This window comes from Sinohyriopsis cumingii, chromosome 14 (assembly GCF_028554795.1).
Source record: "Sinohyriopsis cumingii isolate HCF-2022 chromosome 14, ASM2855479v2, whole genome shotgun sequence".
Classification (NCBI taxonomy): domain Eukaryota; kingdom Metazoa; phylum Mollusca; class Bivalvia; order Unionida; family Unionidae; genus Sinohyriopsis; species Sinohyriopsis cumingii.
Genome location: NC_142974.1, coordinates 72,481,689 through 72,598,570, shown reverse-complemented (window position 1 = coordinate 72,598,570; position 116,882 = coordinate 72,481,689). Strand labels below are relative to the sequence as shown.

At 36.1% G+C, this 116,882-nt stretch overlaps 1 protein-coding gene across 2 annotated transcripts; it reads left to right on the top strand.

The window, feature by feature from the left end:
- The first annotated feature begins 20,983 nt into the window (after positions 1 to 20,983).
- Positions 20,984 to 74,344, top strand: LOC149784133 (glutaminase liver isoform, mitochondrial-like). 2 transcript variants are annotated; one of them, XM_089933212.1, is made up of 6 exons: positions 20,984 to 22,008; positions 48,948 to 49,739; positions 62,570 to 62,651; positions 64,150 to 64,289; positions 66,477 to 66,606; positions 73,771 to 74,344. In XM_089933212.1, the coding sequence occupies exons 2-6, from the start codon at positions 49,486 to 49,488 to the stop codon at positions 73,783 to 73,785; spliced, it is 621 nt and encodes a 206-aa protein (XP_089789338.1). In that variant the 5' UTR covers positions 20,984 to 22,008; positions 48,948 to 49,485; the 3' UTR covers positions 73,786 to 74,344. The 2 variants fall into 2 exon arrangements, with proteins under 2 accessions (XP_089789338.1, XP_089789336.1); XM_089933210.1 differs by lacking the exon at positions 73,771 to 74,344 and adding an exon at positions 70,897 to 71,469 and having other exon boundaries at positions 20,987 to 22,008.
- Positions 74,345 to 116,882: the final 42,538 nt, after the last annotated feature.

Here is a 116,882-nt window from a genome sequence, read left to right as displayed (position 1 = left end):
CTCCATTCCACCAAGCGTTCTATCCAGTTCTATGTCTCGCCCCGCCAAGCGTCATAGCCTTTCACGGTGATATAGCGACAAAAGAAATGGAACAGTTGGGGTGCAGTCACAGTACTGGACAGTGGCAACAGTGTTACAAGGGGCTGACCTCAATCGGGCCCAACAGGAAAACAAAAGCAACAAAACTAAGCTTGGCGGGGAGGGACATAGAATTGGATATAACGTTTGGCGGGGCGTGAACGAACTTACGCGCGGGTATGACCAACGAAAACAAACATCGCCTTGCCGAGCTGGACCTTTCACTCGATATACATAAATAGACAAATACACAAATACAAACAAGTGAAGGAAAACATCCCTTACAATAACTTCACATAGTATCTACTATTCACACAGAATGGAAAAAATAACACATTATATACTATTGTTATGTATATTTGATTCAATTTATGTTTGAATTAATTTCATTGTCTGTAAGTTTTAACAAATTTTTAAAAATTTCATTGCATGTCAAAGTAATGTAATTTTGTTTACTAGGAATTTGATATTTTCCAGAAGTTAGTTTGACCTGACTGTTTAGTTGAAAACACCTAAAAATAGAACTTTGTATCTTTTTGTTGTCCTAGTTCCTGACCTTGATTGAAAATCAAGTAAACTTCTATTTCTAATGGATTTTTAACGTGTGAATGATAATAGTGAAATCTAGGCTGACTGGGACTACGTGACTTTGGACGTAAATACTTATACGCTGTTCTCGAAATTCTGGAGGGTCGACCCTCATCCGGGAATCTGTTTCGCGTCTCAAGTTACGGTTTAACCTTGGTCTATAGAGACGTTAGTCAGTTGGGCTTTTACACTGCAAAGTGTTTGTTTGTGACCAGTTTGGAGTTACATTTTAATATTTATTCAAATTATTTGGATTCCAAAAGATTAATTCTTTTCCTGGAAGTATTTGAGTGCTCATACAGAATTCCTGGACAAAGATACTTCTTTAAATTATATTCGGAAATTCAAACACTGGAATTTTGTTTGTGAATCAACAATGAACTGTAGACACATCCGTAATATATAGACTACAGTATATGTCATCACCATCAAGCTTGGATTTTTCGTCCGGACTCAAACTTGAATTCACTAGAAAATTTCACAACTAAAACTTCTAAAATTTAATTCATGGATTATTCTTGGATTATTTTTGGATTTGATTACTTGAAATCGTTAGTTCTTAAGTTTTCATTGGTTTTTTCCAGGGAAATAAATTATTTGTTAAATTTTTTAAAGCTTGTTGTTTTCATTCTTTGTTTTGTCTTGGACAAAGAAATTTCTTTAAATTTTATTCGGAAATTCAAACACAGGAATATTCTTTGTGAATCAACAAAGAACTGTAGCACAATGCTACCATAAGTATACGTCATCACCTTCCATTTTGGAACTTTCGTCGGGACTCGAACTTGAATTCATTAGAATATTGCATTACTAGGGCATCTAAAATTTAATTCATGAATTATTCTTGGATTATTTTTGGATCTGATTACTTAAAACCGTAAATCTTTTTTAGTTTTACGTTTTTTCTTTCTTTCTTAAGGGAAATAAATTATTCGTTAAATTTTTCTAAGCTTGTTGTTTTCATTCTTGCTTTGTTTACTAGAGCCTAAACACGTAACATAAGGATTGGGGATTCGTCCTTGAATATTTGAATTTTGGCTAAAATATTTCAGAAAACAAATATTTTTGAAATTTGAATTCCTTTAGTTTTGGAAATCTATAATGAAATCGGCAAGCTTTTTTTTAAAAATATTATCAAAGCTAGGGCATTTTTAAAATTTTACTCAAGAGTGGTTGGAAATTGTGAAAATGGAAGTACAACTAAAAAAGTTGGAATTAGAGATAAGACAGGTTCAGTTTCAGACAGAAAAGATACAACTGGAAAGAGAGATGGAAGTAAGACGAATGCAGTTTCAGAAAGAGACGGAAGTAAGACGAATAGAGTTGCAAAAAGAGCTAGGAGAGAGAAAGACAAATGCATTTATAAATGGAAGAAAAAAGAAAGGAAGACAAATGCGGTTACAAGAAAAAAATGCAGTTACAATTTGAGAAAGCGGAGAGAGAGAGACATTAAAGAGAGAGAGAAAGAAAAACAAATCCAATTAGATAAGAAAGAAAGAAAGAGAGACAAATGCAAAGAGGGAAGGATATAATGGAATTTCAGATTAGGTTAAAAGAATTAAAGCTGGCAAAAGGAAAACACTTCCCTATTTTTGATGTTTTAAGAAATATCAAGTTAGTACCTTCTTTACCGGAAGAAGAAATATACAGATATTTTCTTCGTTTTGAAAGAATTGCTGAGAGTTTTATGTGGCCAAGAGAGCACTGGAACCTGCTACTAAAATGTGTACTCACTGGTAAAGCCAGTGATATGTACCATTCGCTTTCACTGGAGCAGAGTGCTGACTATAATGTAGTTAATAACTATATCGTGATGGGTTATGAGTTTGTCCCTGATGCGTATCGGCAAAAAATCAGAAACTATAAGAAAAGACGCTGACCAGACCTATGCCGAATTTACATGGGAGAAAGCATGACAGTTTGATAGGTGGTTCTCTTCTAGTAAAGTTAATACAGATTATGAAAGTTTAAGACAACTCATTGGTTGAAGAGTTTAATAACTGTGTTCACAGTGACATTATAATTTATCTTGACGGGCGTAAGATAGAAACATTGGAAAATGCTGCTCGCACTGTTGATGAATATTATTTAGCTCAGCTTTCGTTTGTAAATAAGACTTCCACTCAAAAGTCTTCTGGCATAAAAGTATTTCAGCCTAATACAAGCCGTTCTAAATCTCAAACTGGCATAAATTCTAAAAATCAAGCTTCAACTAGGCTTGATCATAGAGCATTGCCTCTTCCTACATATAAGAAGAAAGGACACGTTATTTCTGATTGCTACAAATTGAAAAGTAGGCATCAGAATCAAGACAGACCTATTCCAAATTCTCTTATTTATAAGAGGTCAAGGTCACGGTCATGTATTGGAAGCAATACATTTGTTGGGTCTAATTAACCTCAGTCTAATTTTATTATGGAGAATTATGAACCATTCATAGCGAAGGATTCTATATCACTCTTGGGTGATTTGGCCAATCCTATCCCAATTAAAATTTTAAGAGACAAAGGAGCTTCTCAGAGTCTTTTATTGTCAGGTACTTTAGCTTTTTCTGAGAAGTCTTCTTGCAATGAGAGTGTTCTTATTCAAGGAGTAGAGTGCGGCTTTCTTAATGTCCATCTCCATTGTGTCATCAGACTTAGTCTCAGGGCCCGTGACAGTCGGCACAGTGTTTGCTTTACCCGTTGATGGCGATCATTTATTGCTAGGCATCGACCTAGCTGGAGACAAGGTTGAGCTTAGTCCACTTGTAAATGACAGGCTTTGCTTAGATCAGAAAGTCGATCCAATTGAAAAAGAAATCCGCGACTGATTCCCAGCTTATGCAGTTACCAAAAATTATATTATTATATTATTTATAAAAACTTCTTGTGCCAGAACAAAGACTGACAGAGAGAAAGTCAACTGTTCTGTGCCAGATTGATAACGGTAAAACGTGAGTAGCATAGTCATCTATATACATTGTACATGCTGAAAATAAAGAAAGTTCCTCATCGTACATGAAGTGTTTGTACTTGATAAGGCCAATCATTTTCTCGATCTGTAAATGTGTGAAGGATGGTCGTGCTTAGTCGTTCTATATACTTGCTAACACACGTATGCTTTAAGGTTGAGCATTTGGTGAACGATATAGACATACACAACGCATTGTATCACTTGTATAACTGCATGTATGATTAGAAAAAGAGATACTAATCAACTGAGTGCCAAATGAAACAAATACCAAATCCATCCATACAATTTTAAACACAGTCATTTAGTTCACATTTGTAAAATAAAACAATATATTGGAAGATTTGATTACAAAAGTCAAGATTCGTTGGAAAGGATACAGACCTAGTTACGGAGTTTTGATTGCGACTTTACAAATCAAACTGAGTGTCAATACAAGTTGAAGTGACTGCCATGTCGTTGAATACAGGATCTGTCTCTCCTTCTCGGAGTTCCTTCCACCAAGAACAACAACAACAACAACAACAACAAAAAAACAAAAAACAAAAAAAAAAAAAAAGAAAGAAAAAGGCAAGAACAATAACAACGGTGGGTTAGTAATGGAGAATGTTTTCCAAAAAGCATATTTTCATTTTCAGCCAAATTTATGTAGCGCTTGATGTCATTAGAACAGCCATTGGACAGTTTATTTTGCCTAAATGAGATAAACAGCTGCGAACATTTTTACTCAGCAGTTGCATTAGTTGTCTTCTTCCCATCCTGTCGATAAAATATGCCGACAGTAACAACAACAATAGCGGTTCTTCCAATGCTAGTCAAAACAATAATTCTTCTTATCAGAGTGGCATCCCTTTCAACTCTTTGTTTTTTTTTTTTGAAAATCATTCTCCTTTGACAACGCGTGGCTCTTCATAGACCATAGCCATCGAACTATGAACGATCAATTTTATTTAACATTATCCAGTGACAGTTTTATGGATGCGTTGTCCAAAACACATTATGTCGTTTCAAAGCCAAATTATCTAGGGTCATAAAAAGTGACCCAGAATTCAATGGGCGATAGCCTTGTTAGACATCATTTATTCGACTCCAGTAAAGAAATGTTTTGGTTGGAGATATTCAACGAGCAAGTTCAGGAACATTTGGACGAAATTTATCCCCTCATTAACGAAATCCAAACACGATCTCCAGCGAATCCCCAACTGAATATATACTCCATGAGAATTTCGGCAGGATTAATACTCAACATCTGGTCGAAAAAAAATCAGTTATTTTCAATGATTAGGCTGGCAAAGCACCGGAGAAAATGTGCATGAATGTATCGATCCAATGCTATCAACTAACTGCCTTAAATTGCACTTCTCCAACTGCAAAATGCTTTTAGATTTACGCCTTGTTTGTTTGCTATTTTGGGTGGAAACATGAACATAACACCGCACTAAAAAGACTTTCACAACGATGTACTGAACGAATAACTGTATTTAACTTTTGCGTATTCCAATGTGCGCAAGTACAATGTAGGAAATACAGTTGCTCTCTTACAAAATGTCATTTATTTCAAAGTTGGTTTTGCCATAGCTGCTTGTGACGACGGAGAAAAGACGTATCACGATCACTGAGAATTTGTAAATGATCAGTATCTTCTTGTCAGCAAGTCGTATATGACAGTCTCAACTGAGATATTGGACAAAATATTGCATCGAATGAAAAATCAAACTAAATTTTTCAAAATGATTATCTAGCGAATAGTAAAACATATGTATAACAGATGTCACATTTGCTCAGCCCCAGTTCGTAAGTAGTGTATAATGGTTTGATGTCTAAACATTGCCGCAGACTAGAGCTAATCTCTTACGCAAGGTCACCGTGACCAGAGAGAGTACCCGGCATCATGGATCGGCACAGGCGTTAGATCGAGTGACTTCCCACCTATGTGTTAAGCTTAGTCGTAAGCATGAGGAAACCGCAAGGGAACGGGACTGTATTAAAAATGTCCCCACGTGGACTGACAGCGAGAAGAACATCGTCCGCTAAGTTTGATTGGATCGGATCTCAGCGACCCCCAATCGGAATTGAGATAGAGTGTGTGATAACAATTTCGATCCGTATAATAACTTCTAGCTAGCAAGCTAAAATTTAGTCTCGCCTAGGAAGATTGTGAGCAATATAGGGTTATTCCGAGAAAGCCATTCGTACTTTGGCGGTAAACCTTAGAAAAGAGATTCTAAGGAAAGACAAAGCTTCGTAAAGAAGCTTTCTGTGGGACAGAACTTCCGGTTCAGTTGAGTCCCGAGTCTCTAAGAGGGGAGACGGAAGTGATTCTAGCAGAGCAGTCGGAGTCGACAATTTTATTCGGTGGAGAGAGTCGAGGAGAAGGAAGAAGAGTCGAGGATCAGAAAGTAGAGAAGGAGGCTTATGGAGAAGTCGAAAGGAGAAGAATTTTGGAGAAAGGCGGGAGGAGGAGGAGAAAGAATTGGAGGAAAGGAGAGACGAATACACAGGTAAGTGGAATACAAGGATTTGATCGAACCGATAAAACCCGCTCGGCACAAAGAAATCGGTATATTTCAACGGTCGTAGATTACGCTACACGCTATCCGGAGATTATCGTGTCGCGTACTACAGTCGGAAACTAATAGATACCGAAAAAGAAATACTCCCTATCGGATCGGGATATCACGGTTCGAGCGGTCCTTACACGGGTGGAAGTTCATATTGGAGACCAACCACCAACCCTCGCGTATCTCGCACCTATCTCACACTGGCGAAAGTGTCGAATTTATACTTGATGCGATGGTCGTTGTTCTAACAAGAGTACCAGATGCAGATCAGAAACGTGAAAGGAACCGAGAACGTAGGAGTCAATTTCAAGAGCAGGAGCGCTGAAATTCTTTAATCGGTCTGTAAATGACCATATGTTGTTTGTATATTTGTGTTCGTAGCCCGCCTGCAGAGTTCATTATGATTGTATTTCTTTTATTGCGTGTAATAATGCACAGCTGCATTTCGAGCAATTTTGGGAAAATAAAATAGCGATTTTATTCTCAAGCGGGGGTGATGGGGTGTCACGTTTGCTCAGCCCCAGTTCGTAAGTCGTGTATAAACGAAGGTATTATTTAAAGCCACGGTTGATGTCTAAACATTGCTGCAGGCTAGAGGTAATCTCTTACGCAAGGCTACCGTGACCAGAGAGATGACCCTACATCTTAGATCGAGTGACTTCCCACCTATGTGTTAAGTCCTAAGATCAGAGGAACCCGAGAGGGAACGGCCGTTTTCTAAATCCTTCTCCATGTGAAAGACAGTGAGAAGGACATTGTCCGCTAAGTTTGGTTGGATCGTGTCACAGTGACCCCCAAACTGAATTGAGATAGAGGGTATGATAACAATTTTGATCCGAATTATAATTTCCAACTAGCAAGCAAAAATATAGTCTCGCCTAGGAAGATTGTTGAACAATATAGGGTTCCTCCCAGGAAGTCACTCATAATTTGGCGATAAAACTTAGAAGATTCTAAGGAAAGACAAAGCTTCGTAAAGGAAGCATTATTGTGGACAGAACTTCCGGTTGTTTTGAGTCCCGAGTCTCCAAGATGGGAGACGGAAGTGAGAGTAGCAAAACAGTCTGAGTCGACAAGTCAAGTCGGTGGGGAGAGTCGAGAAGGAGAATGAAAAGGAGTCGAGGATCAGAAAGTGGAGAAGGAGGATTATAGAGAAATCGAGAGGATTAGGAAGTAGGAGAAAGTCGGGAGGAGGAGGAGAAGGAATTAAAGGAATATGAGAGAAGAATGCACAGATGAATAAAAGAAAAGAGCAGGTGGGAAGCTATTTCCCACTACTATTCAAATGATGCAATAGGCTATCACAGGGTCGAGCGGAAAAAGAGTACCTTGGGGAATTTTAAATGATTTAACTATTGAATTGTCATTAAATTGTTATTCGTTGAATTTCACTTTTTTGCATATTCAATCATTTGGTCATACGAAGATCACATGCTTGCAAAGAAGTAGCTTTAAAACAAAGTAAAGTAGTTTCTTAAAACTTCCACGTTGACCAAAAAAGTCCTACAGAAGCCTTAATGAAATCAGGAAACAACGTGTTGATTCCAACATCAAAAGATCTTTTGGGCCGTTAATTTGCTTCACCCATCTGGCGAAAGTAGCAGGAAGGACAAGGCAGAAAGAGACGTCGAAAACCTTTCAGACTTCATACACCTTCAAAAAATAAAAGAAGAACATCAAGCAGATAATCGGGCGTTTCTGATTACTAACTGATAAAAGGAAAAGAGGATGTAACGAAATTTTAGGGAATGTTTCTTGTCAGAAATCGATTTGCTTGTTATGCCATCGACGATGATGCAAGAATCCCAATGGGTTGAATTTCATCTTCTGTCGTCTTTGACTACTACAGTTCTTATTGAATACTTACCCTTAACGAGCCTTCCTGGAAAATGTCTTGACGTATGGTAAGAAGTCAAGAACACTTATTAGGATTCTTCCAAGGTATGGAACTCGGACACGTTGGATATATTGAACGACATCAGGTTGACAGATGATGATGATTCTCTCAATGTTGGTTTTAACGACCTGGTCAGACATGGTCACAGATTGAAAAGTTATATATCGTTTGCATTTTGGATATACGGTTGAAAGACAAATATCTTTTTAATGGGGTGGATCTGAACCTGAAACTGATTCAATGCAGTACTGTATTCTATTTGATGACCAATGCTATCGAGTACAAAACCATAATCAAAGATGCCAGACTCTACTTTGGACGTGTGGACGTTTTACCTAAAATGGGAAACGACACCAGTCAAATATAACATCAAAACGATAGGTGATTATACCTCTGGACTACGATCCAAGATTGAAGATTATGTTGTCCAGTGACGGTTACCCAAACGATTACTCGTTGTACAATCTTATGGGCATCATCAGTAATGTTTTTTTTTATATATAGCGGAGACAGTGATCAAAATCCTTTCGAGTTCCAATATGTATATATGTCTGAGATAGTCAAACCCTGTAAAATATACCCGTTGAACCTATCTTTGCCCGGATAAAATATTTGAGACCTAACATGACACTGCTTGAATCCAGAATACAGTTAGGTACCAACAGCAATCAAATATTATGCACGAGGATATGCTCTGTGGGACATTGATTTCACTCCAGATCAAACAGCGGCAAAAGGAATTATACAACGTTTGAAAAAGGACAAACTTTATAAGTAACTTCAGTTTGAAGAAGTTCTAGCCAGCACAGTAAACGTCATGTTGTTTGCATTATATATATATATATATATATATATATATATATATATATATATATATATATATATATATATATATATATATATATATATATATATATATATATATTACAATACTCTGGAAATAAGTAGTTTGAGAGAACTGATTCTAGACCATTAGTAGTAAATGAAGGAACACGAAGCTGCTATGGCGATGAGAATGTTTGTGATCCAGTACAAGATGAAGAAAAAAACATAGTCGTCAAGATGTCCACAACAATAAATGAATTTACTCTCCTGTTTTGCTTAAAGCTTGGATGAAAGAATTACAGGTATTATCAGAAAATATTGTAATGGATGTCAATTCGATCATTCTAGTTAGAAACAACCCAAGTGTATGATGAGTCAATGCTAGAGGTTGGAAGAATATATGGAAGAAGCTTGGGCTGTCGTTCCCAAAGAGAAGACATTGATGAAGTGGTATAAAGACTTGCGTGACTATTACTTACAGAAAATGACTTATCTGGACACCAAAAAGCATCAAAGCTCTTTGCTACAAAGTATTGAAATTATCCGTGGTTTATCGATTTATGGAGAATGTTAGGCATGAATTTATGGTTTATCGTTATCTGCGTAACAAATTTCAAAAGAATGGATACCTGGAAATTTTATTACCTTCTGACTAATTGTGTCTAGGAAAAAATATGTAGAAGGCGTTATATTAAGATCTAAAGCTAGATGATATGAATTTGGGGGGAAAAGCACAAAGTACTTTTTTAATCTTGAAAAAAGAAACTATGTAAATAAGACAATAAAGGAAATTATTTTAGATGATGCGACAAAATATATCTGACATAAAAAGATATTTTAGAAGCTCAAAAACAGTTTTATATGGAATTGTAAAAAAGTAGAATTGCCCAGCTTGATGATGAGGCTGCTCAAGAAACTCGAAATGTATTTTTAATTACAATATTAAACACATTCAAGAGGAGAATCATGCGAGGGTCTGCATACAATCAATGAATTCGGTATGTCTCTAAAACGGATGGAAAATGAAAAAAGTCCTGGCTCTGATGGATTCACTGTAGAGGTTTATAAATTCTTTAGGAAGTCTCTTGGGGGATTTATATATAGATAAATTAATTACGGATATACTGTAGGAAAACGTTCAGATTTTCAGACTCAAGGAGTCATCACTTGTCTACCAAAGGAAGAAAAAGACAGAAGATATTTAAAAACTGGAAACCTATATCACAATTAAATATTGAGTATAAGGTTGCTTTGGGAGCAATTGCAGCCAAGATTAAAAAGTTCTTCCAGCAATAATCATTGATACTCAAAAAGGATATATGAAGGTAGATTCATTGGAGAAAATAGCAGACTATTATTACGATATCACGGACCAACGTGAGAATGAAAACAGATATGGTTAATTATTATTAATAGACTTTGAAAAAGCCTTTGACTCAATTAACTGGATCTTTGTGGAAGAAGCTTTACAATCTTTTAACTTTGGTGATTCCTCTTGTAAGTGGTTTAAACTGTTTTGTAATGACTCTAAAAGTTGTTTTATAAATAATGGCATGCCATCTTTTTTAGACTTGAAAGAGAATGTCGTCAAGATGATATCATGCACCCTATTTTTGTATAATTGGGGTTGAGATTTTAGCTACAATGTTACAGCTAAATGTGGATGTCGGGGATCTAATCTTTGACGCCAGTGAAAATAAATTGGGTCAGTATGTCGATGACGCTTATATTTTTCTTGAATGATCTCAACCTTCTATTGAAGCAACTATGAATATCTTGCAATTTTTTATATATATATTATCTGGACTTAAATGTAACATAACAAAAACGAAAGCTATTTGGAATGGAAACATGAAATTGTCTAATGAAAGAATATGTCCCGCAGTGGGTCTAATTTGGTCCTATTCTAACTTTACATCCCTGGCATATAATTTTCTCCAGATTTACAGCAAAAAAAAATATGGTGGAAATTAATTATATGAAGAAACTAACAAAAGCAAAATGAATACTGGCATGCTGGAGTCAAAGACATCTGTCAATAGTCGGTATAGTAATTGTTGTAAAAACTCTTGTTCTGCCCATATTCATGCATCATTTTACAGCACTTCCAAATCCATCAGCAAAAGTTGAAGCAGAACAAAATCACACAATTATTATGTCTGTATGGGGTGGAAAAGTAAAGAGAATAAAACGTGATATACTAGTTTTCCTAGAAAACGATAGAGGACTAAATATGATATTTTCATTTATTAGGTATATTGAGATAAGATGGGTTAAAATATTGCTGGAAAATGAAAATGAAACGTGACAGAACTTAATCAATACAACTATACTCCGAAATAAAAAGTATATTTGGAATTTAGGGAGAAGGAAATTATAAGAATTTAGCAAGTTCATTAAAAACATTTTTTGAAAAGATGTAATTTTGGCAGTATCTGATTGGAAAGAGGAACCGCAAAGTCCTAACGAGTATCTCTATTCATGAGTATTTTAAATTTAGATGTTCACGGTAATTTAAAACCTTTTGAAGTAATAAAACAAAAAACTATATGCGATGGTTTCTTGAAATACTTCTCCTTAATAACTAAAATTCCTAAAGCATGGAAAGATGCCATTAAAAAAACCATTTAGTACATAATAATTTTGATAAGCAGGAGGATAAAATAATGTACTTGCAAAAACAAAATTCACTCAAGTTTGTTTACAAAGATCTTTTAAAAAAGCTAAAAGGCAACACACCGCGAAGCAAAAAGCTTGGATGCAAGTATTTAATAAAAATGTTAGTAGTGAGGAGTGGTCTGAGATTTATAGCCGGGCGAAATGCTATACCAAGTATACCAAGTCGATCTCTTTTAACTTTAAATTAACCCATAGAATAATCACTACTAATGATTTTCTGAAAAGAATTAACATATTAGATGACAACAAATGTACTTTCTGTAAGAGTGAAAATGAAAGTATTGAGCATCTCTTTTATGATTGCAATATTGCTTCACAGTTTTGGTACCGTTTTGTTGAAGTGGTTGCACCTTTTGCCTAAATATTGTACATTTGTCCAAAAAAAGAAACATTCTTGGGAAGCGAACAACTAATTTCCTGCTTATTTGGGCAAAATATTATATTTATATTTGCAGATTCAATATGACAAATAATTCTATTTTTACTTTTTAAGCAATGCATATGAACATTGAAAAATACACTGCTAAGGTAAATAAAAAAGAGGACCAATTTCTTCAAAATATGGACATCAATAATGAACATGTAACTTGTATCTGACTTGATGGTAAACAGGAACAAAATACTGTAATATCACAAAGTCCATGTCACCTAGATTGTGTACCATATGCTTGTGTGCATGCGTGTGTATGTGTGTTTTCTTTTTCTGTAGATTATATTTATTATACCTAGATTTGATAACCAGAAATGTTTGATTCTAAGGTGACCTTGGGATGGTTGACTTCACTTTATAACTCACTTATTGTCCGCCTTTCCCAAGTCAAGGGTGGTATTCACTAACCCAATATCATATCTTTAACGCGAGAGCCAATCAACAATTTTAAGCATCATGTTCGTTTTTAGTGATTCAGAATTAGTAATGTTGACTACATTTATTTCGGAAGCATTTTGGCTGTAGACCAGTGTAGAGTAATTGTGTGTTTTTAGGCATTACGCAAGGTGTTTTGGATAGTGTGTTTTGGGTTTTAGATAGTATAGTAGATATGTTGGATAGTGTATTTGTGTAATTTCATTCCCGTATTTTACATCATACACTTTCTCTCTGATTGCAGGTGTATGCTATTTTTAGAAATTGCAGAAGGCTCATATATAGGGTATATGGAGTGTTGGATATTATAGGTGCTGCGTTGAATAGCAAGTTTGTGTGTTTTCATACCCTTCTTTCACATCATATCTTTTCTGTCTGATAGTAAGTATAGATGTTTCAGACATTGCACAGTGTGTTTTGGACAGTGTGAATGGTGTGTTGGATAATAGATAAATATGTAACTGCATAGTAGTTAATTATTCCCTTGTTAAATTGTCGTGAATCGCAATAAACGTACTAACCTTTTAAGCAATACACGTTCCACTCTTCCTTCCCCTTCTTAATTTCCCGTGGGACCCTATACGTGCTGGATAATAATAAAAAAGCGAGACTGTATATTTTGTGTTTGGATTGCAAACAAAAAGCGATTTGTGGATTTTACTCATAAAAGTGTACGTTGGATTGGATCTAAAAATGTACGTCCTCAAAATGTTTTCAATACGGCCTGTAAAAATTTCAAAAATACCATCAGGGTTTCCTTTGTTCCTATAAACAACGTTTTCTCTCCCTATAAACACCTTTGTCCTTATAATACCTTTCCCATGTTAAACCTAAGGACACATTTATCATACGACTTTCAATAGGTACCTAGTGGCTTATTGATTATTCCGACATGATATCATCCCTGGCATTCAACCAATCAAACACAGTTATCTGACCCATTCGAGTAGGTGATTGACTCAGTTTGTATACTTTTAGACCTTTGTCCTTGATAGCAAAGGAAATCCTTATAACCTGCTTTTTGTTTTAAAACTAAATATTTATAAACAACAGCATCAATCTCGGAAAATCTAATATATTTCAGTTTTTGATTTTCCGAGATTCATTTTGAAAAATTATATGATGTCGAAATTATACACTAAGGCAAGATGAAGGATAGGACCCGAATAAATCAAATGTTTTCCCCTACCGGAACCGGGCCTATTGTAGAGGGTATGTCGAAATTATAATACTACGGTTACCTCTAACAATGTTACTGTGTTACCCCAATTGAGGTCAGTCACCTGTAACAATGGTACCGTTTGTCCCAGTAAAAGCTTTTGTCCCAGTAATACCATTCCCCATTTTATACCAATGGACAAATTTAGCATAGGATTTCTCATACGTACCTACACTCTGGTGCTGGGCCGAGAAGGGTAAGGGGCAACCGGATATATATCCCCGGGGCCCGGGCACATAAGGGGCCCCGGGCCAAAGAACACATTTTAATTTTATAAAAGAAACATTCAGTTTGAACAAGAACTAGGATAACCCCGGGTGTTTCTTACCCCGGGGCCCGTGATCGCTCTCTACGGCCCTGTTCTAGTGGCGCTTGTTGAGATCCTCTCTACCAATGTTATAATGTAATCTCATTTTAGGTCAGCCACTTGTAGCAATGCTTCCATACTCCCCAATGTTAAGCCCATGGTCAATACAATTATATCATGTAACCCCTCCAAAAATAATAACGTTAATCTATTTTCGGCTTTATCTGCTATCCAATAGGCACACACAACTTCGAGGATATGTATATTTTAACATGGACATAATTTTTTGGATTTTAGCCTGTGTACATTCCATTTTTAGAACTAAAAATCAAAATGTATGCCAGTAAGCAAGGGAGGTAAGCCAAAGCAGACTGTTCACTCGTGTGTGTAAAGTCACCTCCTCATAGGATCCATGTGTAGTGTGGCGAGTAGGGAAGCTGTTTATGAAAGAGACGGATGATTTATATAGCATTTTCGTAAATACATTGGTAAGCAATATAGAGTGTATCGAATAAGTATGGAACACAAATACAATTCATAACACAGGAATTGAAAACTCCGGAGAGCTGAAAGATTTCAGTTGTTCCCGTTTGGTAGGCTAATTGGGTACACTGAGTGGCTGAGCAGTAAATCCAAGTCAAAGCAAGGTTGAGTTTGCTCTTGGGGATTACAAACCTGGCCGTGCTAACATAAGTCACAGGTTGAAGTTACCTGCAATGAAATTTCGTTTGAAAGTAAGTTTTCTATTGTAGCTTTCCAATTTGAAATTATTAATAATATTTTACAAATGTCAATTCCAGAAGAAGAAAAACGTTAATTTTTTCCGGCACGATAACTTACCGATTTGGTCATTTTATGATACTGAGATGGTCATTTTAGGATGGCCAGGTGAAAACAATAATGTCAGAGATCATTTTGCTTTTACTGAGTAAATTTTCTGAATTTTGATTTTAATCAAACGAAATAGGAAGATGTAACAAATTATGAAGTTCAATGCACACACACTTACACACACACACACACACACACACACACACACACACACACATATATATATATATATATATATATATATATATATATATATATATATATATATATATATACTGTTGTTTCTAAATATCCCATGTTAGATAGTTGCTACTATTTCTATAGGGTACTTACAGTCTTTGAAGGTCTTTGACAGTTTGGGAAAAATGAGGTAGCATTTTCAAGGCCTTGAAAGTTTGGGAAATTGAGCAGATTAGCTTGAGGTCTTTAAAAGTCTTTGCAAATTGAAATAAACCCAAATATTTTAATTTCTTTCCATAATCACAAATAAAATTGTCCAAGGTTGTTAGATTCTGATGTAGTTGAGTTTTCCTGATTTCTTATTTTTGGATTAATTAGGGTTTGAATTTCATCATTAAACAATATTGTAGTATTTTGCATTCGTTGTTTTCTTGTATAACATAACTTGTATACAAAATGAGAGCGAAAACAGGTCTTGGAAATCTATGTTTATTGTCTTTGAAAGTTTGGAAAAAGTCTTTGAATTTATCATTCAGAATTCTGTTTGAAACCCGATTCTAATTGGTATTAATAATTTGTATGATTTATGTAACAGTTTATATAAAATCATCATTGTGAAATGCTATGTCCAGAATCCATAACACAAAACCAAGATGGAATTTGTATTAGCAGTGGTATTTATACATTCCAGTTGTCTGCGTGTTCAAAGTCCTTTTTGTACTGGTTTCCTCAGTTAGATGACTATTTCACCGGTTACAAGGTTGTGTTTCACACGAACATTATCATTTGGTTGCACTAACATGTCATAATAACAGTATTTTCCACTCCATAAATTCGTAGTTTCTTGTTGTTTTATAAATGTTTTTTTTGCTTTTAGTGTTAATAATGATTAGGAGGGGTCCTGAGTGGCCCAGTGGTCTAAAGCGGATCACTGCCATCTCACCTCTGTCTGCGTGGATTCGAGTCTTGGATTCAGCCAGTGTGGGTATGTGAGAAAGCTTGCCAGTAGCTTCTCGTGGGTCGGTGGTTCTTTCTGGGATTTTCCTGGGTTCTTCCTCCACCATTAATACTGGCCGCCATGTATAGCCTATCCTGTGCTGAAAAATGGCGTTAAACCCTACAACAACAGCAACATAATAATGATTACGGAACATTAAATACAGTAATATTATTTTTTAGTGTTAATAATGATTAGGGAACATTAACTTCAGTAATGTTATTTACTATAAAATGGCTATAAAATTGATGCAAAAGTAGCAATTACCTATTTTAAATGCGAATTCTGTTTTATCTGCTTTACTTTCCAAACTTTTGTTGAAGAGTAAAGATTTATGCATACAAAAAGTGTCTACTAATCTTATGCTCACGTCTGTTTATTTTTTTTGATATTTGTCATTATGTCTTTATCAGAAGGGAATTACAGGTCAGTGAAAGAAACAATAAATATTTAATAAGAAAGGGGAGATAACTACAGTATTTATTCCATTCCCAAAAGGGAATTAAGATCACATAGGTACTAATTCAGCTCCCTCAGAAACCAATGGAAACATCACTATTAAAAATTCATTGAGATTGCAGAATGCTCATGGTCAAGCCTATATTTCTCAATATCTACTCATCTTTGATGCAAGCTTCAGTGTGGAGAAGGCTACCATTGTTTTTCAGCATTTTTTGATTCACATGTGTTTGAAACCTGTGTTTTCAAGTCTGGGCATAAATAATTGGTGTTAATTTTAGCACTGAGATTTCCAAAGTCAAGTCTTTAAGGTGAAAGAAACTTAATTTATAAAACATTGTCTCTCTTTGTTTCAGGTACAAATGGTCTATGCTCTCAAAAAGATTCTTTTACTAAAATCTAAAATCTAAAATGTTACTTTTCATTGTGGTCAGCCAGATGCATGTATACTCTATTTTATCTGCACCCATTTCTACCGTACTTCCCATTCTTACATATAGTTTGTACTATGAGTCCTATATCACCTTGATTTTCTTGACAGACCTATGAATGCGTAAGAAGTGTGCTTAGTTCTGCTTACTAAGAATTATATTAGTGAATATTAGATTATATAGCAAGTTCTTGCATACTAATAATTCTTCCTGCTGTAAGCAAATATGGCACACATGCTGTATGATTGCGAAATGTAAGCAGAAAATTTCCCTGTTCAAATTACTGTATGAGAATGGCATAAATTTAGTATATTTCAGTTTCTACTGATGTATCATTTTATTCCTTTTGAGTGCGTGTACATTAAGGAATATATGCTCAATTTCAGTAATTGGATTTATGATTTTTTTGTTCATGTGTAATATACATGGAACTGAATTGGTGTAAATATACATTTAAAGTGGTTTAAAAAAAGCCGTGGTGAACGATTTCCAAATTTATCTTTTAACTCTAACATGTCTAAGCTGTCTTGTATTTGTATTTGTATTGAAATAATCAGAACTGTCAACCCTATTCATATCTGTACCATTATGCCATCATTTGTATGGAAGCAGTCAGAACACCAGTAATGGCTTTTCTCTGGAATGTAGGCATACTTTTGATGTAAAACTTACAAAGAATCCTTTGGAAGTTGGTTGCCTCCACCATTTTCAGCCATATACAAAGTAACAATCCATGCTGTTACATGCTATTGGTTAGTTCGACATTACATACTAAGGGAGACCACTTATGAAATCCAGTAGATGTTGCTGTGACAAAGCACTCAAATATCTGATCGATCCACCAAGGTGTAGATAGGGTTAACACATATGAACCTGGTTTGCGAAGATGGAGAACTGTCAGCATATTGTATGATGACCTATATGGATCTTTGCAGTTTGCTTATACTGTATATGAGCATATGTGGTAATCCGTGTTAAAATCATGAATACAGCAAACACCAGTACATTATATACCATTTTTTTATACTTACATACATACTTGCACTTTGGCTTGCTTGTGTACAATGACCATCTTGTAGTTGGCACCCATGATAGTTACTTTACTTGTGTATAATTAACACCTTTAGCTGGCCCCCCTGGGTGGTTGTTTTACTTGTGTACAGTTACCATCTTTAGCTGATTCCATGGTGGTTGTTTTACATGTGTACAATTACATCCATTAGTTGGCTCCCAGGGTGGTTATTTTTCTTGTGTACAGTTATCACCTTTAGTTGATTCCAGGTTGGTTGTTTTACTGTGTACAGTGACCACCTTTAGCTGTACTCTAGTTTGTTTGTTGTACCTTTGTAAACCTGCCACTTTTAGCTGACCTCCAGAGTAGTTGCTTAACCTAAGTACAATGATAACCTTTAGCTGGCCCCCAGGGTGGTTATGTTACCTGTGTACAGTTAGCACCTTTAACTGGCTCTCAATATGGCTGTTTTACCTGTGTACAATGACCAACTTTAGTTGACCCCTATATACAGTTACTACTTTTAGCTGCTCCCTAGAGTGGTTGTTTTACAGAGGTTTGATTCTGTATCAACCTCCAGATAACTCATAATTCATTGACAACATAACATCTGAATATGGTTGTTATTTGCCTTTGGTATCATTTTAACACACAGGTTTAATATATCATGCTGGGGAAGTGGGAGCAGGGTGTCTTTTCTAGGGACATGTACATTATGGCCTTGGTGGGTATTGCATTCATGATCCTTGAATTATGAGTCCATCAATTTGCCAGCTGAGCTACTGCAGCTCTTGGAAGCCCAAGAACTCTCTAATACAGCATGAAGTACAATAATCAAACCAAACATTTTGCAGGACAATTTAACAGAATTTGTTTGTTGTAATTATTGGTGAGCACCATATAACTGGGAAGCCATTAACAAAATGGTGAATGTAGCAGGATGTCTGCTGGATAATTTTATTTTGCTTTCAGCATTTCCAAAAGAACATGAGTATGTTTTTAAAAATAATGATAAAAGAAAAACAACCTTTCATAATAATGCTCATGCATACATGTGATTCTACTGGAGGTAGGTAAAAAATACTATTTTAAAGACTGTCTACTGTACATACCATTTTATTATTGAAATCTACTGCTTTTGAAAAATTAAAATATTTAAAAAAAATTTTTTATTTACAATACACCAAACATGGTATTTTTACATGTTCTATCAAAACATTAAGGAAACCAGCCTGAACCAGTCTACTAGGGACAAGAAATGTTCCACCAGTACATTGACCAATTTGATGATGCATGGCAGAACAATAAGGTTAGAATTGTTGATGAACAGCTGCCATTGTATACACAATAAGCTGTTAAAAACTTGATTACCTTATTGTCGGAATATGGGGAGTTTAAGACCAAAAACAGGATGTTTTATGTAGGTGTTATAAGCAATAAAGGAAATGTAGGTGGTTATAATGTCTTTGATGGAAATCAGCCAACCATTGTCAGAAGGGTGATAAGATGGAGAGACCGACCATAATAAATTATCTCGGCAGACACACTAGAGTAAGCATTTCCATTTTTTTGTCATGTTTAATTATTATTGTATTTTTCAAAATGTTTTAAGAGGAATGTTAAAGGGCAGCTCTTGCTTATTTTGTTCAGTTCATAACAAAATGCAGAAACATTGTACTTTATCCCAATGCGAAGAAAAGACTGGCTAAGTACAAAAATGGTAGGATATCGTAGATTAAGTGTGCACAGGCCCTGATTGTGCCTTGTGTTTTCAAAGGTATGCATTTTTGCATTTCATGCTGATAAATTAATTTCAGTCCTTATTTAAAATACATCAGTTAACAGTATCTTCCAAGATAATTAATTTCAAAGACTAATTTAATTATTCATAAAAGCATAATTACATTATGTGTTTCTTTAAAAAATGTTTATTTAAAGTTGAAATCAATCTTTATTGTTTTTTTAATTGTTTTATTGCCAGTGGAGAAGCTTCTTGCAAACAGATTTTTGGATCTGAGCTGTGAAGAGAAAGAATCCCATGAGGATGAGACTGACACTATACAGACTTGTATTAATTAATTAATTTGCCCTTGAGGATGAGACTTGGGAATTCATCAGTAAGTCCATGTCGGGAACTTCCTCTTAGGGGTGAACATAACTTAGAGGACTGTTGGAGAGCAGTCTGCAACTTTACAAGTCCAGTAACAGGAAACTGAAGCTAGAACTGACTGAACATAGTTGGCCTGTTATTACAACATGTCCTGTTATTACAACATGTCCTGTTATTACATGTCCTGTTATTACATGTCCTGTTATTACATGTCCTGTTATTATAATATGTCCTGTTATTACATGTCCTGTTATTACAACATGTCCTGTTATTACAACATTCTAATGCTGATACAATGAGATTTTATCCATTCTTTACAAAGTGATTCAAGGGGAAACTGGACCAGAGTACTATTGAGAGCTTCAGTGAATGTCATCAGCGGTTGCCAGACAGTGATTTTATGAAGAAAACTAAAAATGTTCTCATGTATTATTTAAAAATCTTTGCAGTGAACTTTAAAATAAACAGCTCTTTCTTTTTCATTAACTGACAATATACGGACTTGTATTAATTAATTAATTGGCCATCAGAATCTACAATCAAAATTTATGTCTAAAAATAGCTGTTTTTATTAAACTATACATATGGCAAAAAAATACACTTATTTTGATTTCAGTCCCCTTGAGTGTAAAACGTATGCTGATAAAATGGTTTTAGAAGCCAGTCTAGTGATCAAAATTTGTAAATCTACTGGTTTGAGATCCTGGTTCTGTCACATGTATGCAGCTGGTAGAATTGATTATTGCACATAATGGACATCATCATTAGATTGAGCCAACATGTAATTGCAGGCTTTTTTTTGTTTTTATTGCAGAGAGCATGTAGAGCAGTCATGCACATCAAATTAGTAAAACTGTGTTATAAATCAAAACCATTAACCAGAAATGCTAATTAATAATTATGTTTGGCTATAAATTTGTCTGTATATTTTAATCAATGAAGGTAATTACCACACAAGGTTCAGAAGTTCTTGTAGTTATATAGTCTTAGATTTTTTCAATGGCAGATTTCCCATTTATATCTGCAGAAAGGTCTTGTTTTAATTATTTGCTGTAACAAAAAATAACTTTCTGTTTAAGAGCATGCTCTCTCTCAACATTAGTTTTGTAAATGGAGGGAGACAGATTCTAACTATCATGGTCATGATTTGAACCTGGTTTATATCTCACAGTCGGGAACACATACCACTAGACAAAAAAGTCGGGCTAGTTTGGTTGGTTAGTAAGTGGTCTTGTATACCTAACCCACTTGTTGTTGTTGTTGTAGGGTTAACACCATTTTTCAGCACACGATAGGCTATACATGGCGGCCAGTATTAATGGTGGAGGAAGAACCCGGGAAAACCCCGGAAAGAACCACTGACCCACGAGAAGCTACTGGCAAGCTTTCTCACATACCCACATTGGCTGAATCTGAGACTCGAACCCATGCAGACAGAGGTGAGATGGCAGTGATCCGTAACGGTGAGCGCTTTAGACCACTCGGCCACTTGGGGCCCCCGTATACCTAAACCACTATAGTTTACATAAATCATCGCCTCTTTCTTTAACACTTTCAACACTGCAGACCAGTGAAGCAGTACAAGAACAATAACTCCTGCTGAACACTGCACATGAAGTGAGAGACTGATCCAAATCTGCACAAAGGTGTGTGGACTGATGTCATGGTTTGTGAAACAAAAACGTTTTGTGGCCTTTAGATGTTGATGGAAGTTATGAAATTTGAGAGAGAAGAACTAAATTGGTCTAAATTTGAGAAGTTCTGGCTTGTTGGATGCAGTTTTGGAGAGATTATGTCACATGATAGGTTATTATACAATGAAACACTGCCTTCGTTTGAGTGTTGATACAGGTGAAAATGTTTGTCTACCTGGGGAAACTCTTGTGAACAGAAAAATCTAGGTTTGGCATCAGGAGTAGTTGTCGAACTAACAGGACTATTGCAAATGAAAGGCCATGTCATCCAGCTACATTGACAAATTTTACACAAGTCCTCATTAGCAGATTATCTTTATCAAGTAAGTACCTACATTTGTAGTGCATTTCACACAAATTGAAAAGGGAGCCCAAAGAATTTCCCTTGTATACTCGCTTATTGGACAAGTCCAACTGCCAGATGCACAGATCCAGGTCTGCTGTCGCATAATGCATGGGCTGATTTGGTTCTGTGCGGTTTGCTGGGAGCAGTCTGTAGAACAAACAAAATAGACCCTAATCTACAGGCACGATATGACACAGCAGATCAGGATCTGTTTTTGAAAATTTTGACTTGACCTAACAGTGATATATGTGTGGTATTATGATCAAATTCAACATCTAGTCAACGAATCATGAGACTGACTCGTGTTTGACCCTTTGCTTGCACTGTATTGGAAGGACAGCAGAATTGTTCACTTCCTGTAATCTTTCCATGCACCTGTTGAACCTGACCAGACCACAACACAGAGAAACAAAGATGTGATTGAGAATGAAATTTCAATGACATCTACTGTGCTTGTCTATGTTCAGTATGTAGGAGGGGTAGATAGGGTTGATTAAAAAAACACATTGGCAAATTGGCTTGGATTGTGATGCCTTGCCATGTGTACTTGCTTTCCTGATTATAACTACACAAAGTGTACTTCTGGTAATGCATGTACTAACCAAAGAACTTAGAACAGTCTTAGATGTTTGTTTAATTAGTCAGGTGCAAACAAATGTCAGAGTCTGTTTTCATTCATATATGCCATAAAAAAGAACACAAAGCCTTGTAATGTTCCGGTTTTAAGCACCTCTTTAAATATTTTTTTACACATGTAGACATCTTCGCTAGCCAAGGCTCTGATGACCCTATCTACACCTTGGCATATCAAGCAGATATTTCTGAGCTTTGGTCTGTGAATTTCATTGGATGCAGTGGCAAACCACCGCATCCAATCAAACTTAAGTTGTTCAGATTTGAATACTGTTCCTATGTGATCGAGACAAGGGGAGCACACAACTCGAATGGACTGATAAATAAGCACTTTTCCAATTCCTGGTCTATGTTTGCACAAAAACCTTTCACTCAAATAGACATGTAATCAGTTCCCTCTGGTAGATAGTCATACTTTAGATGTTAAACTTACAAAGTATCCATTTTAGGTCAATTGCCACCACCATTTTTGGCTGATGTACAAAGCAACATGATACTAAAGGAGGAAACACATGAAATCCAATAGATGTTGCTAGGACAAAGGACTGATATAGCTGTTCGATCTGCCAAGGTGTAGATAGGGTTATCAGAACCTTGGCTAGTGAATATTACATGTAGTTTGCTATGAAATGTGTACAAGATTGCAGTTATTTAAGCCATGATTTCTGAGAACATCACAATAGACTGAAAATAGATCATATATTACTCGATAAATGCTTTATTAATGGTCTAGAGAGAATACAGTGAAATGTACCTTGAATGTACCTTATGGTTTACCTGTATAATCACCTGTATAGTTTACTTGTATAATCACCTTTGTGAGACTAATTTTGTATATTAGCACATTTGCAGAGACATGAATGTGTCTTTTTCCCAAATATATACTGTATATATATATATACAGTATTACTAGCATAATAAATGACCAATTGAAAATGTGTTGCCTGCGTTTATTAAACATCTTGAAAGTTGCAGAGTATTGAATACTAGGCTTTCCTTTGTTCTTACTTTGTATTGAGTGGTACTCTTTTCCTTTGTTGTTACTTTGTATTGAATGGTACACTTTTCCTTGTTCTTACTTTGTATTGAATGGTACTCTTTTCCTTGTTCTTACTTTGTATGGAATGGTACTCTTTTCCTTTGTTCTTACTTTGTAATGAATGCTACTCTTTTCCTTCTTCTTACTTTGTATTGAATGGTACTCTTTTCCTTTGTTCTTACTTTGTATTGAATGGTACTCTTTCCTTTGTTGCTACTTTGTTTTGAACGGTGCACTTTACCTTGATGCTACTTCGTTTTGGATGGTGCACTTTACCTTGATGCTACTTTGTTTTGAACAGTGCACTTTACCTTGATGCTACTTTTCTTTTGAACGGTGCACTTTACCTTGATGTTACTTTGTACTGAACGGTACTCTTTCCTGTGTTGTTACTTTGTATTGATTGGTATTCTTTCCCTTGTAGATTTATAGGATTGAAAGAGGTAACAGTTCACTCCATCCATCCCCACTCTGAGACTTTGTTTTGGCTGATAATGTATTTAATACATGTATTTAGTTTGGTCAGTAAATTGTGTAATTGTTTTCACAGAATTGGAGTCATTTATATCATCAAAACAACATCAAAATGATGTTATTCTAATGGTTGCCAGAGACTTGCCATAGCAGTAATAGATTTTTCATAAAACAGAAGATTTAAAATTATTGCATTTTTTTTTTTATGAAAATGAATCTGAAAATTTTATCACTGTATGAAACTTGGGAAATTGTTATGTCCAGCAAAGTAGAGGTCTTTCTTAGGAATTTACTCAAGTTCTCTGGCCCCTGCTGGCCGAGTGGTCTAAAACACTTACCTTTATTACCCTTACAGACTACTACCATTTCTGCATGGGTTTGATTATCGGGTTTAACCCATATGGGTATGTGAGAAAGTTTGCTGGTGGTTTCCTGTGGGTTGGTTGGGCTTTTCACAGGTTCTTCACACACCATTTATACTTGCTGCCATGTATAGCCTATCATGTTCTGAAAATGGTGTTAAAGCCCAAAAAAAACAACTTGAGTTCTGTTGCAATATTACCAAACGGCTGGGAGAACAAATCCATGCTGAATTTACTTGTACTTAGTCAATGAAAACTTGCCTTACTAATCATGATATGTATGTGGTCTACCTGACAGTACAATCTACTCAGTACAGTTTGTGTGTATTTTCTTAATGGATGTGGAACACGGGGGGAATATCAGCCTCAACTCACAAATGACAGTGAAAAAATATGCTGATTTCAATATCAGGTTCTTCCCCCCCCCCATGTGAAAAGTATCATTTACTGTATAAACATTGCGTAAACATATGCCCTGATACAGTGGTCTCCTACCATAAAGAATTCCATAGTACTGCTGACCCTCTGTAATAATGCTGTAAGGTCATGGACGTGGATCACGTTGTTTGAATTTTGTTTAAAGTCCCAATGCCACCATTTATCATAAATTTCACCATTCTTCTGATCTAAATAAAGTTTGGATGGAAGGGAATGATTTGCTAAAAAAGCTATTTGACATAAACCATTCTTTGAAACAATCAAGATGTTTGGTTTAAATGACATTCAGATATTCAGTTTAGAATTAAGAGGTGCCACTCCCTAATTAAGTCAATGAAGTTGTTCATAATTCCAATCTTTTTATGGAGTGCTGTGAAAGTGGTAATGTGACACATTCAAAAAAATCTGTTAGTGACTGATCTAATAACAAGATTTGCATGTGTCACACAAATTGATTTGAGAAGGAATGAAGAGAGGCAGGCCCACTTTTTAAAAAGTGATTCTTAGAAGAAAAAGCACGCATTAGATAAAAACAGGACTTGATTGAATATTAGTGATCAACTGGGGCACTGGAAACGTTGACACATTGGTACAGTGAACCTCAATATTAATACCCTCATATTGCTTTCCCTGTTATAGTGTGTGTGTGCGACTTGTATTTTTGAATTAGCTTTAACAATTTTTCAGTCATATCTCTATAGTGTCTGCAGTGTGGCAGTTTATAGTGATGTCTAGCACTGGGGCATCATGCGGCAGACATGTAGCATGATGTCCCATGCAGTCACATTATCCTGACAGCAGGCCGACCAGTCTTAACACTAACCTCTTAATGCTGAGTGCCAAGCGAGGCAGCTGTTAGTACCATTTTTATAAGTCTTTGGCATATTTAGATTCACCTCCCCACATTTTCTTACAAGGGTGTTTTCCCTTCATTCAAACTGTGTGCCATAGGCACCTTTCCGTATCAGAGATTGGTTGCCCGAGTTCTCCAGGTTAGACCAGCTGTTGTCCAGCAACCAAATCTTTTACACCTGCCTTGGCAATTATATTGGTCAAACGACCATTATATGAGCATTATGTAACAGCATTTCAGGTCAGTTTTGTTTCCAGTTGGACTGGACTTTTAAGTGAGTGTATAAGGTAGGACTGAAGTGACAATGAAAAGATGGTATCATTTCCAGCTTCATAGTAAGTATTGATTTTACATTTGCAGATTTAATCAAATATTTTGTGCAGTGCTTCAGATACGGGGTGCACAGATTCTCTGGACAAGGGTTTTGGGTCCAGTCTGTTCTACATCTGTGTGGATTGAAGTGGATCACTGGGCAAGGGTTTTGGGTCCAGTCTGTTCTACATCAATGTTGATTGAAGTGGATTGCTGGGCAAGGGTTTTGGGTCCACTCTGTTCTATATCAGTGTGGATCAAAGTGGATCACTGGGCAAGCGTTTGGAGTCCACTCTGTTCTACATCAGTGTGGATTGAAGTGGATCACTAGACAAGGGTTTTGGGTCCACTCTGTTCTACATCTGTGTGGATTGAAGTGGATCACTGAGCAATGGATCACTGGGCAAGGGTTTGGGTCCAGTCTGTTCTACATCAGTGTGGACTGAAGTGGATCACTCGGCAAGAGTTTTGGGTCCAGTCTGTTCTACATCAGTGTGGATTGAAGTGGATCACTGGGCAATTTTGTTGTTGTTGTAGGGTTTAACGCCATTTTTCAGCACACGATAGGCTATACATGGCGGCCAGTATTAATGGTGGAGGAAGAACCCGGGAAAACTACAGAAAGAACCACTGACCCATGAGAATCTACTGGCAAGCTTACTCAGATACCCACATTAGCCGAATCCGAGACTCGAACCCATGCAGACAGAGGTGAGATGGCAGTGATCTGTAACGGAGAGCGCTTTAGACCACTCGGCCACTTGGGGCCCCCTAGATCACTGGGCAAGGGTTTGGAGTCCACTCTGTTCTATATCACTATATCAGTGTGGATTGAAGTGGATCACTAGGCAAGGGTTTTGGGTCCACTCTGTTCTACATCTGTATGGATTGAAGTGGATCACTGAGCAATGGTTTGGGATCCACTCTGTTCTACATCAGTGTGGATTGAAGTGGATCACAGAGCAATGGTTTGGGATCCACTGTTCTATATCAGTGTGGATCAAAGTGGATCATTGGGCAAGGGTTTGGGATCCACTGTTCTATATCAGTGGATTGAAGTGGATCACTGGGCAGTGGTTTGGGATCCACTCTGTTCTACATCAATGTGGATTGAAGTGGAGCACTGAGCAATGGTTTGGGATCCACTCTGTTCTACATCAGTGTGGATTGAAGTGGATCACTAGGCAAGGGTTTGGGGTCCACACTGTTCTACATCAGTGTGGACTGAAGTGGATCACTGGGCAAGGGTTTGGGGTCCACTCTGTTCTACATCAGTGTCAATTGAAGTGGATCACAGGGCAAGGGTTTGGGATCCACATCAATGTGGAATGTAGTGGGTAAATGACACTGGGCTAGTAAAGATAGAAATAAAATCACACTCTTATCCTTTCAGGACAAATCTGAATATTATAAACTTTCAGAGACATAATATCTTGCATGAAATATTCCACTGTTTTCTTCTTTGTTCTTGTCACACCTCTGTCTGCATAGGTTTGAGTCTCAAGCTTGGCCAAGATGGGTATTTGAGAGAGATGGCCCTTACCTCTCAGTGGGTTTTCTCTATATATTGTCTTACATGTATAGCCGATCTTATGCTGAAAAATGTCATTAAACCCAGAACAACAACAACAGATTAAATTGCAAACATTTTACAAAGATGTACATATATGTACATTATACATGTTTGAAGTTAAATACTTAAATCACCATAACCAAAAAATAATTTATTCTTTTCATTTAAAAATATTTTGTACTTGTATAGGACATTGTATTCCTCTTTTATGCACTCAGACATTTGCCCTCTACTTGGAATTTGAATCCAAGAGCATAAAACCCAATCTGCTGGTATGATATCATACATACTCACTTTTTAGACGAGTCTAACTGCAAACTGCACAGACCATGATCTGCCATCACATAATGTGCTGGCACATCTGGGTCTATGCCATTTGTTAGGAGTAATCTGGAGAACAAACAAATAGACCCTGATCTGCAATCACATTATGCTACAGCATATCAGGATCTTTGTTCTTTGCAGTTTGAATCATCTCATAAGCTAGTATATACGGTATGTGAAAGCATTTTTAGGTCTACACAATCTGCAGTTGAATTTGCATTGATAAATACAAAAGATAAATGAGCAAGACCTTGTGTTTCAACTGGTCATCTTAATTATTATAACTTAACATGAAGACATTTATTAATTCCAGAGACTGACATAATACATTCATCAAGACTGCTTGGAGTTACTATGTACTGTACAGTATCTACTCACTTTTAATGCCTGTCATACCACCAAAGACATAGACCCTGATCTGCCATTGCATGAATTGGTGGAAGATCCTTGTATTTGTTACTGCTTCATCTGATTACCCCAACAAATTGCATAGACCCTGCCCTGTTTTTGCATTATGCATTGGCAGATCTGGCTTTGCAGTTTGCAGTTGGATTCAACTTTTACGAAAGTATATAAGGTATATTGAATTTCTCCAGTGTGACCTTTTACAGGTACACAAAATATGTTATTTTTATAGGACCCAGTTTTAGATGATAATGCTGAAGTATTGAAATCCATTCAGCATAATATCAGCGACTGTTGTATCATTCAAAGTCATCTCATGTTTCACTCTGATGCAATATTTTTGAAACACAAAGCTTTTTACAATTTTTCTAATTAGTCTAGACTTCACATAGTACAGATTGCAGTAGTTATAATACTTATTTACCAACTCACCACAAAATGCCGACAGTGTAATTCAATATCTCATTAGAATTACTTATAATTGGGCTAATTAAGTGGGTAATATTCAATAATATATTTTATTGTATGGTGTATTATGGACAGTTTTTAACCAACTGGTAAGTGCCAACATGCTGATAAGGAGAAATGTCTGCATTGTTAAATTGGTGGCATATAAGACTTTTAAAAATATTTATTCTTTATGCAACATTGGTACTTGATGGTGCACACTTTTTGTTTACACATTGAATTTCAGTGTGTTTGCGATTTAATTACAGACTGTACAAATTGCGAAAATAAAATAATGTGGAAATTATCTGTACAAATTATGGTGAGCCTGTACAAAAATATAATAATTACATACCTTTTGCATTGTTCAGCCTTTGTGAAATTGCTTTTTTTCAAGAATTTGATTGATGCAATATCTTAGCTAATTTGAAAATTGTATCCTTTGTCAAAGTGTTATCTCTTAACTTTACCTGCAAGAAAAGTTTACAACAAATAATTTAGCAGAAAGGGTTTTCTTTTGGACTAAGGTTAAAGAAGACATTCTTGAATAATAACATGGTCTTACCATTTTAGCTCTACTGGTCAATGACTAGAAGAACTTATTCGATGGTCCAGCGTTCTGTAGCCCAGCATTCTTCAACAGTTGCTTGTTACTGGTTCTTCTGTACTACTTGGAAGAAAGCTGGCGAAACTTTGTGCAAGTTGGACATATTTGAAAATGGTGCCACGTAGAAATTCATATGGCCAATGTGGCAACCACCTTGAAAATCTTTTTTATTGCTATTCCACATGAACATGAGGTCAGGGCAATTCAGGGTTTTTGCTTTAAGACCAATTAACGATATGTAAATGGTCCTAAGACAAAATGTTAATGATCTGACAGCATTTCTACGATTGCAGCCATTTTGAAATTCTTGTTGCTGCTGGTTTTGTTGACATCGTTTTGCATAAAAATTATCTGTAAATAAAAATGATGCTAATATGAGGTCAAACATGGTCTCCATGGCAACCATCATGAAAACTTTGTCATCACTACACCTCATGAAAGGAAGGTCATAAACACGTGGGGTTTTCACTAAAATATCATGTATTATCATGCAGTTCATGATGAAAATGGTGTTTATCAGATATCCAACATGACCATTGTGGTGGTCAGCATGAAAATAACTGATACATCCTCTGAACTGATCGTCAAATCAACATTTGGTTTTCAGTAAAACAAAAACTAGTCCTAAATGAAAATGGTGCCAATCTGACCTCCAGCATTAGTGGCTGCCGACTGAGCCATCATGAACTCTTAGTTTGGTTATTTATTTTGAAGATGATTGTCTTATCATCATTGGGTTTTCACAAAAGCACATCATAATTATATGTAATTGGCCCGATTTGAAAACTTACCTAATACATGTAACTTGATGACAGTTGAGGCTGTTCTGAAAATCTTGTTGTTGCTACTCTATCGGCACAGCTGTTTATATTGAGTTAGGATTTCCACTGATACATGTGTTACGTATTGTATCCAAAATGAACTTGGTGCTGTCATCTGACCTCACAAAATGGATGTCATGGTGTCCATCTTTAAAATCTAGTTATTACTTCTATTCAATAGACAGTCACAATGGTTCAGTGCTTTGGACATTGGACTTGTGAAAAAAGGTTTGGGAAAAATTCCCACCATTGGATCAGACATTGAACTCATAACCAGAAAGGTATGGTTATTTTCCCACCATTAGATTGATGACCATAGTGTGTCCTTAGGCAATGCAGTCTGCTCACCTTGCCACAATATAATCTCAAGCTGCTTGACTGTGCATATGAACACAGTGGTTTGTTAATAAAAATGGATTTTGACCAGACTTTGTATGTGCATGTAGTTATTTTTAAAAAAAAAACAAATTGATAATTAGAAATTTGACATTCATTTCAATGACCTTGACAGATTCATTGTGAGCCTGATTAAAAAGATAAATATTAATAGATTTTTTTCAAACTTGGTTGTGGATATATCTGAAGAATTTTGTTGTTTGACCAAATATATTGGAAGCATGTGAGTATATCTTGACAAGTTCCTTGATTTCCTATCCATGGCATCAGCTTAATTCAAGGTCAGAGGTCATCACAATGGTTTTCATACTGCACTTATAAATTTGTTAAACATGCAATAAAATATTTGTGTTACTGAATTTACTGTGAATAAGATTGTTTCAATACATGGCACTGTACAAAATTCTTTGTCAAGGACATTGACCCATGACCTTGAAATCATGACAACTGAACCTATTATAGGCATTAATGAAACAAGGAGGGAAGAAGTTGAATTCCATTCTAATTCTCTTTGATCAGCAGAGTATTAGACCCTTTATTTCATGAGCACTTTGGTTTCTGAACATAGGAAATAAACGTTTTACCATCTGTCCTCACAAAATTGAATTGGGGGCCCTGAGTGGCCGAGTGGTCTAAAGCGCTCTCCGTTGCGGATCACTGCCATCTAACCTCTGTCTATGTATGTGAGAAAGCTTGCCAGTACCTTCTCATTGGTCAGTGGTTCTTTCCTTGGTTTTTCCGGGTTCTTCCTCCACCATTAATACTGGCCACCATGTATAGCCTATCGTGTGCTGAATAATTAAATAAAATTTTTACAACATGAGAACTTCATGTAGCATGCCTCTTCTAAAAACATCTTCAAATTTCTTACATCAAATTTTTTAAAACCTTTTACAACTTTAAAATTCATTTTAGTTTTTATCAAAGCTTTATGACTTACTAAAAGTATGTCGCCTACAGCTGACTTTTTCCCTACGATTCAATTAATTGTTTTATAAAAGTCTGTTTGAATCCACTGAATAATAATAATAATAAGAATAATACAGTGTAATATGAATCACTAAAAATAACTTGAAATAGCCCTCACCCCAAGTGGTGACCCATGGGTCATAATTTCAACTCTCTCTCTCTCTCTGTGTATCTCTCTCACACACACACACACACACACACACACACTTTGGTCAGAAAGTGTTGAAAAATGTCATGGTAGTTGATTTTCCTTTCAACTTGTACCTTTGACCCCTTGCAATGATTAATGGGTCAGAAGCAAATAGAGCCACACCCCATCCCCAGCTCTTTCAGGTGGTCACCATCAGGGCAACATAACCACAATTTTTTTTAACTCCACCCAATTCTGAAGACAAACTATCTGACTAACCAATGGGTGGCCAGATAGGTATCTGTTTCAGAAGATTTTGAAAAATACATGGTGATTGCAGGAAATACTGCAAAGAAATGAAAGTAAGTGTGTCTAACAATGATGAGGATACCTCCGTCAAATGTATGCAGTGTCACAGAAATGAAAGTAAGTGTGTCTAACAATGATGAGGATAACTCCATCAAATGTATGCAGTGTCACAGAAATGAAAGTCTGTCTCACAATGATGAGGATATCTCCATCAAATATATGCAGTGTCACAGAAATGAAAGTGTGTCTCACAATGATGAGGATATCTCTATCAAATGTATGCAATGTCACAGAAATCAAAATAAGTGTGTCTCATAATGATGAGGATATCTCCATCAAATGTATGCAATGTCACAAACATGAAAGTAAGTGTATCTCACAATGATGAGGATATCTCAGTCAAATGTATGCAATGTCACAGAAATTAAAGTGAGTGTGTCTCACAATGATGAGGATATCTCCATCAAATGTATGCAGTGTCACAGAAATTAAAGTAAGAGTGTCTCACAATGATGAGGATATCTCAATCAAATGTATGCAATGTCACAGAAATGAAAGTAAGTGTTTCACAATGATGAGGATATCTCCATCAAATGTATCCAATGTCATAGAAATGAAAGTAAATGTATCTCACAAGGATGAGGATATCTGAATCAAATGTATGCAATGTCACAGAAATGAAAGTAAGTGCGTCTCACAATGATGAGGATATCTCCATCAAATGTATGCAGTGTCACAAAAATTAAAGTAAGAGTGTCTCACAATGATGAGGATATCTCAATCAAATGTATGCAATGTCACAGAAATGAAAGTGTGTCTAACAATGATGAGGATATCTCCATCAAATGTACGCAATGTCACAGAAATGAAAGTAAGTGTGTCTCATAATGATGAGGATATCTCCATCAAATGTATGCAATGTCACAAACATGAAAGTAAGTGTATCTCACAATGATGAGGATATCTCAATCAAATGTATGCAATGTCACAGAAATGAAAGTGAATGTGTCTCACAATGATGAGGATATCTCCATCAAATGTATGCAGTGTCACAGAAATGAAAGTCTGTCTCACAATGATGAGGATATCTCCATCAAATGTATGCAGTGTCACAGAAATGAAAGTGTGTCTCATAATGATGAGGATATCTCCATCAAATGTATGCAATGTCACAAACATGAAAGTAAGTGTATCTCACAATGATGAGGATATCTCAATCAAATGTATGCAATGTCACAGAAATGAAAGTGAGTGTGTCTCACAATGATGAGGATATCTCCATCAAATGTATGCAGTGTTACAGAAATTAAAGTAAGAGTGTCTCACAATGATGAGGATATCTCAATCAAATGTATGCAATGTCACAGAAATGAAAGTGTCTAACAATGATGAGGATATCTCCATCAAATGTATGCAATGTCACAGAAATGAAAGTAAGTGTTTCACAATGATGAGGATATCTCCATCAAATGTATCCAATGTCACAGAAATGAAAGTAAATGTATCTCACAAGGATGAGGATATCTGAATCAAATGTATGCAATGTCACAGAAATGAAAGTAAGTGCGTCTCACAATGATGAGGATATCTCCATCAAATGTATGCAATGTCACAGAAATGAAAGTGTGTCTAACAATGATGAGGATATCTCCATCAAATGTATGCAATGTCACAAACATGAAAGTAAGTGTATCTCACAATGATGAGGATATCTCAATCAAATGTATGCAATGTCACAGAAATGAAAGTAAGTGTGTCTCATAATGATGAGGATATCTCCATCAAATGTATGCAATGTCACAAACATGAAAGTAAGTGTATCTCACAATGATGAGGATATCTCAATCAAATGTATGCAATGTCACAGAAATGAAAGTGAGTGTGTCTCACAATGATGAGGATATCTCCATCAAATGTATGCAGTGTCACAGAAATTAAAGTAAGAGTGTCTCACAATGATGAGGATATCTCAATCAAATGTATGCAATGTCACAGAAATGAAAGTGTCTAACAATGATGAGGATATCTCCATCAAATGTATGCAATGTCACAGAAATGAAAGTAAGTGTCTCACAATGATGAGGATATCTCCATCAAATGTATGCAATGTCACAAAAATGAAAATGTGTCTAACAATGAAGAGGATAACTCCATCAAATGTATGGAGTATCACAGAAATGAAAGTGTGTCTAACAATGATGAGGATATCTCCATCAAATGTATGCAATGTCACAGAAATGAAAGTTTGTCCAACAATGATGAGGACGTCTCCATCAAATGTATGCAGTGTCACAAAAATGAAAATGTGTCTAACAATGATGAGGATATCTCCATCAAATGTATGCAGTGTCACAGAAATGAAAGTGTGTCTAACAATGATGAGGATATCTCCATCAAATGTATGCAGTGTCACAGAAATTAAAGTAAGAGTGTCTCACAATGATGAGGATATCTCAATCAAATGTATGCAATGTCACAGAAATGAAAGTAAGTGTTTCACAATGATGAGGATATCTCCATCAAATGTATCCAATGTCATAGAAATGAAAGTAAATGTATCTCACAAGGATGAGGATATCTGAATCAAATGTATGCAATGTCACAGAAATGAAAGTAAGTGCGTCTCACAATGATGAGGATATCTCCATCAAATGTATGCAGTGTCACAAAAATTAAAGTAAGAGTGTCTCACAATGATGAGGATATCTCAATCAAATGTATGCAATGTCACAGAAATGAAAGTGTGTCTAACAATGATGAGGATATCTCCATCAAATGTACGCAATGTCACAGAAATGAAAGTAAGTGTGTCTCATAATGATGAGGATATCTCCATCAAATGTATGCAATGTCACAAACATGAAAGTAAGTGTATCTCACAATGATGAGGATATCTCAATCAAATGTATGCAATGTCACAGAAATGAAAGTGAATGTGTCTCACAATGATGAGGATATCTCCATCAAATGTATGCAGTGTCACAGAAATGAAAGTCTGTCTCACAATGATGAGGATATCTCCATCAAATGTATGCAGTGTCACAGAAATGAAAGTGTGTCTCATAATGATGAGGATATCTCCATCAAATGTATGCAATGTCACAAACATGAAAGTAAGTGTATCTCACAATGATGAGGATATCTCAATCAAATGTATGCAATGTCACAGAAATGAAAGTGAGTGTGTCTCACAATGATGAGGATATCTCCATCAAATGTATGCAGTGTCACAGAAATTAAAGTAAGAGTGTCTCACAATGATGAGGATATCTCAATCAAATGTATGCAATGTCACAGAAATGAAAGTGTCTAACAATGATGAGGATATCTCCATCAAATGTATGCAATGTCACAGAAATGAAAGTAAGTGTTTCACAATGATGAGGATATCTCCATCAAATGTATCCAATGTCACAGAAATGAAAGTAAATGTATCTCACAAGGATGAGGATATCTGAATCAAATGTATGCAATGTCACAGAAATGAAAGTAAGTGCGTCTCACAATGATGAGGATATCTCCATCAAATGTATGCAATGTCACAGAAATGAAAGTGTGTCTAACAATGATGAGGATATCTCCATCAAATGTATGCAATGTCACAAACATGAAAGTAAGTGTATCTCACAATGATGAGGATATCTCAATCAAATGTATGCAATTTCACAGAAATGAAAGTGAATGTGTCTCACAATGATGAGGATATCTCCATCAAATGTATGCAGTGTCACAGAAATGAAAGTCTGTCTCACAATGATGAGGATATCTCCATCAAATGTATGCAGTGTCACAGAAATGAAAGTGTGTCTCATAATGATGAGGATATCTCCATCAAATGTATGCAATGTCACAAACACGAAAGTAAGTGTATCTCACAATGATGAGGATATCTCAATCAAATGTATGCAATGTCACAGAAATGAAAGTGAGTGTGTCTCACAATGATGAGGATATCTCCATCAAATGTATGCAGTGTCACAGAAATTAAAGTAAGAGTGTCTCACAATGATGAGGATATCTCAATCAAATGTATGCAATGTCACAGAAATGAAAGTGTCTAACAATGATGAGGATATCTCCATCAAATGTATGCAATGTCACAGAAATGAAAGTAAGTGTCTCACAATGATGAGGATATCTCCATCAAATGTATGCAATGTCACAAAAATGAAAATGTGTCTAACAATGAAGAGGATAACTCCATCAAATGTATGCAGTGTCACAGAAATGAAAGTGTGTCTAACAATGATGAGGATATCTCCATCAAATGTATGCAATGTCACAGAAATGAAAGTTTGTCCAACAATGATGAGGATGTCTCCATCAAATGTATGCAGTGTCACAAAAATGAAAATGTGTCTAACAATGATGAGGATATCTCCATCAAATGTATGCAGTGTCACAGAAATGAAAGTGTGTCTAACAATGATGAGGATATCTCCATCAAATGTATGCAGTGTCACAGAAATGAAAGTGTGTCTAACAATGATGAGGATATCTCCATCAAATGTATGCAGTGTCACAGAAACGTACAATTTTTTTAAGCTCAATCAGGACCGTGTTATAGTAAAACTGATACAATGCACTTGTACATACTCACTTATAACCAAGTCCAACTGCAAACTGCACATACCCAGATCTGCCATCACATAATGCACTCACAGACCTTGGCCCATCAGTTAGGAGAAATGAGTAGAACAAATAAAATGGACCCTGATCTGCCACTGCATTAAGCAACAACAAATTGAGGTATATGGTGTTTACAGATGGACTCAATTTTGTTGTTGTAGGGTTTAACGCCATTTTTCAGCACACAACAGGCTATACATGACGGCCAGTATTAATGGTGGAGGAAGAACCTGGGAAAACCCTGGAAAGAACCACCGACCCACAAGAAGATACTGGCAAGCTTTTTCACATACCCATATTGGCTGAATTCGAGACTCGAACCCACACAGACAGGTGAGATGGCAGTGATCCGTAATGGAGAGCGCTTTAGACCACTCGGCTACTCAGGGCCCCCTTTAGACAAGTGCAGATCATTGATTTGACCAAACTTAGGATATGGGTATACCTTGACATTAATGCCTAAGACAAGTTCAGTTATCATGATTTCAAGGTCAAGGTCAATGGCCTTTACAAAGAATTTTGTACTGTACTTACAGGTACCTTGGTTTCTTGTGAAATTGTAAACTTTGACATGTAAGAAAATATGGAGGGGGGATTTTCAATATTCAAATTTCTAAAATAAATATCAGATATTGTTTCAATACTTAGAAAATAAAAAGAATAAAAGGACAGATTCTTGTGATTTATTTTTGAGCCAGTGGAGCATCAGTTCTATCATTGGGCTCTTGTTTTGTATTATATGGACATATCACCGTAATCAAAATATTACTTCTGACTTATAAAAGGGGCACCTGATAATGAAGGAATACAGAATAAAAATACATAAGATTATTTGTCAGGTTCTAATTACATAACAGGAAAATAGGGAGCATAAATTCCTGTAATTGTTAGCTCATTGAAAACATTGTATGTGGATTGTGAGGGGGTCTAGTGGTGTCTTTTTCCTTAGATTGATGTGATCCAAAAAAGCTGGATAAGCAGTGAATGTATTTGGGTCATGTTTTTAAGGTTTCTCAGCAGAAGTCATACACATTCATTGACAGTAGCCGTTGAATAGTGTTATACAGTATACCATTATATAGCTTTGTGTTTATCATATTTCTCAGTGTAGTAGAGACGTTTGTGTCTAAAAATTGGGATACCAAACACAGGTAACTGAACTGAATCTTTTATTTGTGTCTGTGACAAATATACTATGGAGGATAAGTACAGAAATACTATAGCGAGTTCAGAGATTTGTCATCTAAAACTTTTACACTTATGAAACTATAGTACATTTCATACAGGTCATTTAGGTGTTCATGAATAAGGGGTGTCATTTGTTAGAATTTCTTAACACATAACTTTAGACAGCAGTTATTCACTTTATCTGGATCCTCCTTCATTCACATTCCTTATGGAAGGTCATTATTGATATGGCCCGAGAAATACGGCAAAATCAATGTTAAAGTACATGGGCCTGTTTGGATGAGGTCAAATTAACGATACAATAATGTACACACCTGATTGAATGCCATGCAGTGTGATGTCACAATAAAAACTGCATATGTTGAAAAATATTTATACTGCCTTGTTTCCTCTTTTCTTGAGCTAGTTTAGTGTCATGCCACCATTGTAAAACTCCATGGTGACCAATAATTTAGATGACTTTTAAGGTGCAGAGGGTCAAGAACCAGGATTGAATAGCTTTGGTTAAACCATATTAGCATTACATTTATGAACAAAAATTAATATTTTTTTGAGTAAATATGTCAACATGACAACATTGTCATATACTTTAAGGTTTGATGGAACAGTGTCTCACTTTTTTATTTTGTGGACTTGCATAATAACTTTAAGACTAAATAGACACCATAACCACTGACTAGGTCAGCATCACATTGTCTCACATTCATATACAGCAAAAAGGCAAGACAAAACCCTGAAATGAGAAAAAAATGGTATAAAAGAAATTTTACATAATAGTTTTTATATCAGTAAATGGTAAATTTGAATTTTCTTTCTGTATATCTAATGTTAAATACATGGTATATTTGAACAGTTTAATTTTAACCGATGTGACCCATTCATTCATACAAAATTTTATAATGTATTGCAGTGTTGTTAAAATTTGTTTGTCTTAGGCCATTCCTAAACATTCTAGTCTGCCCTCTGCATTGACTATTTTGGTTGTTTCTGAGGAACTTTGGATGTATAATTGTCAATGCTGAATTTATTAAAATTGTTAAAAATCATGAAAAGCTGAAAAAGCACATACCATTACCTACCCATGCATGTCTTAAACATATGGGCTGGGAAAAGGAAAAAACAAATTTGTATAAGCTGGCCTTAGTACAGTATTGCCTTAGTTCAGTATTGCCTTAGTACAGTATTGCCTTAATTCAGTATTGCCTTAGTTCAGTATTGCCTTAGTAAAGTGTTGCCTTAGTACAGTATTTCTCCTGTTTAAGGTCTAGGGCAGAGGTGGGCAAACTTTCCAGTGCAAGTGCTGCATACACAAATTTACACCTTGTCACGGGCTGCATAGTTCATTAAGTAAAATAATTAATATTTGAAATAGCAAAAACAAAAGGTTTTTCTAAATAACATCTAATTAATTTTCAGTTAATATGTTGTTAGTATTTGAAAACTTAAACTTCAGAAGAAGCACATTTATTTGATAAACAGAGTAACATAAACAGAGTCAGTGCGAATGATGTCTTGTTCCTAGGCTGCATGAAAACCCTTGGCGGGCGCATTGCAGCCCATGGGCCGTAGTTTGCCCACCCCTGGTCTAGGGGTACATGCCCCATAAATATGAATAGGGATGTGGGAGTAGACCTGTACAGCATTCTCTCAATATTAGGCTCATGATTATAACAATAGACTTATGCAACACTAAGCTTATACAGCATTCTCTCAATATATGGCTTTTCATTATATTACCATTTATGTTATTAGACCCTTCATTATAACACAGTTCTTGTTATAAGGCCCTTCATTATTACACTGTTCCTGTTATAAGGCCATTCATTATAGCACCATTTTTGTTATAACTTGGTAGGTATGGTCATGGAGCCCATTTCTTTAAGTGGTTGTAAAGTTGTATGTATCATGTACTTCATTATAAGACAGCCTCTTTATAAGGTGGTATACACTATAGATCCCTATAAGGTGGTATACTCTATAGACCCCATGTGGAGTATTATAACTTATAATTATGGAGTACTGTATTTTGGACATCACTTTCTTAGACTTAAAAGTTGTTCCAGTTTTGTACAAGTTGAAAACATGGTATTTTGTTTTTGTGGAATTTAACACCATTTTTCAGCACATGACAGGCTACACATGGAGACCAGTTTATTTAGTAGATAAAAAATATGGAAAGGCACCAGAGTGAACCACTGACCCCCCCCCCCCCAAGAAACTGGCAAGCTTTCTCACTGTGGTCAAGCTTAGACTTAACTCATGTGAACAGAGGTAATGTGAGTGACCTGTTAAATAGTGTGGCCTAGACCACTCAGCCACCCAGGGAGGAATATGGAATATGTACAGCTTTATAATGCTGTATATAACCCAGCAAGGGCCTGGATAGTGTAGTGATAGTATGCTTACTTTGCACCAGTTTGGTCCTGGGATTCATTCTTGGAGCTGTCATGTTCCCAATCAGTGTTTAAGATGTACTCTACCTCAAAAACTATATTATTGGGGAATTGCTGACTCGCAACCCACTCATCATTTTTAACAGATTTCATCTAATATTGTTCGAGCCTTCTGACCATTGCGACTGACCAGCCTTGAACTGACCACTGCAGTTGTAGTTTATATGTGCATCTCACTAGCTGGCTCATCAGAGCAACTGAGACACATTTTTGATTGCCACCATGTAATAAATCCACCATGTAATAAATTTAACATGTAATAAATACATGTATAACAAAACTGCCACTGTGTGACAAATCTTGAAATTGCCATAGCTTCAGAAATTTCACAAACAATTTGTTTTAAATTTTTTCATTATACTAAAGATTGATATAACTTTTCATGGATGTTTTTGCTATATTAAGTACTTTATTTTTTTTAATATAAATTGCTGTATGAATAAATTGCTATATGAATGGGTATGTGGGCTATCTTGGCTGGGACAGTCCAATAATTACAGTAATCACTGATCATATTGGCATCCTGAGAGTGCTCTATAGTACTAGATAAAACTGGTTTCTGATAATTGACCTTTCAGGCCACAGGTGACAATAATTATCTAGTACTGGATAACAGATATTTCATTTGAATGCAGACCAGAAATTGTATGTGAATTATTGCCAAATTAGGTCAGGCTGGATTTGGTCTAATGAGCCGGAAAAGCCACTGAATTGACTCTACCACATTAACAGTTTAAACGTGTCATACCTTATGAATATTTTATCCCATTATGATGAAAGTTTCTCAATATACTGATAAATCATGTTCCAATGATTGAGAAATTTTTCAAAACAAAATTTGCCAGTTTAAAAGAAATTAATATTAGTAGGAATAGGTGTATCCGACAGATCAAATTCAGTATTGAAGCATAGGCTGCTCAAAAGAAGTCAAGTCCTTTTTTAAAGCATTTAAGTACCACCTGTTTTTATTCTTATCTTAATTTGAATTTAATTGTTACAATATATGCAGATGATACGAACCCATGATATTGTGAAAGTCCATGAACAAATTATGTAGGTCTTGGATATTACAAGTTTTGAGGCAAATTTTACCACTGACATTTATGAAAATATTAGTTTTAAGTGGATGCAATCATGCAGTTGAATCAGTTGATTATTTTCTACAAAGGAGGGACTCCATAATGTTAGAACAGAGAGAATCTCTAGGTATATTATAGGTCTGTGATACATGGTACCATTTCAAAAGAAGCGTTTATCATGCTGTCCGACTGACACCTCTATGTGTAGCAGTAGTACTCAACCAAGTCATTGAGTAATGTAAAATGTTGGCAGTATGATAAATGGAATCTCAGGAGTGCAAGATGTATACAAAAACGGAAAAAGACATCATCCCACATGACTATGGAAATTTCCAAGCTCCCCAGATGTCTAGGAGACTCAGATTCATACAAAAATATGGCCACAAAAGTGAGTAAAACTGGAATTCTCTAATAGGCCAATCAAAAATATGTTAAGTGTATAAATTAAAGAAACTGCCCAGAATATATAAAATTTGAAAGAAAAAAAAACATTAAAGAAGCTAACTAATTGAATTTATTTTTCTCTCTACCATGGTGATGCTATAAAAGTTCACAGTCAAGGGATCTGAATATGACCTTTAACATTGAGTTATGGGGCAGACATCTAAAGTTACCAGTTGAATATCTTAAGAAGCAGTAGAGGAAAAGTACAGAAAAGAAAAAAGGGATAAGCGACTTGGATCTTGAAGAGGAGACTGCAACTATGATTCTTGATCTGCCAACAAACTGAAAATCATATCATGATTCATCCCAGTGCCTCAATCAAGATTTATGATATTAAAAAAAGAAACCTTAAAAAATTGACCTTGACCTTGAGGATAAGACCTTGAATGTGCAGTGCAACATATTTCCCATTGACAACATACTATTGTACCAAACTTCAGGATGGGGATGGAGTGAGAGTGATTTATTTTTACTTTTCATCAGCCATTTGCTTACAAATAATCCTGTCCCCAGTTATACCCAGATTCCCCATATTAACCAGCAAGCATTGAGCTCTCCAAAGACACCTGCTACCAGGAAGTAAACGCCTCCCATTTTGGTGCACAACATTCTGATAACGGTGACATATATATTTATACCAAGCATTATCGAGTAATCTTAAAAAGCTCAAGAATTATAAAGAGAATAAAAATAATGAAAACCTAAAATATTGAGAAGTGAACTTGATCTTAAAGCGTGCATGTGAAGTCTACAGCCCATGACCTGGTTTTATCCAGTTATAATATGTAATATGGGTATATTTAAACCTTGCTATTATGCCATTGCTCTGAGGAAGTTGCACATGCCTGCCTTAAAGACAGCACCACCTTGTGGTATTTGACACACCTTCTAGTGATGATATTATTACAAATCTGTGGTCTTAAACTAAGTAATAGAAAGAGCAAAATCCACCAAGTTTTGTAAAATTCAAAAATGTAATTAATTATATTTGGAATACAAGCTGAAAATTTAAAATGAACTCAAATTATTGCAAACCGAATCACAAATAGTCCAAAAAGTTATATCACCAGGTCTAATGAATAAAGTTCTAATTAAATTCCAGTGGCATTTAAAATATAATGCAGCACTGAAGGTGTTGATGTGCCTGTAGTGGCAACAGTCTTTTAATAAATCACAATAATATAATCCAGTAATATAATCCAATATGTTCTTGTCTGAATTCATTATAATTCTAGTGAATTGTTTCTGTCCAAGAATATTATTGAGCACTGTGTAATTTCAGTGAATACATATTTTAATAAATAATTCTAGCACAAATCAGATACTGAACACAACAAAAAGACTGATCTCTGCTTCAGATGTTATTGCAGGCATGAGTAATTTCTCAGGGAAACAAGATTATGAAGCTCTCTACTTGACCTAGCTCACAATTATTGTTTTCTGGAAATACTATGACTTAATGGAATCTTCCATTCTAGATTCTGAGTTTATCAACAAGATAAAATGTTACTAAATTATAATAAGGATATGGTAAACATCAGGTAGGCTAGGTATTTTTATGTGGTAATTCCATTAACCATGACCCACACCCTAATAAATATGTACATTTCTATTGATAATGATCCTAATATTAAACCCACACTCCTATACAAATATTAGCTATGTGTTACTTGTTTATCAAAATAAAAAACATCATTGTCTCTTGCCAGGAAAACAGTGAACTTGACTTTGGACAAGGTCAAGTGCAAAATACAGTTTTCCGTTGCACATAATGAATTAAAATGAAACTCTAATGAATAATGCAAATTAAATATACATGATATACATGTATGCCCAGTCTCATGCCATAATGTCAGATGGATTAAAAATTACCTAGTTGAAATTAAAGTGTGATGAAAACAAAATTTAGCGCTGTGATACTGGTCTTGAGAACAGAACCTCCGATGTTGTACACAATACAGAATACAATGTTGTACACAACACAGAATACAATGTTGTACACAACACAGAATACAATGTTGTACACAACACAGAATACAATGTTGTACACAATACAGAATACAATGCTGTACACAACACAGAATACAATGTTGTACACAATACAGAATAATACAATGTTGTACACAACAGAGAATACAATGTTGTACACAACACAGAATACAGTGTTGTACACAATACAGAATACAGTGTTGTATACAATACAGAATGCAATGTTGTACACAATACAGAATACAATTGATGATGTGTACGTATATTCAATTTGATTCCCCTGATCTCAGTTTTTTAAAGTTTTGAGTGGAAGGAAAAGTGTGATGGAAAAATTAAAATATTGAGCATTGGCCTTGACATTTGGACACCATATATGTATAAATACTCTTTACTAAGTTTTATCCCATCTCTCAAATGGCTTAAAGTTGTAGAGCAAAAGGAAAAGTTTGATGAAAAACATTAAATATTGAACCATGACCTTGACCTCAGTGTGTTATGCAACATACCACCTAGTCATCATGTACAAATGTAGCAAGTTTCATCTCATAATCTCAGGTATAGAGTGATGGAAATATAAAATATTGAATTGTGACCTTGACCTTGATGATTTGACCTACACTATTGAATGTGACACCATCTAGAGATGGCTTATGCCTATGCTGAGTTTCATTCTTTCATCTCAGAAAGTTGGAATAGAATGAAAAGTATGGAAAACATCAGATTGAGCTTTGCCCTTGACCTTGACCTATAAGACATGATGTAAAATATGGTACATGACACAGCTTTTACTGGTGATGTACATGTTTATCAATGAAGATCTGGATGCATGGAGAAAATGATGGAAGTGCATTGTATTTCTCACTTTCTTTGAAAAGGCAGGATTTAAAAGAATCAGTTATATAAACATGATGTATAATAAATGTTTAACTTCTTAATTAAATTAAATATCTAATACACACTCATTTCTGATCCTCTGTCATCTAATATCTGGGTAAAAGCATGTTTGAATCTTTTTGCCAGGTATTCATTATTGTCTTTCACATTTATTATTATAGTTAATGGCTTGTACATTAAATGATTGATTATTGAAAAGTTAATAAAATTATAAAGAAAAATAAAAATGGCATGAAAAGGGTTCTTCTGAAAAATAAATTTATTTTTGTTAGCTGGATTCTTTTAATGACTTTACTGAATAATGAATGTTAATTTGGGTTTGAACCCTGACCATGTCATACCAAAGACTGATAAAAATGGTCCTAGCAGCTGCCTCTCTTATCGCTAAGCATTCAGAGGTTTCGGAACTGGTCGACCTGGTATCAAGATAATGTGAATGGTTTGGACATGATGCTACTTGTCTGCAGCTTGATGTCCCAGTGCTAGACATCACTATAAACTTTCACACTGCAGACATTGTAGTTATTGAAAAATTGTTAAAGCTACATTAAATATCGAAATCACACATGCACAAGAACATTAATTAGAGCATCTTCTTGTTATGGTTATTATTTACTACCTGCTTATAAATAGTAGGTTGAGTGTATTTTTGAAAGATACTATATATTACAACAGCTTTTTTTATGTAACTCAAAACACCTTGAGATGCAAATTAATTCAGTAACCTTCAAAGGTCATGGTCTATTACCATACACACATGGATATCAGTAGACTCCAGTGACAAAGACTCAGACTTGACATTGCGTAATGCAGTTTATTAACAGAACAAACAACATAGTCTCCAATCTGCCAGGGCATTATATGATGGCAAGCGGCATAGACTCTAATATGCCAGGGCATTATATGATGGCAAGCAACATAGGCTCTGGTCTGCCAGGGCATTATATGATGGCAAGCAACATAGACTCTGGTCTGCCAGGGCATTATATGATGGCAAGCAACGTAGACTCTGATCTGCCAGGGCATTATATGATGGCAAGCAACATAGACTATGATCTGCCAGGGCATTATATGATGGCAAGCAACATAGACTCTCGTCTGCCAGGGCATTATATGATGGCAAGCAACATAGACTCTGGTCTGCCAGGGCATTATATGATGGCAAGCAACATAGACTCTGGTCTGTCAGGCCATTATATGATGGCAAGCAACATAGATTCTGATCTGCCAGGGCATTATATGATGGCAAGCAACATAGACTATGATCTGCCAGGGCATTATATGATGGCAAGCAACATAGACTCTGATCTGCCAGGGCATTATATGATGGCAAGCGGCATAGACTCTGATCTGCCAGGGCATTATTTGATGGCAAGCAACATAGACTCTAATCTGCCAGGGCATTATATGATGGCAAGCAACATAGACTCTGGTCTGCCAGGGCATTATATGATGGCAAGCAACATAGATTCTGATCTGCCAGGCCATTATATGATGTCAAGCAACATAGACTCTGATCTGCCAATGCATTATATGATGGCAAGCAATATAGACTCTGATCTGCCAGGGCATTATATGATGGCAAGCAACATAGACTATGATCTTCCAGGGCATTATATGATGGCAAGCAGCATAGACTCTGATCTTCCAGGGCATTATATGATGTAGATCCAGGTCTCTGTTGTTTATAGTTGGATTCATTTGATAAGTGAGTGTATATGGCAACATGTTTTGATTACACAATAACAAATAATCATGCAATGGATAATGTTTTCATTGCACAATAACAAAAACATTCGTGGGTACGTGGGAAAGCCTGCTAGTAGCTTCTCGTGGGTCGGTGGTTCTTCTCTGGGTTTTCCAGGGTTCTTCCTCCACCAGTTATACTGGCCGCCATGTATAGCCTATCTTGTGCTGAAAAATGGCATTAAACCCTAGAACAACAACAACAACAAAAACATTGCTACATGGCAGGTTTAGTGATTGAATTCTGGAATATGTAAATGCAGGTTGCAGCAAGGCCATACTGCTTATCAGGTTTGGGAGAATGGGGGCAGTTTAGAAGCTGGTGTATTGTGCACAGTGCTTTGCAAAACAGATATATGGCATGGTTGTGATGATTGGAAAAGATTGATTGTCTACATGCAGTCCCTTACTGTTAACACTGATTCATCTTTGGATTTCTTTTCTTTCAATCTAAAATTTGGTAATAAGCATGTCAGTTAATTAATTCTGGCAATACAGAGTATATTTGTCAATTGCACTGCCCCATGCCCCCATTTCCATTAGGCTTGGGTTCTGATGTAATATGCCAAGCCAAACAAACCAATACTAAAAAATAATGATCTGAGTTATAATATCCTTGAAATTCTAACAAGTCTGATATGAATTTAAAATGTTCGATGCATGTTTGCAGAAAATCATGACTTGGTGCCAAGCACCTGTTTGGCATGCATGCATGCTGTAATGATCCTACATACAGTCCCGCAGCCAGTTCATTCCTTTTTGTGAGTACATGTATCAGAGTTCATGATTTGCAAATTATTAAACAATTAAACGAAAATAACTTATTCACTGTTACCTAAATTCATGGATTTGGGAAGGATGGATAATTGTTAATTGTATCTTTAAATCTCAGGTTTTTAGCAATTGCAGAAAGCCACAAAACTTGATACCCAACAAAAATGGAAAATGTACTGAATCTCATGAAAATTGGTCCCCAACGAAAAATGAGTAAATTCACAGTCAATTCTTTTTAAGGTATTGATCTATTTCACAGTGAGTCATTTTTGGAAGATGTTGTTTTTGCCAGTCTGCCTTAAAACATCATTATGGCAAGGAGAAAAATGTTTTTGCACAATATATGTATCCTATATTATATTAATTTTGTTTAGAGGTCATATTTCATAGTCATGGCAAGTCTGATAAGAAAATAATGGTTTCTGCAGAGCAACTCATGCAGGATACTTGACCTGGGTCCATGTCATTGAGACGCATTGGTAAAAAATCTGAGTCAGCCATTTCCAACTAGTTCCTACAATACATAGAAGATTTTTAAACATATAATGTCCTATTCACAGTACATTTAGAACCTGTCTTGGAAGACCACCCTTTCTGCCAAAAGATATTGGTCTCTCAAGACAGGTGGTCACTCAAGACAGGTTTTACTCTACTCCTTTTTTTGGAAATGTTAACTAATATAAGTTGCACTATATATTGCAGTTGAAAGAATTCACTGAACATCAAGAAGAAAACTCATGTTAGTAGCATGAACAGAAATGTTTCTTTCAGTACATTTAAAACTGTCTTGAAAGACCACTATTGTGTGAGACCACCTGTCTTGAGAGACCTTATTCTCATTGCATATATTTATTGATTATATGATATTATGACCTGTTATGAGACCACCTGTCTTGAGAGACCTTATCTTCATTGCATAGATTTATTGATTATATGATATTATGACCTGTTATGAGACCACCTGTCTTGAGAGACCTTATCCTCATTGCATAGATTTATTGATTATATAATATTATGACCTGTTATGTGAGACCACCTGTCTTGAGAGACCTTATCCTCATTGCATAGATTTATTGATTATATAATATTATGACCTGTTATGAGACCACCTGTCTTGAGAGACCTTATCCTCATTGCATAGATTTATTGATTATATGATATTATGACCTGTTATTTTTGTCAGAATGAGTGGTCTTTCAAGACGGGTTCTACTGTATCTGTATTAGTAATATTCATGCTTATTTTTTTATCACTTTGATTTGCTAGGAAAAGAATACTTATAAAGAACAACTTATTCTCTGTACTAGTACATTTCTGACTGCTTACAATCATCCCCTAATGACCTTAGTCACTTGCAGCCTCTGCAGGTATATTCATTTGGTAGCATTGTTCATTATCCTGTAGTACTGAAATCCTGTCTTATTCCTTTGACTGCTTTACTGATCAGGTTAAATTGTAATATACCCAAGTGGTTATTTAAACAGTCAGTCCTGGCCTTTACCTGTGGCCCATACATGTACAGGTAGAGTATTCTGATCTGTCAAAATAAACCTTTTGACAATAGTTTGTAATGTGATACTGTCACAAATGGCATAAGGACCTTGATCTGTATTATTTTTCTTTTCCAGGAAGCCCGTGGATTTGCCAGCTCAGGAATGGACTATTGAAGAAAATTCAGTCAGTAGTGGTAGAGCTTTGTTATTTGCAGGTCATAGGGGTCAACAACTTTTCATAATAATTTTGGGGTTTCGTCTTTTTGGGTTTATATACTGGTAATACAATGCAAAGTCTTTTTCACTCATAAAGCTGTATATATGCGGATACCTGTCATTCAGTGCAGTCAAGTGGGATGATTGAGCTGTCCATTATTATAGAATTGTAGGTATTATTGATATCTACAAATACATGCAAAGAAAGAACATTAAATTTAATTAATTTATCTAAAACAAAAATTAAAGTGCTTCAGTTAGGAAAGAGAGCACCGTGTAATCCAAGTGAGAGTGAGGATCAGCCGATGTGGCAATTTTTCCAGTATAAATCTTGGATGTTAGTTTAGCTCTCAATTATTCAAATTAATTATTTGCGTATAATTAAACTGAAAAATCAAACCATTAAGCATTCCAACAGAGCTGTGGCATCAAAGTTTCAAGCCCTTCAAAGTTTTGAATGACACTAGCAATGAATCGTAGTAACTGGTGGCAGAATAATGTATGGAAGTTTTTGAAGAATCAGTTGGAAAACAGGAAAGACGTTCCGAGGTGCTTGTACACCTTAAGTGGGAGGGGGCTCAGAAAATGTACCAGTCAATCCTTTAACAAAAATGGACACTGGTTCAGATTCCCGGGAAACACCACAGCAACATTATTTTGGAGCCCTGCATTTAGCAGATCACAGTTCAGTGGGAGCCAGTTCTCTGACAAGTAAGTACTGTAATTTGAAAATTAATTAAGCATAAGAAATGTGTTTAGCTTGTGTAATAAATTTCATGGCTAATGAAAACTATTCAAGATGTAATAATTGTATGGCATTAATAGCAAACCATCATTTGCATGTAAATAAATTGTACAATCTCTTTTTTCGATGTGCAGTTTATTTTGAAGGGCATACAATGCAAGATGTACAACATATGAATATTCATGAAAAGCAGGGTACATTGTATTGCATTGTAAGGACATATACGTCATCAGTTTTGTATTACATTGACAGTACATGTAGGTAATCTTTGTATCTAATTTTGCATTGTCCTGTTACTTTGAGAGCCTCCATATTTGTAGAAAAAAAGCAACAGTAGGGACAACATTACATACATTTTAATAATAATAATAATAATAATAATAATAATAACAATCATCATCATTATCAATAATAATAATAATAATAATAATCAATCATAATAACAATAATAATAACAATAACAATAATAATAACAATAACAATAACAATAATAATAATAATAACAATAATAATCAATGATAATAACAATAATCAATAATAGTAATAACAATCATCATCATCATCAATAATAATAATAATAATAATAATAATAATAATAATAATAATAATAATCATTATACACTGAACATCTCCATATAAAGGACTTCTGATTGTAGAGGACAGTTTATATATGCCCACTTTTTTCAAGTTGATATATTTCAACTCAATACAGTATCAAGGACAACCATCCATAAAAGCAAATTTTGGGATCCATGAGTGTTCTTCCTTGACAGGTTTCAGTGTGAACACATCTTGTATCTGATGGATTTTATATTATATCAGCTTGGTCACTATTTTGTTGGGGGTGGTGGTAAGTAGTATGGGAGAAGGGTGATTATAGAGTATGCAATATAAAGTGTGGACATATAAAAATGACAAGCCATTGCAGTTGCCTTAGTTAGTAGTAGTAGTAGTTGCAGTAGTATTAGTATTAGTAGCAGTAATAGTAGTAGTAGTAGTCGTATTACACTGAAACCTGTCAAGGCAGAATGCTCATGGTATCATAAAATTTACAGATGGATGTACTTGATAATGTCAGTTTATAGCGACGTCTTGCACTGGAACATCATGCCACAGACTTTTAGCATGATGTCCCACCCAGTTACAGGCTGACTAGTCCTAACACTAGCCTATTAATGCTGCTGTTAGTACCATTTGCTCAAGTCTTTGGTATGACTCAGCTGAGGTTCAAACCTGCACCCTCCCTCATTCAAGGTGGATGTTCAAACCACTAGGCTACCTGAGCAGTCAAATGGCTTGAATTAAAATTACTGCCAGCTTACAGATATTTTTTTTTCTGGGAGTATTGTTTTATTTTGCTAAGGATGGGAATGGCATATGAACAGATGATAAGTCTAAACCTGTCCAGTCTGTCATCTGCATACTGGAAATGCAGCCAGTGTGGCAACACATATAAAGCAGCACCACCCTACCATAGTCAGACATTGTAAAGATGAAAAGACCATTAGTTGATTTGTGTATTGATAATGTATCATATCAAAGACTGTGTATCAGGATTTATGTCAATGCATGCCACATGTTTATCATTTTACCTCTGTGTATACCTAGAATAGAAAATTGGGGTGAGGGAATATATTTGATCAATATTCCATCTTCATCGCAAAAGTAGGACACTGCGACACATGCTACATATCAACAACTAATTTAACAGAATTATTTTAAGTTTATTTCTTAAGCACTTTTCATGATAATAGTCATCAGACTAGATGATTTATACACCTATGTTAGTACAACAAAAAGAAGGTCACTGTGACCAGATAGTTTTCTTTGCAACTTATTGTTATCCATCCCTGTTAGTACCACACACTTAATGCAAAAAAATAATAACTATGACCTACATTTCATATTGGACATTGGTTAAGGTTTGCATGAAACTCTTAACCAAATAGTCTTTTTGCATCCAGTATAAATTTCATCATATCTAACAATGAAAATGTGAGAAGATGCATCTTTATGATTGCTACAGTGTATCATAAAGTAGGTCACTCTGAGCCATATTTCATGCTTCAGTGACTTAAAGTATATTTTAACTGCCCCTGCGTGAATCATCAAACTAGATTATACTTTTTTATCTCAGTAGCAGACCTTTACAAAAAAGATAAATCTCTTGCTGTCAGCTTATGACCACATAAGTTTTGGCATGCTGTCCTACCATGAATTATGAAAGTTGGCAAAGGGATACATCTCAGTGAGCATTTCTCCCTCCCTGCAGAACTAGGTCAATATGACCAGTATTTTACACTTTAGTGACTTGGGCTACATTTTGGGTTTGATTTTCATTTCTTAAGCATTGTTCATGCTAGAATCATGAACATGTTAATGACATGCATCATAATGACTATCGAAAAAGTGTATCGTGTCCTACATGTAAATTTTATCTTTTTTTGGCTTTGGCTGTCTTTTGTGTTTAGCTCATCATCACATACTTTTAGCATGCTACAGTATATGCATACTGTCCTACCTAGGTTTGGCTGTCTTTTGTGTTTAGCTCATCATCACATACTTTTAGCATACTACAGTATATGCATACTGTCCTACCTAAGTTTGGCTGTCTTTTGCATTAAGCTCATCATCACATACTTTTAGCATACTACAGTATATGCATACTGTCCTACCTAGGTTTGGCTCTTTTGTGTTTAGCTCATCATCACATACTTTTAGCATACTACAGTATATGCATACTGTCCTACCTAAGTTTGGCTGTCTTTTGCATTTAGCTCATCATCACACACTTTTAGCATACTACAGTATATGCATACTGTCCTACCTAAGTTTGGCTGTCTTTTGCATTTAGCTCATCATCACATACTTTTAGCATACTACAGTATATGCATACTGTCCTACCTAGGTTTGGCTGTCTTTTGCATTAAGCTCATCATCACATACTTTTAGCATACTACAGTATATGCATACTGTCCTACCTAAGTTTGGCTGTCTTTTGCATTAAGCTCATCATCACATACTTTTAGCATACTACAGTATATGCATACTGTCCTACCTAAGTTTGGCTGTCTTTTGCATTAAGCTCATCATCACATACTTTTAGCATACTACAGTATATGCATACTGTCCTACCTAGGTTTGGCTGTCTTTTGCATTTAGCTCACTGTCACATGCTTTTAGCATACTACACATATACTAGCCTACATACAATCATGAATAGGGGATGCATTTTACCCTTATTAGACCCTTATTGTAAAACCTCATTGACCTTATTCTGTTTTTAAGTTTCATAATATTAACATGAACAGCAAGCAAAACAGGAAATGCAAATGTTCAGTTATTGGTTGCTGGTTATGTTCAAATAATGAAATTTGATAATTAGATGCATTTGTGTTATTACTACACTCTTAAAACCAATGAAGGTCACTATGACCAACATTTATGTTTTAGGACATGGTTTTGCTTATAGCCACATAGATTCTTCAGTGTAATATAAGGGGCCCCCACCTGGCTAAGTGGTCTAAAGCACTCTGCATTATGAATCACTGCCATCTCGCCTCTGTCTGCATGGGTTCGGGTCTAGGATTTGGCCAAAGTGGGTATGTGAGAAAGATTGCCATTAGCTTCTCGTGGGTCATTGGTACTTCCTGGGGTTTTCCTGGGTTCTTTCTTCACCATTAATACTCCAGGCTGCCATGGGGGCCCCAAGTGGCCAAGTGGTCTAAAGCGCTCTCCATTACAGATCACTGCCATCTCACCTCTGTCTGTGTGGGTTCGAGTCTCATATTCGGCCAACATGGGTTTGTGAGAAAGCTTGCCACTAGCTTCTTGTGGGTCGGTTGTTCTTTCCGGCGTTTTCCTGGGTTATTCCTCCACCATTAATACTGGCTGCCATGTATAGCCTATCGTGTGCTGAAAGATGGCATTAAACCCTACAACAACAACAACAACAAGTAGACTGCCATGCATAACCTATCATGTGCTGAAAAATGGCCTTAAACCCCACAACAACAACAACATCAGTGTAATATATATCCCCACCTATACAGAAAGCACTTGTTTGCTGATCCAAAGATAGTACTTTGATGCGTTATCTATAGCAGATTAACTGTGTATTGTACAGTGGGATGAGCATGGGAATCAAACTGCATGCTTTTCATGTGATGCCTCAGATAATCCACTTATTCCTGATGCATGGTCTGGTATTGGGTGGCATCTTTTTGCTGAAGGTCTGTAACTTTTACACAGTAAGACTTAGGGTCTATGGGGTGAGCAGCAGAAATAGATCCTGAAGCAGACATTAAGAACTGTTGGTAATGCACAATTCATTACAGATAGCAAGAATTATGCTATTATTTTTAATGTGATTTAGGGTAAGTACAGTTTGGATTATCTGCTATTATTTTTAATGTGATATAGGGTAAGTACAGTTTGGATTATCTATTTTTAATGTGATTTGGGGTAAGTACAGTTTGGATTATCTATCAGTCTTCATGTGTATGTGTAGCAGCTTGCATAGGATTTAAAAGGGTGGGGTGGGGGGGGTCCAAAAAAGTTGGGAAAAAGATATAGAGTTATCAGCTTTGAAATTAAATATACATGTACTTAATTGCTGTTGGTGAAAATGATTGTCAGTGTGACTATTTGGGATTTATACTATAATCTGATGTCTTCAAAATCCCACTTTTATATTGTTGTACCTCACAAACTGTGGTCGAACTTTCAGCAGGGTGTGGAATGACTGACTGCTTGATTATGAATGAATTGCCCAAGCTGAATGAATGACCCAGAGAAAGAAAAATAAATGGAGTATCAGTGTATTGGTCTCTATAGGTGCAAGAATTGTGCAGATAGAGATGATAGCCTAGCTTCAGGGCATTTAATTTAATGGCAGTGGATATGGTCCGTTTAGTACAAGTGGATGGGGGATGGTACTTTGTGAAAAAATGGCTAAAAATTAGCGTAATAATGATATCAGTTAGATTTCAGTAATTATCCAGTAAAACTCAGAAGTGAGTGTGTGAAAGAATGACTTACAATTATGAAAAATTCGATACGTTTTTTGCCAACAGACAATGATGCAGTATTGCACATGATGGAGTGAGTCTATATACACTGATAAAGAAATGTCAGTGACATTTATGAATAATACATTTAGTAGCAAAAAGTGGATTATGTATTGAATTTGGAGACTGAACACGACCTTTATTCATTGCACATGCTGTTTGCAAATAAAAAATATTTTTGAAATTTGTTATATTTTCTGAAAAAGTCCCAGCAGTAATTAACAAGAAATGGTCAGGCCATAAGCAGTATTTTGGTAATGACATGATGACAACAGTTGTAAATATGTTTTGGTAATGACATGATGACACAGTTGTAAATGTATTTTGGTAATGACATGATGACAATAGTTGTTGTTGTTGTAGGGTTTAATGCCATTTTTAGCACATGATAGGCTATACATGGTGGCCAGTATTAATGGTGGAGGAAGAACCAGGGAAAACACTGGAAAGAACCACCGACCCTCAAAGAAGCTACTGGCAAGCTTTCTCACATACCCACATTGGCCGAATCCGAGACCCGAACCCACGCAGACAGAGGTGAGATGGCATTGATCCATAAAGGAGAGCACTTTAGACCACTCGGCCACTTGGGGCCCCCCCGACAACAGTTGTAAATGTATTTTGGTAATGACATGATGACACAGTTGCAAATGTCAACAACACAATCAGTCTAACCTGTACTGATGATTTTGAAAATTACTTCTTTTGCTTAACCTTGTGAAAATACAAGATTTTTCTCCCTTTAGCCTCAATATGATAAATCAGTTAAATTCTGTAGGTGATTTTGACTGAGCAGGTGATTTCTTAGGGGAAGTAATTTAATGTTTTCATTGACTTGCTCTCAACATAAACTGAGTTGTGTCCCATTTAATAACTTTGACAAATGAGTTTCATTACAGAATTTGTTAATGTTTGTCCTTCATAAATCATTAATCTAACAGAAATGGAATCAATAATCATATTGTCTAGCAGGAAGAGTAGGCAACCTTAACTGAAAATCCATATGCAGAAGAAAATACAAAGATCTTATTATCACAATCCCTATTGCTGTACTTGACCCATGGTCAGTTGTGATATTTTGCATTGATTTGATTGGTTCATTACAATTTATCACATTACCAATCTTTTATTTATCATTATTTACATTTCTGTTTAGCAGTTTAGAATGTAAATTGTTTTGTGAATATCAACAGTTATCTCCCCATTGGAAATTAAGTCACGTAAACATGTGGAAAGTAACTCTTTAAGTGATTTGCACATTAATCCCCGTTGTTCACGTTTTCCAAGTATTGATACATAGTCTTTTCATTCCCTGTAAAGTTGTAGAAGGTTACATATATGGGAGGATTTCGTTAGTTTTAGATTTGTGATCAAGGAGATGAATCTGCATGAATAACTATTAGGGACCAACCATCTTGTTTTGTTGGTGGCGGCACTGGTAATTTCGAAGGGGGATTGGATTTTCTTTTCATTCAGGATATTTCTATTTCTATCAATATATTCTCAGCAGTTTAAGCCTAACCTTAATCCCTGGCAGATTCCTTTTTCTGCCACAGCAAATTCAAGGAGTTTTACTTTTCAGAATTCCAACCATTTTCAAGTCAACTGATCAAATTTAAGAGTTTTCTAGGCAATCAATCAAATTTAAGCGTTTTTTTTTAAGGCTTAAGAAACCATGTATATTAAAGTTTGTAAAATCTAAAATATGAACTGGGTTGGTTTGTGTGATTTGGATTTTTAATGTAGCTTTAACAATTTTTCATTCATACTGCTATGATGTCTGCAGTGTGGCAGTTTAAAGCGATAGCTAGCACTGGAGCATCATACTGCAGACCTGTAGCATGATGTTCCACCCAGACACATTATCCTGACACAAGGCTGACCAGTCCTAACACTAACCTCTTAATGCTGAGCACCAAGCAAGGTAGCGGTTAGTACCATTTTTGTAAGTCTTTGGTATGACTCAGCCAGGAATAGAACCCATGACCTCATGCATCCAAGGTAGATGCTCTAACCACTAGGCCACTGGAGTGGTTATGAACTGGGTTGGGATAAATGAAACTGAATACCACTTTTTTTCTAGTGTTTCTGAAATCTAACAAGAGAAATTCTCCAATGGACACCAATTAGGGAGAGTACACATTGTACCTAGAGAACCAAGCACTATGAGGGGCAATATCTGTGACAACACTGTGTTTTGCCTGAATTTAGTAAAATGGGAGAGTTTGGTGAAAATGGAACAGCTCATTTAAAACTTACGGCCAAAAAAGTATAAACAGATGAAAATTGTGTTTTTTCTTCTTATTAAGCTGAATCTCAAGATGATATTGTAAACACCTACAGATGCGATTATGAGAATCGGCTCTTGAAGGCTTGATAACATTGCAGGAGCTTTTCAGATGCGACTCCAATAAGTGATTATCTGTACAACAAGACTGCATGATCACCAACTATTGTTATTTATATTTAATTGTAATTGTTTTTCTGTTAGTTTTAATTTTTTTAATTTCATTACATGTTATTGTAATGTAACATTGTTTGCTGGACTCGACCATGTCCAAATTAGAGTTAATTTCTGCTTGACCTGATTGACTTTTTAAAACTTTTAAAAATTTTATTTATGTAAACAACTAATAATAACTTCATTATTCTCTATGTGTATGAGCTTATTATCAGGATTATTAAACATGTTGATCATTCCTAAGTGGATTTTGTAGGCTAGTGTTGTAAATAAACAAGGCTCATTTGGTCATTCTAGAAGATTATTTTACATCAGGTAATGATTGTCTTTAGAAAATGCTAATTATGACCTGAGGTCAAGCAGAGAACTATATTATCTTGTGTCTATGATGACTTTTACCAGTCGTGCTTCAACGTCTAGCACTTTAGGCCATATTATGTTGTGACCATTTTGGGCTGAATTTTATTTTCTTCAAACCATTCAAGTGATTATTTTCTCTGGAAATACAAAAGTGCTCTGACAAAATTCTTGGATAAAGACACTTGTTGGAATTTATACTGGATAAAGACACTTGTTGGAATTTATACTGAATTCAAAAACATGGAATAATATTTCTATTTCTATAATATTTATATGATTCAACGAGAGATATTTGATGCAGCAGCATTTCACAGGCCATAACAGACACATCATCACCTTCAATTTTCGATCTCTTTGGGACTTGAACTGAGTTTTATTCAGGATATTTTATTGCTAGGATTTGTTTTTAATTCTTTGATTATTTTGGGATTTAATTCACAATTCCATTCTTGTTTTCTCTTTTTTTCACTTCGTATTCTAGGGAAATAAATTATTTCTTCAACTTTGCAAAACTTCTTGTCTTCACTCTTTTCTGTTACTTATTTTAGGAGCATAGACTGTAACACTATCTTTAAATGTGAAGTATGAAAAGGACAACATTTTCATTAAAACTTTAATGCCTGATTTTTTGAAAACTTTTTAATACGCACTCCATCCCCACCTCAAAAAATTAAAGTGTTAGAAATTAAAGAAAAAATAAAAAGAGAAGGAAAAGGACTCAAAATTGAATCATTTTGTCTAAAAGATCTACTTTCATATAAATGAGCATATGCATGCATTCTTAAACTGCACATGATTGTGCCATTTCAAACGTTCTTTGTGTGGGGGCAGGGTTTTGGTTTTGGGTTTGGATTTTTAATGTAGCTTTAACAATTTGTCAATCATATCGCTATGATGCCTGCAATGTGGCACCTTATAGTGGTGTCTAAGGAACAAACTTAAAGACCTTACAATGTTCCCTACCTTAAAATATTTACAGCATGTTTTTATGTTTTCTAATTTCATGGTGGTGGTTTTCTGTAATAATATCATTATATATGTTTTTGTATGTTATAGGTGTTGTATAATGTTGCACTTAGAGCTTCTAAAGATTAGGCGCTATACAAAGTCCTCATTATTATTATTATTATTATGCTGCAGACATGTTGCATCTTGTCCCACCCAGTCACATTATCCTGTCACCAGGCCGACCAGTCCTAACACTAACCTTGTAATGCTGAGAGAAATGAACCTGTTATGGTGATACTGCTGACTTTTCTGTAACAGTAAACATATGGAATATATTATCTGGTTTTAGAACAAGAATACATGGTGAACTCGTCAATTTTACTTGGCTCTTTGAAATAATTCTCCAACGAATATTGAGTTTCTTTTTTTTATATAACATTCATGCTTGAGAGAATTTATCCTGTAGGAGTTTCACAAGTTTAGAATCTACTATCTCAGCATCATAATAAATTTTGTTCATTTCTAATGGAACATCTGGAGACAAGTGCTCATATTCACTTAATAGCTGTTTTAGTTGATACAGGTCTTGTTGTTGTAGATGTCAAAGTTTCCGGTCCAGATTGTTCAATATTTCTCAGTTCCAGAGATTTGTTAAACCAATGTCACAAGTCAGATAATATTCCATTGTTGGCATCCTCAGTTTGTGACTGATCCAACTAAAAATTGATTGAATAATTAACTGGTCTGACTGTACCAAAATAAATCCATTAACATATTTGTATGACAGTATTGTCATTTCTGACTCTAGGATTGTTAATGGTGTAATTTATGGAATTTACTTTATTTTCAATTGTATAAGGATGATAACATTTAGCACAAAGAGGATTTTGGGCAAGAGAGGCTGAAAACTCTTTTCCTTTGTATTTTCTGATAACGTTATTTTAATTCTTGACTGAATAGAGTGAAGAGTAGTTCTTGCTGCTTCACAAGCCTTTGACATATTGTATTGAACTTACAAACAGAGAAAGATTAATCTTAGAATCGTCATTTTGAACGAGTTCTTTTTAATTAAGTAATGGTCCATGGACAACATGACCAGAAACTAGAAACTAAAACCCAATGAGTCTTGAATTAATTCTTTAACAGCAGCCAACAGGATGTGATCCTAATTGTTTTCTGTATCAAAGCCTAATTAAAATCTTCAGAGTTAGATGAAATTTTTCTAATTCCCTCCGACTTTCAGGGTCATCGGGAGAATATTTAAATTGTTGGATGCCTCAATCTAGCATAACTTGCCCAAGAATTCCTGATTTAAAATTTGATGATTGATCAGACTGAAAAAAACCTCAAGAAACTATCAAAGCTTTTCCTATCTTTATAGTTTTAATATTTCTGAAAGGACTTGCCTCAGTCGGTAAATCTTGTGGATGCACATATTATGGTCCACAATTATTGGTTTCCTGACTTAGTCTTGGGTAAGGGACTGACACAGGGTACCATTCTGCTAAATATTTCATCAAATGCAGGAATAAGTTGAATATTAACATTAGGTATAGTCTGCTTGGGTTTTCACATATGACAAGTGTAACAAAATCTACAGTATTTAGAAACATTACTTTTACATTTTGGACAATACAAATGATACAAAGATCTTGTAATAAGTCTTATTGACTCTGAAATGACCTTGACTAAGACTAAGGCTAGACTAAGAATTTCAAATTGTTATGATTTGGAATGACAATTTGATAACTCGTTGACCATTGGTCACTAGCAGTTGCCAAAGGTGGTCTCCATTTTCTCGTTATAGGCACAATATTGGGTATTGGTTCAATTATTGATAATGTCTGAATGACTGATTTTTCAGCCACTACATTTAACTACCATTTCAGTCAATATTTCAGCCACACATTCAGTCAATATTTCAGACACTTTTTCAGTCAATATTTCAGCCACACTTTCAATCAGTTTTTCAGCCACAGTCAGTATTTCAGCCACATAGTAAACGTTTCAGACACTTTTTCAGTCAATATTTCAGCCACACTTTCAGTCAGTATTTCAGCCATACATTCAGTAAATATTTTAGCCACAGTTTAGGAAACAAGGTGACAATGAAACAAAATCTTAAACATCAGTGAAAGCAACCTTTTTATTGGTTGACAATTGATTGTTAGTAACAGAAACTGATTCATGCATAGAACATAAACGTTAATAGTGAGTCAACTTTAAGCAAATTTTACTCTGGCTTACAATAATTTGTTCAGCAGGTTTATGTGTATTGATTAGAAATGAGGAAATCTTGTCAAGAAAAAGTAAAATAAGATTTTCACCTATGTCTTGCAGCAATGATCTGCCACAGGGCATGTTGGAATCAATGGAGGTGTGCTTAGCACTGCGTCTATTTGCGAGTTTTCACTAAAATGTGTGTGCATTTATTAATTCGCATGCAAGTACAGGTAAAACTAATGCAGTTCCACTTATAAAGCGATGGCTGCATGGCTCCAATTTTTTTTATTTAAGCTGACCTCATTTTAACATTCTAAATACATGCTATCAGAAAAGCAGATTATTCATATCCCAAGCAGATCAAGAGGTTTGTTAAAACTGATGACATTGAAATTTCATTACATATTTTCTTTGGGGAAAGTTTTTCGAAAAATGTGTTACTGTGATCCCGCTTATATTGTGATGTTATTCTTTGGACCCCAAGCATTGTGTTATAATGGGTTTTACCTGTATAATGAATTTGGCTTTTTGGGGGGTGCTGTTTTTCTGCCTGACCCATCCTTTTCATGTGAAAGCTGCTAACTTCTTTATCTTTAAATAGTAATCTGAGATGGAAAAGAAAACGCTTTTTGTAAATTTCTGAATATTTTGTCACAAATGGTCATTCTAGAGTTGACTGCTCCTGTGGCCTAAGTGGTTGGAGTGTCTGCCTCAGATGCATGAAGTTGTTGGTTTGAACACTGGTCGAGCCATACCAAAGACTTTTACAAATGTTACATGCAGCTGCCTCGCTTGGCACTCAGCATTAGGAGGTTAGAATTAGGACTAATTGTCCTGGTGTCGGGATAATATGACTCGGTGAGACGTGATGCTACATGTCTGTAGCATTAAGCCCAAATACTGTGCATCACTATAATCTGCCACACTGCAGACATTGTAGCAATATAACTAATATAGCTAAAAGCTATGTTAAAAATTCAAAAAGCACAAAGATGCACATTCTACAGTAGACACTAATACATTCTTTGATAGGTTTTATGTGATATGTGTTTTATGTGATACACTGATACATTTGGGGCCCCAAGTGGCCAAGTGGTCTAAAGTGCTCACCATTACGGATCACTGCCATCTCACCTCTGTCTGCGTGAGTTCGAGTCTCAGGCTCAGCTAACGTTGGTACGTGAGAAAGCCTGCCAGTAGCTTCTTGTGGGTTGGTGGTTCTTCTCAGGGTTTTCTAGGGTTCCTCCACCACCAATTATAGTGGCCGCCATTTATAGCCTGTCTTGTGCTGAAAAATGGCGTTAAACCCAACAACAACAACAACAACAACAACATGTGATACATTGATGATCTGGAATTTCTTTTAAGAGACACTAGGCTTCTTGTGTTGCAGGACTGCATTATATCACTTATTTTACATCTGTCAGAATTATGTTCCTTGTTGGACATCTGATTTTTGTATTGTCACTTGTTAGTCAGTTCATCTTTCCATCCATCCATCTGTTTCTCTGTCACACACTGGTCAAGTTTTGAGCTGAAGTCAGCTTCAGGCATTGTTGTGGGGCATTCCTGTTCTGTGAACAGATTTCTAGATCAAGTTTGTGTTACAGGCCATTGTATGAAGTTTAGAAATAATGACAAAAGTTTGAAATTTTAATGTTAACCATGTTCAGCATGCATTTTTAAAGTTCTTCATGAGTTTAGAAAAAAAATTTCTCTCTCTGTGTTTTTCCAGAAACTTGATTGACTTTGAGGATAAACTGTTTGATTGCCTCGCAGAAAAAGATGGATTGGTCCGTATTAGCAGATTCAGACAGGTAAGAGTACTTTATTTGTTGGTTTATAATACATGCCACTTCCAAGAGCATTGGACCAGATCTGACATCTCATAAAATCATGGCAGATATGGCTCCAGTGAGAATGTCCTCAGCTTTTATTAAAAAACTTTGGAAAGAGACCAGATGTTCCAACTGATCTGGCTGTATGTTGTTCACTCGACTAGATTTAATATACAATCCTAGACTGATCTGGCTGTATGGCGCTCACTCTACTAGATTTAATATACAATCCTAGACTGATCTGGCTGTATGGTGTTCACTCTACTATATTTAATATACAATCCTAGACTGATCTGGCTGTATGGTGTTCACTTGGCATAACATTTAATATACAAGCATAGACTGATATGCAGAATTAATATACAAACAGAAACTTGCCTGTCTGTATGTTATTCACTCAGCTTATGATTTAATATACAAGTTTAGACTGGTCTGACTGTATGGTGTTCATTCTTAAGATTTAATATACAGAAATAGTCTGGTCTTGCTGTAAGGTGTTCATTAAATATAGGATTTATTATACAAGTGTAGACTTATCTGGCTTTATGGTGTTCATTCTATGTAAGGTTCAAATATATACATGTTGACTGATCTGGAAGTATCCTGTACATTGTTCATCCTGGTAAGACTGATCTGGCTGTAATGTGTTCAGTCTGATCTGGCTGTATGGTTTTCAGTCTGATCTGGCTGTATGGTTTTCATTCTACTTTGAATTTCATGTACAAGAATAGACTGATCTGGCTGTATGGTGTTCAGTCTGATCTGGCTGTATGGTGTACTGTATGGTTTTCAGTCTGATCTGGCTGTATGGTTTTCATTCTACTTTGAATTTAATGTACAAGAATAGACTGATCTGGCTGTATGGTGTTCAGTCTGATCTGGCTGTATGGATTTCATTCTACTTTGAATTTAATGTACAATAATAGACTGAGCTGGCTGTATGATGTTCAGTCTGATCTGGCTGTATGGTGTTCAGTCTGATATGGCTTTTTGTTCATTCTCTGTGATTTCCTGTCACTGACCAAGAATAAGATTTGTGTGATAAAGAGCAGCATTTGTCATCATTACTTATGTTTGTATGCAAGCAAATTTTTATGTTGTCTTCACCCGTCCCCCCACCTCTCGCTGCCTATGAGCAAAGGGGAGGGGGCATGTTGTGTGTTAAACATCTTCTTGTGAGCTATATTCCTGCACTGTAACTTCCAAGCACAACATATAAGAAGAGTTTGGTCATGTTCAGTTTTCAAAGATTTCCAAGAATAATAAATGGAGTTAAGGCACCTGTTTTACTTAGAACTGGAGAGTTATGGTCCCAGTTTTTTATATACTTAAAACCCTTTAATTGCATTATATTGGTGGCATATTCCATATTGTATTGCTAATTTTATGTTAAAGTACTACTCCTAACAACTCATATAAACATTGACAACACATCTTTTTTTCAAAGAATTGTAGCCCTCTTTCCTTTTTCTTCCAGGAACTGTTCGAGTCGGGTTTGCGAGAAAATGATCCCCGCCTGAAGGAATGCATGGGCAAGTTGGAACGAGTCCATTTGGGCTCTCGAGAGGAAACACATGCATTCGGTCATGGTCAAATTGATAGGCAAACATTTAAAGAGTTAGTATTTGAGAAAATCGTAAAAAGAACTAAATGTCTTGCTGAAAGTACCATATTTTCAATGGTGAAAAGAGTAGTCCACATTAAAGAGCATGCATGGATTGTACATCACACAAATAGCCAGCAGATCTGACCTGTGCATTTTGCTGTTCGTAATTGATTGATTTAATATTTTGTTGGGCTTGATTGATTGATTTGGCATTTTGCTAGTCATAATTGAGTGATTGTGTATTTTGCTGGGAATGGTTGATTTATTTGACATTTTGCTGGTCATGGTTAATTGATTGGGCATTATGCTAGGCATGATTGATTGATTGGGCATATTGCTAAGCATGATCAATTGATTTGATATTTTACTGGGCATCATTGATTGATTGGATATTTTGCTGGACATAGTTGATTGATTGATTTGAGCCTTTGCTGGGCATGGTTGATCAGTTTGGCATTTTGATGGGCATGATTGATTGATTGGGCATTTTGATGGGCATGGTTGATTGATTGGGTATTTTTCAGGGCATGATTGATTAAGACAATTTGCTTAGCATGATTGACTGTTTGGGCATTTTGCTGGGCATGGTTCATTGATTGGGCATTTCGCTTAGCATGATTGATTGATTGGATATTTTGCTTAGCATGATTGATTTATTAGACATTTTGCTTGGCATGGTTGATCAGCTTGGCATTTTGCTTGGCATGAACGATTGATTGGATATTTTGCTTAACATGAATCATTGGTTAGACATTTGGCTAGGCATGGTTGATTGATTTGAGCTTTTGCTGGGCATGGTTGATCAGTTGGGCATGTTGATGGGCATGATTGATGGATTGGGCATTTTGCTGGGCATGGTTGATTGATTGGGTATTTTTAATGGCATGATTGATTGATTAAGGCAATTTGCCTAGCATGATTGACTGTTTGGGCATATTGCTGGGCATGGTTGATTGATTGGGCATTTTGCTTAACATGAACGATTGATTAGACATTTGGATAGGCATAGTTGATTGATTTGAGCTTTTGCTGGGCATGGTTGATCAGTTGGGCATTTTGTTGGGCATGATTGATTGATTGAGCATTTCGCTGGGCATGGTTGATTGATTGGGTATTTTTATGGGCATCATTGATTGATTAAGGCAATTTGCTTGGCATGATTGATTGATTGGATCTTTTGCTTGGCATGGTTGATTGATTTGAGCTCTTGCTTGGCATGGTTGATCAGTGGTGGAGATAATGGGAAGGATGCAAAATCTTCTTTTAATTTTAAAATCTAGAAACCTATTTATTCTTCAAAAAATAGTTGAAGAATTTCTTAAATTTAAGGAAATTTGCAACATTTCCTCAGAGATATGTAATGATTCATTTAAGGAAAATTATGTTTATACCAGTAGTGCAATATAATTCCGGATGACGTGGAATGTTGGAAAGCAGAAATAAGTTTTTTTCAATCAAGAAGAAAGATTTTTATATAAATCTTATTTTAAGAAAGAAATTTTGAGTTATAATGATATTAGGGCCTGGCAAATATATTCCTGCTGTAACATCAGCTGTAAAATTTGCAGCAAAAATTTGATTCACAGGAATCTGCAAAGTTGATGTGATGAATAAACAGTTAAGATGATAAAATCTTTATGAAAAACCAACAGAACCTTTTTTCCTGTATGTTGAAGATATAGATGATTTCATGAATTGACGTTTGCTACAATACAAGTACTGTGTATTCTCGCTTACAACAGCAAACTGGCTAAACAAAATTTAGTCAAATTCCACAGGAAGCAGTCATGCATAAAAGCATTTCAAATTTGCACAAAAGATGTTGAATCAATATTTAGCATGGCAGTTGTTACTAAATTATGAGCAACCATTAAATTGATTCTCCAAATCAGCCAGTTGAATCTCATAGAAAGCATCCAGTAATATGGCTGTGTGTGTACACAAATGAGCTCGAAATGCCATCTATTGTAGCTGTGATTACTAAAAAGGGAAAAAAATCATCAGGTGTGTGAAAGTGTCATGCTAATCTGTAATTCCTGGCAAATTGGCCCTAAATTTTGGTTTTGACATAAATGTTGGCAGGGTGAACAATCTTCATCCCATATGGGCATCATGTTTACAAGTAAGCATTAGTGTTCTGTCATTTAGGCTGCTGAGAATATTCATCACTTTATGCTGTCCTTTTACTCTTGTTTTAGGGCAATTAGTGAGAACATCATTCTGATAGCCAAAGCCTTCAAAAACCATTTGATCATTCCAGAATTTCGAGACTTTTGTAAGGATATAGATACTTTGTATTGGAATTCCCGGAATACTATTTCAGGACAGGTAAGTAATCATCTCTTATTCATTGATTGCTGTATATTTATGAAGAGTCCACTGTTGATAAGTTTCTTGATGTCAGAAATTGTCATGCCATGAAAAATCTCTACACATTTTATTACTATAAGTCTCCAGTGGTAGACCTTATGTTTGACAATAAGCCCACTATTCACTCTCAGAAAAAGTAGGCAAATTTTTTATCATGAACCCCTTGACAATTGAGAAATGCCTGTTCTATAAAAAATTTGATAATGCAAGCCCCTGGTTTTATTATAGGAAAATACTGTATGTGCCACCCATGAACTACCTACTCAACTCATGGTTTATAAGCCAAAATAGGTCATATATTTTGTCTTCATATTAAATTTTTTAAAAATATATTGTACAAATTTGTCTCATGTGATCGTCTGTTGCTAAAGTGATTGACATAGATTAAATGTTGTCCTCGTAGTACAGATTAGTGCTAATAATTATGTCAAATCAGCATTAAAATGTACCATGTGGCCAACAGATAAATTTGCTGGAGATGCAGCTGTTGTGTCTGTCTTGTGTCATCTGATTGTTTCCATCAGTTTTTGAATATTTTTGCAGCCTTCAAAAATAGATTTGTACAACCTTTTATCACAATATTTTCTTCGTTTCTATAATGGTTTTATAGTTTAATGCTAGTCAGGTTTCAAATTGGTGAAAGATGCTGTTATTTTGTTTTTCAAAGGTTATTTAGTTTGATTCTTGAAACTGCAGATTAAGCCATCCCACTGGCTGGTTGACTTTTATGATGCATTATTTTCTACATTGTTGCAAGTGGCAGTGAAGCAAGAATTTCACTCAATGATTATTATATTTACTTTAAAGTAATTATTAATGAAGATGAAATGTTGTCCTCCCAAAATGGTTTAATTCTAATAATTTTCTCTACTGGCAGTCTTCTCGTGTCACATGGTTGGCATGATTAAAGCTGTGAAAATCCCCCAGTCATCCAACACAGACTGGTGCTAATTTATATTTTGATCAGCACCAGGATTGTACTGGATGATGCAGTGCTAATAAAGACTGCTGCTAATAACACCCTCTGATTCTTGTCATTTCACATGTGTGGCCCAATTAGGCTGTTGAACAACCCTCTACATACAACCCAGACTACTGCTATATCTGATGATGTTGGATAATGTAAGGCTAATGATTCAAAGTGAAATAAATCTTTTCATCCTGGTGGAATCGCTAGGGAAGTGTGAGCCTACAGTTTGGTGAAATATGTTTGAAATATAATTAAGTTTGATTAAGTAATCTTTCCTACTAACTTGAAAGATGTTAGGTAACACTAGCATGGAGACCACAATGAGAATTAAAGCAGCAAATTGAAATGACGTGCATCCTGATTCTATTTTTAATGACATGTTAAATTTTAGTCAAAGATGCTTGTTTTTTGAAAGGTCATTTATTAGAGTTGCTGAAACTGCAGATTGGTAATAATTTTCTTGAATAAGCAGCCTTCATGTGTGACATGGTTTGCCTGATTAAGCAGAGGAAAGTCCATAGTCATCCAACACATACTTGTGATAATTTCTGTTTTTATCAGCATCCATACATTATCTGATGATGTAGGGCTAGTGAAAGAAATCTGTTAAAATCTTGCATGTTCTAATCTGGTGAAAGATGCTGATGTTTGTTTGAAAGGTCCTCTTTGTGGAAGCTTGAGACTATTGAAGACTACTCCCACTTGAATGATTAAACTGTCTGCTTTTTTGGTAGTGAAAGTATGAAGGCCCCTATGGGCGATAAAGTATTAAATTCAAATGATTCCAATCTTATCTCTTGAAGGATTGTAAGCAGATTAAATGTTGTCCTCATAGTACAGACTAGTGGTAATAATTGTGTCAAATCAGCATTATAATTTACCATGTGGCCAACAGTAAATTTTCTGGAGATGCAGCTGCTCTGTCTGTCTTGTCATTTGATTGTTTCCATCAGTTTTTTGTTGAACACTTGTCACCTACTACAGAAATGTGCAACATTTTATTGCAATTGGTATTAGGACTGTACAAATATATTTTAAATAAATAAATAATTAATGAAGATGATATGTTTTCCACCAAACATTTGTTTAATTCTGACAATTTCCTCTACTCAGCAGTCTTCTCGTGTTGTGTTGTTTGCACTATTAAGCTGTAAAAAGGCCGTAGTCATCGAACACAGACTTATGCTAATTTCTGTTTTCATCAGCATCAAGACTGAATTGGATGATGGTGAGCTAGTGATTGAAAGTGAAAGAAATAAATTTTCTTTTTACACTAGTGTTAGGGGCTCCGAGTGGCCAAGTGGTCTAAAGCGTTTTCCATTATGGAGCACTGCCATCTCACCTCTGCTTGCATGGGTTCGAATCTCGGATTTGGCTAATGTGGGTATGTGCAAAAGCTTGCCAGTAGCTTCTTGTGGGTCGGTGGTTCTTTGTGGGCTTTTCCCGGGTTCTTCCTCCACCATTAATACTGGCCGCCATGCATAGCCTATCATGTGCTGAAAAATGGCATAAAACCCTACAACAACAAAAAAAACAACAAAAAAAACACTAGTGTTAAAAACTTGCATGTCAAAATCCAAAGAAAGATGCTGATGTTGGTTTGAAAGGTCCCTGACATGGAAGCTTGATACTATTGACGACTACTCCCACTGGCTAGTTATCCTTTCGAATTCGATATTGTCACTGGTATTCCTAGGGGAGAAAAAAGGACAAGTTTCCAAAGAAGACAAATGCGTTCCTGATGAAGTGATAATGGTGGATAAAATCTCCAGTACTTAAATTTTTTAGTTATTCCATATAATTAGTGTTCTTGCCAATTGCAGTTGTTATCACCATGTAGCTATGGAACCATGTTCATCCCCCAAAACAGGCGTGTGCTAATTCTGATGTTGATCAGCATTGAGACTGTGCTGGATGATGTAAAGGGCTAATGTTTGAAAGTGGAGATGTCCATTGTAGTGCTATTGTTACAGTTTAATTAGGTTAAATTTGGGTGAAATATGATGTTTGAATGATTAAACTTGTAAATGATTTCAAAGATTTTGTTAGGTAATGCAAGTATGAAGACCACAATGGGCGATAAAGTAGGAGATGATGCCAAGGAATGAAAGAAGCCTATTTGCTGTCCTCACAGTACAGACTTGTGCTAATAAATGTTTCAAATCAACATTAGAATGTACCATGTGGCCAACAGTGAACTTTTCCGGAGATGTAGCTGCTGTGTCTGTCTTATGTCATCTCATTATTTCCATCAGTTTGTTGCTGAACACTTGTCATCCTTTAAAGTAGATGTTTACATCTGTTTATCATAATTAGTGTCAGAACTGTGCAAATATATTTAATTAAATAATTAACGAAGATGAAATCTTTTCCACCAAATATGGTTTAGTTTTAATAATTTGCTCTACTCAGCAGTCTTCTCGTGTCACATGGATGGTATGGTCAAGCTGTAAAAATGTCTGTAGTCATCCAACTTAGCCTTATGCTAATATATATTTCGATCAGCATCAGGACTGTAATGGATGATGAAGGGCTAGCATTTGACAGTGAAAGAAATTACTTTCTTTCAGCACTAGTGTTATGTTAAAATCTTACATCTTATAATCCGGTGAAAGATGCTGATGTTTGTTTGAAAGGTCCTTGACATGGAAGCTTGATACTATTGACGACTGCTCCCGCTGGCTAGTTTCTTGTTGAACACTTGTCACCTACTACATAAATGTATAACGTTTTATTGTAATTGGTGTTAGGACTGTGCAAATATCTTTTACCTAATAAGTAATTAATGGAGAGATGTTTTCCACCAAACATTTGTTTGGTTCTGATAATTGCCTCTACTCAGCAGTCTTCTTGTGCTGCGTTGTTTGCACTATTAAGCTGTAAAAAGGCCGTAGTCATCCAACAGACTTATGCTAATTTCTGTTTTGATCAGCATCAATACTGTATTGGATGATTGTGAACTAGTGATTGAAAGTAAAACAAATACATTTTCTTTTTGCACTAGTGTTAAGAACTTGCATGTCAAAATGCAAAGAAAGATGCTGATGTTGGTTTGAAAGGTTGTTGACATGGAAGCTTGATGCTATTGACGACTACTCCCACTGGCTAGTTATCCTTTTGAATTCAGTATTATCACTGGTATTCCTAGGGGAGAAAAAAACACATTTGCAAAGAACAGAAATATATTTTTGATGATGTGATAATGGTCAATAAAGTCCTGAATAGTACCGGTACTAGTGCTAGTAATTCAATCTAATTAGTGTTTTTGCCAATTGCAGTTGTTATCACGATGAAGCTGTGGAACACCGTTCAGCACCCATTACACAGGATTGTGCTAATTCTGATGTTGATAAGCATTGAGATTGTGCTGGATGAGATGTGGCTAATGCTTGAATCTGAAGGAAATATGTCTATCCTAGTGCAGTTGTTACAGTTGTTGGGTTAACAGTTTGGTGAAATATGATGTTTATATGATCATGAAGTTTGAATGATTAAACTTTCCACTGATACGAAAGGTCTTGTTAGGTAATTTAAGTATAAGACCACATTGGGCGATAAAGTAGGAAATTAAAATGATTCCAATCGTATCTCTTGAAGGAATGTAAGCAGACTAAATGTTGTCTCCATAGTACAGACTAGTGCTAATAATTGTCAAATCAGCATTAAAATGTACCATGTGGCCAACAGTCAGATTTTCTGGAGCTGCAGCTGCTGTGTCTGTTTTGTCATTTGATTGTTTCCATTACTTTGTTGTTGAACACTTGTCACCTTCTACAGAAATGTACAACGTTTTATCGTAATTGTTGTTAGGACTGTGCAAATATCTTTTACCTAAATAAATAATAAATGAAGATATGTTTTCCACCAAACATTTGTTTAGTTCTGATAATTTCCTCTACTCAGCAGTCTTCTCGTGCTGCATTGTTTGCACTATTAACTGTAAAAAGGCCGTAGTCATCCAACACAGACTTATGCTAATTTCTGTTTTGATCAGCATCAAGACTGAATTGGATGATGGTGAGCTAGTGATTGAAAGTGAAATAAATAAATCTTCTTTTTGCACTAGTGTTAACAACTTGCATGTCAAAATGCAAAGAAAGATTTTGATGTTGGTTTGAAAGGTTGTTGACATGGAAGCTTGATACTATTGATGACTACTCTCACTGGCTAGTTATTCTTTCGAATTAGATATTATCACTGGTATTCCTGGGGGAGAGGAAAGGATGAGCTTTGAAAGAAGACACATTGTTGATGAAGTGATAATGGTGGATAAAATCTTCAGTACTTACAATTGTTAGTTATTCCCTATAATTAGTGTTCCAGCCAATTGCATTTGTTATCACGATGGAGCTGTGAAACACTGTACATCCCCCAATACAGGCGTGCACTAATTCTGATGTTGATCAGCATAGAGACTGTGCTGGATGATGTAAAGGGCTAATGTTTGAAAGTGGAGATGTCCATTCAGGTGCTATTGTTACAGTTTAGTTAGGTTAAATTGTGGTGAAATATGATGTTTGAATGATTAAACTTGTAAATGATTTCAAAGGTTTTGTTAGGTAATGCAGATATGAAAACCACAATGGGCGATAAAGTAGGAAATTGAGATGATGCCAAGGAATGAAAGCAACCTAATTGCTGTCCTCACAGTACAGACTTGTGCTAATAATTGTGTCAAATCAGCATTAGAATGTACCATGTGGCCAACTGTGAACTTTTCCGGAGATGTAGCTGCTGTGTCTGTCTTATGTCATCTCATTATTTCCTTGTTTGTTGTTGAACACTTGTCATCCTTTAGAGTAGATGTTTACATCTGTTTATCATAATTAGTATCAGGACTGTGCAAATATATTTAATTAAAAAATTAAATAAGATGACATGTTTTCCACCGAATATGGTTTAGTTTTAATAATTTGCTCTACTCAGCAGTCTTCTCGTGTCACATGGATGGTATGGTTAAGCTGTAAAAATGCCGGTAGTCATCCAACATAGCCTTATGCTGATGTATATTTCGATGAGCATCATGACTGTAATGGATGAGGTAGGGCTAACGTGTGATAGTGAAAGAAATTGCTTTCCTTCTGCACTCGTGTTGAATGTTAAAATCTTATATCTTATAATCTGGTGAAAGATGCTGATGTTTGTTTGAAAGGTTGTTGACATGAAAGGTTGATACTCTGACGACTACTCCCACTGGCTAGTTATCCTTTTGAATTCGATGTTATCAATGGTATTCATTGGGAAGAAAAGCACACGTTTCCAAAGATGACAAATATATTTCTGATGATGTGATAATGGTCGATAAAGTCCTGAAGAGTACTAATGTTATTAATTCCATCTAATTAGTGATTTTGCCAATGGCAGTTATGAGGATGAAGCTGTGGAACACTGCATCAGCCAACACAGGCTTAGGATAATGCTCATGTTGATAAGCATTGAGACTGTACTGGATGATATATGGATGGCTAATGCTTGAATGTGAAAGAAATATTTCCATCCTAGTGCAATTGTTACAGTTTAGTTAGGTTAAATTTTGGTGAAATATGAATGCAGTTGTTATCATGATGGAGCTGTGAAATATGGTGTAGGGAATTCAAAGGATACCAATCGTATCTCTTGAAGGAATGTAAGCAGACTAAATGTTCTCCTCATAGTACAGACTAATTGTCACATCAGCATTAAATGTGGCCAACAGTAAAATTTTCTGGAGATGCAGCTGCTGTGTCTGTCTTGACATTTGATTCTTTCCATTAGTTTGTTGTTGAACACTTGTCACCTACTACAGAAATGTAGAACGTTTTATCGTAATTGGTGTTAGGACTGTGCAAATATATTTTACTTAGATAAATAAATAATGAAGATATGTTTTCCAACAAACATTTGTTTAGTTCTGATAATTTCCTCTACTCAGCAATCTTCTCGTGTTGTTTGCACTATTAAGCTGTAAAATGGCCATAGTAATACAAAACAAATGACTACTCGCACTGGTTAGTTATCCTTTTGCATTTGATATCACTGGCATTCCTAGGAGGAAAAAACACATGTTTACAAAGAAGATAAATATATGTCTGATGATGTGATAAAGGTCAGTAAAGTCCTGAATAGTATTAGTGTTAGTAATCCAATCTAATTAGTGTTTTTGCCAATTGCAGTTGTTGTCACGATGAAGCTGTGGAACACCGTTCAGCAGCCCTCACACAGGATTGTGCTAATTCTGATGTTGATAAGCAATGAGACTGTGCTGGATGCATGAGATATGGCTAATTCTTGAATGTGAAGGAAATATGTCCATCCTAGTGCAATTGTTAAAGTTGTCAGGTTACAGTTTGGTGAAATATGATTATATGATCATGAAGTTTGAATGATTAAGCTTTCCACTGATATGAAAGGTCTTGTTAGGTAATTTAATTATGAAGACCACAATGGGCTATAAAGTAGGAAATTAAAAGGATTCCAATCGTATCTCTTGAAGGAATGTAAGCAGACTAAATGTTGTCTCCATAGTACAGACTAGTGCTAATAATTGTCAAATCAGCATTAAAATGTACCATGTGGCCAACAGTCAGATTTTCTGGAGCTGCAGCTGCTGTGTCTGTTTTGTCATTTGATTGTTTCCATTACTTTGTTGTTGAACACTTGTCACCTACTACAGAAATGTACAACGTTTTATGGTAATTGTTGTTAGGACTGTGCAAATATCTTTTACCTAAATAAATAATAAATGAAGATATGTTTTCCACCAAACATTTGTTTAGTTCTGATAATTTCCTCTACTCAGCAGTCTGCTCGTGTTGCGTTGTTTGCACTATTAAGCTGTAAAAAGGCCGTAGTCATCCAACACAGACTTATGCTAATTTCTGTTTTGATCAGCATCAAGACTGTATTGGATGATGGTGAGCTAGTGATTGAAAGTGAAATAAATAAATCTTCTTTTTGCACTAGTGTTAAGAACTTGCATGTCAAAATGCAAAGAAAGTTGCTGCTGTTGGTTTGAATGGTCCCTGACATGGAAGTTTGATACTATTGACGACTACTCCCACTGGCTAGTTATCCTTTCGAATTCGATATTGTTACTGGTATTCCTAGGGGAGAAAAAAGGACGAGTTTCCAAAGAAGACATATATTTCTGATGAAGTGATAATGGTGGATAAAATCTCCAGTACTTACAATTGTTTGTTATTCCATATAAATAGTGTTCTTGCCAATTGTCGTTGTTATCACGATGGAGCAGTGGAACACTGTTCATCATCCAATACAGGCGTGTGCTAATTCTGATGTTGATCAGCATTGAGACTGTGCTTAAATGATGTAAAGTGTTAATGTTTGAAAGTGAAGATGTCCACTCTGGTGCTATTGTTACAGTTTATTTAGGTTAGAGTTTGGTGAAATATGATGTTTGAATGATTAAACTTGTAAATGATTTCAAAGGGTTTGTTAGGTAATGCAAGTATGAAGACCACACCGGGCTATAACGTAGGAATTCAGATGATGCCACGAACTGAAAGCAGCCTAATTGCTGTCCTTACAGTACAGACTAGTGCTAATAATTGTTTCAAATCAGCATTAAAATGTACCATGTGGCCAACAGTCAAATTTTCTGGAGATGCTGCTGCTGTGTCTGTCTTGTCATTTGATTCTTTCCATCAGTTTGTTGTTGAACACCTGCCACCTTTATCATAATTGCTGTTAGGACTGTGCAAATATCTTTTACCTAAATAAATAATTAATGGAGATGATATGTTTTCAACCAAACCTTTTAGTTCTGATAATTGCCTCTTCTCGTGTTGCGTTGTTTGCACTATTAAGCTGTAAAAAGGCTGTAGTCATCCAACACAGACTTATGCTTATTTCTGTTTTGATCATCATCAAGACTGTATTGGATGATGGTGAGCTAGTGATTGAAAGTAAAATAAATACATTTTCTTTTTGCACTAGTGTTAACAGCTTGCATGTCAAAATCCAACGAAAGATGCAGATTTTTCTTTGAAAGGTCCCTGTCATGGAACCTTGTTACTGCTGAAGACTACTCCCACTGGCTAGTTATCCTTTGGAATTCGATATTGTTGCTGGTATTCCTAGGGGAGAAAAAAGGAGTTTCCAAAGAGGACAAATACATTCCTGATGAAGTGATAATGGTGGATAAAATCTCCAGTACTTAAAATTGTTAGTTATTCCATATAATTAGTGTTCTTGCCAATTGCAGTTGTTATCACGATGAAGCTGTGGAACCATGTTCATCCCCCAATACAGGCTTGTGCTAATTCTGATGTTGATCAGCATCAAGACTGTGCTGGATGATGTAAAGGGCTAATGTTTGAAAGTGAAGGAGATATATCCTTTCTGGTGCTATTGTTACAGTTTAGTTAGGTTAAATTTTGGTGAAATATGATGTTTGAATGATTAAACTTGCAAATGATTTCAAAGATTTTGTTAGGTAATGCAAGTATGAAGACCACAATGATCGATAAAGTAGGAAATTGAGATGATGCCAAGGAATGAAAGCAGTCTAATTGCTGTCCTCACAGTACAGACTTGTGCTAATAATTGTAAAATCAGCATTAGAATGTAACATGCGGCCAACAGTGAAATTTTCTGGAGATGTAGCTGCTGTTTCTGTCTTATGTCATCTCATTATTTCCATCAGTTTGTTGTTTAACACCTGTCATCTTTTAAAGTAGATGTTTACATCTCTTTATCATAATTAGTGTCAGGACTGTGCAAATATATTTAATTAAATAATTAATGAAGACAAAATGTTTTCCACCGAATATGGTTTAGTTTGAATACTTTTCTCTACTCAGCAGTCTTCTCGTGTCACATGAATGGTATGGTTAAGCTGTAAAAATGCCTGTAGTCATCCAACTTAGCCTTGTGCTAATATATATTTCGACCAGCATCAGGACTGTAATGGATGATGTAGGGCTAGCGTTTGACAGTGAAAGAAATAGCTTTCTTTCAGCACTAGTGTTGAATGTTAAAATCTTACATCTTATAATCCGGTGAAGATGCTGATGTTTGTTTGAAAGGTCGTTGACATGGAAGCTTGATACTATTGACGACTACTCCCGCTGGCTAGTTGTTCTTTTGAATTCGATATTATCACTGGTATTCTTAGGGGAGAAAAACACGTTTCCAAAGATGACAATTATATTTCTGATCATGTGATAATGGTCGATAAAGTCCTGAATAGTACTAGTGCTAGTAATTCAATCTGATTGTTTTTGCCAATTGCAGTTGTTATCACGATGAAGCTGTGGAACACCGTTCATCAGTGAACACACAGGCTTGTGCTAATTCTGATGTTGATAAGTATTGAGACTGCTGGATGAGATATGGCTAATGCTTGAATGTGAAGGAAATATGTCTATCCTAGTGCAATTGTTACAGTTGTCGGGTTACAATTTGGTGAAATATGATGTTGATATGATCTTGAAGTTTGAATGATTAAACTTTCCACTGATATGAAAGGTCTTGTTAGGTAATGTGAGTATGAAGACTGCAATGGGCGATAAAGTATTAAATTCAAATGATTCCAATCTTATCTATTGAAGGAATGTAAGCAGACTAAATGTTGTTCTCATAGTACAGACTAGTGCTAATAATTGTGTCAAATCAGCATTAAAATGTACCATGTGGCCGACAGTAAATTTTTTGGAGATGCAGCTGCTGTGTCTGTCTTGTCATTTGATTCTTTCCATCAGTTTGTTGTTGAACACTTGTCACCTACAACAGAAATGTGTAACGTTTTATCGTATTAGGACTGTGCAAATATTTGTTACCTAAATAAATAATTAATGAAGATATGTTTTCCACGAAACATTTGTTTTGTTCTGATAATTTCCTCTACTCAGCAGTCTTCTCGTGTTGCGTTGTTTGCACTATTAAGCTGTAAAAAGGCCGTTGTCATCCAAAACAGACTTATGCTAATTTCTGTTTTGATCAGCATCAAGACTGAATTGGATGATGGTGAGCTAGTGATTGAAAGTGAAATAAATAAATTTTCTTTTTGCACTAGTGTTAACAACTTGCGTCTCAAAATCCGATGAAAGATGCTGCTGTTGGTTTGAATGGTCCCTGCCATGGAAGCTTGATGCTACTGTTAGTTACCCGTTTGAATTCGATATTATCACTGGTATTCCTAGGGGAGAAAAACACATGTTTCCAAAGATGACAAATATATTTCTGATGACGTGATAATGGTTGATAAAGACCTGAATAGTACTAGTGCTAGTAATTCCATCTAATTAGTGATTTTGCCAATGGCAGTTGTTATCACGATGAAGCCGTGGAACAGTGTTCATCAGCCAACACAGGCTTATGCTAAATCTGATGTTGATAAGCATTGAGACTGTGCTGGATGAGATATAGATAATGCTTGAACGTGAAGGAAATATTTCCATCCTAGTGCAATTGTTATAGTTATTGGGTTACAGTTTGGTGAAATATGATGTTTATATGATCAGGAAGTTAGAAGGATTAAACTTTCCACTGATATGAAAGGTCTTGTTAGGTAATTTAAGTATGAAGACCACAATGGGCGATAAAGTAGGAAATTAAAAGGATTCCAATCGTATCTCTTGAAGGAATGTAAGCAGACTAAATGTTGTCCCCATAGTACAGACTAGTGCTAATAATTGTCAGATCAGCATTAAAATGTACCATGTGGCCAACAGTCAGATTTTCTGGAGCTGCAGCTGTTTTGTCATTCGATTGTTTCCATCAGTTTGTTGTTGAACACTTGTCACCTACTACAGAAATGTACAACGTTTTATCGTAATTGGTGTTAGGACTGTGCAAATTTCTTTTACCTAAATAAGTAATAAATGAAGATATGTTTTCCACCAAACATTTGTTTAGTTATGATAATTTCCTCTGCTCAGGGTCTTCTCGTGTTGCGTTGTTTGCACTATTAAGCTGTAAAATGGCTGTAGTCATCCAACACAGACTTATGCTAATTTCTGTTTTGATCAGCATCAAGACTGTATTGGATGATAGTGAGCTAGTGATTGAAAGTAAAACAAATACATTTTCTTTTTGCACTAGTGTTAAGAACTTGCATGTCAAAATCCAAAGAAAGATGCTGATGTTGGTTTGAAATTTTGTTGACATGGAAGCTTGATGCTATTGACGACTACTCCCACTGGCTAGTTATCCTTTTGAATTCGATATTATCACTGGTATTCCTAGGGAAGAAGAAAAACATGTTTGCAAAGAACAGAAATATATTTCTGATGATGTGATAATGGTCAATAAAGTCCTGAATAGTACTAGTGCTAGTAATTCAATCTAATTAGTGTTCTTGCCAATTGCAGTTGTTATCACGATGAAGCTATGGAACACCGTTCAGCAGCCATTACACAGGATTGTGCTAATTCTGATGTTGATAAGCATTGAGATTGTGCTGGATGAGATGTGGCTAATGCTTGAATCTGAAGGAAATATGTCTATCCTAGTGCAGTTGTTACAGTTGTTGGGTTAACAGTTTGGTGAAATATGATGTTTATATGATCATGAAGTTTGAATGATTAAACTTTCCACTGATATGAAAGGTCTTGTTAGGTAATTTAAGTATAAGACCACAGTGGGCGATAAAGTATTAAATTCAAATGTTTCCAATCTTATCTCTTGAAGGAATGTAAGCAGACTAAATGTTGTTCTCATAGTACAGACTAGTGCTAATAATTGTGTCAAATCAGCATTAAAATGTACCATGTGGCCGACAGTAAACTTTTTGGAGATGCAGCTGCTCTGTTTTCTGTCGTCTGATTCTTTCCATCAGTTTGCTATTGAACACTTGTCACCTTCTAAAGAAGATATGTACATGTAGTTCTAATAATTTCCTCTACTCAATAGTTTTGATCATTATCAAGGCTGTGTTGGATGATGATTTTATTATCTACTCATTTTTTTCCCCGTTAACTTTACATTGTCAGAATCGTTCAATATTCCCCGATACTGAACGCGTGCGACAATATACATATAGCATTCACGTGAATAAAGGAACTACTTTCTATTGTAAACAAACAATGACGCAGACTTCAGCACTTTTGATTTGTAAACAAATCATATACACTCGCGCAAGAGGCTCTTTACGTTTTGGTTGTTTAAATTTGTTTCTGAATGAACTAAAACATGTTTCTTGGACTGCAAAAAAAAAAACAAAAAAAACCCCAGCCGTTTTGGCACATTCCGCGCTGATGCAATGTTACGGATTTAGGCTAGCTACATTATATAAAAAACGGAAGATCAGGTCCTTACAAATAACATACAAGTGACAAGGCATATACTGTCTTCTTTATCTGGTGATAAGAAGAGCAAAATAAAATATACTTGCAGTTTTACATCTTGAATTTCCTCAAAATGTTTTTTTCTTGATTCTGCAATCCGAATTACATGAGCCATGTCATAGGTTTTCAATCTGGATTACACATTTCGAAATTGTGCTGTAATTTCGATGATAAGTGCAATTGCATCCTCCTTACTGCACTCAAAATGAAATAAGTATTAAGTTACATAACGTCTTTTTGATAATTGCAATTGAAAGATGTCCTCTTAGTACAGACTAGTCCTAATCTTTCTCAAATCACCGCCACACTTTACCATTGAGACATCAGTCCATTTTACGAGAACTGTTGATGTATTTCTCTTGCATTGGATGAGAGTATGCTGCAGATTTCCCATAATATTCTAACACTCGTGCTTATTTCCGTGAAAAGTTGTGTCATGTTTGTACAGGATCTCCTCCTCTAGGGCTAGAAGTAAAGACCTATCAGGTTTTCTTGGGGTTAGAGATGATGTATCTTCCTATTTCGTTGAGTTGTACAAGGTGTCCAAGATTTCTCCTAGCTTTTGAAGCATGCTCCTAGAATTTCCTTTTCTATTTACCATACTTACCTTCAGGAAGATGTAAGTTACCGTTCATGTTGTATCATAAATTTAAGTTGCTTTGTGTCTGCGTAAATATTGTACTGGATGTACGATGTTTCCAACTCTTTCCCTGGGATGTGACTGCAGACTGTTAAAAGTTGTTTTGTTTTCCTATAATGGGAATGTATCAATTAAATTAAAGATTAATCGGTTGTCAGTTACCCACATCATGAAGTATATATGTCAGGTGATTATTTGTAGATTGGTGTTGGCACATTGAGTTTGGTTTAAGATCTTGATTTGCACAAGTTGACTCGTCTGCAGGAATACACTTCGATGCGGTTCTTTAGTTTGATCCGTTTGATTTATTGGATGGTTTCTGCATAATAATGTGCACTTCTGCCATTCTGTCCACATACATTCATCAGTACATCAAGTCTCTAGAAAAGAAACCACTGGCAAACAATATTACACCTTTGATAAATTAACTGAACTTACCAACCTCAGTCTTCAAATTTGCAGGATTTTGGTTGCTTTATCTTGTTTCTTTACCACGTAATGGATCTACAAATTCAAGTAAACATTTCAAATATGCACCGAATATAATGCACACTTGTAATTTACAAGATTAAGAAATCTGTACAATATATATGCAGATTTGTGAAAGTGAGTTTAGATATATACCCTGGATGGAAAGATCTTCTGTTGACACTTCTCACTAAGTGCCACCTGGTCTGTAATATTCCGTAATCAACACGTGTATTTCCTTTCTCACACCTTAGTTTGTCTAGCTATAGTTTACAGTAGTTTTCTTCCTGTTGAAAGTTCGTGTACAGCAAGAGTCCAGGCTAATCAGCGTTAGAATGTATCATGTGACCAACAGTTATGTTCATCAGAACGAATGATACTGTATATTCCTTAATTGACCTTGGTTTAGGGTTACAATTGCCGTTAATAAGATTGTTACCTTGACATTTTAAAAGTTATATTAGGGTTCGGGTGCTCTGACATAGTGAATCTATATAATAATAACGATCATACCTGATGAAGTGCCCGAAGCAACTTAAATGCTGACATCCCAGTACAGAATAGTGTTAAATGGTGTGTCCAATCAACATCAAAATGTACCATGTGGCCAACAGTGCTGTTTCCGATAACTTATTCTCCAACGTTTCTGGTTTTTCAGTCAGGGTTAAGGTTAGGTTTAGGTTGCTGTGAAGCAATACCATCTTGTGCTTACTATCATACCTCATGAAAATGTTGACAACGATTAATTTTGTCTCCACAGTACAGACCTGTACTAATATGCTTGTTAAATCAGCATCAGAATATGCTGATATTAAATTAATTGTGTAGTTAGTTTGTATTGGTATCATTTTAGCTATCATTACTGATGAATCCTATTTCACATTGCATGGCATATTAATCTTCCCTGTTTTGTTGTACTTTAAGGTGTCTTTTCTATTAGTTTGAGGTTGTGCAAGGATTATTTTGCCTTATTTTTAATGGCTGAAACGAGGGCATGTGAGTGGTATAATCCGTGTCCCCATGGATGTCGAGGTTGTTGCAGTTTCCAATTGTATTGGTTGTACTTGATTGTCAGGTACCATTTTTAGTGTTCGAGATATTGTTAGTTCTTTAGTTTATTTATTATTGGTTAGGTGCAAAGTAGCAGTAAATTTAAATCATTACGATGTTACTTCATGAAGTGATTGAGGTATAGGTAATGCTGTCCTCACAATGCAGACTAGTGTTATTAAGTGTGTCAAAGCAGCATTAGAGTGTACCATGTGGCCAATAGTTCAGTTTACGAGAAATAAGTCTGCTGTATTTCCTCTTCTGTTATCACGATTAAGCGTTAGAGTTCGAATCCGAGTTATGGTTAGGGTTAGGTTGCGCGGAAGAAAGAACTTTAAATGCTAACAATCTTACCTCATGAACCGATTGGCGTAAATAAAATGTTGTCCTCACGGTACAGACTTGTGCTAATATGTTCGTCAAATCAGCATCAGAATGTACGATGTGGCGAACATTTCTCTTTATAGGAGCAAATGCTGCTGTAGTTTTCTCGTGTCATCCGAGTTTACGGTTAGCGTTATGGTTCGTGTCAGGGATTGGGTTAGGGTTAGGCTGCAATGAAACAGTAACTGTAAATGATGATAAGGATCTTACCTCGTGATGTCATTGACACTTATTTAAGGCAGTCCTCACAGTATATACTAGTTCTGACAAGTTTGTCATCTCAGCAGCAGCATGTACCATGTGGTTAACATTTATAACCGTAAATAAATGCTGCTTTATTTGTTCTATGTGATCTGGCTTTAAGGTTAGAATTGCCGTCAGGGGTAGTGTTATTTCTAAGGGTTAGGAGTTATGTTTGGGTTAGGGTACACTGAAGCAGTTGATATAACTAATAACGAGCTTAACTGATGAAGTGCTTGACGCAACTTAAATGTTGTCCTCACAGTACAGACTAGTGCTAATAGGTGTCACATCAGCAGCAGAATGTACCATGTGGCCAACAGTTTTGTTTTGCAATAAATAATTCTGCTACGTTTCTCTTCTTTCATTCAGATTAAGGCTTAGAGTTGGGGTTAGGCTGCGATGCAGAAAGTACTTTCAATGTTTATTGTCTTACCGCATCAAATGTTTGACGCCGACTAATGCTGTCCCAACAGTACATACTTGTATTAATGTTTGATAAATCAGCATCAATATATGTACCATGTGGCAAGCAGTTCTGTTTATGCGGGGGAAACAACGCAACATGTCTCGTCTCATCCGGTTCTAGGGTTAGAGTTTGCGTTAAGGTTAGCAGTTAGGTTAGGGTTAGAGTACAATGAAACAATAAGCATAAATAATAAGCCTCTTGCCTCATGAAGTGATTGACGTAAATTAAATGCGGTTCCCATAGTACAGGCTAGTGCTAATAACTTTGTCGAAATAGCATCAGAATGTACCATGTGGCCGACAGTTTTGTATATGAGAAATAAAATGCTGAATTCTGCTGTATTGCTCTTCTCTCATCCGGATCAAGGGTTAGGGTTTCGATTGTCGTTTTGGTTAGGATGCGATGAAGCAATAACATTAAATGTTACATTTTTTTCCTCCATCAAATGGCTGACGCACATTAAATGATGTCTTCACAGTACAGGCTTGTGCTAATACGTTTGTCAAATCAGCATCAGAATGTACTATGTGGCGATCATTGTTTATGGTATCAGATGCTGCTGCTGTAGTTGTATTCGTTTCAAATCAGATTTAGGAAAAGTGTAGAGGTTTTAGGGTTAGAATGCAATGAATCAGTAAATGCAAATATTGACAATAAAGTGAGTGAGACAACTTAAATGCTGTTCTCACAGTACAGAGAAGTGCTAATAAGTGAATCAAAACATCAGAATGTACCATGTGTCGAACGGTTCTGTCTACGAGGAATACTTTGGCGGAATTTCTCTTGCATTATGCGTGTTAAGGGTTAGGGTTAGAATTATAGTTTTGTTATTGGCTAGGTTGGTATGAAGCAATAACTTTAAATGCTATCCGCCTTGTCGCATGAAATTGTTGAGGCCGATTAAATGTTGTCTTGACAATACAGACTTGTGCAAATATGTTTGTGAAATGAGCGTCAGAATGCAGCATGTGGCGATCATTTCTGTGTATTTGTGGCAATGCTACTTTATTTGTCTTGTGTTATCCGGGTCCAGGCTTTGAGTTACCTTTAAGATTAAAGGTTGTTTTGCGGTTAGGGTGCTGTAAAATTGTAAATATAAATGATAAGCATCTTGTCTGATTAAGTGATTAAAGCATTGGTCAAATTAGTATCAGAAATGGAATATGTGCCCAACATTTTTGGTTTCGAGATTAAATATATGCTGAGGTCTACTGCATTGCTCTTGTATCATTATGGTTAAATGGGTATGATTAGGATTCGAGTTTTGGTTAGGATTAGTGTTAATTGTAGGGAGCAATGAATTAGTAAATATAACTTATGAAAACGATCTTACCTCATAAGGCGGCTAACGCAGATTGAAGGATGTCCTCTTAGTACAGACTAGTCCTAATCTTTCTCAAATCACCGCCACACTTTACCATTGAGACATCAGTCCATTTTACGAGAACTGTTGATGTATTTCTCTTGCATTGGATGAGAGTATGCTGCAGATTTCCCATAATATTCTAACACTTGTGCTTATTTCCGTGAAAAGTTGTGTCATGTTTGTACAGGATCTCCTCCTCTAGGGCTAGAAGTAAAGACCTATCAGGTTTTCTTGGGGTTAGAGATGATGTATCTTCCTATTTCGTTGAGTTGTACAAGGTGTCCAAGATTTCTCCTAGCTTGTGAAGCATGCTCCTAGAATTTCCTTTTCTATTTACCATACTTACCTTCAGGAAGATGTAAGTTACCGTTCATGTTGTATCATAAATTTAAGTTGCTTTGTGTCTGCGTAAATATTGTACTGGATGTACGATGTTTCCAACTCTTTCCCTGGGATGTGACTGCAGACTGTTAAAAGTTGTTTTGTTTTCCTATAATGGGAATGTATCAATTAAATTAAAGATTAATCGGTTGTCAGTTACCCACATCATGAAGTATATATGTCAGGTGATTATTTGTAGATTGGTGTTGGCACATTGAGTTTGGTTTAAGATCTTGATTTGCACAAGTTGACTCGTCTGCAGGAATACACTTCGATGCGGTTCTTTAGTTTGATCCGTTTGATTTATTGGATGGTTTCTGCATAATAATGTGCACTTCTGCCATTCTGTCCACATACATTCATCAGTACATCAAGTCTCTAGAAAAGAAACCACTGGCAAACAATATTACACCTTTGATAAATTAACTGAACTTACCATCCTCAGTCTTCAAATTTGCAGGATTTTGGTTGCTTTATCTTGTTTCTTTACCACGTAATGGATCTACAAATTCAAGTAAACATTTCAAATATGCACCGAATATAATGCACACTTGTAATTTACAAGATTAAGAAATCTGTACAATATATATGCAGATTTGTGAAAGTGAGTTTAGATATATACCCTGGATGGAAAGATCTTCTGTTGACACTTCTCACTAAGTGCCACCTGGTCTGTAATATTCCGTAATCAACACGTGTATTTCCTTTCTCACACCTTAGTTTGTCTAGCTATAGTTTACAGTAGTTTTCTTCCTGTTGAAAGTTCGTGTACAGCAAGAGTCCAGGCTAATCAGCGTTAGAATGTATCATGTGACCAACAGTTATGTTCATCAGAACGAATGCTACTGTATATTCCTTAATTGACCTTGGTTTAGGGTTACAATTGCCGTTAATAAGATTGTTACCTTGACATTTTAAAAGTTATATTAGGGTTCGGGTGCTCTGACATAGTGAATCTATATAATAATAACGATCATACCTGATGAAGTGCCCGAAGCAACTTAAATGCTGACATCCCAGTACAGAATAGTGTTAAATGGTGTGTCCAATCAACATCAAAATGTACCATGTGGCCAACAGTGCTGTTTCCGATAACTTATTCTCCAACGTTTCTGGTTTTTCAGTCAGGGTTAAGGTTAGGTTTAGGTTGCTGTGAAGCAATACCATCTTGTGCTTACTATCATACCCCATGAAAATGTTGACAACGATTAATTTTGTCTCCACAGTACAGACCTGTACTAATATGCTTGTTAAATCAGCATCAGAATATGCTGATATTAAATTAATTGTGTAGTTAGTTTGTATTGGTATCATTTTAGCTATCATTACTGATGAATCCTATTTCACATTGCATAGCATATTAATCTTCCCTGTTTTGTTGTACTTTAAGGTGTCTTTTCTATTAGTTTGAGGTTGTGCAAGGATTATTTTGCCTTATTTTTAATGGCTGAAACGAGGGCATGTGAGTGGTATAATCCGTGTCCCCATGGATGTCGAGGTTGTTGCAGTTTCCAATTGTATTGGTTGTACTTGATTGTCAGGTACCATTTTTAGTGTTCGAGATATTGTTAGTTCTTTAGTTTATTTATTATTGGTTAGGTGCAAAGTAGCAGTAAATTTAAATCATTACGATGTTACTTCATGAAGTGATTGAGGTATAGGTAATGCTGTCCTCACAATGCAGACTAGTGTTATTAAGTGTGTCAAAGCAGCATTAGAGTGTACCATGTGGCCAATAGTTCAGTTTACGAGAAATAAGTCTGCTGTATTTCCTCTTCTGTTATCACGATTAAGCGTTAGAGTTCGAATCCGAGTTATGGTTAGGGTTAGGTTGCGCGGAAGAAAGAACTTTAAATGCTAACAATCTTACCTCATGAACCGATTGGCGTAAATAAAATGTTGTCCTCACGGTACAGACTTGTGCTAATATGTTCGTCAAATCAGCATCAGAATGTACCATGTGGCGAACATTTCTCTTTATAGGAGCAAATGCTGCTGTAGTTTTCTCGTGTCATCCGAGTTTACGGTTAGCGTTATGGTTCGTGTCAGGGATTGGGTTAGGGTTAGGCTGCAATGAAACAGTAAATGTAAATGATGATAAGGATCTTACCTCGTGATGTCATTGACACTTATTTAAGGCAGTCCTCACAGTACATACTAGTTCTGACAAGTTTGTCATCTCAGCAGCAGCATGTACCATGTGGTTAACATTTATAACCGTAAATAAATGCTGCTTTATTTGTTCTATGTGATCTGGCTTTAAGGTTAGAATTGCCGTCAGGGGTAGTGTTATTTCTAAGGGTTAGGAGTTATGTTTGGGTTAGGGTACACTGAAGCAGTTGATATAACTAATAACGAGCTTAACTGATGAAATGCTTGACGCAACTTAAATGCTGTCCTCACAGTACAGACTAGTGCTAATAGGTGTCACATCAGCAGCAGAATGTACCATGTGGCCAACAGTTTTGTTTTGCAATAAATAATTCTGCTACGTTTCTCTTCTTTCATTCAGATTAAGGCTTAGAGTTGGGGTTAGGCTGCGATGCAGAAAGTACTTTCAATGTTTATTGTCTTACCGCATCAAATGTTTGACGCCGACTAATGCTGTCCCAACAGTACATACTTGTATTAATGTTTGATAAATCAGCATCAATATATGTACCATGTGGCAAGCAGTTCTGTTTATGCGGGGGAAACAACGCAACATGTCTCGTCTCATCCGGTTCTAGGGTTAGAGTTTGCGTTAAGGTTAGCAGTTAGGTTAGGGTTAGAGTACAATGAAACAATAAGCATAAATAATAAGCCTCTTGCCTCATGAAGTGATTGACGTAAATTAAATGCGGTTCCCATAGTACAGGCTAGTGCTAATAACTTTGTCGAAATAGCATCAGAATGTACCATGTGGCCAACAGTTTTGTATATGAGAAATAAAATGCTGAATTCTGCTGTATTGCTCTTCTCTCATCCGGATCAAGGGTTAGGGTTTCGATTGTCGTTTTGGTTAGGATGCGATGAAGCAATAACATTAAATGTTACATTTTTTTCCTCCATCAAATGGCTGACGCACATTAAATGATGTCCTCACAGTACAGGCTTGTGCTAATACGTTTGTCAAATCAGCATCAGAATGTACTATGTGGCGATCATTGTTTATGGTATCAGATGCTGCTGCTGTAGTTGTATTCGTTTCAAATCAGATTTAGGAAAAGTGTAGAGGTTTTAGGGTTAGAATGCAATGAATCAGTAAATGCAAATATTGACAATAAAGTGAATGAGACAACTTAAATGCTGTTCTCACAGTACAGAGAAGTGCTAATAAGTGAATCAAAACATCAGAATGTACCATGTGTCGAACGGTTCTGTCTACGAGGAATACTTTGGCTGAATTTCTCTTGCATTATGCGTGTTAAGGGTTAGGGTTAGAATTATAGTTTTGTTATTGGCTAGGTTGGTATGAAGCAATAACTTTAAATGCTATCCGCCTTGTCGCATGAAATTGTTGAGGCCGATTAAATGTTGTCTTGACAATACAGACTTGTGCAAATATGTTTGTGAAATGAGCGTCAGAATGCAGCATGTGGCGATCATTTCTGTGTATTTGTGGCAATGCTACTTTATTTGTCTTGTGTTATCCGGGTCCAGGCTTTGAGTTACCTTTAAGATTAAAGGTTGTTTTGCGGTTAGGGTGCTGTAAAATTGTAAATATAAATGATAAGCATCTTGTCTGATTAAGTGATTAAAGCATTGGTCAAATTAGTATCAGAAATGGAATATGTGCCCAACATTTTTGGTTTCGAGATTAAATATATGCTGAGGTCTACTGCATTGCTCTTGTATCATTATGGTTAAATGGGTATGATTAGGATTCGAGTTTTGGTTAGGATTAGTGTTAATTGTAGGGAGCAATGAATTAGTAAATATAACTTATGAAAACGATCTTACCTCATAAGGCGGCTAACGCAGATTGAAGGATGTCCTCTTAGTACAGACTAGTCTTAATCTTTCTCAAATCACCGCCACACTTTACCATTGAGACATCAGTCCATTTTACGAGAACTGTTGATGTATTTCTCTTGCATTGGATGAGAGTATGCTGCAGATTTCCCATAATATTCTAACACTCGTGCTTATTTCCGTGAAAAGTTGTGTCATGTTTGTACAGGATCTCCTCCTCTAGGGCTAGAAGTAAAGACCTATCAGGTTTTCTTGGGGTTAGAGATGATGTATCTTCCTATTTCGTTGAGTTGTACAAGGTGTCCAAGATTTCTCCTAGCTTGTGAAGCATGCTCCTAGAATTTCCTTTTCTATTTACCATACTTACCTTCAGGAAGATGTAAGTTACCGTTCATGTTGTATCATAAATTTAAGTTGCTTTGTGTCTGCGTAAATATTGTACTGGATGTACGATGTTTCCAACTCTTTCCCTGGGATGTGACTGCAGACTGTTAAAAGTTGTTTTGTTTTCCTATAATGGGAATGTATCAATTAAATTAAAGATTAATCGGTTGTCAGTTACCCACATCATGAAGTATATATGTCAGGTGATTATTTGTAGATTGGTGTTGGCACATTGAGTTTGGTTTAAGATCTTGATTTGCACAAGTTGACTCGTCTGCAGGAATACACTTCGATGCGGTTCTTTAGTTTGATCCGTTTGATTTATTGGATGGTTTCTGCATAATAATGTGCACTTCTGCCATTCTGTCCACATACATTCATCAGTACATCAAGTCTCTAGAAAAGAAACCACTGGCAAACAATATTACACCTTTGATAAATTAACTGAACTTACCAACCTCAGTCTTCAAATTTGCAGGATTTTGGTTGCTTTATCTTGTTTCTTTACCACGTAATGGATCTACAAATTCAAGTAAACATTTCAAATATGCACCGAATATAATGCACACTTGTAATTTACAAGATTAAGAAATCTGTACAATATATATGCAGATTTGTGAAAGTGAGTTTAGATATATACCCTGGATGGAAAGATCTTCTGTTGACACTTCTCACTAAGTGCCACCTGGTCTGTAATATTCCGTAATCAACACGTGTATTTCCTTTCTCACACCTTAGTTTGTCTAGCTATAGTTTACAGTAGTTTTCTTCCTGTTGAAAGTTCGTGTACAGCAAGAGTCCAGGCTAATCAGCGTTAGAATGTATCATGTGACCAACAGTTATGTTCATCAGAACGAATGATACTGTATATTCCTTAATTGACCTTGGTTTAGGGTTACAATTGCCGTTAATAAGATTGTTACCTTGACATTTTAAAAGTTATATTAGGGTTCGGGTGCTCTGACATAGTGAATCTATATAATAATAACGATCATACCTGATGAAGTGCCCGAAGCAACTTAAATGCTGACATCCCAGTACAGAATAGTGTTAAATGGTGTGTCCAATCAACATCAAAATGTACCATGTGGCCAACAGTGCTGTTTCCGATAACTTATTCTCCAACGTTTCTGGTTTTCAGTCAGGGTTAAGGTTAGGTTTAGGTTGCTGTGAAGCAATACCATCTTGTGCTTACTATCATACCTCATGAAAATGTTGACAACGATTAATTTTGTCTCCACAGTACAGACCTGTACTAATATGCTTGTTAAATCAGCATCAGAATATGCTGATATTAAATTAATTGTGTAGTTAGTTTGTATTGGTATCATTTTAGCTATCATTACTGATGAATCCTATTTCACATTGCATAGCATATTAATCTTCCCTGTTTTGTTGTACTTTAAGGTGTCTTTTCTATTAGTTTGAGGTTGTGCAAGGATTATTTTGCCTTATTTTTAACGGCTGAAACGAGGGCATGTGAGTGGTATAATCCGTGTCCCCATGGATGTCGAGGTTGTTGCAGTTTCCAATTGTATTGGTTGTACTTGATTGTCAGGTACCATTTTTAGTGTTCGAGATATTGTTAGTTCTTTAGTTTATTTATTATTGGTTAGGTGCAAAGTAGCAGTAAATTTAAATCATTACGATGTTACTTCATGAAGTGATTGAGGTATAGGTAATGCTGTCCTCACAATGCAGACTAGTGTTATTAAGTGTGTCAAAGCAGCATTAGAGTGTACCATGTGGCCAATAGTTCAGTTTACGAGAAATAAGTCTGCTGTATTTCCTCTTCTGTTATCACGATTAAGCGTTAGAGTTCGAATCCGAGTTATGGTTAGGGTTAGGTTGCGCGGAAGAAAGAACTTTAAATGCTAACAATCTTACCTCATGAACCGATTGGCGTAAATAAAATGTTGTCCTCACGGTACAGACTTGTGCTAATATGTTCGTCAAATCAGCATCAGAATGTACGATGTGGCGAACATTTCTCTTTATAGGAGCAAATGCTGCTGTAGTTTTCTCGTGTCATCCGAGTTTACGGTTAGCGTTATGGTTCGTGTCAGGGATTGGGTTAGGGTTAGGCTGCAATGAAACAGTAACTGTAAATGATGATAAGGATCTTACCTCGTGATGTCATTGACACTTATTTAAGGCAGTCCTCACAGTATATACTAGTTCTGACAAGTTTGTCATCTCAGCAGCAGCATGTACCATGTGGTTAACATTTATAACCGTAAATAAATGCTGCTTTATTTGTTCTATGTGATCTGGCTTTAAGGTTAGAATTGCCGTCAGGGGTAGTGTTATTTCTAAGGGTTAGGAGTTATGTTTGGGTTAGGGTACACTGAAGCAGTTGATATAACTAATAACGAGCTTAACTGATGAAGTGCTTGACGCAACTTAAATGCTGTCCTCACAGTACAGACTAGTGCTAATAGGTGTCACATCAGCAGCAGAATGTACCATGTGGCCAACAGTTTTGTTTTGCAATAAATAATTCTGCTACGTTTCTCTTCTTTCATTCAGATTAAGGCTTAGAGTTGGGGTTAGGCTGCGATGCAGAAAGTACTTTCAATGTTTATTGTCTTACCGCATCAAATGTTTGACGCCGACTAATGCTGTCCCAACAGTACATACTTGTATTAATGTTTGATAAATCAGCATCAATATATGTACCATGTGGCAAGCAGTTCTGTTTATGCGGGGGAAACAACGCAACATGTCTCGTCTCATCCGGTTCTAGGGTTAGAGTTTGCGTTAAGGTTAGCAGTTAGGTTAGGGTTAGAGTACAATGAAACAATAAGCATAAATAATAAGCCTCTTGCCTCATGAAGTGATTGACGTAAATTAAATGCGGTTCCCATAGTACAGGCTAGTGCTAATAACTTTGTCGAAATAGCATCAGAATGTACCATGTGGCCAACAGTTTTGTATATGAGAAATAAAATGCTGAATTCTGCTGTATTGCTCTTCTCTCATCCGGATCAAGGGTTAGGGTTTCGATTGTCGTTTTGGTTAGGATGCGATGAAGCAATAACATTAAATGTTACATTTTTTTCCTCCATCAAATGGCTGACGCACATTAAATGATGTCCTCACAGTACAGGCTTGTGCTAATACGTTTGTCAAATCAGCATCAGAATGTACTATGTGGCGATCATTGTTTATGGTATCAGATGCTGCTGCTGTAGTTGTATTCGTTTCAAATCAGATTTAGGAAAAGTGTAGAGGTTTTAGGGTTAGAATGCAATGAATCAGTAAATGCAAATATTGACAATAAAGTGAGTGAGACAACTTAAATGCTGTTCTCACAGTACAGAGAAGTGCTAATAAGTGAATCAAAACATCAGAATGTACCATGTGTCGAACGGTTCTGTCTACGAGGAATACTTTGGCTGAATTTCTCTTGCATTATGCGTGTTAAGGGTTAGGGTTAGAATTATAGTTTTGTTATTGGCTAGGTTGGTATGAAGCAATAACTTTAAATGCTATCCGCCTTGTCGCATGAAATTGTTGAGGCCGATTAAATGTTGTCTTGACAATACAGACTTGTGCAAATATGTTTGTGAAATGAGCGTCAGAATGCAGCATGTGGCGATCATTTCTGTGTATTTGTGGCAATGCTACTTTATTTGTCTTGTGTTATCCGGGTCCAGGCTTTGAGTTACCTTTAAGATTAAAGGTTGTTTTGCGGTTAGGGTGCTGTAAAATTGTAAATATAAATGATAAGCATCTTGTCTGATTAAGTGATTAAAGCATTGGTCAAATTAGTATCAGAAATGGAATATGTGCCCAACATTTTTGGTTTCGAGATTAAATATATGCTGAGGTCTACTGCATTGCTCTTGTATCATTATGGTTAAATGGGTATGATTAGGATTCGAGTTTTGGTTAGGATTAGTGTTAATTGTAGGGAGCAATGAATTAGTAAATATAACTTATGAAAACGATCTTACCTCATAAGGCGGCTAACGCAGATTGAAGGATGTCCTCTTAGTACAGATTAGTCCTAATCTTTCTCAAATCACCGCCACACTTTACCATTGAGACATCAGTCCATTTTACGAGAACTGTTGATGTATTTCTCTTGCATTGGATGAGAGTATGCTGCAGATTTCCCATAATATTCTAACACTTGTGCTTATTTCCGTGAAAAGTTGTGTCATGTTTGTACAGGATCTCCTCCTCTAGGGCTAGAAGTAAAGACCTATCAGGTTTTCTTGGGGTTAGAGATGATGTATCTTCCTATTTCGTTGAGTTGTACAAGGTGTCCAAGATTTCTCCTAGCTTGTGAAGCATGCTCCTAGAATTTCCTTTTCTATTTACCATACTTACCTTCAGGAAGATGTAAGTTACCGTTCATGTTGTATCATAAATTTAAGTTGCTTTGTGTCTGCGTAAATATTGTACTGGATGTACGATGTTTCCAACTCTTTCCCTGGGATGTGACTGCAGACTGTTAAAAGTTGTTTTGTTTTCCTATAATGGGAATGTATCAATTAAATTAAAGATTAATCGGTTGTCAGTTACCCACATCATGAAGTATATATGTCAGGTGATTATTTGTAGATTGGTGTTGGCACATTGAGTTTGGTTTAAGATCTTGATTTGCACAAGTTGACTCGTCTGCAGGAATACACTTCGATGCGGTTCTTTAGTTTGATCCGTTTGATTTATTGGATGGTTTCTGCATAATAATGTGCACTTCTGCCATTCTGTCCACATACATTCATCAGTACATCAAGTCTCTAGAAAAGAAACCACTGGCAAACAATATTACACCTTTGATAAATTAACTGAACTTACCAACCTCAGTCTTCAAATTTGCAGGATTTTGGTTGCTTTATCTTGTTTCTTTACCACGTAATGGATCTACAAATTCAAGTAAACATTTCAAATATGCACCGAATATAATGCACACTTGTAATTTACAAGATTAAGAAATCTGTACAATATATATGCAGATTTGTGAAAGTGAGTTTAGATATATACCCTGGATGGAAAGATCTTCTGTTGACACTTCTCACTAAGTGCCACCTGGTCTGTAATATTCCGTAATCAACACGTGTATTTCCTTTCTCACACCTTAGTTTGTCTAGCTATAGTTTACAGTAGTTTTCTTCCTGTTGAAAGTTCGTGTACAGCAAGAGTCCAGGCTAATCAGCGTTAGAATGTATCATGTGACCAACAGTTATGTTCATCAGAACGAATGCTACTGTATATTCCTTAATTGACCTTGGTTTAGGGTTACAATTGCCGTTAATAAGATTGTTACCTTGACATTTTAAAAGTTATATTAGGGTTCGGGTGCTCTGACATAGTGAATCTATATAATAATAACGATCATACCTGATGAAGTGCCCGAAGCAACTTAAATGCTGACATCCCAGTACAGAGTAGTGTTAAATGGTGTGTCCAATCAACATCAAAATGTACCATGTGGCCAACAGTGCTGTTTCCGATAACTTATTCTCCAACGTTTCTGGTTTTTCAGTCAGGGTTAAGGTTAGGTTTAGGTTGCTGTGAAGCAATACCATCTTGTGCTTACTATCATACCCCATGAAAATGTTGACAACGATTAATTTTGTCTCCACAGTACAGACCTGTACTAATATGCTTGTTAAATCAGCATCAGAATATGCTGATATTAAATTAATTGTGTAGTTAGTTTGTATTGGTATCATTTTAGCTATCATTACTGATGAATCCTATTTCACATTGCATAGCATATTAATCTTCCCTGTTTTGTTGTACTTTAAGGTGTCTTTTCTATTAGTTTGAGGTTGTGCAAGGATTATTTTGCCTTATTTTTAATGGCTGAAACGAGGGCATGTGAGTGGTATAATCCGTGTCCCCATGGATGTCGAGGTTGTTGCAGTTTCCAATTGTATTGGTTGTACTTGATTGTCAGGTACCATTTTTAGTGTTCGAGATATTGTTAGTTCTTTAGTTTATTTATTATTGGTTAGGTGCAAAGTAGCAGTAAATTTAAATCATTACGATGTTACTTCATGAAGTGATTGAGGTATAGGTAATGCTGTCCTCACAATGCAGACTAGTGTTATTAAGTGTGTCAAAGCAGCATTAGAGTGTACCATGTGGCCAATAGTTCAGTTTACGAGAAATAAGTCTGCTGTATTTCCTCTTCTGTTATCACGATTAAGCGTTAGAGTTCGAATCCGAGTTATGGTTAGGGTTAGGTTGCGCGGAAGAAAGAACTTTAAATGCTAACAATCTTACCTCATGAACCGATTGGCGTAAATAAAATGTTGTCCTCACGGTACAGACTTGTGCTAATATGTTCGTCAAATCAGCATCAGAATGTACGATGTGGCGAACATTTCTCTTTATAGGAGCAAATGCTGCTGTAGTTTTCTCGTGTCATCCGAGTTTACGGTTAGCGTTATGGTTCGTGTCAGGGATTGGGTTAGGGTTAGGCTGCAATGAAACAGTAACTGTAAATGATGATAAGGATCTTACCTCGTGATGTCATTGACACTTATTTAAGGCAGTCCTCACAGTATATACTAGTTCTGACAAGTTTGTCATCTCAGCAGCAGCATGTACCATGTGGTTAACATTTATAACCGTAAATAAATGCTGCTTTATTTGTTCTATGTGATCTGGCTTTAAGGTTAGAATTGCCGTCAGGGGTAGTGTTATTTCTAAGGGTTAGGAGTTATGTTTGGGTTAGGGTACACTGAAGCAGTTGATATAACTAATAACGAGCTTAACTGATGAAGTGCTTGACGCAACTTAAATGCTGTCCTCACAGTACAGACTAGTGCTAATAGGTGTCACATCAGCAGCAGAATGTACCATGTGGCCAACAGTTTTGTTTTGCAATAAATAATTCTGCTACGTTTCTCTTCTTTCATTCAGATTAAGGCTTAGAGTTGGGGTTAGGCTGCGATGCAGAAAGTACTTTCAATGTTTATTGTCTTACCGCATCAAATGTTTGACGCCGACTAATGCTGTCCCAACAGTACATACTTGTATTAATGTTTGATAAATCAGCATCAATATATGTACCATGTGGCAAGCAGTTCTGTTTATGCGGGGGAAACAACGCAACATGTCTCGTCTCATCCGGTTCTAGGGTTAGAGTTTGCGTTAAGGTTAGCAGTTAGGTTAGGGTTAGAGTACAATGAAACAATAAGCATAAATAATAAGCCTCTTGCCTCATGAAGTGATTGACGTAAATTAAATGCGGTTCCCATAGTACAGGCTAGTGCTAATAACTTTGTCGAAATAGCATCAGAATGTACCATGTGGCCAACAGTTTTGTATATGAGAAATAAAATGCTGAATTCTGCTGTATTGCTCTTCTCTCATCCGGATCAAGGGTTAGGGTTTCGATTGTCGTTTTGGTTAGGATGCGATGAAGCAATAACATTAAATGTTACATTTTTTTCCTCCATCAAATGGCTGACGCACATTAAATGATGTCCTCACAGTACAGGCTTGTGCTAATACGTTTGTCAAATCAGCATCAGAATGTACTATGTGGCGATCATTGTTTATGGTATCAGATGCTGCTGCTGTAGTTGTATTCGTTTCAAATCAGATTTAGGAAAAGTGTAGAGGTTTTAGGGTTAGAATGCAATGAATCAGTAAATGCAAATATTGACAATAAAGTGAGTGAGACAACTTAAATGCTGTTCTCACAGTACAGAGAAGTGCTAATAAGTGAATCAAAACATCAGAATGTACCATGTGTCGAACGGTTCTGTCTACGAGGAATACTTTGGCTGAATTTCTCTTGCATTATGCGTGTTAAGGGTTAGGGTTAGAATTATAGTTTTGTTATTGGCTAGGTTGGTATGAAGCAATAACTTTAAATGCTATCCGCCTTGTCGCATGAAATTGTTGAGGCCGATTAAATGTTGTCTTGACAATACAGACTTGTGCAAATATGTTTGTGAAATGAGCGTCAGAATGCAGCATGTGGCGATCATTTCTGTGTATTTGTGGCAATGCTACTTTATTTGTCTTGTGTTATCCGGGTCCAGGCTTTGAGTTACCTTTAAGATTAAAGGTTGTTTTGCGGTTAGGGTGCTGTAAAATTGTAAATATAAATGATAAGCATCTTGTCTGATTAAGTGATTAAAGCATTGGTCAAATTAGTATCAGAAATGGAATATGTGCCCAACATTTTTGGTTTCGAGATTAAATATATGCTGAGGTCTACTGCATTGCTCTTGTATCATTATGGTTAAATGGGTATGATTAGGATTCGAGTTTTGGTTAGGATTAGTGTTAATTGTAGGGAGCAATGAATTAGTAAATATAACTTATGCAAACGATCTTACCTCATAAGGCGGCTAACGCAGATTGAAGGATGTCCTCTTAGTACAGACTAGTCCTAATCTTTCTCAAATCACCGCCACACTTTACCATTGAGACATCAGTCCATTTTACGAGAACTGTTGATGTATTTCTCTTGCATTGGATGAGAGTATGCTGCAGATTTCCCATAATATTCTAACACTTGTGCTTATTTCCGTGAAAAGTTGTGTCATGTTTGTACAGGATCTCCTCCTCTAGGGCTAGAAGTAAAGACCTATCAGGTTTTCTTGGGGTTAGAGATGATGTATCTTCCTATTTCGTTGAGTTGTACAAGGTGTCCAAGATTTCTCCTAGCTTGTGAAGCATGCTCCTAGAATTTCCTTTTCTATTTACCATACTTACCTTCAGGAAGATGTAAGTTACCGTTCATGTTGTATCATAAATTTAAGTTGCTTTGTGTCTGCGTAAATATTGTACTGGATGTACGATGTTTCCAACTCTTTCCCTGGGATGTGACTGCAGACTGTTAAAAGTTGTTTTGTTTTCCTATAATGGGAATGTATCAATTAAATTAAAGATTAATCGGTTGTCAGTTACCCACATCATGAAGTATATATGTCAGGTGATTATTTGTAGATTGGTGTTGGCACATTGAGTTTGGTTTAAGATCTTGATTTGCACAAGTTGACTCGTCTGCAGGAATACACTTCGATGCGGTTCTTTAGTTTGATCCGTTTGATTTATTGGATGGTTTCTGCATAATAATGTGCACTTCTGCCATTCTGTCCACATACATTCATCAGTACATCAAGTCTCTAGAAAAGAAACCACTGGCAAACAATATTACACCTTTGATAAATTAACTGAACTTACCAACCTCAGTCTTCAAATTTGCAGGATTTTGGTTGCTTTATCTTGTTTCTTTACCACGTAATGGATCTACAAATTCAAGTAAACATTTCAAATATGCACCGAATATAATGCACACTTGTAATTTACAAGATTAAGAAATCTGTACAATATATATGCAGATTTGTGAAAGTGAGTTTATATATATATACCCTGGATGGAAAGATCTTCTGTTGACACTTCTCACTAAGTGCCACCTGGTCTGTAATATTCCGTAATCAACACGTGTATTTCCTTTCTCACACCTTAGTTTGTCTAGCTATAGTTTACAGTAGTTTTCTTCCTGTTGAAAGTTCGTGTACAGCAAGAGTCCAGGCTAATCAGCGTTAGAATGTATCATGTGACCAACAGTTATGTTCATCAGAACGAATGCTACTGTATATTCCTTAATTGACCTTGGTTTAGGGTTACAATTGCCGTTAATAAGATTGTTACCTTGACATTTTAAAAGTTATATTAGGGTTCGGGTGCTCTGACGTAGTGAATCTATATAATAATAACGATCATACCTGATGAAGTGCCCGAAGCAACTTAAATGCTGACATCCCAGTACAGAGTAGTGTTAAATGGTGTGTCCAATCAACATCAAAATGTACCATGTGGCCAACAGTGCTGTTTCCGATAACTTATTCTCCAACGTTTCTGGTTTTTCAGTCAGGGTTAAGGTTAGGTTTAGGTTGCTGTGAAGCAATACCATCTTGTGCTTACTATCATACCCCATGAAAATGTTGACAACGATTAATTTTGTCTCCACAGTACAGACCTGTACTAATATGCTTGTTAAATCAGCATCAGAATATGCTGATATTAAATTAATTGTGTAGTTAGTTTGTATTGGTATCATTTTAGCTATCATTACTGATGAATCCTATTTCACATTGCATAGCATATTAATCTTCTCTGTTTTGTTGTACTTTAAGGTGTCTTTTCTATTAGTTTGAGGTTGTGCAAGGATTATTTTGCCTTATTTTTAATGGCTGAAACGAGGGCATGTGAGTGGTATAATCCGTGTCCCCATGGATGTCGAGGTTGTTGCAGTTTCCAATTGTATTGGTTGTACTTGATTGTCAGGTACCATTTTTAGTGTTCGAGATATTGTTAGTTCTTTAGTTTATTTATTATTGGTTAGGTGCAAAGTAGCAGTAAATTTAAATCATTACGATGTTACTTCATGAAGTGATTGAGGTATAGGTAATGCTGTCCTCACAATGCAGACTAGTGTTATTAAGTGTGTCAAAGCAGCATTAGAGTGTACCATGTGGCCAACAGTTCAGTTTACGAGAAATAAGTCTGCTGTATTTCCTCTTCTGTTATCACGATTAAGCGTTAGAGTTCGAATCCGAGTTATGGTTAGGGTTAGGTTGCGCGGAAGAAAGAACTTTAAATGCTAACAATCTTACCTCATGAACCGATTGGCGTAAATAAAATGTTGTCCTCACGGTACAGACTTGTGCTAATATGTTCGTCAAATCAGCATCAGAATGTACCATGTGGCGAACATTTCTCTTTATAGGAGCAAATGCTGCTGTAGTTTTCTCGTGTCATCCGAGTTTACGGTTAGCGTTATGGTTCGTGTCAGGGATTGGGTTAGGGTTAGGCTGCAATGAAACAGTAAATGTAAATGATAAGGATCTTACCTCGTGATGTCATTGACACTTATTTAAGGCAGTCCTCACAGTACATACTAGTTCTGACAAGTTTGTCATCTCAGCAGCAGCATGTACCATGTGGTTAACATTTATAACCGTAAATAAATGCTGCTTTATTTGTTCTATGTGATCTGGCTTTAAGGTTAGAATTGCCGTCAGGGGTAGTGTTATTTCTAAGGGTTAGGAGTTATGTTTGGGTTAGGGTACACTGAAGCAGTTGATATAACTAATAACGAGCTTAACTGATGAAGTGCTTGACGCAACTTAAATGCTGTCCTCACAGTACAGACTAGTGCTAATAGGTGTCACATCAGCAGCAGAATGTACCATGTGGCCAACAGTTTTGTTTTGCAATAAATAATTCTGCTACGTTTCTCTTCTTTCATTCAGATTAAGGCTTAGAGTTGGGGTTAGGCTGCGATGCAGAAAGTACTTTCAATGTTTATTGTCTTACCGCATCAAATGTTTGACGCCGACTAATGCTGTCCCAACAGTACATACTTGTATTAATGTTTGATAAATCAGCATCAATATATGTACCATGTGGCAAGCAGTTCTGTTTATGCGGGGGAAACAACGCAACATGTCTCGTCTCATCCGGTTCTAGGGTTAGAGTTTGCGTTAAGGTTAGCAGTTAGGTTAGGGTTAGAGTACAATGAAACAATAAGCATAAATAATAAGCCTCTTGCCTCATGAAGTGATTGACGTAAATTAAATGCGGTTCCCATAGTACAGGCTAGTGCTAATAACTTTGTCGAAATAGCATCAGAATGTACCATGTGGCCAACAGTTTTGTATATGAGAAATAAAATGCTGAATTCTGCTGTATTGCTCTTCTCTCATCCGGATCAAGGGTTAGGGTTTCGATTGTCGTTTTGGTTAGGATGCGATGAAGCAATAACATTAAATGTTACATTTTTTTCCTCCATCAAATGGCTGACGCACATTAAATGATGTCCTCACAGTACAGGCTTGTGCTAATACGTTTGTCAAATCAGCATCAGAATGTACTATGTGGCGATCATTGTTTATGGTATCAGATGCTGCTGCTGTAGTTGTATTCGTTTCAAATCAGATTTAGGAAAAGTGTAGAGGTTTTAGGGTTAGAATGCAATGAATCAGTAAATGCAAATATTGACAATAAAGTGAGTGAGACAACTTAAATGCTGTTCTCACAGTACAGAGAAGTGCTAATAAGTGAATCAAAGCATCAGAATGTACCATGTGTCGAACGGTTCTGTCTACGAGGAATACTTTGGCTGAATTTCTCTTGCATTATGCGTGTTAAGGGTTAGGGTTAGAATTATAGTTTTGTTATTGGCTAGGTTGGTATGAAGCAATAACTTTAAATGCTATCCGCCTTGTCGCATGAAATTGTTGAGGCCGATTAAATGTTGTCTTGACAATACAGACTTGTGCAAATATGTTTGTGAAATGAGCGTCAGAATGCAGCATGTGGCGATCATTTCTGTGTATTTGTGGCAATGCTACTTTATTTGTCTTGTGTTATCCGGGTCCAGGCTTTGAGTTACCTTTAAGATTAAAGGTTGTTTTGCGGTTAGGGTGCTGTAAAATTGTAAATATAAATGATAAGCATCTTGTCTGATTAAGTGATTAAAGCATTGGTCAAATTAGTATCAGAAATGGAATATGTGCCCAACATTTTTGGTTTCGAGATTAAATATATGCTGAGGTCTACTGCATTGCTCTTGTATCATTATGGTTAAATGGGTATGATTAGGATTCGAGTTTTGGTTAGGATTAGTGTTAATTGTAGGGAGCAATGAATTAGTAAATATAACTTATGAAAACGATCTTACCTCATAAGGCGGCTAACGCAGATTGAAGGATGTCCTCTTAGTACAGACTAGTCCTAATCTTTCTCAAATCACCGCCACACTTTACCATTGAGACATCAGTCCATTTTACGAGAACTGTTGATGTATTTCTCTTGCATTGGATGAGAGTATGCTGCAGATTTCCCATAATATTCTAACACTCGTGCTTATTTCCGTGAAAAGTTGTGTCATGTTTGTACAGGATCTCCTCCTCTAGGGCTAGAAGTAAAGACCTATCAGGTTTTCTTGGGGTTAGAGATGATGTATCTTCCTATTTCGTTGAGTTGTACAAGGTGTCCAAGATTTCTCCTAGCTTGTGAAGCATGCTCCTAGAATTTCCTTTTCTATTTACCATACTTACCTTCAGGAAGATGTAAGTTACCGTTCATGTTGTATCATAAATTTAAGTTGCTTTGTGTCTGCGTAAATATTGTACTGGATGTACGATGTTTCCAACTCTTTCCCTGGGATGTGACTGCAGACTGTTAAAAGTTGTTTTGTTTTCCTATAATGGGAATGTATCAATTAAATTAAAGATTAATCGGTTGTCAGTTACCCACATCATGAAGTATATATGTCAGGTGATTATTTGTAGATTGGTGTTGGCACATTGAGTTTGGTTTAAGATCTTGATTTGCACAAGTTGACTCGTCTGCAGGAATACACTTCGATGCGGTTCTTTAGTTTGATCCGTTTGATTTATTGGATGGTTTCTGCATAATAATGTGCACTTCTGCCATTCTGTCCACATACATTCATCAGTACATCAAGTCTCTAGAAAAGAAACCACTGGCAAACAATATTACACCTTTGATAAATTAACTGAACTTACCAACCTCAGTCTTCAAATTTGCAGGATTTTGGTTGCTTTATCTTGTTTCTTTACCACGTAATGGATCTACAAATTCAAGTAAACATTTCAAATATGCACCGAATATAATGCACACTTGTAATTTACAAGATTAAGAAATCTGTACAATATATATGCAGATTTGTGAAAGTGAGTTTATATATATATACCCTGGATGGAAAGATCTTCTGTTGACACTTCTCACTAAGTGCCACCTGGTCTGTAATATTCCGTAATCAATACGTGTATTTCCTTTCTCACACCTTAGTTTGTCTAGCTATAGTTTACAGTAGTTTTCTTCCTGTTGAAAGTTCGTGTACAGCAAGAGTCCAGGCTAATCAGCGTTAGAATGTATCATGTGACCAACAGTTATGTTCATCAGAACGAATGCTACTGTATATTCCTTAATTGACCTTGGTTTAGGGTTACAATTGCCGTTAATAAGATTGTTACCTTGACATTTTAAAAGTTATATTAGGGTTCGGGTGCTCTGACGTAGTGAATCTATATAATAATAACGATCATACCTGATGAAGTGCCCGAAGCAACTTAAATGCTGACATCCCAGTACAGAGTAGTGTTAAATGGTGTGTCCAATCAACATCAAAATGTACCATGTGGCCAACAGTGCTGTTTCCGATAACTTATTCTCCAACGTTTCTGGTTTTTCAGTCAGGGTTAAGGTTAGGTTTAGGTTGCTGTGAAGCAATACCATCTTGTGCTTACTATCATACCCCATGAAAATGTTGACAACGATTAATTTTGTCTCCACAGTACAGACCTGTACTAATATGCTTGTTAAATCAGCATCAGAATATGCTGATATTAAATTAATTGTGTAGTTAGTTTGTATTGGTATCATTTTAGCTATCATTACTGATGAATCCTATTTCACATTGCATAGCATATTAATCTTCCCTGTTTTGTTGTACTTTAAGGTGTCTTTTCTATTAGTTTGAGGTTGTGCAAGGATTATTTTGCCTTATTTTTAATGGCTGAAACGAGGGCATGTGAGTGGTATAATCCGTGTCCCCATGGATGTCGAGGTTGTTGCAGTTTCCAATTGTATTGGTTGTACTTGATTGTCAGGTACCATTTTTAGTGTTCGAGATATTGTTAGTTCTTTAGTTTATTTATTATTGGTTAGGTGCAAAGTAGCAGTAAATTTAAATCATTACGATGTTACTTCATGAAGTGATTGAGGTATAGGTAATGCTGTCCTCACAATGCAGACTAGTGTTATTAAGTGTGTCAAAGCAGCATTAGAGTGTACCATGTGGCCAACAGTTCAGTTTACGAGAAATAAGTCTGCTGTATTTCCTTTTCTGTTATCACGATTAAGCGTTAGAGTTCGAATCCGAGTTATGGTTAGGGTTAGGTTGCGCGGAAGAAAGAACTTTAAATGCTAACAATCTTACCTCATGAACCGATTGGCGTAAATAAAATGTTGTCCTCACGGTACAGACTTGTGCTAATATGTTCGTCAAATCAGCATCAGAATGTACCATGTGGCGAACATTTCTCTTTATAGGAGCAAATGCTGCTGTAGTTTTCTCGTGTCATCCGAGTTTACGGTTAGCGTTATGGTTCGTGTCAGGGATTGGGTTAGGGTTAGGCTGCAATGAAACAGTAAATGTAAATGATGATAAGGATCTTACCTCGTGATGTCATTGACACTTATTTAAGGCAGTCCTCACAGTACATACTAGTTCTGACAAGTTTGTCATCTCAGCAGCAGCATGTACCATGTGGTTAACATTTATAACCGTAAATAAATGCTGCTTTATTTGTTCTATGTGATCTGGCTTTAAGGTTAGAATTGCCGTCAGGGGTAGTGTTATTTCTAAGGGTTAGGAGTTATGTTTGGGTTAGGGTACACTGAAGCAGTTGATATAACTAATAACGAGCTTAACTGATGAAGTGCTTGACGCAACTTAAATGCTGTCCTCACAGTACAGACTAGTGCTAATAGGTGTCACATCAGCAGCAGAATGTACCATGTGGCCAACAGTTTTGTTTTGCAATAAATAATTCTGCTACGTTTCTCTTCTTTCATTCAGATTAAGGCTTAGAGTTGGGGTTAGGCTGCGATGCAGAAAGTACTTTCAATGTTTATTGTCTTACCGCATCAAATGTTTGACGCCGACTAATGCTGTCCCAACAGTACATACTTGTATTAATGTTTGATAAATCAGCATCAATATATGTACCATGTGGCAAGCAGTTCTGTTTATGCGGGGGAAACAACGCAACATGTCTCGTCTCATCCGGTTCTAGGGTTAGAGTTTGCGTTAAGGTTAGCAGTTAGGTTAGGGTTAGAGTACAATGAAACAATAAGCATAAATAATAAGCCTCTTGCCTCATGAAGTGATTGACGTAAATTAAATGCGGTTCCCATAGTACAGGCTAGTGCTAATAACTTTGTCGAAATAGCATCAGAATGTACCATGTGGCCAACAGTTTTGTATATGAGAAATAAAATGCTGAATTCTGCTGTATTGCTCTTCTCTCATTCGGATCAAGGGTTAGGGTTTCGATTGTCGTTTTGGTTAGGATGCGATGAAGCAATAACATTAAATGTTACATTTTTTTCCTCCATCAAATGGCTGACGCACATTAAATGATGTCCTCACAGTACAGGCTTGTGCTAATACGTTTGTCAAATCAGCATCAGAATGTACTATGTGGCGATCATTGTTTATGGTATCAGATGCTGCTGCTGTAGTTGTATTCGTTTCAAATCAGATTTAGGAAAAGTGTAGAGGTTTTAGGGTTAGAATGCAATGAATCAGTAAATGCAAATATTGACAATAAAGTGAGTGAGACAACTTAAATGCTGTTCTCACAGTACAGAGAAGTGCTAATAAGTGAATCAAAACATCAGAATGTACCATGTGTCGAACGGTTCTGTCTACGAGGAATACTTTGGCTGAATTTCTCTTGCATTATGCGTGTTAAGGGTTAGGGTTAGAATTATAGTTTTGTTATTGGCTAGGTTGGTATGAAGCAATAACTTTAAATGCTATCCGCCTTGTCGCATGAAATTGTTGAGGCCGATTAAATGTTGTCTTGACAATACAGACTTGTGCAAATATGTTTGTGAAATGAGCGTCAGAATGCAGCATGTGGCGATCATTTCTGTGTATTTGTGGCAATGCTACTTTATTTGTCTTGTGTTATCCGGGTCCAGGCTTTGAGTTACCTTTAAGATTAAAGGTTGTTTTGCGGTTAGGGTGCTGTAAAATTGTAAATATAAATGATAAGCATCTTGTCTGATTAAGTGATTAAAGCATTGGTCAAATTAGTATCAGAAATGGAATATGTGCCCAACATTTTTGGTTTCGAGATTAAATATATGCTGAGGTCTACTGCATTGCTCTTGTATCATTATGGTTAAATGGGTATGATTAGGATTCGAGTTTTGGTTAGGATTAGTGTTAATTGTAGGGAGCAATGAATTAGTAAATATAACTTATGAAAACGATCTTACCTCATAAGGCGGCTAACGCAGATTGAAGGATGTCCTCTTAGTACAGACTAGTCCTAATCTTTCTCAAATCACCGCCACACTTTACCATTGAGACATCAGTCCATTTTACGAGAACTGTTGATGTATTTCTCTTGCATTGGATGAGAGTATGCTGCAGATTTCCCATAATATTCTAACACTTGTGCTTATTTCCGTGAAAAGTTGTGTCATGTTTGTACAGGATCTCCTCCTCTAGGGCTAGAAGTAAAGACCTATCAGGTTTTCTTGGGGTTAGAGATGATGTATCTTCCTATTTCGTTGAGTTGTACAAGGTGTCCAAGATTTCTCCTAGCTTGTGAAGCATGCTCCTAGAATTTCCTTTTCTATTTACCATACTTACCTTCAGGAAGATGTAAGTTACCGTTCATGTTGTATCATAAATTTAAGTTGCTTTGTGTCTGCGTAAATATTGTACTGGATGTACGATGTTTCCAACTCTTTCCCTGGGATGTGACTGCAGACTGTTAAAAGTTGTTTTGTTTTCCTATAATGGGAATGTATCAATTAAATTAAAGATTAATCGGTTGTCAGTTACCCACATCATGAAGTATATATGTCAGGTGATTATTTGTAGATTGGTGTTGGCACATTGAGTTTGGTTTAAGATCTTGATTTGCACAAGTTGACTCGTCTGCAGGAATACACTTCGATGCGGTTCTTTAGTTTGATCCGTTTGATTTATTGGATGGTTTCTGCATAATAATGTGCACTTCTGCCATTCTGTCCACATACATTCATCAGTACATCAAGTCTCTAGAAAAGAAACCACTGGCAAACAATATTACACCTTTGATAAATTAACTGAACTTACCAACCTCAGTCTTCAAATTTGCAGGATTTTGGTTGCTTTATCTTGTTTCTTTACCACGTAATGGATCTACAAATTCAAGTAAACATTTCAAATATGCACCGAATATAATGCACACTTGTAATTTACAAGATTAAGAAATCTGTACAATATATATGCAGATTTGTGAAAGTGAGTTTAGATATATACCCTGGATGGAAAGATCTTCTGTTGACACTTCTCACTAAGTGCCACCTGGTCTGTAATATTCCGTAATCAACACGTGTATTTCCTTTCTCACACCTTAGTTTGTCTAGCTATAGTTTACAGTAGTTTTCTTCCTGTTGAAAGTTCGTGTACAGCAAGAGTCCAGGCTAATCAGCGTTAGAATGTATCATGTGACCAACAGTTATGTTCATCAGAACGAATGCTACTGTATATTCCTTAATTGACCTTGGTTTAGGGTTACAATTGCCGTTAATAAGATTGTTACCTTGACATTTTAAAAGTTATATTAGGGTTCGGGTGCTCTGACATAGTGAATCTATATAATAATAACGATCATACCTGATGAAGTGCCCGAAGCAACTTAAATGCTGACATCCCAGTACAGAGTAGTGTTAAATGGTGTGTCCAATCAACATCAAAATGTACCATGTGGCCAACAGTGCTGTTTCCGATAACTTATTCTCCAACGTTTCTGGTTTTTCAGTCAGGGTTAAGGTTAGGTTTAGGTTGCTGTGAAGCAATACCATCTTGTGCTTACTATCATACCCCATGAAAATGTTGACAACGATTAATTTTGTCTCCACAGTACAGACCTGTACTAATATGCTTGTTAAATCAGCATCAGAATATGCTGATATTAAATTAATTGTGTAGTTAGTTTGTATTGGTATCATTTTAGCTATCATTACTGATGAATCCTATTTCACATTGCATAGCATATTAATCTTCCCTGTTTTGTTGTACTTTAAGGTGTCTTTTCTATTAGTTTGAGGTTGTGCAAGGATTATTTTGCCTTATTTTTAATGGCTGAAACGAGGGCATGTGAGTGGTATAATCCGTGTCCCCATGGATGTCGAGGTTGTTGCAGTTTCCAATTGTATTGGTTGTACTTGATTGTCAGGTACCATTTTTAGTGTTCGAGATATTGTTAGTTCTTTAGTTTATTTATTATTGGTTAGGTGCAAAGTAGCAGTAAATTTAAATCATTACGATGTTACTTCATGAAGTGATTGAGGTATAGGTAATGCTGTCCTCACAATGCAGACTAGTGTTATTAAGTGTGTCAAAGCAGCATTAGAGTGTACCATGTGGCCAATAGTTCAGTTTACGAGAAATAAGTCTGCTGTATTTCCTCTTCTGTTATCACGATTAAGCGTTAGAGTTCGAATCCGAGTTATGGTTAGGGTTAGGTTGCGCGGAAGAAAGAACTTTAAATGCTAACAATCTTACCTCATGAACCGATTGGCGTAAATAAAATGTTGTCCTCACGGTACAGACTTGTGCTAATATGTTCGTCAAATCAGCATCAGAATGTACGATGTGGCGAACATTTCTCTTTATAGGAGCAAATGCTGCTGTAGTTTTCTCGTGTCATCCGAGTTTACGGTTAGCGTTATGGTTCGTGTCAGGGATTGGGTTAGGGTTAGGCTGCAATGAAACAGTAACTGTAAATGATGATAAGGATCTTACCTCGTGATGTCATTGACACTTATTTAAGGCAGTCCTCACAGTATATACTAGTTCTGACAAGTTTGTCATCTCAGCAGCAGCATGTACCATGTGGTTAACATTTATAACCGTAAATAAATGCTGCTTTATTTGTTCTATGTGATCTGGCTTTAAGGTTAGAATTGCCGTCAGGGGTAGTGTTATTTCTAAGGGTTAGGAGTTATGTTTGGGTTAGGGTACACTGAAGCAGTTGATATAACTAATAACGAGCTTAACTGATGAAGTGCTTGACGCAACTTAAATGCTGTCCTCACAGTACAGACTAGTGCTAATAGGTGTCACATCAGCAGCAGAATGTACCATGTGGCCAACAGTTTTGTTTTGCAATAAATAATTCTGCTACGTTTCTCTTCTTTCATTCAGATTAAGGCTTAGAGTTGGGGTTAGGCTGCGATGCAGAAAGTACTTTCAATGTTTATTGTCTTACCGCATCAAATGTTTGACGCCGACTAATGCTGTCCCAACAGTACATACTTGTATTAATGTTTGATAAATCAGCATCAATATATGTACCATGTGGCAAGCAGTTCTGTTTATGCGGGGGAAACAACGCAACATGTCTCGTCTCATCCGGTTCTAGGGTTAGAGTTTGCGTTAAGGTTAGCAGTTAGGTTAGGGTTAGAGTACAATGAAACAATAAGCATAAATAATAAGCCTCTTGCCTCATGAAGTGATTGACGTAAATTAAATGCGGTTCCCATAGTACAGGCTAGTGCTAATAACTTTGTCGAAATAGCATCAGAATGTACCATGTGGCCAACAGTTTTGTATATGAGAAATAAAATGCTGAATTCTGCTGTATTGCTCTTCTCTCATCCGGATCAAGGGTTAGGGTTTCGATTGTCGTTTTGGTTAGGATGCGATGAAGCAATAACATTAAATGTTACATTTTTTTCCTCCATCAAATGGCTGACGCACATTAAATGATGTCCTCACAGTACAGGCTTGTGCTAATACGTTTGTCAAATCAGCATCAGAATGTACTATGTGGCGATCATTGTTTATGGTATCAGATGCTGCTGCTGTAGTTGTATTCGTTTCAAATCAGATTTAGGAAAAGTGTAGAGGTTTTAGGGTTAGAATGCAATGAATCAGTAAATGCAAATATTGACAATAAAGTGAGTGAGACAACTTAAATGCTGTTCTCACAGTACAGAGAAGTGCTAATAAGTGAATCAAAACATCAGAATGTACCATGTGTCGAACGGTTCTGTCTACGAGGAATACTTTGGCTGAATTTCTCTTGCATTATGCGTGTTAAGGGTTAGGGTTAGAATTATAGTTTTGTTATTGGCTAGGTTGGTATGAAGCAATAACTTTAAATGCTATCCGCCTTGTCGCATGAAATTGTTGAGGCCGATTAAATGTTGTCTTGACAATACAGACTTGTGCAAATATGTTTGTGAAATGAGCGTCAGAATGCAGCATGTGGCGATCATTTCTGTGTATTTGTGGCAATGCTACTTTATTTGTCTTGTGTTATCCGGGTCCAGGCTTTGAGTTACCTTTAAGATTAAAGGTTGTTTTGCGGTTAGGGTGCTGTAAAATTGTAAATATAAATGATAAGCATCTTGTCTGATTAAGTGATTAAAGCATTGGTCAAATTAGTATCAGAAATGGAATATGTGCCCAACATTTTTGGTTTCGAGATTAAATATATACTGAGGTCTACTGCATTGCTCTTGTATCATTATGGTTAAATGGGTATGATTAGGATTCGAGTTTTGGTTAGGATTAGTGTTAATTGTAGGGAGCAATGAATTAGTAAATATAACTTATGAAAACGATCTTACCTCATAAGGCGGCTAACGCAGATTGAAGGATGTCCTCTTAGTACAGACTAGTCCTAATCTTTCTCAAATCACCGCCACACTTTACCATTGAGACATCAGTCCATTTTACGAGAACTGTTGATGTATTTCTCTTGCATTGGATGAGAGTATGCTGCAGATTTCCCATAATATTCTAACACTTGTGCTTATTTCCGTGAAAAGTTGTGTCATGTTTGTACAGGATCTCCTCCTCTAGGGCTAGAAGTAAAGACCTATCAGGTTTTCTTGGGGTTAGAGATGATGTATCTTCCTATTTCGTTGAGTTGTACAAGGTGTCCAAGATTTCTCCTAGCTTGTGAAGCATGCTCCTAGAATTTCCTTTTCTATTTACCATACTTACCTTCAGGAAGATGTAAGTTACCGTTCATGTTGTATCATAAATTTAAGTTGCTTTGTGTCTGCGTAAATATTGTACTGGATGTACGATGTTTCCAACTCTTTCCCTGGGATGTGACTGCAGACTGTTAAAAGTTGTTTTGTTTTCCTATAATGGGAATGTATCAATTAAATTAAAGATTAATCGGTTGTCAGTTACCCACATCATGAAGTATATATGTCAGGTGATTATTTGTAGATTGGTGTTGGCACATTGAGTTTGGTTTAAGATCTTGATTTGCACAAGTTGACTCGTCTGCAGGAATACACTTCGATGCGGTTCTTTAGTTTGATCCGTTTGATTTATTGGATGGTTTCTGCATAATAATGTGCACTTCTGCCATTCTGTCCACATACATTCATCAGTACATCAAGTCTCTAGAAAAGAAACCACTGGCAAACAATATTACACCTTTGATAAATTAACTGAACTTACCAACCTCAGTCTTCAAATTTGCAGGATTTTGGTTGCTTTATCTTGTTTCTTTACCACGTAATGGATCTACAAATTCAAGTAAACATTTCAAATATGCACCGAATATAATGCACACTTGTAATTTACAAGATTAAGAAATCTGTACAATATATATGCAGATTTGTGAAAGTGAGTTTATATATATATACCCTGGATGGAAAGATCTTCTGTTGACACTTCTCACTAAGTGCCACCTGGTCTGTAATATTCCGTAATCAATACGTGTATTTCCTTTCTCACACCTTAGTTTGTCTAGCTATAGTTTACAGTAGTTTTCTTCCTGTTGAAAGTTCGTGTACAGCAAGAGTCCAGGCTAATCAGCGTTAGAATGTATCATGTGACCAACAGTTATGTTCATCAGAACGAATGCTACTGTATATTCCTTAATTGACCTTGGTTTAGGGTTACAATTGCCGTTAATAAGATTGTTACCTTGACATTTTAAAAGTTATATTAGGGTTCGGGTGCTCTGACGTAGTGAATCTATATAATAATAACGATCATACCTGATGAAGTGCCCGAAGCAACTTAAATGCTGACATCCCAGTACAGAGTAGTGTTAAATGGTGTGTCCAATCAACATCAAAATGTACCATGTGGCCAACAGTGCTGTTTCCGATAACTTATTCTCCAACGTTTCTGGTTTTTCAGTCAGGGTTAAGGTTAGGTTTAGGTTGCTGTGAAGCAATACCATCTTGTGCTTACTATCATACCCCATGAAAATGTTGACAACGATTAATTTTGTCTCCACAGTACAGACCTGTACTAATATGCTTGTTAAATCAGCATCAGAATATGCTGATATTAAATTAATTGTGTAGTTAGTTTGTATTGGTATCATTTTAGCTATCATTACTGATGAATCCTATTTCACATTGCATAGCATATTAATCTTCCCTGTTTTGTTGTACTTTAAGGTGTCTTTTCTATTAGTTTGAGGTTGTGCAAGGATTATTTTGCCTTATTTTTAATGGCTGAAACGAGGGCATGTGAGTGGTATAATCCGTGTCCCCATGGATGTCGAGGTTGTTGCAGTTTCCAATTGTATTGGTTGTACTTGATTGTCAGGTACCATTTTTAGTGTTCGAGATATTGTTAGTTCTTTAGTTTATTTATTATTGGTTAGGTGCAAAGTAGCAGTAAATTTAAATCATTACGATGTTACTTCATGAAGTGATTGAGGTATAGGTAATGCTGTCCTCACAATGCAGACTAGTGTTATTAAGTGTGTCAAAGCAGCATTAGAGTGTACCATGTGGCCAACAGTTCAGTTTACGAGAAATAAGTCTGCTGTATTTCCTTTTCTGTTATCACGATTAAGCGTTAGAGTTCGAATCCGAGTTATGGTTAGGGTTAGGTTGCGCGGAAGAAAGAACTTTAAATGCTAACAATCTTACCTCATGAACCGATTGGCGTAAATAAAATGTTGTCCTCACGGTACAGACTTGTGCTAATATGTTCGTCAAATCAGCATCAGAATGTACCATGTGGCGAACATTTCTCTTTATAGGAGCAAATGCTGCTGTAGTTTTCTCGTGTCATCCGAGTTTACGGTTAGCGTTATGGTTCGTGTCAGGGATTGGGTTAGGGTTAGGCTGCAATGAAACAGTAAATGTAAATGATGATAAGGATCTTACCTCGTGATGTCATTGACACTTATTTAAGGCAGTCCTCACAGTACATACTAGTTCTGACAAGTTTGTCATCTCAGCAGCAGCATGTACCATGTGGTTAACATTTATAACCGTAAATAAATGCTGCTTTATTTGTTCTATGTGATCTGGCTTTAAGGTTAGAATTGCCGTCAGGGGTAGTGTTATTTCTAAGGGTTAGGAGTTATGTTTGGGTTAGGGTACACTGAAGCAGTTGATATAACTAATAACGAGCTTAACTGATGAAGTGCTTGACGCAACTTAAATGCTGTCCTCACAGTACAGACTAGTGCTAATAGGTGTCACATCAGCAGCAGAATGTACCATGTGGCCAACAGTTTTGTTTTGCAATAAATAATTCTGCTACGTTTCTCTTCTTTCATTCAGATTAAGGCTTAGAGTTGGGGTTAGGCTGCGATGCAGAAAGTACTTTCAATGTTTATTGTCTTACCGCATCAAATGTTTGACGCCGACTAATGCTGTCCCAACAGTACATACTTGTATTAATGTTTGATAAATCAGCATCAATATATGTACCATGTGGCAAGCAGTTCTGTTTATGCGGGGGAAACAACGCAACATGTCTCGTCTCATCCGGTTCTAGGGTTAGAGTTTGCGTTAAGGTTAGCAGTTAGGTTAGGGTTAGAGTACAATGAAACAATAAGCATAAATAATAAGCCTCTTGCCTCATGAAGTGATTGACGTAAATTAAATGCGGTTCCCATAGTACAGGCTAGTGCTAATAACTTTGTCGAAATAGCATCAGAATGTACCATGTGGCCAACAGTTTTGTATATGAGAAATAAAATGCTGAATTCTGCTGTATTGCTCTTCTCTCATTCGGATCAAGGGTTAGGGTTTCGATTGTCGTTTTGGTTAGGATGCGATGAAGCAATAACATTAAATGTTACATTTTTTTCCTCCATCAAATGGCTGACGCACATTAAATGATGTCCTCACAGTACAGGCTTGTGCTAATACGTTTGTCAAATCAGCATCAGAATGTACTATGTGGCGATCATTGTTTATGGTATCAGATGCTGCTGCTGTAGTTGTATTCGTTTCAAATCAGATTTAGGAAAAGTGTAGAGGTTTTAGGGTTAGAATGCAATGAATCAGTAAATGCAAATATTGACAATAAAGTGAGTGAGACAACTTAAATGCTGTTCTCACAGTACAGAGAAGTGCTAATAAGTGAATCAAAACATCAGAATGTACCATGTGTCGAACGGTTCTGTCTACGAGGAATACTTTGGCTGAATTTCTCTTGCATTATGCGTGTTAAGGGTTAGGGTTAGAATTATAGTTTTGTTATTGGCTAGGTTGGTATGAAGCAATAACTTTAAATGCTATCCGCCTTGTCGCATGAAATTGTTGAGGCCGATTAAATGTTGTCTTGACAATACAGACTTGTGCAAATATGTTTGTGAAATGAGCGTCAGAATGCAGCATGTGGCGATCATTTCTGTGTATTTGTGGCAATGCTACTTTATTTGTCTTGTGTTATCCGGGTCCAGGCTTTGAGTTACCTTTAAGATTAAAGGTTGTTTTGCGGTTAGGGTGCTGTAAAATTGTAAATATAAATGATAAGCATCTTGTCTGATTAAGTGATTAAAGCATTGGTCAAATTAGTATCAGAAATGGAATATGTGCCCAACATTTTTGGTTTCGAGATTAAATATATGCTGAGGTCTACTGCATTGCTCTTGTATCATTATGGTTAAATGGGTATGATTAGGATTCGAGTTTTGGTTAGGATTAGTGTTAATTGTAGGGAGCAATGAATTAGTAAATATAACTTATGAAAACGATCTTACCTCATAAGGCGGCTAACGCAGATTGAAGGATGTCCTCTTAGTACAGACTAGTCCTAATCTTTCTCAAATCACCGCCACACTTTACCATTGAGACATCAGTCCATTTTACGAGAACTGTTGATGTATTTCTCTTGCATTGGATGAGAGTATGCTGCAGATTTCCCATAATATTCTAACACTTGTGCTTATTTCCGTGAAAAGTTGTGTCATGTTTGTACAGGATCTCCTCCTCTAGGGCTAGAAGTAAAGACCTATCAGGTTTTCTTGGGGTTAGAGATGATGTATCTTCCTATTTCGTTGAGTTGTACAAGGTGTCCAAGATTTCTCCTAGCTTGTGAAGCATGCTCCTAGAATTTCCTTTTCTATTTACCATACTTACCTTCAGGAAGATGTAAGTTACCGTTCATGTTGTATCATAAATTTAAGTTGCTTTGTGTCTGCGTAAATATTGTACTGGATGTACGATGTTTCCAACTCTTTCCCTGGGATGTGACTGCAGACTGTTAAAAGTTGTTTTGTTTTCCTATAATGGGAATGTATCAATTAAATTAAAGATTAATCGGTTGTCAGTTACCCACATCATGAAGTATATATGTCAGGTGATTATTTGTAGATTGGTGTTGGCACATTGAGTTTGGTTTAAGATCTTGATTTGCACAAGTTGACTCGTCTGCAGGAATACACTTCGATGCGGTTCTTTAGTTTGATCCGTTTGATTTATTGGATGGTTTCTGCATAATAATGTGCACTTCTGCCATTCTGTCCACATACATTCATCAGTACATCAAGTCTCTAGAAAAGAAACCACTGGCAAACAATATTACACCTTTGATAAATTAACTGAACTTACCAACCTCAGTCTTCAAATTTGCAGGATTTTGGTTGCTTTATCTTGTTTCTTTACCACGTAATGGATCTACAAATTCAAGTAAACATTTCAAATATGCACCGAATATAATGCACACTTGTAATTTACAAGATTAAGAAATCTGTACAATATATATGCAGATTTGTGAAAGTGAGTTTATATATATATACCCTGGATGGAAAGATCTTCTGTTGACACTTCTCACTAAGTGCCACCTGGTCTGTAATATTCCGTAATCAATACGTGTATTTCCTTTCTCACACCTTAGTTTGTCTAGCTATAGTTTACAGTAGTTTTCTTCCTGTTGAAAGTTCGTGTACAGCAAGAGTCCAGGCTAATCAGCGTTAGAATGTATCATGTGACCAACAGTTATGTTCATCAGAACGAATGCTACTGTATATTCCTTAATTGACCTTGGTTTAGGGTTACAATTGCCGTTAATAAGATTGTTACCTTGACATTTTAAAAGTTATATTAGGGTTCGGGTGCTCTGACGTAGTGAATCTATATAATAATAACGATCATACCTGATGAAGTGCCCGAAGCAACTTAAATGCTGACATCCCAGTACAGAGTAGTGTTAAATGGTGTGTCCAATCAACATCAAAATGTACCATGTGGCCAACAGTGCTGTTTCCGATAACTTATTCTCCAACGTTTCTGGTTTTTCAGTCAGGGTTAAGGTTAGGTTTAGGTTGCTGTGAAGCAATACCATCTTGTGCTTACTATCATACCCCATGAAAATGTTGACAACGATTAATTTTGTCTCCACAGTACAGACCTGTACTAATATGCTTGTTAAATCAGCATCAGAATATGCTGATATTAAATTAATTGTGTAGTTAGTTTGTATTGGTATCATTTTAGCTATCATTACTGATGAATCCTATTTCACATTGCATAGCATATTAATCTTCCCTGTTTTGTTGTACTTTAAGGTGTCTTTTCTATTAGTTTGAGGTTGTGCAAGGATTATTTTGCCTTATTTTTAATGGCTGAAACGAGGGCATGTGAGTGGTATAATCCGTGTC

What these genes read in the sequence shown, in the direction of transcription:
- LOC149784133 (XM_089933212.1), top strand. Translation starts at nt 49,486, where the DNA reads ATGACACTAGCAATGAATCGTAGTAACTGGTGGCAGAATAATGTATGG. An exon ending in GTATTAGCAGATTCAGACAG is followed by an intron (nt 62,652 to 64,149) that starts GTAAGAGTACTT and finishes TTTTTCTTCCAG; the next exon opens with GAACTGTTCGAGTCGGGTTT. An exon ending in GATAGGCAAACATTTAAAGA is followed by an intron (nt 64,290 to 66,476) that starts GTTAGTATTTGA and finishes CTCTTGTTTTAG; the next exon opens with GGCAATTAGTGAGAACATCA.